The sequence below is a fragment of the Vanessa cardui genome, chromosome 10 (genome assembly GCF_905220365.1).
Source record: "Vanessa cardui chromosome 10, ilVanCard2.1, whole genome shotgun sequence".
NCBI lineage: Eukaryota > Metazoa > Arthropoda > Insecta > Lepidoptera > Nymphalidae > Vanessa > Vanessa cardui.
This window is the reverse complement of record NC_061132.1, coordinates 9,267,327-9,401,367: the sequence shown is the minus strand read 5'-3', so window position 1 is coordinate 9,401,367 and position 134,041 is coordinate 9,267,327. Positions and strand designations below refer to the sequence as shown.

General features: G+C 32.2%; 5 protein-coding genes across 5 annotated transcripts in view; 3 read left to right on the top strand and 2 right to left on the bottom strand.

Annotated features, from left to right (window-relative positions):
* Positions 1 to 29,246: 29,246 nt before the first annotated feature.
* LOC124533206 (pupal cuticle protein-like) lies at positions 29,247 to 34,177 on the top strand. Its single transcript, XM_047108394.1, has 3 exons — positions 29,247 to 29,403; positions 33,123 to 33,369; positions 33,600 to 34,177. Exons 1-3 carry the CDS (start codon positions 29,392 to 29,394, stop codon positions 34,010 to 34,012), a joined length of 672 nt encoding a protein of 223 aa, XP_046964350.1. The 5' UTR covers positions 29,247 to 29,391; the 3' UTR covers positions 34,013 to 34,177.
* Positions 34,178 to 55,050: 20,873 nt separating this feature from the next.
* LOC124532902 (glucose dehydrogenase [FAD, quinone]-like) lies at positions 55,051 to 80,317 on the top strand. The gene is made up of 13 exons (XM_047108018.1): positions 55,051 to 55,197; positions 56,399 to 56,439; positions 61,709 to 61,948; positions 64,672 to 64,843; positions 68,547 to 68,746; positions 70,268 to 70,392; positions 70,723 to 70,903; positions 71,211 to 71,471; positions 71,928 to 72,079; positions 76,932 to 77,097; positions 77,845 to 78,055; positions 78,982 to 79,171; positions 79,639 to 80,317. Exons 2-13 carry the CDS (start codon positions 56,422 to 56,424, stop codon positions 79,799 to 79,801), a joined length of 2,079 nt encoding a protein of 692 aa, XP_046963974.1. The 5' UTR covers positions 55,051 to 55,197; positions 56,399 to 56,421; the 3' UTR covers positions 79,802 to 80,317.
* On the bottom strand, positions 79,845 to 98,088 carry LOC124532903 (condensin complex subunit 3). The gene is made up of 28 exons (XM_047108019.1): positions 97,870 to 98,088; positions 97,628 to 97,798; positions 97,281 to 97,406; positions 96,627 to 96,775; positions 96,277 to 96,436; positions 95,868 to 96,049; positions 94,975 to 95,169; positions 94,256 to 94,416; positions 93,398 to 93,585; positions 92,740 to 92,838; positions 92,561 to 92,632; positions 92,352 to 92,480; positions 91,453 to 91,566; positions 90,625 to 90,799; positions 89,522 to 89,604; positions 88,288 to 88,405; positions 87,843 to 87,928; positions 87,638 to 87,757; positions 87,169 to 87,336; positions 86,745 to 86,838; positions 86,257 to 86,325; positions 85,593 to 85,700; positions 84,888 to 85,022; positions 84,134 to 84,295; positions 83,321 to 83,497; positions 82,037 to 82,146; positions 81,145 to 81,242; positions 79,845 to 80,371 (listed from the first exon to the last, which is right to left on the bottom strand). The coding sequence occupies exons 1-28, from the start codon at positions 98,017 to 98,019 to the stop codon at positions 80,311 to 80,313; spliced, it is 3,660 nt and encodes a 1,219-aa protein (XP_046963975.1). The 5' UTR covers positions 98,020 to 98,088; the 3' UTR covers positions 79,845 to 80,310.
* Positions 98,089 to 100,465: 2,377 nt separating this feature from the next.
* Positions 100,466 to 121,770, bottom strand: LOC124533152 (glutamic acid-rich protein). Its single transcript, XM_047108317.1, has 13 exons — positions 121,595 to 121,770; positions 120,332 to 120,533; positions 105,339 to 105,895; positions 105,064 to 105,229; positions 103,881 to 104,091; positions 103,514 to 103,781; positions 103,326 to 103,429; positions 102,937 to 103,249; positions 102,529 to 102,717; positions 102,180 to 102,290; positions 101,921 to 102,072; positions 101,302 to 101,509; positions 100,466 to 100,718 (listed from the first exon to the last, which is right to left on the bottom strand). The coding sequence occupies exons 2-13, from the start codon at positions 120,522 to 120,524 to the stop codon at positions 100,521 to 100,523; spliced, it is 2,670 nt and encodes an 889-aa protein (XP_046964273.1). The 5' UTR covers positions 120,525 to 120,533; positions 121,595 to 121,770; the 3' UTR covers positions 100,466 to 100,520.
* A 10,369-nt stretch (positions 121,771 to 132,139) lies between these two features.
* Positions 132,140 to 134,041, top strand: part of LOC124533259 (peptidoglycan-recognition protein LB-like) — a 5,243-nt gene continuing 3,341 nt past the window's right edge. The window contains exons 1-2 of the mRNA XM_047108467.1: positions 132,140 to 132,277; positions 132,706 to 132,795. Of these exons, the coding sequence (XP_046964423.1) occupies positions 132,711 to 132,795 (85 nt within the window). The 5' untranslated portion in view covers positions 132,140 to 132,277; positions 132,706 to 132,710. The remainder of the gene's footprint in view (positions 132,278 to 132,705; positions 132,796 to 134,041) is intronic.

Sequence of the window (134,041 nt, the reverse complement as noted above, 5' to 3'; positions counted from 1 at the left end):
ATTTATCCAATCACCAAAAGTTTCATCTTACAGAAAGAGTCCGCGGAGAATACCTACCTGCTCCAATAAATAAGGCCGGGTAAAAGGCTTTGGCGCTATATGCAGAATTTATTAATGAATAGTCGTATCACAACTTAATCATACTAATATATTATATGAGTGACAAAAACTAGTATGGATTTGCTATCATGGATGTTTGTCCTTATCTTTGTATAAAAAGGAAACTGATTGTAATGCAACATTTGATGATAGTTTAATCCAATTAATGCAACTCCGGGGCGCATTGGAGCGTGGACCACGCGACCTAGGAATGTCGACTAATTACTACATGTACAATTATCTATAAAGAAAATTAAAGTTTTTTAAGTGATTTCATAGTTAAAAATAAAATCGAAATTGTCGTGACTACATTTCTTATATTATCCAATATATGCTTCTTACCGTTTGAAAGTAATCATTTCAACTACACAACTGACTTTGCTGAGTAAATATTTTATTTAAAGTTAAGGCGCATAAATATTTTTTATGTGTCTCAGTTATTTGACATTTTTTAAAACGTGCTTGTGATTGTAAATATAGTATTAAAAGTAATAAGATATCAAGTACTATTTTTTCTCGTTTTGTCGAGTTTTTTTGTTCTTGCATAGCTTTATTTATTATTGTCTTTTTTGCATAATTACTTAATCATAGATTTTTATCTTATGTGACTATTAGTTTATCTACGTAGTTATTACAATTTAAAATAGGTTCTACTTGTAACTAAATATGATATTAACTAATTTAAAGAAGTAAAGACTTTGGGTTTAATCAAATTAAAAAAAATGGGTAAATTTTCAATTTATCTTAAGTAGCGTAAAGTGAGTTCTGTCAAATGTAAAAAAAAAATTAATATGTAGAGTACACTTAGATAATGTTCGAACTTCAGCTTTTATTTAAAAATCCTTAACTTATATACATAATTTAAAACGACTGAAGGCGCCAAGAGAATAATTATTATTTGTTTTCGAATAGTTATAACATAATTGAAATGTTTAGAAAACGTTTCAATCATTTCAACGCAAGATATATTTATTTGAACTTAAAACTTATTTAGGTGTAAATAATAAGTTTATATGAATTGTTAAAAAACGATTTCTTTTATCAATTCAATAGAATTTATATCAACAACAATAACAATAACAATAGGCTGCAAATTTCCCACTGCTGGGCTAAGGCCTCCTTTCCTAATTTCAAATCCTCACGGTGTTTTCCTTTACCGCACATGAACATTCGGTGGATTGCCTGGGTTTGAACCCGCAATCGTCGGTTAAGGTGTACGCGTTCTAACTACTGGGCCATCTCGGCTTTTTAACATTTATATAATCATAATTTATTTATTCGAGGAACTTAACATGATGACTATATCTTGTTGATTAATAATAAATGCATGTTTTAAATTATTTTTTGATTAAGTATGATTAAATAAATCAATTATTCAGACAAGCGTATGAAAAATTTGTTAAAAAATGCGTGAAATATTTCAATAATTTGCTCTACAAATATTGTAATAAATATCTTGTTAATTGTGATACGTAGCAATTTTTCATAAACCGGAATATTTTATACAGTCAAAATGCCATTAATCATTATAATGAATGGTTTTTCTGTTAATACGTAGTCGTTTAATCTATATAGGTTACTATATTTCTTTATATTATCACTTTTATGGCCAGGTAGTTTAATCAATCAAAAGATCAAGGACTTCTCGAACTAAGCAATCATACAATATAATTATTTTTAATAGATTGACTAAAGAGATATAGAGGGCTATTCGAAGGAGTATTACTGCATTTTTTATTCGAAATTTTTATCAAGACACAGAACGCTTGTGAGGAAATTGTATTCAACAATATTAGGAAAGCTAAATATATATCTATAATTTTGTAAAAAAATGTTTGTAGATAATGAAAAAACGACTAATACGGCAGATATCTAATGGCCGTAGCATTATTTTCATTTTTTTCGACCATATACGGTGGTGCAATTATGAGTTAAGTAATTAGAAGTTTGTGATACAACACAAATACGGTTCTGCTATGATGTTGTTCGACCGAGGGCGAGCTAACGTGCTAATATGGATACAAACGTACTTCGGCTTAAATGAACGCTGTCCAAATTTTACACTTAATACTAGCTCTTCATATATGAAGGGAAATAGTTTCCTAGGGAGGGGTCCCTAGGAAACTATTTCAGTATATGATTAGCTAGAGTTTCATACGAATATCTATATGATTGCATTCGGTGCAGAAAAAATAGGTTAAATACTGTATGTAGTTGTTTTTTTTTTGTGTTGTAACATTAAAAATATGGAAATAAAACATACACAGATAAAATTTTTACTCTATCGATACTTGGAGTTGAGGATTAAATCATTACAAAAGAAATTTCATGTGTCAGTCATCTTAGGCCTTGAGATTATATAATAATTATCCACTTTATTTAACCGATTCACATAGTTTTTAATCATAAAAAATGTTTTATTATAGACGGCCAGATGTCTGTCTGGAAAAAATAATAATTTGTAATGTATATGAAAGTATTAAAAAATTCTTATATACCTTAATAATCTACATGTACAAGTTTGGGTGGTAAAATAATGTATTATTATTATTGTGATGTTATATTAATACTATTGAACCTTAACAAGATTTATCTAAAGACCTACTAGCGAAATTTTGAAGAATATTACTTGATTGAAGTAACATTCTTCAAAGTTTCGCTAGCGAGTGATTGCGAATTTCAATAAAATTTACAAGTTTATTATAATTTATTGCAAATCACATGTATGTTATTATGTATATACTTAAGATATTTATGCTAAAAAGTTTATAGTGTTGTCCAGTTTTTATTAAAATTTACTAATGGGTGGCTATTCAGTTTGATTTATTTAATTTACTTCAAAAAATAATTTTGGTTTGTCTCGATAGAGCTGCGCGCTAACACCCTATAAAATAATACACTTATTGTAAGTCATTATTAGGGACTTCTCGGCATATATTCGATTTTTTTACAGATTCATTGTATTGCTATACTTTAAATAGAATATTATTATTTTAAATACTAAAAACCTGTACTGTGACAATCTTAGGCTAAATTTTTTTTTTCTGCTCCTGTCGGATCTATAAATGTGTACTTGTATCATTTGAAACATATTTTACACAACAATTACGATAACATTTAATCATTTGATTTGACTATAGACTATAGATATAAAAACGTGTCGAAATTCACGCAATAACCTGCACTTGATTTTTAATCAAATTTAATTGTCCATGCCGCTGGCCAAATATTATGTCTTTACAGCGAGTCAAACTCTAATTATGTGTAAATTGATTAGCTGGAAACGTTCTGTCTTATCTTTGATTGTGTGTTATATCCATTGCTGCAAAACACACACTATTATTTCGTGTTTTATTGCAATTCGCGCAATGAATACAAAACACTTTTGATTGTAGTTTCTGAATTCTCATAGTACAGGATAGTTACGAGTATGTGGTGTTAATATATTGTGATTAGAGGAAGGCGAATGAGATCTTAAATCACTTTAGAGGTAGGAAACGCAACACTTAGAGTTATAATTACTAGCTATTTGACCTGGTTTTATTATGCCAATTACTTAAAGTTTGGTATCACAGTAAGAAGGTCTAATAATGTTTAAAAGTATCAGTCTAATTACTTACATATGTTATGTTCTTTATTGTATAAGAGTTTCCTAACACCGTGATTTTAATTTGGGTATCATTGTGTAGATATAGGAATGTTAATATTTTAGGAATACATTTTGTTCATCTACGTCCATGTAATCATAAATTAACTTAAGACAATAAATAACATAAAAAAGACGATGTTAGCGTGGTTTATAATCATTAGGATTATAAGGTAATAACTTGTAATATATTTGGCTTTTACTTAATATCTAGGAACTGAATTGACATTATATTCTGTTAATCTATATAACGTTGAATATAATTTAAATCGAACCACAAATAAATACCTTGCCGTAAGACATTTATTTATTACATTATAATCGGCTGATCTCACCCAGAAACCTGTGAAAGGTCACACTTGTTATAATACTATAAGTAATATAACATATAAAGCGATCCAATTTGTAAGTTGTATAAATAAACTTCGGACACATAAGCGGACTTTGGTTTTACTTTAAAGTATTAGTATCGTTTAAATAACCAGTATTGAAAACTAATTATGATTTAAATTTGAGTTAAATGTTTCATAAATTTTCAAATAAGTCAATACTTCCCTCAATCTCGAGTATTCGTTATTTATAACATTTATTAAAAAGTCGTAACTTATATAAAAATCTTAATATTTGTTAAAGATCTTATCAACTAAATATATTAATTGTTTGTTATAATTATTAGCTCTTTTTAATATTACTTTTTGAATCTAATTACATAAATATGTTAACGTGTATAAAAATAAAATAAAAGTTTACTCCTAACACAATTTTTATGTCGTATATTAACGCCATATGAGTATGTTTATACATATGCCTGAACTGCCTGCATAAAATTAAGGATTTGATCTTTTAATGAAGCTTTTTTTTTGCTTTAGATTTAGATTGTTGTCGTTATTTAAATTGATGTAACGATCAAAACAATTGATCATTTACAATAAAAATATTATATGTATCAAATGGACAGCGTGTCAAAACGTAGATACTATATAAAGATAAAAGTTGGTCTGCAAATTTACGCTACTGGTTCACAAATATTTACTAATTAATTACTTTGATTGATATTGCTCCCTAATAACTTTGATAACAATCTGAGTATTTAAACTTTGTCAAGCGCGACAGTTCTTTATGTGAGTAATTAAGATATGAACTCAGCCCTGGGTAGTAACATGATTACTATGTATCATGAATAAAGTAAAATGTAATTAATCGAGACATTTTTTTTTTAATTTCAATTTACCAACGTTACTATTTCTATAGTGATTTCGAGAACGGTAATAAATCCTTTAATATAATCTTAAGTCAGTAAAGATTAAACGATACAATTTAATATATAGACATATAATGTTTTTTACAAATATTGCTGTTTTAATGATAAGTAGCATATTACTCGTCTCTACATTATTATATGCGATAAGTTTTTCATACATTAGAATTCAACGCGCTTCGCTTGGAAGTATTCTTTGATCGATAGAAAAAAATAAAATCATATCTTAGCCATTTGAATAAATAACTTTATTAATATAAATTGATTTAAGATAATTTATGAAAACTGCATAGTAATGTAAGTTATGAATTGCTGTCGTTACTAAATATTTTTTGTATTTATGTCAAAATAAAAGCTTTGTGATTTTGACAAGGGCGCAATGTCATTACCCCACATGGGTATCGAATGATCCAGAAGCGTACGTGAAAGGGCTCGCCTATCTACAAGGTTAAGAACACAATGCTACATATAACATTGGCTGAACGCACTAGTTTGCGCTTGCGCATGCTCGTTACATGTACAAACTTTATATATGTAGATCGTTAAATTAATTTTTGCTGTTTGCTTAACTTTGCGCAAATAATATTATGGTTAGAAAAACTAGAAGAATGATGAAAGAATCAGCACAGTTTTTTTCGTTAGTAATATTACTTCGTATAATATAGTTTAAATAAATATTTTATTCATGATTTCATATGGAACCATGGTACTTTAACCATTGTATTCATTCATATAAATAATGTCTTTTTTTTAAATGTTTATATAAGATTGAACGGCCTAGAAAAACTACTGAACAGTTTTTTTTCTAAAAGAAACAAAGTGTTCTCTTTCTCTTTAACATAGATACTTTTTGCTGACAGTTTGTCTGTTGTAATTATAAAAGCAATTATTTCTTAGCTAGAATCGATTTCGTCGGTAACCTTAAAGTGTTAATGTTTTACATAAGAATTTATATACATATATACGATACAATATAATGAAATAAGTTAGTTTTGTGTATTTTTAGGAGTCAAAATATCACTCAAAATATTATGCGAGTTTTTTTAGTATTTCTACGCATCGGAAGCTCCGTTCCTAAAACCTAATAGAGTTACAATAGTGACTATTCTAAAATGCTTAATTGTAAAGTTTACTTGAAATATATTTATTTGATTAGGAATTGAAAGCCAATTGAATGCAGTTTTAAATATGTTTATTACAGATCCGGATTTACCAGCTTTCTGCATAAAATTTGCGGGTCTAATCTCTTATGTAAGCTTAGTATGATTCCAAAGGCTTGGCAAATGGGCTCATATCTTGATAAAATGTCTCCAGTAAAAGTCAATCGTCTCATCATGAGAAATCAGAAGTGTGTTTTATTAATGAGAATTATTATATATATCATTTAACTTCGGCATTTCGGCCTCCCATAGAACCAAGCCGCTGCATTTCCCTAAACGTCAAATAGAGTCAGATACTTTATACATAATAATCAGAAGCTTATAACTGCACTATATCTTATACATTTCTTGAAAAACGTCGACTAAACATTAATTTAAAAACTCAATAAAACTATGCATCGAAGTACATTTCATAGGTTCAATAACTTTTGTTAGTACGAAACATTCCCTCAGGATTAGATTGTCGTTATTGCATGAACAACATTTTAAGTATAATTTATTGTCTTGAAATATTTCAAATCAAACGAGCGCTATGACATCTGTAGCAAATGAGTAATTGATAATATCTGAATTACTTTATGTTTTCGTAATATTCGCTTTTATATATTGATGAAAATTTTGCTGTTCTTATTAATGAGTTTGAGGATTTTAAAGGCATTAAATAGTTCACTATAGATTTGTACAGGTCTGTAGGGTACTTACCGACCACTCATTCTACCACCAAATCTAACCCTGCGTTATTGCGTTACCGTATATACAGGGTGACAGGAGACAGATTGAGGGTTCTGTGTAATTACAAACACTTATCAACCTCAGACCCTATGGTTAGTTTATACATTATAAATATTCTTAAATATTTTCTTGCGTATATATTATCGACAAACATAAAAATCGGAATAGATATAATTTATTAAATTTAAAACATTGTAACGCGGAAATATCTTTTAATATGGGCAAGGACAGTTTAATTGATTTAGTTATACTTAAGAAATGAATATAATGTGTCAGTTTCGACAGTTCAGACTAGAAATAAGTACCTGCAACTATCAAAATGGTTTAGTGTAGGTGGTACAAATTACATTTTGTTGAGTTCGACAAAAGGACTACGTGCAAGTTTCGTCAGATTTAATTATTTATCTTTAATTATTGCTAGGACGTTTGAATATTAATTCTAAATTGTGTACATTTATAGCTCAAGTTTTTACCGGAGTTGAGGCAAATGCAAGCCAAACGTACCAGGTACCGCTTGCTCATTAGATATTACAGAAATAAAAGAGTAATACGTATTTATAGTGTAGGAAGTGTCAATATTTTTTTACTTATTTATTTACTTTAAACAACGAACAAAAGTAACAACCGTTATAACATGTTTGCACGTTCAATAATAAAAAAAATAAAATTTCACTCTTGATTATGACGATAAAATCGAAGTCAAAATAATTAGCTTAAGTTACGTTAAAATAAACTAAGTTTAACACAATTAGTGTTAGATAGGTAGTAAGTTAATTAGGATAATTAATAATATTAATTACCAACACGGAAAATGTCTTGGATTAATAAACGAACACCATTTATTCGATAAAATAAACGATGTCTAAATTCATATATCTAAATCTTACAGCGCTCACGTCTAGATAATAAAAGGTAATTATAAGGCGCTCTAACTACTGTTGGGTGGTCTATTTTCCCATAATATTGTTTTTGTATAAAACTATTGAAAATTTTTTTACTGCCATCATTACTTTAATTTCCAATAATCTTTGTACCAACATCATACATTCCTGTCAATGTTCATTTTATCATAAAATAAAAAACTATGGATGACTATAGCAAAGCAAAATTCTCTTATAGTATTAAAGTTAGTTAGGAAAAGCTTATATTATTTACTATGAGCATGACTTTGCAAGGGTATGATGAGGGGTCATTGGTGTGAATACTTTTAAAACATAACTTTGTATACAGAATAACATAAATTATCACCCAGAGGCAATCCTGCGCTATTTTTCTTACGTGCTCTATATGTACCTTCTTATTTTCAATACATCATCATTAAATATATTATAAGTACTGTGTGTATAACTTATCTACAAGAAATTATTAAAATACAAATTAAATAGAAAAACCAGACCATAGATAATAATAAGTTCACATTTTTGAGTACAACAAATATTACAGCTATGATTTCACGTGTGTTTACGTAAATTTCTACTTTGATTTAAATATTATTTTACATAATTATTTATGCTCCAATGTTAACTGCGTTTGTAGAGTAAAAGTTACTACTTTTAATTGGGTCTTATTGCCCATTATTTTAATATTCATTTAGTATGGCAGATTTGATTAAGATCGTCCCATAACACTATTAGTAATTTTTGCTAATGTGCAACTAACAATATGGAATAAATCAATTGAATATTCACAGATTGTTGCGTTTTATGTTTTTTAAACATAGATATTATGAACATATCCATAGATTTTTAAGATCTACATCTATCATAGAAGTCGTTAGTACAATATGTTACAGTTGCTAGCGTTAGGCTTGAGTAACCAGAGCATTTATTTTTTCCATCAGAACGGGCTTGCAAACGTGATAGTTTTAAAGTAAATTGTTCGATTATAATGTTATTTTTTCAACAAAGCGTTTCAAAATATGTTTTATTTTAAAAGCTTTTTAATGTGGGTAGTCTATTAGGTCATAGTGAAACATTTTGGTTTTTGTTTTAAATATAGTTAGACAAGTAGCTTAAAAGCGACACAGTCCCACCCAATATGTTAACACTTTCACGTTAAATAAGGTGTCATAGCATTTGAGCATACTTACAATAATGATTCTACTAAATATATAGATTCCAAATAATTCTTCCTCTAGAATTTAAGGATTGATTTCATCGATGTAACCTTATCATAAGAAAAATGTCGTAAAATATTCCTAACTCCTAATTCCTAACTTGAAGTGAGAGAAATGACAAAAATGCATCCCGCTGACAAGATTAATCAAAGCGGATTTAGAATTGAAGGAAATTAAGATCATTTAGACTAGAAGGTTAACTGCGTATGACTAATGTGATTTCACGCGACTGCACTGACGTAAAAAATCGTTAATTGCGCACTTGCTTCGATATCTCTTTCATTCCTTAAATATAAAGACAATGAAGCGGACATAAAGTAAACAATCGAATGAAATATACAACAATAAAATTTTACAACTGTAACTATTGCTAATGAAATCTGCTAGCGTGAATTATTAAACTAACCTTTTAATAGAGGTAGCCGCAATCAAAAGCCGAAAATTACTTAATTCAAAATGCTAAATCATATTTCGGTATTTCGAAGTATTATAACCTACGATCGTAAATTGTATGCGGAATATTACTCATAGTAGGTACATTCATTTAATTAATCGTAGATCGAGATTTTTTTTTTACTTGAAACAGCGTATGTCCATTAATTACTCGACTACTCTTGTTCCTTGAAGCAAGGACACAATATTTACAAATATTTCATATAGAATTCTGCTAAGCAACTTGTCACTTTTGTAATACAAATAAAGGTTTCTTGATAGTCCATGGCATGCCGTTGTACAACCAGTTTAGGCAATACAATTTCAGTGCGATTAACATCGCTAAAGTGCGTTAACACAATGTTAGACAAACGAAACTTGTACATTGATTACGCTCATACGACACTTTAACGAAACGGTCCGAGGCTTAAATGGACTACATTTAAAACAACTTAAGCATTTAATTAGCAATATGACAAATACGAACAATGCATTTAATATTGTCCTGCGTTGGTGATCTTATATTTAAAATTATCAACGTAGGTACATATTTGTGAATTTTTATTCATCAATAATATATTTTATCAGCTGAATTTAAATGAATGGTTCACGTCTATTAACAATTTTATAATGCATCTTTTCTTTTACTAGCGATCCGCTCTGATTCCACAGAGACCATAAAATTTCGTTGCCTCTCTTAATGAGAATTATGAATTATGAAAATAATGTGAATTAATCATGTTGATACAGGTAAGTTGTTTACTCGTCATTTGGATTCGTAATAAAAAACTAAACGCGTTTTATTTTTTTCTGATACGTTTCGTATGTAACGAAGGACATCTAGTAATCAATTAGATATATTCATATCATTAATAAAATGTCGTATACGGACATTATGGTGATATTAATTAATCATTCAATAAAGAGGCTGTTTTATTGAAATAATGTTTAATTCAAAATGTTATGAATTTGTGAAATCTAACCTAATTGAGGCATGTATTATTAGATTGCACAACATTTCAGATGCCAAACTATTTTATAGCCTACAACGCCCAGTCGTGCAGATTCTATTCCCGTGACAGGTAAGCTCTAGATATCACAGATTAGAAGATGATGGAAGGGTTATATGATCGCATCGCTGTGCGCCAAATTCCCTTGTTACGTATATTCAATATATTTTATTAATGCTTAGATATTTTAGTTGTTCAGTATTTAAAAAACTATGAACAGTATTGGGTCCACTCATTAATTGCAATAAGTGATGTACCAGTCAATAAACAATAATAATTATTAATTGCAATTGTGTTTATTAAAACAAATAAAAAATTTCATATAAAATGGATGTTTATATATCTGCTTGGGGCTGTTAGACTTTATTGGCGTTGTTACATTATGTAATTTTTCGTGGATTTATTTGTACTATTTACTTGGTCATGTATCGCTACAAGATCGTTCAATCAAACGCCGTGACAATTGGTACATGGCAACAGACAACGTGACAACGTTAGCCGGATGTTATACACAACTTATATAATATATCAGTTTCAATTTATTTCAACCAAAAAATCTTTGCTCAATACGCCTTAAAAGTCGTTGTTCTGTGCAAGGTACCGTCGGTATTCGAAATTACTAGTGAATGGTATGAGATATGTTTGATGGCTGTTTGTCTATTGAGTCATACTGATAGACAGCGAGATGTAGTTCAGGGAAACAATTTTACTTTGGTACGGAAGAATTTTGACATTTGTAAAAGATTTATTTGATTTAAATTACATTAACATATCACTATGTTCGAATTAATTTAAACAATCGCACTTATTATTGTTAAATATACACCTCATAAGAATTCAAGATAGATTACGAGGAAAAACCACTATCACTAATCATTGGTACCACAATTGGCTTGTGTCGGTCGACGAGTGACGAGTGATGAGTAGCAGCCTGTAAAGTTCCCACTGCTGGGCTAAGGCCTCCTCTCCCATTCAGGAGAGGGGTTTTGGAACATATTCCACCACGCTGTTCCAATGCGGGTTTGGAGGAGTGGACATGTCGCACAATTTCGATTTTTATTTTTCGAAAATTAGACAATTGTGCAGGTTTCCTCACGATGTTTTCCTTCACCGCCGAGCACGACATGAATTAAGACAAATTAAGCATATATACATAGTGGTGCTTGCCTGGGTTTGAACCCGAAGTCATCGGTTAAGATGCACGCGTTCTAACCACTGGGCCATCTCAGCTCATGATACAAGATAAAAATAAGGGAAGGTATAGAAGAATCTAAAAATCTATTTATTACTTCATAAGTAAGTATACTTGTATAAATGCTGGCCGATTTTTAGTGAAACATAGCCCTCAGAGGACGTTTCAAGCGCAGCCGTTACTAAAGTTGTTATTCTTAGCTCAATTTTCGGCCTCGAATAAAAAAATTTAAAAATCTTACGAAATTTTCTTACATTACATTCATGAACCGGTTTGATTAAAAATAATGGAAACAATGTTCTCGTACTTCCGCCTGCTACATTATCTGGACTTTTACAAATTACTGCACAGATAAAGTGATTTATTACAATGATTCGTTTAAAAGTATATGGTATGTGTATAGAGGATAATAATGTCAATATAATGAGAAAAAGTAACCTCGACGATATCACCTGAACGATTGACGGCAATCATTTATAATAATATGTTATTGTTATAAATTATTTTATAATAATATATTTTACATAGAAAATAAATTAAGTTCAATTAATGTTATATTATAATACAGTATTATTTAATTTAATAACATTATAGAAATTAATAAAATTAGTACTTTTGACGTATTAACAAAAATATGATTTAAGTAATGTTAATTAGGAAAAAATACTAACAAATTAAGAGGCAAAAAAGTTTTAAAGAAACATATACGAGAAAAGTTTCCAAAGAAGGCTTGGGTATCTCTAAGAGGCCAGAGGTGACATGTTACTATAAATTTTGATGATAAATACTCGTACGAGAAAATCGATTTAATGTTACGACTTTTTATCATGTCTCTCAAGCTCAGTTACATTGTCCAACTTTCATTTGACTCCAAGAGTGATCGCTAAGATACAAATAGAAGATTTTTTAAGTTACCATTAAATATATATATATATCCTCCGGATTTTAGAGTCGACTTTAATTCTCCATCAATGGATGACATAATTACGGCAACTATTGCTGACATTGCTGGAGTAGGAACTAAGGTAAACAAATTTTTCATCGTTCATTTCTTTCCCTCGTTCCTTTTCTTACCTCGATGTAATTTAGAGTATTACGTATTATTAGCTAACATGGCTAGAGGATTATCTTTACTGTAGTTGATGTAAAATAAACCCTGGGATCAGGTAAATTGAAAATTGCAGTAAAAATGAAGAATTAGTTAAAAGTATTAAAGTATTTTCCAAAGGAGTTTGCTGCTGTACAACATCTGTCAAAATCGTAGGCGCTTTACCGCACATGAAAAATGAAGGTACTAATATGCAATGAAATAATTTTACACCTAAATCAGATTTCATAACAGGCGCTTAGGACGTATGATTAGGTCTCATGTTTTGTTCATTGACGGAAGGAATAGAGAACATTTAAATAAACGTCAGTGAATATGACTATCATATTTATTTTCTATGAGCCTCAGATTGTAAATGTTGCAAAAATTATGAAAATGATATTTGTAATTCTCATCTTAACCCTGAAACAAGTGCAATACTTAAATGAAATATTGTTGTTTGAATCAGGTTCAAACAGGACTGTTCTCTAAATTATTATGAGAGAGGGATTAGCGAAATACTGTCCAGTGTAAAATGATCTCCCACGTAGTAAGCTAGTCTCCGTTGAAAATGGCTGCTTCGGCCGTCAGTTCTAGGACATTACTATGTATCATAATCTTATCAGTTGTTAATTATAAGAATTAACACTTGAATACAAGATTTGTACGAGATAAGTACTCAGGAAAAATAATAACTCACACAAAAACGTTAACAAACTTGCGCCTATTATTGTAATCTTGGTGTAATTTAATAAAGTTGCTCAATATGATGAATATAAATAAAGATAATTTGATTACATGAAATAATAATATATATACTCTTTCACACATTCAAATAATATATAATTTACAATGCAGCTGAAATGTTTTTTAACACGTAAAGCTGATTAATTACTACGAAGTAAATAGACCGAAAAATCAAAAAGACTATGCACGCATACGCTTTAAATCGAAGCAAGAACAATGACTAGTACTTTCTGTTCCTCTTTAAACGAATTATGAACCTTATGGCTCAATATTAAAGTTCAAAATCGCTTTACTATTCGATTTGAATGATTGTAGATGTTATTGTGAGGGTCGAAAATTGTAATGCCATAGTTGCCAAAGTGCATAGCAATAATGCATGAAAATTTGCAATAGTAAGAGGCAGGTCGAGCATTTATTTAGAGGAAACATGGACTTCTTTCATTAGGAACTTATGTGCATGTAGGCAGTAAACTTGATATTTGAAGCGTATCGTGTATTTCCTATTGCATTGACGTTAATTGTTAAATTTTATCTACGTTGATGGTTTAAATACGCGTGAAGGCGCTTCGGCTTGTAAGTCTATTAACACAATCGAATTTAGTTTCAGTAAAATTTTAACGTTTATGATTTGGAACCAAGAAGTTATAGAATCTTTGAAATATAATATAAATCTTTATCCTTTATCAAAATGTAAACTTCATCAATATATGAAACATTTTATGATTTTCACTGGTTAAGAGGTGATGGTGAAGGATAACATTTGCATATGTCTAATTTCAATAATATTCTGCCACATGTGTGGCAAGTGGTATCAATGAACTCGTACCATAACAGAACAGCGTAGTGGAATAAGCGTTCAAACCTCACCAAAAAAAAATTTTTTTTATTAATGAATACTTTTACTATTAGTAGTTCTATATTAAGAATATAGCAGGTTTAGAAATACTGGAAATAGGCAGCCAATTGCCATTTTTAGATTCTCTTGCCGTAATTTAGTGTAACAGGTCTCATTTATTCATACTACACCATAAGAGATGATAAAAAATAATAATAATAGTTATGTTTCATTCGTTTTAATATTTCGGTCTTAATATCCACGAGACATGTGAAAAGTCATGGTGAATTCGTGTTATGCATGTTAAAATTTTGTAGCGGACAATTGAATTTAAAGCCCGAATATTGAAACAGCTTAAGAACTGGCTACCAACATAGTTGAGCTGATGAGTTGAGCTGTTTAGTAGTCTTACCCTTACTTTCTAGTTCCGAATCTTAACAAGTTGGATGAGAAAAAACAGGCTGGTGGATTTTTTTTAATCTGTGCGATAAACTATTCTACGAAGCTTAAAGTAACAACTTGTAATTCGTGCATTGCTTCACAAAGGCCTTTACTTCTCTTGAAGGTATAGAGCTTAGAATAAATGCACGCATCGCGCTTGCCCGGCTTCGATCCCACAAACTTTATTCTTTATTGTTTTTATGCAGTGGGCTATGTCGGTTATTAAAGCTTAGAAATAAATAAAGAAGCTAATAGTCTAATCTTGACATTTTCAAATACATCTTAGATATTTTATTAATGCTTTTATTAATAAGTATAATAAAGTAATGGTAGGTAAGTTTACCGTTTAAATATAACGCTTAGAACAGAAAGGGAATTGTTTTATTTATGTTAATTAGTTTACAAGAAGCCGTGAAAGGTTTTTAGAATTTTATTGTTCGTACTTAATAAAAATTAATTGCGCTATGTATAATATAAATAATAAACATTAAACAGTAATAAGACTGTTTGTTTACTTTTTATTATAATAAAATTCAGAATTCACAATTACTATAAGTATTAAAAATAGTAAGTATAGTAACATTTAGAAAGGATAAATGCAGTATGATAAAACTTATTTAACAAATGTTAAAAAAGCAATATTTACTGCTTATCCAAATTACAGTTTAATTATAAATTTTGTTTAAAAAATCGTATCATTATGAAAATAATCATCCTTAAAAAATTATATGATTTTGCGTCTAGCGCTTTTCCAGGCAAAACTGTTAGGCACATAATAAACCGCGGTATATGCATTTATGTGAGCAAAAAATATATAAAACGTTGTGTGAATGGAGCTATAAAGGTGATTTACAACACGCAACGCGCAGCCGTTCTCAATGAATTTTATATATGAGCATAAAAACGAAAGTAATATTATATGAATGTAAATTGTTTTATTTCCGGAACCAATTCATTTAGAGGCTGACGTTTTTTAACAATTATACTATAAATATTAATAACATTTCCAATAAATTAATACTTGTTCATCAGCACGTCAATACTGTCATATCGTATTGTAACGTATTTTTGAAACAACCCAGTAGAGCAGCGTTCTTACTCAGCAAGCCAGCCCATAGACGTTTGTGAATCTGCATTCTAGGACTCAACGGCTTATGCCCGATGTATTTATCGCTGAACATCATAATCTTGATAAGATATAAAAAATACTTCAGCAAGACAAAAAATGTCTTAAGTAATTTGATAACCGGTGCTTTAAATTATTTCTGTTTCGTGCAAAGTCTGATAAAAATACTATCGAGCCATTAAATATTAAAAGTCATTAAAACGTTAATACATATTTTTATAGAGGTGCCTAGATGACAACTCAGTAAAAGCGAATCTAATTATGATTTTAGTTAATGTTCAATTCAATTCAATTCTTAGTTTAATGGCTTTTAGTTGTGCCGGCAGGGCACAGATTATTTCGCCAATGTCACGTAGGATGGAGAAGACACGAATGAGATTGATCGGTACGGTTGAGACACTAAACTCAATTGAATTTTAAAGTCAAGAATAGTAGTATTAATTTCCTTGTTAATCCTTAACCTAGAACAACACAAACATTAAGAGTTAATAATAGGATAATTAAAAAAAATAGTTGTTAGTATTCTAAACTATATATGTAATAAAATATGAAAAATTGGACTATTCACAACTTAATTTTATTAAATTTGATATATTTACATAAGATTGAACAAAATGGACTAAACACAAACGTCAACAAACATTCAACATTTATAGGGCGAGGGACTTTAGGAGGGAGGATGTCATAAATGGGACGAAGAAGTTTAGGGCAAAGGAACAGGATATGGGTTGCAGAGCCTTCGTCTAGGCCACATTCACACAGCGAGTGATCACGAACTCTGATTTTTGCTAGATGAGTTTAGTTAATGTTTTCTTACAACCAAGTCATGTCGTATGCTATTTTAATTGAATAACAACAACAAAATTGACATCTAAAACTAAATCATATTGTGTGTATTATTTATTGGGTAATAATAAAATGCAAGATGTTGAAAAGAAATGGAGAGCTGGTAGTTGCAATATTTTGGTCGAAATTACTGATGACTATATCAAATTTTCACCAGAAATCTTTGTCAATCTTTATTATATGCCCCTCAAAAATATAAATACAGAACCTATATTTAACAACTTTCCAAAGTCCGTATAGTTAATAACGAATAGTGTAAAATTCATGTTAAATGAGGCTAATCTCTGTATAAAGTAATGTATTTAATTTCAAATTACGTTAGGGCATTAATGCTGATGCATATCCGGCGGATTCACACTAAATAGTTACTTTCGTAAGCCGTCTTATAGGCAAACTCCTTACACGGACTGAATATTTAGATTGATCTTCTCTAGGACATGACATATATATGTAATAAAACTAGCGCCCACTCCGACTTCGCACGGGTGCAATACTGATACTAAATGTATTATGTACTGCAGAATGTCAATATATATACTGTATATAAAATTATATAGCTCTGTGCCAATAGACAATACAAACCGCTTTGATATATCTTGTAGGCTATATTAAATTAATTATGTGTTTCTTTACTATATTGTCCATGTATTATGCACAAAAACTTTCCTCTAGAATCATTCTGGTAAGCGACTTTGTTTTATACTATGTAATAATGATGATGATGATGATGAATAATTATGTTTACAATTTTTATTTATAACTATTTTGAATTTCCTAAAAAACTAATTGCTCATTTACAGATTTTACTATATCTTATTAATTCTGTATTAGGCAACTATTGTCATATTAAGTGACGGCGGGCTGAGTAATAGCATTCGGGGCAGTATGTATGTATTTGGACGTTGGATCGTGACTTTATTTTTATTTATATATTTTCTATTTCTAAAATAAAAATTGTCTGAAGCTACTCTTTATTACATCAATTATCTGCCAGTCAAAGTCCCTTCAAAAGTCCAGCCGTTACAGAGATTAGCCGGACCAAATAGACAGCTAAAATTCTAAAAAATGTTATTATGGTACATATGTATCGTGTATAATCAGACACTTCAATTCTATTATATGTAGTATAGATTCATCTCGTGCTCTGCGGTGAAGGTAATAAAATGGCAAACTCTACCATATTTATTATAATATTAAACAGGCGTGGTGGCGTGGCGTATAATGATAAAATCTCCTCAAAATGACAGATGGCCTCATAAGTGTGACAGTTATTTTTTACTTTATAATAACACGAACTTTGCGTAGTGTGAGAATAATTATGCATACATTAGCCGATTTATTTTCTGATAATATTCGGGAATAAATTATTGAATTAGACTTTTGTTAATTAAAACAATATGTAAAATTAATTTTGAATTATTTATAAGTATTTAATATTAACATATTCGTTTACTTGAACGTACCGTTTATTAACCTGCAAATCCTCGTTCTACATTCTCAGTTATATCCGATATCAATATCAGTATTATTGATAATGACATCTGAAATAACGCTAATAATTTTTAGTCATATAGATTTATTGTAATGGAATTTATAGAATTCGTTGCCTTCTGACCACCCACTGTTCGGATTGTTGAACTAATACTGAATATGCATAATTATATTCCTTTTGTATTAAGGGCTAGTTATTAGCCGTTTGTTATGCAACTGTATGGATAAATTGATTCATTAGACGAAATACATTAATTTGTATTTGAATGTTTATTGAACGTTATATTCAGCTTCATTTGCATTGAAAACTTTAAATTTATGATTTATAGAGAAGAACGCGTCGTGAAACTGTAAGAATTCACGTATCACTCACCGACGACCGATTTACGGTGTTACACTATTTTGGTTTGATGTGTATCTCGTAAATTTTATAATAATTACGATTGTGAATTCCCATATTACACATTCTGACAATTTGCACTCGTATTGTACGGTGAGTTTTGAGATTCTCCTTACATATTCTGTAAAGTCTGCTTTGTATGTAGACTGAAAAAGATAAATTTATCTATCCATTAAATACCATCAGACACTAATAGCCTATTGATTTGTTAGATTAAGATTTATATTTGTTAACTAATTTGTGTATTAATGAATAAATATATTTAATACAATTTTACGATCATTGTTATAACTCGAAGTCGGAATATTCTAATCTACGAATAATGTACCGATTTTAATCTAGCGATAAAAAATCATTTGACACAAAATTAAACAAAAATTGATAGAAAATTCATTTAATATTAAGTTGAAAGCACGTTAGTATTTAATATTGAAGCTAAATAACACTGATAATTATAAAACACATGTTCATAATAACTTAATCTGTGACGTTAAACAAGAGCTACAACAGTTGTGGAAGAAGTTTGAAACTTTGAAGTCTTTATTTTCCAGCCGAATAATAAAAGTACATTCGCAATATATCCTAATATTGCGATTTTGAGACTTGTATTAAAGATCATGCAATTAAAAAAATATATCTTGAAAATTTATTACAAAAGTTTCTACATTATATTTCTACAGAATGTGGCGAATATTGAATAGATAATTAATATATAAGATTTTAAATTAACGTGGTTATTTTTAGTATTACAGTTATAATAATTTAGAACAGTTAGTTATAATAAATATCAACAAATTGAAAAAAAATGCATTTGTAACTACTATTTATAATAAAAAACACCAAGTATTGCTTGATGGAAGTATTCTTCCATCAAGCAATACCACAATATTTTGTATTCAGACGACCTCCGTGGTCGAGTAGTGTGTACACCAGTTTTCATGGGTACGTCACACCGAGGCGATTCCCGGCCGAGTCAATGTAGATTATCATTAGTTGTCTATGTTGGGTCTGGGTGTTTGTGGTACCGTCGTTACTTCTGATTTTCCATAACACAAGTGCTTTAGCTACTTACATTGGGATCAGAGTAATGTATGTGATGTTGTCTCATATTTATATTTATGTGTTTTAATCGTTAAGGAATAAATTGACAAAATTGTATTAATTGAAAACTTAATTCTATTTTATTTAGCATTTCCGAACCAAAATAATTCTTTAGAAAATAATAAAATCATACGTTTAGCACTATCATATATTTATATGTCAAATTTTCTTTTTGAAAATACAAATGTTTTAAATTTTGTTTTATTTGGAGTTCTTTTTTTTAATTATTTAAAATTTTATTTAAGTTCCAAGAGTTTAAACAATATATTTTGTACCAGTTTGTTTTATCAATATAGCATACGAGTATACCTATTAATAGTGTAGAATAAGATAATGTTGTAGTAACATCCAAAGACAAAGGTTTCAGAGTCGCAGTTTCGAATGTCGAATATATCTGAAAAATACCTTTTCTTATAAAAAGGTACGTCTAGTTCTAATTTAGTTTATAGTTTCAAATGTTAAATTTCTTGCGACCCACCTCTTAAGCTTTATTATCCAGCTCTATGTGAACATTATAGTGTTCAGTGGGCTAGGTTCGACCTTTAGCATAAATTCGTTTGAAGTTAATTCGCAATAAGTCAAATGGTGTGATAAAATATCTAGAGTATGTATTGTATGTACAATGCTTTATATAAAAATGTTAATCGTTTGCGAGAAAAAAATATGATCTTATAATTATAGGATATGTATTTATAATATAATATACATAAATTTTTATTTGTGTTTCATATAATCTGTGATTGATTCTTTGCAGGAAATATTTTATTTAATTGGTTGTAAGATCACTGATGTAATTATAATGAGCCACGCCCCACAGAAACTGTTCTAAGTAGCAGAAACAAATAAACAAGGTTCTATCAAGATTACTTTATGTTTTTAATTACAAATTGCGTAAGCGTCTGCTGTAGACGTTCGTAATACAGACCATAGATTAAATGTTCTATAAGATAATTATTTCAAACGAATTTGTAAGCGATCTATGGGAATGAAACATAATTGCTATTTATTACTTTTAACTTAAACATTCAATATATCTAAGTATGTTTATAAAGATTTTCAGTGTTACAATTTATTTGTATTAAAAGTATTTATATATTTTATATGTGTATGTCGGAGGAACGGAATGCCAAAAAGTTGACATCGGGGATTGATCCGACATTTGGAAGACTATGTGGGTGTGCAATGGAGATATTCACAATATGAAATGACTTAATACCGACTGTATTAATTGATTCAATAATCGTACACCACAAAAATATCAAAGGATTAAAATAATTCGCCTCAATTAAGAGCAAATGGGTTTGCAAGCCACCATCGCATTTGAGTCGCTTGTCAAAACATAACGGTTCTCGTTGTCATGACATTTACAACTCAATTTTGGTTGACCAGTTCTTAAAAGTAAATCAGCCATCAAACAATATTTCCATCTATTCAATTCATTAATTATCCAAATCAACAACCAAAGTAATCGCGCCCCGTTATGTATATAACGCTTAAAACCTAAAGACACATATCTTGCCTGTTGTTCATCGTCCAACTTTTGTCGGTACTACTAGAAGTATATGGACGAAAGTACCCATTTATAGTTTTTTATAAATCATTGAAAAATGTATAATTCCTGGTATGATTTTCAAAAATATACCTACCATGTTTTAATTTTTTGGTTATTTATTTAGGTTTCCTCTTATCTCCTTATATTGCCTTCACGTTTGAATTCAAAAATGTATGTCGATTAATTTGGGTGAAGTCTGACTAATTTTTACAATAAAAAAGACCTATTTCCTTTCGCCCGTTTTTCTCAGGTCAGGATATTTTTTCCGAGCCGGTAGTGTTAAATTTATAACTAAATGTTATGTTTCTATATTCAATGAAGCAATTTGAGTTTGCGTTTTGAGTTAAATCGAGAGCAATGTCATCAAGCATTCATCATCATCAGAGTCGGATTTAAAGGTCTGGAGGCCCCCGGGCCACAAAGCAGTGGGGGCCCTAGACAAACAGAAGCGTGAATACCCCAATAATCATATTATTATGAATTAATTGTTTTTTTTTTTTATTTCAATCAGTCAGCTATGATTTATTTACTTGTATCGGTAGCTTTTAAAACATTAAGTAGCAACATTATTATAATTTGACTAAGTATATCTCGGTATTTGTTAACTCGCTGAAAACTGACGTGGCCCCCTCATGTTGAGGCCCCACGGCAGTTGCCCCGGTGGCCCTCCCCTAAATACGGCCCTGATCATCATCATCATCAGCCCTTACCCGTCCACTGCTGGACATAGGCCTCAAGCATTACAATAAAATAATAAAATAGTATGTACAATAAAATAATAAAGTAGTAGTATGGATAAATATATTTTCTCAAAAGATAAATGCATGGCTTGTAAATTTTTCGAGAGAAGCGCCGATGGGGATGTAAATACGCATATCGTAGAATTTCGTCCAACAAAAGCAGATATCCTCACGATATTTTCCTTTACCACCTTACCTTGAAATCTATACTAATATTATATAAATATAAAAGTAACTCTGTCAGTCTGTGGCTCATTAACTACCAAACCAACGAACCGAATTTCATGAAATTTGGTATGAAGCAAATTTGAACCACGGGAAGATCATAGGCTACTTTTTTGCCTAACACATTATAATCAAACCCCTAAAACGCAAGCGAATCCGCGGGTAATAACTATTAAAACATAAATACAAATTGTTTTAAACATGTAGTGGAAATGACTATTTAGAGGACTTTGATTTCGAACGCAGCGGATTCGAACGCGCTATCTTCGATTATGATTCTGCCACTGGGTCATAGCGTTAAGATAATTACTTAATTAAACATATAAGTATTAACTACAACAGAGTTCAGTAATGACAGTCGGGTAAATAGAATCAGGTGAGGTAGTCGGAGTTGTTTACGCGTTTATCTGGTAGATAATCGTCTAGTCACTGGAGGCGTCACGATTTAGCTCAACTAAACTGACATTTGACGCTGTTTCTAAATTATATCAACGTTTAATACAAACTGTTAATTTTAATTACGAAACAAAAAACCTGTACTATAAATTTATGTTTCATGACTTTGTGAATTTAAAAACTGTTGTGCATTTTTTATAAGGTTCATAAATATTAGATTAAAAAAAACAGGAAAGTCAACAATGTAGCAAGCAAATAAAGATTTAAAGATTTTACAATACAAAATAGCGATATATTATAACTCAGTTGGTCGGTTCATTGAAGTATTCATCCGACCGGAACCCAACTCGTACGACGACTTTTGGGGTGAGAAAGGAATCGACTGGCCAAGGCCAAGTGAATCCAGTGTCTAGACTTGGTGTTTTTTACTGATGTTATTTGACATTTAACTTAAAAGAAGTCCTTATTTTTTAATTTGTTGCCCTTTATTTATCTTATGTTGTTTAATTAATCTAATTTCTTCCATCATACCATATTAAGACATCATTCGAGTTAAAGTTTGGATGGCTTAGTTTTTATCAAAATCAAAATAAACTTTATTCAAGTAGGCTTTTATAAGCACTTTTGAATCGTCATTTTACAATTAAGTGAAGCTACCACCGGTTCGGAAAGTAGATTCTACCGAGAAGAACCGGCAAGAAACTCAGTAGTTACTCTTTTTTAATATTAAAAAATACAACGTACTTTTAATTAAATACAATTATTTCAATTAATGTATCCTGCTTGGAAGTCAACAGGTATTGGTATGAAGTTCGATATTCAGTTTTTATGGAAAACTATCAGTATATACTGTTAGGATTCAATCCCTAGTATGTTAATATTATTAGCAATCTCTCCGTGATTGTTCCACTGCTCGACAAAAGCCTCCTCTACTGTGAAGAAGCGCTCAGTTTATCTAACCCCAACTGTGCAGTTTCAGTTCATATATACGTAGTTTACAAGAGGTTTTATTACAATAATTTATTTTATTTAATTCGAGATGAATAAACATAAATGTACGTAATAAAGTATTGTTCTGATATGACTCCGCCATTGTTAGTCAACGTGCTCTATCCACTAATCCATCATTTTTGGCTTAGTTCTAGAAATGTCATATGAAAATTAGTTACATTCCCATTTTGTGACATTTAAACAATTCAAAAATAGAACAAAGAGTTGCCATTCTAAAAGTACTTTGATATACATCATATTGAATAGGAAATAATTATTCGTATTTTACCTAAGATGTTTTTTATCGTCTTTAAGAATATTGACGTACATATTTTGTTTTATAATGTGTTATTTTCTTAAATGATAAGTAATGTTTACGTTATTTTTATACATTCACCCGACATAAAAGTTTAGCTAGTATAGGGTATAAGCCTTGATCTATAAGAACAGCATTTGACCCATAGACCCACCTCGATCTGTCGATAAAGAAAAAGGAACTATTGGTCAGACATACTTCATAATAACTAGATTATTCACGTACGTTAAAATAATGGAGTTAAGAATTTAAAAGGGCTCTAGTAGGTTTTAAAAAGACCCCTATGTTTTTTTTTATAAATGATTTGATATATTTACTTACAATAACGAAAGTGCTTTTGATTGGAATGATATTGTTATGAATTTGACATTGGTGGTCATAGAGTCGAATTCCATTCAATGCCAACACATTAATCCAATACAAGATGTACTTAGTAGCAAAATATGTAAAAACAATATTTATTCATTGAATGACAATGAAAAATGAATGAGTTATCACAATTATTTATCTTACATATATATTTATGATACGAAATACCACTGAGTCCAATAAATTCGGAATTTAACATAATTACTTCTTCCGTGACGTAAACGCTCGCTAAGAGAGATTTTTTTGGAAATTACAACATTCATGATAGTTTTTACCCGTACAAAGTATCATAAATTAAATTTCGTCCGTCATCGACATTAAAACAAATCGTACATAATAAAAATATTTGAAATCTTTGTACACGAGACAAACCAATTACTTACATACAACAGATATTTTACAAATATTCGAAGTATTCATCAATATGAGATCAATAGCACTCTCGAGATGTAGAACAGGTTCGTTTGGCGCCTGTACCCACTGTAATTGGTGTTGTTTGATAAACTACGCACGTACGATCGTATTTGTACGAGTACGCACTACATATGTACGTGGGTACAATTTTATTAATCTTTTCTTTATATCCTCTCGAGTATTTATGGCATATTTTATATAAAAGTGAATCAAGGAAATATTGTTTTTCTACGAATACTCACACTTGCGAAATATATTATCGTATATTATTTATAATATACGGTAAAAAATTGTCTTTTTGTGTTAAATTTGCGCGGTGTTTCATATATTATTATAAGTTTTCCTTAATATGTAGGTAAGGAAAACGCTGTACCTTAATTGTTCGATTGAATTTAAACAATTTTATTCGGCCTTCAAACTTATGATACATATTTCGATATGAAAGTTATTTAAACGCCGGAATTTCTAGAAGCTTCAATTTATATTTAATTGCATACTTTGAGAGTAAAATGTACATGTTTTTATTTTTTTTCTTTATTTCACGAGAAAATAAGCCACCTGATTGTAACGGGTCATCTACGCTCATTGTATATGGGATTGCAAGTACACATCCAGTGTAAATTGTCAATACATAGTATATTATTTATTTCTTTTTAACAACATCCACGGGCACACAGTTTCCCGTGTCTTTTATTATAATTAATTTTATTTGATGTTTTATAATTTTTTTGTTATATATTATTATATATTTTCTTTATTATATTTTACAATCGCACGTACCCTCACTCTCATAATCCGAAGTAAAGTAAAGTAAAGTAACAACCTGTAAATTTCCCACTGCTGAGATAAGGCCTCCTCTTCCATTAAGGAGAGGGTTTGGAACATATTCCACCACGCTGTTCCAATGCGGGTTGGTGGAATGCACATGTGGCAGAATTTCGATGAAATTTGATACATGCTGGTTTCCTCACGATGTTTTCCTTCACCGTCGAGCATGAGATGAATTATATACACAAATTAAGAACATATATATAGTGGTGCTTGCCTGGGTTTGAACTCGCAATCATCGGTTAAGATGCACGCATTCTAACCACTGGGCTATCTCAGCTCCAGCATAATCCGATAGGACAGCAAATCTGAGACGACCGGAAAGAGTACAAGTCCAACGGCATATAGTGCTTTCCGAGGTACTGGGAACTTATTTATAGAAAAACCCAACAACTTTTTATCGGGCTGGCCCGAAATTTGATCCCAGGACTTCGGGATATGTGACCTTATTGCTAGTAACTAAATCAACGAGCCAGTTTCACTGATTTAATCATCATTTGTACCGTAACATAAAGCGCCTGATGTTTTACGCTTAAATAACTGTTTAATAGTTAAGACCTTGCGTAGAGTCATATTATATTATATTGCGTATATACACCACGAGGGATGATATAAATAAATAATAAATAAATAAATATGAGACAACATCACATACATTACTCTGATCCCAATGTAAGTAGCTAAAGCACTTGTGTTATGGAAAATCAGAAGTAACGAAGGTACCACAGACACTCAGACCCAAGGCAAACTAGAAAACTTATGATAATCTACATTGACTCGGCCGGGAATCGAACCAAGGACCTCGGAGTGGCGTATCCATTAAAACCGATGTATCTACATACCACTCGACCACGGAGGTCGTCAGTCGTCAAATAACCAAAAATATATCATAAAAATGTATACCATATTATTTTCTGCACCATTGTTGTAAGATGATTGGTTGCGTAGCTAAGCGAAAGCGTAACAAACAAACATACAAACAATCTTACGCATTTGTAATATCAGTAGATAAGGATTATTGTGTAAGATCTTATATAATTAGATAACTATGCTAAATTCAGTTCTATAATTCTGTCAACCCGATGTACGAATATATTATTGGTAAATAATAAATAGTAGATATAAATCTAGAACATTCGCTGACACTTTAATGTATTTTTTCGATCGATTTATAAATCATTATAAATCGTATACACCATAAATTACGAAATAATACGTGTAAACGTCCTTAAAATCAAAACCAAAGTATAAATCAGACGCCATTAAAAAAAACAAGTTCGTACTTGTTTTTTGAATTGTTGAAAGATTCAAGAACCATTTTTCAATAAAGTGCTTATTGTGCCGACATCGAATGTAACCTACGACCATACGGATTTATGTACCGTGTCCATGTTTTCAAAAAAATCGTCACGGAAAACTATAAACGTGCCTTTATTTTTTTTGCTTCAGAACCGATAATAACAAGTCTAATATAAAATTTAAATCAAACTCCATTCAAATCAACGATTCAAAAGTTTGAATCGTCATTTAACAAAATATAAGTACGGAATGCAGATTCTACCGAGAAGAATGGCAAGAAACTCATTATTGTAAGAAATAAAATTCGCCGGCTTAACTTATTTTTATTATGGAGACAGTTTATTAAATGGTCACCACTAAACAGCTAGTTACGTTACTATTTCACCTCTAAGTAATTAATTAAAGTTATTATACTCACCTCTCAATCTGAAACTCAATAATACTAAGTAGTGTATGACTGTTGAAGTGATAAGTGAGTATCCAGAGTTGCTAGCACCAGGCCCTACCAACCGAGAATTTTGATTGTGTAAAAATAATATTTGATTTCTCATAATATTTCAAAAATATTAAGAAATCTCTGCAATCGTACGTTACCATTTCACGGAACACTTGCCACCTTTTAAAAACTGTTTCTATACGAAATGTAATTTCAAGTCGATATATTTGTTGGTTTTGATTTAGGTCATCGCTAATCCTTCCCAAATACATACAATAACAGTAACAATTCTTCAATTCCAAAAGGCATTAATGATTTTCGGCAAGTACCGAGTTGTGACTAGTGTAGATTGATTTACCAGCGGCATACTTTTCCGTTTGCTAAACTACGCATTATTCATTTTATATTAAGTCTATAATAACATGCAATAAAGTTGAGTAATATAATTTTTCAATCTGTCAATACATGTTTGGAATTGTATCGTTTAGCAAGTGTGCTGTTAGGATATGACAAATGATTCGTATCTTGAAACATTGAAATGTTAATTCGTAGTTCAAAACAACGAAACGTAATATGTAGTTTTAAAATTGTTTCCGAAATATTTCCATTTCCTCTTTGCATATTTAGAAAGTGATATAATATATTTCTTAAACAGTTAAAGAACAGTTAAGAATTATTTGAATACTCATTTCGTATGTGAAATATTTAAGTAACTATTAATGAGAGACCATGAACCATATTTTTATTATTTCTCTAAAAATATAATTTCTCAGTTTAATTATTAAATTTCCAGTAAGATTTTTTAGTATTATTTTGAAGCTTTATCATAATGGATAGATAAGAAATAAGGATTTAATAAAATGATTACTTTAAAACCAGGTTATATATAAATCAGAAGTTAAAGTATAGGTGACAAGATCGATTACAATTTTGGACAGAATAAAAAATAAAAAATGTAAAACATTAAATAAAAAAATGCTTGTTGAATTCCTCAAAAACCGGCGAAGAGTTGTTGGTTAAGAAAAAGTTATTTTTATACCCTGTCAAATTGTATTTAATTAAAAAGGCATATTTTTCAAAAATATGCAAATAGAGCATTAATTTAATAAATTAAAGTCTACGCTTATTTTCAGTTCAAAATATAAAATAAATATTATTCGAATTCGTATAGCATGGAGATTGAACAATTGATTGAAAAAGAAAAAGTTCAAATAATCAACTGATCCCGATGTTATCATCACACGGTAGATAGTCAAATTTTAAAAGAGAAAATATTTAAATTTGAATAATAAAATAAATACTTATAATAGTTATCCAGAAGTAACATTCCATATACAAATCCTTATAACTAGTCCGGAGGTAAAAGGTTCTACATCGAAGTTACACATCGAAGCGGTTTCCATACAAAAGACATCAACGTCCTGTTCTTTGTACCGCACCCGCTTCGCAGCCTCTCAGCCTTTTACCAAAGGAATCCTTTTAGAGATTACTTTGCTGAAAAATAATATATATACTTCTTAATAATGCAATTATTATCTATTGCTACTACTTTGCTACTACTTAATTGAAAATGTTGAATCTTTTATAGTAATCGAATACAACTACAGTATCACAGTATAATGCCAAGTCAGTGTATTTCTATGAAAATATAGAAAAAAATATTTTTCTACGTATATGTTTAAGAATCATTACACAATTTAAATTGAGTAAGAGCAACTAGCAAATAACTTATGTACGCGTTACTATTAATCTAATAACAATATCACATTTACGCAATACAAAAGAACTATATTACTAAGGTACTGAAAATCATTATCTTTAAAAAAAAATTCAAAAAATTTCACCCCTTAAACACCCCTACACGTTAAAACTGTCGGCATTCGCTCATCACAATTAAAATTACGGCATTGCAGTTAATTGTTTCCAATTACGTACCGACTAGCGGGGTTGCACATATATAAGGCAGCGGGCTGAGAGCAATAGCATTCCGACTTTGAAGGTAGTGGTGAACACACGCTTAGGCGAAAATTTCTAGGCGAGTACTGATACCAGCAGCGCTTAGTCAGTTCGTTTGAGATCTCCAAACTCTAGTTTTATAACAGTAATCATGCAGTCTATGGTGAGTTTGTGATTTATTTTATTTTTCAATATACATTATAATTCCTGTAACAATATATAAATATATGTTACAAAAGGTATATCGATATATATATTTGCTAAATATAAAATATTTACGACAGTAAGACCGGAGTAGTCGAAATATAAATCTTTTCATGATCAGCACTAAGATAACTCTTTATTGAGTAAATTGATATATCGAACTGATAAATTAGTATCAAACGCTGGATTTATGCAAATTTGTAATTGTATAATTTGTTTCTTGCCCATTCATTATATAGCCATATTCTATATATACTACGATCAAAAGTATCGAATGCTTTAAACAAGAAAATCAAACTAGCATCAAGAGAAATTTAATTTGACATATAAAACTTATTAGTCTCTATATGTATATCAAATTCGTAGGTATTCGAACTATGATAGCTTCAGCAGTTTAAAATTAGGCGGGAAATATATTCAGGAAAAATTCAAACGCGAATATATTATGCTTACTATGCCAAGGGCGATTTAAAGATGTACAAGGTATTGGAAGATTAATCAATCAATTCGTATATCCTGCCATTGTCGCCTACGTCCCTAAGGCGGCAGAATTCATTAAGCCCTTAGTCATTGTTTAGTAAATGAATACATTTGCATTATAATTAAACTTCATTTATTTAATTTAAATGTAAAATAATGTTTACCAAAAATAAAGTATGCAAATAGATATAATTGTAGCTAAAGAAAATACTGTCCTGAAGCATGTATTGCATAACTATGGGCGGGCGCGTCACATTCATCTGTACACCTCGGTGGTCAAATTAGCTGTGGTGGGCAGTTTCGATATTAGAATTACTGTTTTGTTAGCATTAAACACATTATAATCCATGTACATATAAAGATAAATATCTTTGTAAAAGGTGACGGAAAATATACGTTACTATATTTAATATTAAAAATTATATTAAAAATATAATATTTAAAAGTAACTCTGTCTGTCTGTCAGTATTTCGCGACCAAACCATTAAACCAAATTTGATGAAATTTGGTATGAAGGATATTTATTGCCTAACACATGACAACCAAGGATACTTTTTTGCCTAACACATGACAACCAACTCCCTAAAACGCGAGCGACTACTAGTAATTCATATTTAAAAAGACACTTCGTGCATAGACTCGGTGAGTGGGTGCTGTAAGTGTTCAAAGCACCCAGATTTGTCGGCTTTCTCTAGTCAATCATAACAATCATGCAACGTTGACCGCAAATCGGTCGAACACACAAGCACCGACTGAGCGTGACGCGGGGCAATAACGATTTCCATCAGAAATTTTACTTATGACCTTCGCAACCATAGCACTTCCTCACGCCCACCGCTTCCTTTCTTGAGCAATGCGGTGCAACAGGCTTGTTGTGCACCAGTTCGCTGAATGATAATTCCGAACTGTTGCAAAATAACGCTTTTGCAACAGAATGCAAAAGCGAGTCGATATGAGGTCCACGCCTCAAATTATACACTTGCATTGTCTCGCCCATGGGGCGATGTAATCGCTTTCCAAGCGCGCACCACTTTTAACGCAAGAACAATATACCAACCATAATATATCCAATAGACCTATAGTGTCTAATTCAAGAAATACAATGCACTCGTTTCTTTAGTTTATTTTATTATTCATTGCTCTAATGTTAACTTGAATCTTTATTCCCATGGCATTAATATGCAGATTTCGGACCTTCATAGCATTTCCAAATGTCAAAGGATCTTTTCTCGATTATGTACCGGTCATACTCAGTGGGAATTAGATTAGACATTAAGAGTCTAAGGTCAGGACATTTCAAGCCGGTACCGATTGTCTTATAGTTGCGGAAATGAAGTTCATACTTATGACGTTCTCATATAAGTGAGATCTCAAATAAAGACGGTCATATGGATTAATTAAAGATGCATAATTTTGTAATAAATGTCAGTGTCATTATGACTTGATCGTCTGAAGTCGACCGCGACTACCTGTTCAAGGTACGCATTAAACGAAGCCGAATAAAAAGTAAACTGCTAAGAATCGAGAAAATTGTAGAAATTAAAAAAAATAATTATTCATATGAAAATATAGTTGGCCATATGCTAGAATATAAGAACGCTCACTTTAATAAGGTTTTTATGTAAAAATCTTTCATAGATTTGATATAAATCATAATTACTGAACTTTCATTGTTTCGTGTATATAAATAGGTGTTAAATAGATATTTTTTATAAAATTTCGCAATCGCAATATAACTACGAATAGTTTCAAAACCAGACGATGCATCTGATTCGAGTTGTTTCTTCGTTATTATCCATTCGTCGTACATTTGCAACCGTGAGTCAGTTTCTATCATTTCTTTTATTATTATGACAAGAGAATAATTTTATATAAAATAAGACTCATAATATTTCACCAATTTATTTTGATATTTAGTTAATATTGTGTTACATTTATTTAGAGAGCTGGCCCTGGCAGGGCCTGCGGTTTTGCTATAATACCAAGGTTTCAATAAGTGCGTGCGGTAAATTTTGTAATAAGATATAGTTTCCAATAATAATAAGTCGCAGTGTAATACAAGTTAATATAAACTTTGCTGATAATAATGTTGTTAATGATCTAGTACTTGTTATCGCTGGCTGTATCTGAGCAATAAATAATCGGATAAATACTTTGCTTAATAATAAATCATCAGCTCGAAATACAAGTATATCTATCTATTTTATATTTAGTTAATTCAATATTTCATCCATTTTTGATATTTAATGTTAATTATAATCTTTGTATAAATCGTTTACTGTCCTGATTTACTTAACTAAACTTCCTTATTATATTTATCTGGGCGATGTTGCGCGTTACAGCGCCACGCCTTCAACGAATGCATTTTCTATGTAATATTTAGGTAATAGTTATTTAAATCGCCTAGTAATTACATTATATCAAGACTTAGATACAATTTACATAAGGGTAACATAAAACGTTTCAGATAAATGTTCTAATTTCAAAATTCGTTTCAAGTTTTTGCTAAAATGTTTTTTCGAAATGTTTTCACATTGTTTCGATTTTGTATTGAAATAACGTTTTATGATACTTGTTTATTCACACACATAGTTCTAGTTTAATTTCGAAACGAGATTATCACAAAGTACACAATTTTAACCATTTACATCAGAAGCATTGTTATAATTGTGTGAATGAACTGAACGGATAACGTAACAATCTTTTGATTAATTTACCGATGTCCTACTTATCCGAAGTGAAAACTTTTTGCACTTGTTACAAAAATCGCATTTCCCTTTTTATACGTCAGGTGGCTATTATTATCTTCACAAATACTTTTTCCACGCTGAGAATTTATTCATTTCGCTTTTGTGAACCGTGTTGTACATAATCATATCCTTATGAAAAAGATTCAAGTCTTTTGAGTCGAGTTACAAGTTTAACGACACTGAAAAAATATAATAACTTGATTTAAGAGAATTAAAGTTATAGTATTTCTGTCATGTCCGTTCAAGTTTGCCATCAATAAATATAGATAGCACGTTATTGGCGTGTGTCCATATTAAGCCAGCCCGTTTGTCGATAAAAGATTTATTAGACCGATTTATTATAAATTAATACATATAATATGTTGCACGTTGTTTTCACACGCCGTAATGTGTGAGTTTGTTATATATGTTTTTTTATTTTAAAAATGTTCTTTTTAATTGTTCTCAGATTATTCTTGCCGCTTCCTTCTGCCTCGCGCAAGCATCCTTCTACCCAGGCCCACCAGCACACATTCAACTCAGCCCTGATGGCAAATACGTGCTCGACACACCCGAAGTAGCACACGCGAAGGCTTCTCATCTGGCTGCGCATGCGCAAGCCTCCTCCGCTCACGGTGCCTGGGCTCCCGCTGGTCCCGCTTACATTGCTGGCCCCGCTTACGGCGACGGTGGTCACTACGGTGCCCCTGGTGCTGGTAAGTTAATCAACTTCTCGGAGTTAAAAGTAAATACATAAATATAGCTATTATATTACTGCTGGAAAACGTCTTTGTCCTGTTTGAAACACGAATGTTAAGCTTATATCACCATACAGCTCCAACTCTGGTGGTGGATACATATAATTGTCCAAGTTTAGATGATCTATAAATTACTTCTTCCTTTTAAGCAAAACAAAAATATATATTTTTTTGTCATTTATCAACAGGACTTCACAAATACGGCCCCGCTCCCCTCGCTCATGACGGTCGCGTTGTCGACACCCCCGAGGTCGCCAACCTGAAGGCTGCTCACATCGCCGCTCACTCCGCGGAGGCCGCTAAGGCTGCTCACGGTGGTTACGCTGGTGCTGGAGCCGGATTAGGCGCCGGTTACGGAGCAGGATACGGTGCCGCTGCTGCCTACGGTGCTGGCTACGCTGGCGGATACGGAAAATGGAACGGCCCTCAGGCTCACATCCAGCTGACCCACGACGGTCAATACGTAGTTGACACCCCCGAGGTGCAACACGCACGCGCTGCCCACTTCCACCAGTTCGCTGCTGCCGCGCAAGCCGCCGCCGCCGCTCCCGAAGATCACTGGGACGGCCACGGTGCCCACGGTGCCCACGGCTGGCACTAAATTCTACCTCCGACCCGGCCCACGCACTGCCTTATGCTATTTTTATACAAAACCTTGATAAAAAGCCAAAAAAAATATGTTAAAGTACTGTATAAAGTTGAATGACCTGTGTATAGCGATGCTAGAGCGATTTTATACTTAAAATATAAAAATCTTTAAATGTTACAATAAGTTTTTTATTTATTTTTTTTCCCTCGTATAATAATGCGGACGATAAAAAGTTATATGAAATAAATACTAAGAGACAAATGGGCAATCTCGATTGAATTATATTGAACTAGCAAAGTCACGATACTGATTTGTTTTTTCACATGACCATATTCAGTAATTTTTTAAATACAAAATTTGAAACCCATTAAACTTCAAGTAAAAAAACATACTTGAAACTTATACAGCTCTCAAAATAATATTTTGTAATAATCTTATAAAGGATATTTGGTAGTGTTGAAAAATTTTGAAATTATAAAATATTGCAATATTAGTATTACATAGAAGTAATTAATAATATATTGGACAACATGACATGCATTACTCTGATCCAGCTAAAGCACTTTTGTTATAGATAATCAGATGTAACGACGGTACCACAAATGAGTTAGCCTGTTTTTCTCCGTATTAATGCAAAAATAAATCCAATAACAATGTGTTTAATTTTTGAACACTTTTGACTTGCATGCTTCCCAAACTAATTTATACTTTTAGTTCCATTTATTCATTGTTAAATATCATCAAAATAAATAAATTAATTTATTCATACGAACGTGATAACGTTCGGTAAGATTAGGTATGAAGAGTTCGTTTGGCTCAATACTTATTGTATCAGAGTCATTTTTATAGATAATTATTTTAAAAAAAATCTTAGTTTTTCTCGTGCAAAGTCGGCAAGACTAATAATAAATAAAGTGTCAGAATATCGCGTATTGTGAATCGCTTTACACTCTCTAGTATTTACAATACAGAATCATAAAAAATATGTTATTGTATTATCTTTTTTGTTGTATAAACATGGCTAAGATCATATAGAACTTACATAGATATAAAGTAGGTTTAAAACTTAGATTACAAATGTGCATGATTTTTGACGTGGATAATAAAATTTTAAATGGCAGTAAATTTCGTTTTTTGAATCAACCATTATAGAGGCGTAAATTAAACCTTTCATGTTTAATTTCATTTGTTTAATTTCATGTTTAAGTTCATCAAAACGGTTTAACTATTTGACTCTTTCGTTATTCTGTCCTCCCTATGTTATTAGCAACCTGTGCAAAGCTTTTCACCAAGGTTCCTTTAACAACAAAGATTGCATCTCTGACTTGTGTATTGGGCGAAAGTAAATTATACGCACAAGATACACAATAGATTTTAACAAGTGTAAAAGTAGTCTTATCGCTTTAGATATTTCTACGAGAAGCTAAAGAAAAAAATTAGACTTACCATTATTAGAAAATGGTACAGGAAATTTAGACAACAAGCATCATTTATTGATGATGTATACACCAAAATATATCTCCAGTCCAAAAGTTTTCGATGCGATTTATATTGATTTCAGTAAATCATTTGACGAGGTGATTAACTCATAATAGGAGGGAATAGCATCTTAGCTATTGTTAGTGATAGTTAATTGTTAATAAATAAAAATAAAAACGTCTTATTCAGTACTTATTTTACATTTGAAACTTTTATTTAATGTTTTAAATTATTATTTTTCAATTTATTATTTATTAACAATAAAAGATTATTGACTGCCGTAAATTATACTTTGTGGATGGCACCAAAAATATGTGCGGGATAAGGTGATTTTCTTCATTTGGTTTTGAGCGTTGATGGAAAAAGAAATGTATTGAAAAGAAGAAAGAAAAATGTGAAGTCGAGAAATAAAGAAAATGATCGTGATAATAAAGGAATTTTATTTGAGTTTACACATTTAATTTTCATAAATGCTTTGCTTGCTTTAATGATTGTAACTTTTAAAATAGTAATATAAAAGTTTTACATCCTTGTTGTCTTTTTTTTTTCGCCCTAATCGATCGATAATGTCCACTTTCTAAATCAATATTTTCACTCTCACAATTTTGTAACATATCAAACTATGTTAATTTAAAGAATTATTGAAAGAGTTATGAGATAAGTTTCATTCATTTTAAGTAACCACTCTTTATTTATATTTTAAAAAAACATTTCCCGAAATATTTCACGATTACAACAATTCTATGAAAATAATTATTTAGTCGTTATTTGATGTCTTGAACTTCAAAATTTGATTTAAACGATCGAATAAACTAATTAAAGAACTAATGGTATACTTGTAACAATAGTTGATGAAAAAGTGAAAATATTTATTGTAGCATCGAATAATATAATGTGACAAAATTTATTACCTTGCGGTTCGCTTCTGTTTAGGGAATAACTAAAAGTTTCCTTTAAACAGCTAAATATCTGCTTTTAATAGTTGTTTCTGTAATATTAATTTACCTAAAACACCTAGCGAAAATATTGCTCTTAAATTTATGTAGGCGTATAATATAAAAAAGTCTTGTGATTGAACAAACTCCTTTATTGAACAAGTTGAAGTTATTAATTTATTAATTCAATAGTAAGAATACAAAAAATCGCATGGCAGACCGTTGATTTGGTCAGAAAGTACACATAACTATAGCGTCAATTAATAGAAATTTAATACCAACTGTTATTCTTAAGAGTTAGATTATTTAGGGTTGTTAAAATAGTTTTTGTCATGGCATGAGACGGATTTGTGTTTCATTGGGAGTTGACGCGTTTACAGACTAGAATCTTCTTTTCTTGTCCATTTTTTTCTTTCATTCCTTCTTAACACCTATTATCTTCTGACCGCCTTACCATCACCATCAGGCTCGATCTTTATTGTGACATACGAATCAAGAACATCTTCAGTAACAGGAGAACCCTCCTTTTTTGTCATGCCACCCATCACAAACAGATAACTTGATCGCTTTATTTTTTTAAAATTTTTTTTTAAATATTAACTATTCCATATATCCCTTGTGCCTGTAGTTACACTGGCTCACTCACCCTTCAGACCGGAACACAACAATACTGAGTACTATTATTTGGCGGTAGAATAACTGGTGAGTGGGGGTACCTACCCAGACGGGCTACCTACCACCAAGCCCTACCACCAAGTAAAGCAATAAATGAAAGGAAGGCAAAAAGCTCAAGTGGCTCCCAATTCGCTATCGCAGGAATACTCATATACTCCATCTGCTTTACTCAATACTCTTTCATCCTTCAACTCCGCTCTATTTAAAAGAGAATTTCAAATTTTTAGGTTCAAGTCACAATCGATCTCTTCGTTCGGAAGATAATTTACTTTTAAAGATCCCTCCACATTCGACCTCATTCTATACAAACTCGTTTACTGTTCAGGCTATTCGTCTGTGGAACTCTCTTCCTGTTGAAGTAAGACGTGCACAATCACTTGCTTCATTTAAAAATTCCCTGAGACAATACAATCTTGCACTTTAATTGCTGTTCTTAATAGAATTATTTACTTATTTTATTGTTTTTTTTTCTCGCGAGACATTAATTTAATTTAATTTTTGTATATTATAATTTGAATTTAATTAGATAGATACATATATGTATGCATTTTAGATATCAGGTACTGTACATTATTTTATTTATGTATTTTTTTAATATATTAATATTACACTGTATTTATTTATTATGTTTATATCTGCTCTGTACACCCCTACCTTTTTCTATATCTGTTTTCCTCTATCTTAAGGTTGCCTGGAAGAGATCGCTGTGTTAGCGATAAGGCCGCCTCTTGTACATCTTTCATCAAACCGTGTATATGTAATTTATTTACTGGTGTACAATTAAGAGTATTTTGATTTGATTTGACTTGAAGGCCAAGAGTTGTGCATTGCACATTTGCACACGCCTAAAGAGTTCTTACACGAAAGTAATCGTTCCCTAATCATTATTTATATAAATTAGAGTCCTATTAAATTAATTTATATTCTTTATATTTACATATAATAAAATTGGAGTGTCTGTTTGTAATATTAATAAAATAAAATAAAATAAAACCCTTTTTACTAAATGCATACGTCAGTACACAGTACGTATACCAAAATAACATTTTATACAATTTTGGCTGTCTGTATGTTCCGGCTAATCTCTGGTACAGCTGGAACGATTTGACGGGACTTTCAAAGGAAAAGTCATATACTAGTAAAACTATACTATACTAGTGAGTAACTTAGGTAACAAATATTATTTAGTTAAATTCCAACACGCATGCAGTCGCGGGTACCGTTAATTTTTTTTTTAATAAAATACGTCAATCTATATAATATGACAGTATGATTCACGCAAAATGACGAATGCTCTATAAGAATATAGGCTTAGTGTTAATAAGCAGTAATAAAACGAAACATGAATAATAATAAAAAAATACACCAAAGAGGATGATTAGACAAAGTTTATGAATGAGGTGTGTATTTGTGTTGTTCACGCGCGTCACTTGTGAGGAATTTCATAAACATATACATACATAAAAAAATAATAATTTGATGAATTAATTGATGGTTGTTTGTTTTTTTTGATAAATGTACTCCTTGTACAGTCGGGGTAAGAAAAGGTTCGTCACCTTAAGATCTATTTTCGTGTGCTCAGTATGAGCGATAATCTGCTTTACCGATCGAGAATGATTCAAAAGGTACTAAGAGTTTAAGGTTTTCTTACTTTGACTGTACATAGTAAGGGTACGTACGCCACCTGACGGTAAGTCACCACTGCCCATATATGAGGCGCTGCAAAACTCTTATCCACTCCTTTCATCAGCTATGCGTTCTTTGTGCTTATTAAACTGGCACACTCACCCTTCAAACCGGAACACAACAATACTGTGTAATATTTGGCTGTAGAGTATCTAATGAGTGGCTAGATGGGTACGTACCAGTAAGTAGGAATACTTACACAGAGCCCTAACATCTTATCAATAAATTAAGTAAACAAAACAACTAACGCGCCAACTATTCTTCTTTGATAAATATTCTAAATGTAACTCATACACTTGATTTTGTTTTCAACGAGTGTTGACAACTCCCTTTAAAAAAGCGAACGAAACCAAGTGGTTCTATTTGGATGTAGAATTGAGATTTTACTCTGAAATACTATAAAAATCATATAAATTATTCATATTAAGTTCCGGGTAATAAGAACCGAATGTTATTCTTGAAAAGTTACATTTTGGTTAATCGTATGGATAGAACAAATAAACGTGCCCAGAACGTTAAATATAACTGCAAAGCCTTTAAAAATATCGTGTCAATTTCACTACACATAAAGTCTATACGTTCGTTCGTTCGTTTTCTGACCCTGGAAACTACTTCGACTCTCTCGAAAAAAATCCCCAAATAAAATAAATGTTGCTCGATTCATATTTATTTTTTAGGGTTCTTTAATCTACTAGGAACCCTTACGTCATGTCTTTTCGTCTGTCTGTCCTGGCTCGTTCTCCGCCGTTTCTACACCGATTGCCACGAACATTGGTGGAGAGATGTATAGTAATAATCCAAAAGTTAGTTTTTAAAATTATCGAAAAATAATCAGTGGCGTAGGTAGTTGAGGAAGGGCCCCGGTGCATAGAAAACGGAAACGAACAGCATCCCTGTTTAACTATTAATTAGCCTTTAAAATTATAGATACCGAATAAGAAATGTAGTGCGCAGGATCGTGTTTTTCTAGCTTCAGCGGCTTAAGGTTTAGTTTAGAGGGCCCCCTGAATTCCGGAGCCCTGGTGCACTGCACCACCTGGCCCTAGGAAAGCTACGCCACAGAAAATAATAATTTTTTACCCCCCTACCATACAGCGATAAGTTAATTCGAAAAAAATATCGACTTACCCCATCGTGTGGGGTATCGTTAAAAAGGTATCTTTAAAAACAACAAAAATTGGCTTGAAACCATGTGGATCAAACCCCCCAGTCTCTGAAAAAAATGTGCTATATACCTCCAAGTAAGTACTTTCAACGAAAACTATAGCGTACTCGGTATCATACATAGAAATAACTACCTACAAACTATGAAAACTAGTAGGAATGTTACATAGCTATACATACAGAAGTGGGCCAGGGTAGAAATAGAGATTGCTAAATTTCCATCCTATGGCTACGGAACTCTTTCATGTGCGTGATCGACACGCTCTTAGCCGGGTTTTTTTACCCGACTGCCAAAGAAGGAGGGTAATGTTTTTCGAGTGTATGTAAGTATGTATGTATGTCTTTTCCTTTGTGACCTCCTGTAGCCTAAACGGCTTGATGGATTTTGATGTATGAGGTATCGTTAGATTTGTCTTGATTACGGGAGTGTCATAGGATACATTTTATCCTAAAAGTCCCACGGGATAAAGACATAATAATATTTTTTCTAAATTTCCCTTTAAAAAAATATGTATGCGGTATCATTAGATTCATTTCAATCTCGGGAGTAATTAATATAGGATACGTTTTTTCTCAAAATTCCCACGGGAACATGTTAATTCTGCGTCAACGCAAAGTTTTACTCTTTTTTTAGTGTGCAGTCGGGTATTTTGTTTTTTTAATAATTAAATATGTCATTATCTCAAAGATAATCTCAACTAGTATAGATAAAACATTATAATAACATTATCCCTTAAATAGACCAATGGAGTCTGTTATTACTCAATTTGTTACTATTTTTACGAAGTCTTATAGATTGACGTTTCATTCCAGCTTAATATTTTCATGTTTAATTTAGCATGCTTTATATTTATTTACTTCACCAAGAATATCTTTTTTTGATAGATTTTATTGCTAGCTTCTTTTTTCGTTAATTATAAATATTGCACTTATCTTAAAAGGCAAATCGGATTGTATATTAATATAAAATGTGTTTGATATTAAGTACTAAGCGATTAGGCGATGACATAATATCTTACATAAAAATAAATAAATAATCGAACATTAATAAAAACATATTGTGACGTACTGCATATACATCTTTTATTAATGATAAAAAAACCCATGTAATCACTTACATGGAATAAATGTTAATGGAAATATTTTTCAAAGAAAGAACATAATAGGGTACCTACTCATTACGAAAACGTTATAAAATATTGAAATTGCATAGATAATTTTACATTTCCTCTGACTTAATGTTTTACTATGAAACTATTAACATATTAAAAGAATATTATAATGATATTCAGCAGGGTGGTTTTAGCCAAGACTAGGCATCTGCAGAGGCAATGGCGTATTAAAATTATAGGGCTTGTTAATTTGTTAACCTTTGTTGTTAAATCTTGCAAGAAACAATTAAATTCAGCTTAAATAAACATACACATAATAAAACGTAGTTGAGAAAATAAAAAAGCTAATTTTTTTTTAAATACTAATTGCTAAATAATACCTAAATTGGAACAGTAAATACATACCTATATTTGAAAGGCAACATATATTTCCGGCAACGCACCTGCAAGCCCCCTGGCGTTGCAGATGTCCATGGGCGGTGGTAGTCACTTTCCATCAGGTAGCCTCCTGTTCGTTTGCCACCTGTGCCATAAAAAAAAATGTAGACGCATTTTATTTAAAAGAAAGTAAATCACCGGTTGAGGGTGTATTTATTTTATGTATCTGGGATCATATTTGTTAAAACCTTCGAGCTTCAAACCACTTCCTAGATTGATACAAAACTAATTTAAAAAGGCCTCATTTAGGATTCTATTGAAGAAACGCGGAAATATCTGGATATAACCGATATAACCTATAACCAGAGGCTCTCCGGTAGGTGCAAAATATAGCTAATAATCAAATTAAAAAATATTTAATGAGCATTCGACTAAAACTTGAAATTTAATGGTCAAACGATTTAACCACTATTAGGCGCCTAGATATTTTAATAGCATAAATCCTTATCAGTGTTATTGTGAGTAGCAAATATTTGTTTCATTATATATACAAGTCTTAAATTACATCGTGTATATGGTTCGAAACTTGGACAGTAATGTTACAGTATTAGATAGTGATAATGTATAGGATTTAGGATTTTAGTGCCAAGGCTGGAGGTGGTTTGGGTTTGGGTTCACCCAAACATCGATTTTATCGATAATTCGGAATCTGAGCCGCAAAATGAAATTATGAAGAAGACATTCATAGAAATAGACAAGTATTAGTGTGGAGACTGCGGATCGGTAAACGTAGTGTAAGGCATCCACCAGCAGGTTTTTTTTATGGTATAGGTTGGCGGACGAGCATGATAGTAAGTGGTCACCATCGCCCATAGACAATGATGCTGTAAGAAATATTAAATATTCCTTAAATCGTCAATGTGCCACCAACCTTGGGAACTAAGATGTTATGTCCCTTGTGCCTGTGCCTAGTTACACTGGCTCACTCACCCTTCAGACCGGAACACAACAATAGTGAGTACTATTATTTGGCGGTAGAATAACTGATGAGTGGGTGGTACCTACCCAGACGGGTTTGCACAAAGCCCTACCACCAAGTGAAGTGAAGCAGGTAGCGGCAATAACCAATATCAAGATTATGTAGGTGGAGAATTTGAAGAGCCCATTAGAAGATCCTAAGTCCATAAATGGATTGAACTGAGATCCAAGAGTTTTTATCTATCTTATAGGAGGCTTATGTGGATTATAACTAGGCGATGATAAAGATTTGTAGTAGGTATTGTTAATTTTATGTATTTAGATCAGGTTAGCATCTTCTGATAAATGGAATGGGAAAACCTTGGTATAAATAATGTAGTATTTTAATCATTGGGGCAATATTATCAGTAATGTTCAAAGTATTAGATACTGATAAGTGGGTTATATCGCCCGTATGTTCTATTCCAATATACCTATGTGGTAAATGGTGTTAAGTAGGTATATTCTGGCTGAACATTTGTTACCATAAGGGAAATAATAGAATGTGTTATAAAATATTAGTGGAATCAATTTTACAGTTTTAAATAAGTAAATTAATTTTTGATTAATTCGAACCATTCCTTGGAACGGACCCGTGAAAGATGTAGAGTGACCGATCATCTCCACCCAAAGCCAAAGGCTCGAATGGGTTTGATTGTCGATAAATCGATCCGCTCCGCATTGAATATTGAATTGGATGGAAAGCCCATAGGTAAGAGGAATACTCCACGTGAGGCCAAATTTGCGCCTTGTATAGTTTTGGGTGCCAAAATATAGTACCGTCTTTCTTTTTGAGCAATCCGGTTTTATATTCCATTTGACCGCGGAACTGAACGAGGTTCGAAATATCAACGCCAAGTATTTCGAAACTAACTGGCAGCAATAGCAATGTTCTCAAATCGTGGAGATAAGACAAATAGATATAACGGTCTTTTGGGATTAAATTCGACTAGGTTTAGCTGACTCCGAGTCGAGATGGTCCAGTGGTTAGATCGCGTGCATCTTAACCGACGATTGCGGGTTCAAACGCAGGCAAGCACCGCTGATTAATGTGCTTAATTTGTCTTTATAATTCATCTCGTGCTCATCGGTAAAGGAAAACATCTTGAGGAAACTGGCATGTGACAAATTTCATAGAAATTCTGCCACATGTGTATTCCACCAACCCGCATTCCTCCGCAAACCTTCTCCTCAAAGGGAGAGGATACCTTTAGCCCAGCAGTGGGAATTTACAGGCTGTAGTTGTTGTAGCTGACTCCAGTCCGACGATTCTCCCCCTCCATCGCTAATGGTACCCTCCTTGGGCAATGTAACTAAATTCTGCACAATTACCATGTTTTAGGAGGGAGGAGACCTAGCCTACAGGACTCTTGCATGCCGGACAAAACCCGGCAGTTTAGCTACCACTTTGCGCTGATTGTAGGTTTCGCACTACCACTAGGAATATTCCTTTACGAATTATTTTATTCTTATGTTAGAATAATTTACTCTGATCAAAACGTCAAAATCTTTATTCAATATAGCTACAATAATTACACTTGTTTTTCAATTGTCATTTTATTACAACTACCTCAATAGCAACCAAAGAAAGACCTTAGACTTAAAAAAAAATCTGATGAATGAATGAAACAATTTACACTTAGGATTTGTGCTATACTTGATCTACCTTATACCTCAGAACTGTATACAAGTCTCATCAATTTATTATTATAAGTTGTTTTATCAATAGTAGAATCTTCAATCATATGCATGTATGTTTAATAAGAAATCAAGTCATATTTCCAATAAAAGTACATATTTTCCTCCTTACGATATTTAAATAATAAGCATAGTCACGTTGCTTTGAAAAATCTTATATCATACTTTGAAACTGACTATTCGCAACGTTTTTACGATCATGACTCATGGTTAACATGGGTTTTTAAAAGCGATCTATGTCGGGTCATAATAATAATGCTTTGAATAATCACTTAGTCACTAAACTTTTCAAGTTACTTTTATTTTCTAACTAGCTTCAGTTCAAGCTTTGCTTGTTCACCGGGAAATTATTACAATGAAAATTTTAAACTTTGTTTATTTTTAAATAAGCACTTAATTGTAAGTATCTCAAGATACTTCTCAAGATTTATTAAAATTATGTAAATTCCGTTAAATTTAGTCATGAACACACAAAAAACGAAAGTCATGACAAATGGGAAACAAACACCAATTAATATCAATAACAATACAATAGAATATGTTGAAGAGTATATATACCTAGGACAAATAATCTCCCCCTCAGATTTGACCAAAAAAGAAATCGACAGACGTATTGGAAATGCATGGAAGAGATATTGGAGTTTAAAAGAAATAATGAAAAACAGTGAAATTAAGCTAAACATTAAACGAAAACTCTTTGACAAATGTATACTTCCTATACTTACTTATGGTTGCCAAACATGGGCACACAGAAAAAAGGATGAAAAGAAGCTACAAACATGCCAGAATTCCATTGAAGGAAGCATGATGGGAAAGAGACTCTCTGACAAAATCCAAATTGCAACCATAAAGAAAGAAACGAGAACAACAGATGTGGTAAAAACAATAAGAAAATTAAAATGGAAGTGGTCAGGTCACACAATTAGAGGGAGGAAAAAATGGTCAAAATTAGTTATGGATTGGTATACCGGACACAAGAAAAGAAAACGGGGTAGACCGTTCGGACGATGGGTCGATGAAATCAAGACCAGAGCTAGTGGAACATGGCCATTGGCAAAGGACAGGGAGAAATGGCGACAGTTGGAGGAGGCCTTTGTCAATAAGTGACATACAGACATTATAGACTATATGTAGACAGTTGATGCAGTGTGAACTAATTGTAAACTAAAAAATTTTCTTTTTTTTTCTGAATAAAGGCTATTATTATTATTATATTATGTAAATTCCGAGGAATGTTCGGCGGCATTGTTGATTTTCGAAGAAAATTTGTATTGATTATATTATTATTTACAAATGCGATTACTATTTACAAAGGCGATACGAAAAAAACTCAAGTAAGGCGCGTAGTATTTGCATAATAAAAAGTATTGATATGTATGTGAAAATATGAATACCTTTTTTTAATCGGACATCCTATTCAAAAAATAAATAAATACAAATACAATCAAAGTTTATTAAGATAAATGTCGTGTTGCTTTTTTTAACAAGTAATGTTAATAATCCTTAAAATAACATACCTTAATCTTCGACTCTCTCAGTTCATAAAAACATTAGCCCAATTTAAAGCTTTTAAAGAAATTTCAATTTAATGTCCTCGTAATAAACGAACGGCTTTTGATATGAATCTGACTGAGATTGATGTTTGAGTTATGTAAAAGTTTTAATGTAAATTTCACGAAGGGAATCTTTATACGTTTTATTTGTAATAAGCATATTTTATTTCTGTAACGATTAGCAACTTATATTATGAAGTATTCACATAAAAATTAAGTTAAGGTATTTTGTTTTATAATAAAAATGCTATATAAAGTAAAGTAAAGTAACAGCCATTAAATTGCCCACCGCTGGGCTAAGGCCTCCTCTCCCATTCAGAAGAGTGTTTGGAAAATATTCTACCACGCTGTTCCAATGCGGGTTGGTGGGAAAATGCTATATATAATACGTGCAGTATTACGTATACAGTATTTTTATTTTTTATTAGTAATAATTGTTAATCGATATATGCCAACGGGACGTTTATTTTAGAGTTATATGGTCGTTTTTAAGAGTGAAGTCGTATATTACATTAACTATGTGTGAGTTAGATGAACTTCACCCACTTTCAGTGGAATTGACAATTAAAAACAAATATTTATTCAAATTGGAATTGCGATTAAACACCGATATGCCGCTTGAATTCTTGCCACCATTCCACGCGATCATGGCTTGTATAGTTACAATATTTATTTTAAAAAAAATCTTTGTTAGATATGCCAATAAATATTGCATGCTTATTGGTTTTTGTTTTAGTTCTTTGTGTTAATACTACACATAGTTCATGCGATAGTTTTTTTTTATTGTAAACAAAATACAATCTTATTTATTAATGGCATAAGCCGGTATTTGTCCTAGTGATTATGGGAAGACCTTACTTATTACCATCTTAGGTAATAAGTAAGGTTATGGTCTTATTTTGAAGACCACCAGCCGTTGATAAGTAGAAAAATGTAGGGGGATTCTTGATCGCAATTTATTAAATTTTTGCAGTTTAACAAAGATTTATATTGAGATATTAGGGCAGAAAAAGTTACTGGCCGCTTAAAAAGCGGTACTAGGCTGTAAAAGAAAAATAAATAGAAAAATGTAAAAGAAAATTTATATCGATAACACTCTAACTGTAACTGACTACTGTATACGTACTATTTAAAATTAAATTTCGGATAATTACCAAACTGATACTTCTTTTTGTCTATTTTTCATCCTAATATGTTAAATGACGATTCAAAAGTGCTTGAATAAAGTATTTTAATTTTGGTACATGACATTCACGAAATAATCTGTGTCCGAATGACGACTAAAAGAGATTAAACTAAAAATGGAATTGGAGGGATACATAAAATATACTGGATAATTAATTTACAATAAATTAACTGGACGAGTATTCCTCGTGACTGTCGAAGTAAATCGAGACCAAAATGTAGAGCACAGAAACGAGTCAGAATGAGCGTCCGTGAGACTTCGTGTGGCATGCGTGTCTTTAGTATAAAATTGCAACTCAATTCGGATTGCACTCCAATGCCTCATATATTTCAGCAGAATGTTAGAGATCACTACTACAGACTTTTAAAGAAGAGCACAGAGTTGTACAACGTACAGCCGTATAACCTTCCCCAATAATATATCTAAGATAAAAACTATATTCAAATCGGACTGGCAACTCTCGAGAGAAATATGTTCTCACTAACATACTGGCCATTTTTAACATAAAATTCATCAACATGAATTCACAGATTATAAAACAAAAAACAAATGTTTTGTAGTAAGAAACAAAAGCGAATACAAATTTAAAAGCGTAGTGATGTGATAATTAATAATTTGTTAATTTGTGTACGAGTTATTGAAGTTATGTTACTTTAGATGTAACTAAAATTATAATCTAAGTACATTTTAAGCGTTGTTTCATACCATAGAGAAATTGTATTCTTTTTTTTTTATTGTATAGGTTGGCGGACGAGCATATGGGTCACCTGATGGTAGGTGGTCACCATCGCCCATAGACAATGACGCTGTAAGAAATATTAACTATTCCTTAATCGTCAATGTGCCACCAACCTTGGGAACTAAGATGTTATGTCCCTTGTGCCTGTAGTTACACTGGCTCACTCACCCTTCAGACCGGAACACAACAATAGTGAGTACTGTTATTTGGCGGTAGAATAACTGATGAGTGGGTGACACCTACCCAGGCGGACTTGCACAAAGCCCTACCACCAAGTAAAATTCGCTTTTAATATGATTTTGTATTTGCACTTGTTGCTTTTCTACAATGTTCCGTGCGCTCCATCTGGCTTTTTTTTTTATAATCTGAGCGTTAATTGTTCAATGGTAAGCAAGGCAATTAGAGTATTCATATATTCAAATAAAATTCAACAATATAATTTTTTTGTATAAACATACTGAATCTATGGGTAAAAATTTTTATTTCCTTTTGAATATAAATAGTAAAAACATAAAGTAATTTACGACGTTTACGCATTATTAATAGTACCTGGCAAGATACGTGTACTTTGTCGTATCATGCCAAATCTGTATTAGATGCTTTGATTTGCAATTATTATTATTACTTGTTATTCTGTCACACCAGGAAATATCAATCTCATCTAATAAAAAAATTAACGTGGTGTAAATTGAAATGTATACAATGTACATATTTGTAATTGTACGCGAGTATGACACATACGTATGTAATTCTGAAAGTCATTGTCATATAATAAATAATGTCAAATCGTAGAACATTTCAAAAATAATAGTGTCCAACAGTTGGGTACTAAGTACACACTTAAATGACCTCACGATATAATACATTGATATATAATATAATAAATACTTGACTTAGCTCATGAGGTTTTCGACATGTGGGATGTGGATACAGCAGTTATTGTGCAGATAGTCATTTCAGCGAATGGCCTAATGACCAAGAGCCTCAACCAACACCTTAAGAGGCTCTCGTTAGGCAGCTGGGGCAGTTAGCAGCAGCATCAAGGGCCTGATGCAGAAGGCAGTACTCCTCGGCACGGCACGTATTGTGAGAAAGTTCTTCTCGCTGGAGCCCTGACCACCGGAGGCTTGTATCCTGTTCCCGCCACTGTTTAGCCTTTGTATTTTATATTATTAAATACATTTTATATTTTGTATTTTATATTTAAAAATGTATTATATATGAGTAAAAAATTTTTATATATATACCGAGGTTATATATATAAGTCATCTACTCTTTTTTTATATCCTTTTTAACCTCTAAAATCCTATAAATATTTAGATGATCAAATTTACAATGGCCACATATAGAAACTCTTTTAACTTTGAGCTTATTAAATAATCCCCGTCGAAATGCTTTTGATATCATCATCGTATCCGGGAATAAATTCACATTGCGTGTTGGTATTTTGCATCGTCTAGTACAATACTTACATATAATTAAATAGGTTCATTATGATGAATAGGATATTATCATTTAGACTGACATGCTAATCTTGGCCTAAACTGTAGAGACAAAAAACTATGGAGGTAATTCTAAATTACTATATTTGTATTCCGCGCACAGTGTCATATGTATTTGGATTTTCCGTTTTGATAAAAAATACAATTAAAGAAGTAACGATTTTTTAATGAATTCTAATCATTCTTAGATCGCTTTGCATATTGATCCCGCTGAGTTTCTTTCGCCGGTTCTTCTCAGGTCTGAGGTGTTAAATTCAGAACCGGTGGTAGATTTTTTGACTGTCAATAAGAAAGCGTAATCATTTCTATTTTGAATAAAGATTTTTGACTTTGACTTTTACCGCCCTATAAAGAATCTGGTTTAGGAGATTTGATAAAATTTATTACATAATCTCTTTTTCCTTTCTTTCTTCAATTACTTTAGTTTCTACTTAAAATAAAATAAAATGTAAATGTCGAAATAATGGGCAGTTTAAAAATATTGTAAAAAGTAAAGATCTTCTGACTATCACTTGGACCGCTGCAATCTTAATTTTAATCGGTAATTGAATGATTAAAATTTATTTTTGTAGTTATTTTACATTTTAATGCATTAGTATATATATAAAAACCAGTAGACAAAATCGCAATTAACTTCCAAACGATGTACTAGATGTTTCATAGAGCTTCGAGATGCATCGCTAAGGTCTCGGCTGTAGCTGCACTTTTTGATAGAGCATATCTTAAGTAAAACTTTTTTGAATGTTTTGGAAAACTACTACCAAAATGTATGAACAGTTAAGAATTTTCCTATTATGTCAATAAAACATGGAAACTACACACTCTTTTTATTTATATAAAAGTATTCGATTAGTGCAAATACAACTACATCATATCGTAACTTAACCCATTAATCTCACAATTCCTTAAAAATAAATTTTAACGTACGGGCTTGTAATTTCACATCACGTCACTTTGTCGAAGAAATAGTCACGTCGGTGTTTAAAGATTAAACATCATAATACATAATACACATTTTTTTTGTAAGTGAGATCGAACTGACAAACTGACTATGCTGAAAAGACTAGCTATCTTTATATGACATAATGTGACTTATGCATGCATTATGCGAGTGTATATGCATAATAAACAATATGCTTCATTCACATACAATTATCGATAAATCAAATTTGACTCGAGCGAAGTGATTTTAGGTAGGCAGGCTGACAGTGACAATTACTACCAAAGACCATTCTTTCTATCGCACAGTACATCAAGTTACGATTGAAACTAGTAATATTGACCTTTCAAATGTATGCACCAGTTTACACATATTCATCAAATTTCGTATTATACAATCAACAATTGTAGAATCGAATTTACAAACGGACATACAGTATTTAACTGGAAATAACAATTACTTACGGTATACATTGTATTTTATGGTGTATACTGATGGTATTCACAGTAGGGTGAGTGAGAATGATCATTTGATATCGATTTATAAGTCCCGAAAATGATATAAAAAAGAACTTTACTTTATTCTTCCTTCACACAAATAAAACTATCTGATACAAAAAAACAAATTCAAATTAAATTAATAAATTTCATTGGTGGTAGGGCTTTGTGCAAGCCCGTCTGGATAGGTACCACCCACTCATCAGTTATTCTACCGCCAAACAACAGTACTCAGTATTGTTGTGTTACGGTTTGAAGGGTGAGTGAGCCAGTGTAACCACAGGCAAAAGGGCCAAAATATCTTAGTTCGAAAGGTTACTGGCGCATTAACGATTTAAGGAATAGATAATATATCTACAGTGTCATTGTCTATGGGTAATGGTGACCACGTACCATCAGGTGGCATATGCTATCCGCCAACCCATACCAAAAAAAAAAATTACATAAAGTGTTTGTCTATTTTAATAATATTTTTATTTATGTAAGCCAAAAAAGAGTACTAGAAAAAGAAACCGATGCTTCGCAAGTTAAACATCAGCGGCGAGGCGTCCCCAACACGTAGTGCCGGGGTTTTTACACATCCTGGTTTTAGACGTGCCTGCCATTAGGTACAAACAGAACATGTCAAATAAAAAAGGAATCACGTTTAAATAAAACAATGAAACAAATATCATCAACGGTAAAAGTTATTGTTCAGTTCGAAGATTTTACTATAAAGTATTAATTCTGTATTAATGTAAATTATCATTCAACTTTTGTGATATTATCGTTGGCCGGACAGCACAGCGCAGTGGTGCCACGAGGGCTACTCGCATTACTGGACAGTATTTGGAATGTCCGTTTATTATTATTCCATATATACATTGATAATTTTAAAATAAAAGTAGCCTAAGTTATTTCTTTTTACATCAGCTATTTGCCAGGCCCGTCATAATCGGTCCAGCTCTTCCAAAGATCAGCCGGAACAAATAGATTGACAGACAAAATTGTAAAAAAAATATTGTACCGTGTACACATTATATATGCATGTTGTAAAAAGCGGTTATTTTAATATTACAAACAGACACTCAAATTTTAATATATGTATAGTTGAATTAATAAGAATATACTCTTTATATAATTAATATACTTTACGTACATAACAGAATGTTGTGGTCGAAAGAAGAGAAATAAAAAAATGTAATGACGTTCAGAAACGGGTTATACATGTTTTTATAAAACAATAACTATGGATATGATATAATCGGGCGGTTAAATATTTTTTATCTACAAATATTGTGGTCAATCCAATTAAACTTATAGGTTTTTTCTATGTTTTCAAAGTCGACGTATATTTTTTAACTGTTCAATAATAATTATAGACTTTGGTAATAGTTGAAATTAAATGGTAAGGTTAGCGACCTTATTTCTAAACCAATATCTTTTAATTAAAATTATTTATCGATAGGTCTGTATTAGGTCTGTTGAGTATTCAAAAAATAATTAATTAAAAAAATGTGAATGATAGCAGTATTCGTTACATCGTTCATTTGCAATTGGTATTTAAAAACCTTTTTTTTGCATACAGTGTCATGACTTTCTCCGAATATAAGGCTAAAGAAAGGAATTATCACAATTTTATCACCGTCATAAAATCGAAAATTGATCTTGCTACTGTGCGTACATAAATATTTTATATTTCAATATTTTTTTTCATGTTTTTTGATTAAGTCAATGACTGCAATTGAATTCAGATGTATCGATATTAATAAAAAAGTAATTGATGGAAGCCACTCGATATAAAAAAAAAATCTTGTTTCTTCTAGGGCTTGGAAATTCTCTTTTCGGTAATGTAAGTAGTTTTTACTTTGACTAAATTGGAAATGCCTTCAATTACAAAGATATTTAAATTTAAATTTCGAAATATATCTCTATATATTTATTTATATTTTTAAGCGGTTTACGTCTGTTTTTATGTAGAGTCAGAGTAAGAAAACCTTCGCCAGTTTTCAAATTCATTCCTTTATCAAGTCTTAAGCTCTTAATACCTTTTGCATCTAAACATCAAATCATTGCGATGCAATATGTCGTTCTCGATCGGTGAAGCAGATTATCGCTCATACTGAGCACACGAAAATAGATCTTAAGGTGATAAAACTTTTCTTACCCCGACTGTTTGTAAGAAAGTTATTATTATTTATAGCATCAATGACTATACAATAATTTTATTTTAAATAAATAATTATACAATACAATACATTATACAGTTCATGCTTAAAACTTAAAAGTGAAAAAACGCAGTCCTGTGTTCCTAAAACCTAAAATAACAGGCTATGAGAAAGCCGCTTGGCCTGTTATTGAGAGAAAATATTGCCATATTATTGAAATAAGATAAGAAAAAAAAAGATTTATTTTTGGCATAATCACTCAGGGTTTCGATTCGTAACGGGTTTTACGATATTATACAAGAAGAGATATGTAAAGTTTATGAAGAATTAATTTTGATGGACGAGTAGTCGGTCTTCTTTTAATTCGAGCAACCACAAGCTAGAATTGTATCATTAATTAAACAAAAACAGAACCAAAACTTATACAATTAGATTATTGCGAGGTCTGTGAAGCATATTGTCAACTTTTTAATGGAAAATTTAGTATTATGCCTCAGAAATTTATAAGAAGTATATATATATGACATATAGAATAGATGTTACAGTATATTTTATTTATTGAAATAGTTACACCATCAAGTTATCACTAAGCACATAAAATTAACAATTGATACAAGTAGCATTCAAAGTGGCACGTCTTTGAAGGTGCAAACAACATCGACCTTCTAAAATATGAACCGAACCAACCTACATATATAACATATAAATCATATGTCAATAAATAAATTACATAATAGTTGAAATTGTTAATCTTGTTTTATTCTGTTTGCATCTGGGATATCAAGGCAAGCTTATACTTTGTCTCATCCTGACATTGGTATATGGGATAGACAAACTTCTGTATGTAGGTACACGTGGTAGGTACCTACCGCGTGTACCAGTCGACCGTCTACCGCGTCTATGAAGTATTTATCAAGTAGAGAGGTCGTTTTAAATACTGAGTGGTTTTTTTGGAGTTACCTTATAATGAAAATAGCACTAACAATTTGCTGTGCCATAATCCACATTAGGTGAGGTTTTCAGTTAAAATACTTTTCAATATATATATTTGCATAAATTAAAAATCATGTGTTGAAATGAAAGATTCCCATTGGAAATATATATAAATATTTGTAAATATAGCTATATCTATAGATATACAAATCAAATCATCCATACAATAATTAGTATGTATTGCTTCACAATTAAAGATTCATCAGCAAACTGTTTCTTAAAATGTTTCTAGCACGTGGGTCTTATCACCAGTTTGCCTTATGTTATTTGCACTGCACACAGCTCCTTCCAAGCGTCTTTTTAGCGTTTCGAGTGTCAGCTTACCTTGGCAGTGACAGTGGCGTAAGAACGCGGTCAGCGATCAAAATGAATGTCACTTTCTTTATTATTCCGATCATATATTAAAATGTATGTAGATATAAGAAACTGTTCTCCCCGCAACGCTTAGCATTTGGCAACATGTACAGCCTTAAAATATCAATTCACGGGACGATTTTAAATGGAAATCGCTAACTTTATCTCATATGCGTAGATAATATTAAGTGACCCTGATAGCTTCTCGGAAGATGATCATGGTGGTGATTTTTGTAAATGTGTATTAGATACACATTTCTGAGGAATAGTATAATTAAGAAGTAGTAAAATTGTCCGTGCCTAAATCTCATAAAAACTTTGATTATATATATATATATTTTTATGGTATAGGTTGGCAGACGAGCATATGGGCCACCTGATGGTAAGTGGTCACCATCGCCCATAGACATTGACGGTGTAAGAATTATTAACTATTCCTTACATCGTCAATGTGCCACCAACCTTCGGAACTAAGATGTTATGTCCCTTGTGCCTGTAGTTACACACAATACTGAGTGCTGTTGTTTGGCGGTAGAATAACTGATGAGTGGGTGGTACCTACCCAGACGGGCTTGCACAAAGCCCTAGCACCAAGTGAATTTTTAGAAAGTTATAGAAATAATAATTAATATATAGTGTAAATAGTAACCAAACAAGACTAAAAAGTCATTAGTGTTAACTGTACAGACAACAACGTATATATACAGCATATGCATTGAAGTATTTGTTTATATATACGAATATGCCATTACAATTTCATTTTTTCTTAGAGGTTCTTATGATATAAGTCCATTATTTTCGTAATTCTGTCTTAATACTAAATCAATTATTAAAAACCCAAAGAAGAGAAAATGATCTATCTCCTATGTCAGGATATAAAAAAAATCCTCAGCGAAAGCCGAAAAAGCTTTATGTACTTACAACGCCCACGTGACTTAATTCGCAAATCATATTGCATACATAACTTTGTAGACTTCCTCGTGGTAAACGGATGATCAATATAAACAAAAGGCAGACGCGCGCAGGCCGGTGTCGACGACGACACGTCTCTCAACTCACGCGCATCCTATCCGCGCACTCGTGCGCGCTAGTGTGAATTACACATTTTAGTGTTTGGAAAAATATATTTAACATCGATTTAGGTAGGTGGTTTTTTTGTTTTTCTGACATATATATTTATATAAATTATAAAATAATCAATAATAGGTTTAATTCATATTTTTTTAAACGCTAAAGTAAAATATTGAAAAAATATATAAATTAAATTTAATTAAAAAAAAAAGACTTCCAAACTTAATGTTTATAAAGTTAACGTTCTTCGTATCTTATTATTTTAAGTATACTCGTGTTTAATAATAATTTTAATGACTTTTTTGTCTTAGTAATAATGAGATGTTTTTAATCATATGTATATTATATAAATGAATATTACAAAAAATCGTATAATAACCTTATAATTGTGAGTAAAGGTTTTTTTTTCTCTTTTAACCTTTGTTGAATCTCGAATATAGGTTGTGCATATTATTTATTTAATAAGCTTATATATGATTATCACAATGTTATATTAGAGAGCTGTTATGAAAATCCATATAAATGCCTATAATTTTAAAGTGTATACAAGAAAAGTAAGTGACGCTTTCTCACAAGAAACTGTATTTTATATTCAATGCACAGTTTCTTGCTGTCCCCAGTGTTTACTGTTGTTTCAAACTAGTATAGAAATTTGTGTTATTACTTAGGATCAATACGTTGAAGTACATATATTTAGTTTAACATACGTTTAAGTACATAACATACGTTTTAGTACATATATTTAGTTAAATACTATATTTTTGTAAAATAATTAAATCAAAATATACTTGGAATATCATATACTAAAAGATTACTATTTACTTCGAATGACGGACATATTCATGTATTGAATGTTTTATTAGTATTTAAATACATTAGTGCCAATTTTCGAGAACATCAAACATAGTACACTATGAATCATATCTCCAAATATACTTGTATTTTATCTCGTCAAAGCAAATTGTCAATATACTCTATATTGACAGCACTAACTAAAGACTCTATCGCGTTTACATTTCATTTAAATATTTTGTTATTTGAAATTACATATTTTTTTTACCAATTTCTTGTACAACCTTTTTATATTACGAATATAGCAGCTTCCAAATTAAAAAAAAATATTTTTATTTAAATTATTTTTTCGGTTTCCTTGTTGCTAGTAATCGTAAACTATTAGCATCCACATTATCTCATATATAATTTTAAAAAATTTAAAAGTTTAGTGGTCGTGTTTAAGATGTTGTTACATAAAATTATTCAATCTTGTTTTAGGACGCTGAGTGCAAATTGTGAAGATGATAAGAGCAGCGGAGGTAAGGTCGATTACTTTATAAAAACCATAATGTTTATGGAGACATTTTATACCTAGTTGGTTTAGTACCTTTTAACAAAGCCACAGAATCTGACGTTTTGAGTTATTACTTTTTTTTTGTAACTGACAGGAATAATAGACGATAAAAAAATACGTATAATATAAATCTACTAGAAAAAAATACTATATATACGAGTATGTCAACTCGAAAAAGTTTAACCAAAGTCCCGTTTTTATATATGAGAGGCATTTTTTATCACTTTGTAAGCTGAATGCCGCAGATTTTTAATTTTACGCGAACACATTTGATTAATTGTATTCTTGGTGAGGAAATCCCAAGTAAAACCCATTATTAGCAAAGTGTCGGTAATTTGAAAGGTTAATTACGAAACCGATGTTACCATAGAGCGAGCACCTTTATTTGCATCCTACAACTATTTCTGCGTTATGTGATTAAAAAACAATGAAATTATAAGGTTTACGAAAATCGTCATGAAAATGGAATCATGTAATTTTTATAAAGAATGGGTGTATTTTGAAAATACGCGATAGTAATAAGTAATAAGTAATAGTAGTAACGAAGAAAATAAGAAATTACTACCAGAGTAATTTCTTTCTTACCTTATTTACAGTACCTTATTTACAATTTTGGAAAAGTGTACCGATATATTGTGTTTTCTTTATGAGGGGGCAAATTTACCTAATAATGGTATGGTAAACACCTTATATACTCTATACCTACCTCTTGTATTATTCTAGTATTATTAACACGTTACATAACGTAGGAATAAAATACGTAAGAAAGCGATATATTCGTATACATATATTTCCCCAAAAAGACTTATATCAGCGAATTAAAATATTCAAGGTCAAAGTTCACAAAAAACGGGTTATTTGTATAAATATCCTGTTTTCTATGTATAAGCCACTTGAAGTTATTGGAAAAGTCATAAAGTACAAAATTATCTACAAGCTGAAGTGAGATTGACCGCAAAGATTTCTTAATATTATTTATTATTTATTTTAGCATTTATGAATATTAATCAACTTTTAATAAGTTAGTAAGAACAGTGTTGCATTTTTGGATGACCTAGTCTAGTCTCTAGGTTAAATCTTTCGCGTGTTGAACTTACCAAATGTCTTTATGTTATATTAAAATAACCCTTTTTTACTCAATACATATGTATGTAGACACGGTACATATACCAGAATTATTATTTTTTAAATTTTTGCTGTCTGTCTGTTTGTTCCAGCTAATCTCTCAAACGGCTGGAACGATTTTGACGGGACTTTCACTGGCAGATAACTGATATAATAAGGAGTAACTTAGGCTACAATAATATAATTTTTGTTAAATTCAAATGCATACGAGGTCGCGGGCACAGCTAGTAAATAATAAAATTTGACAGAGATTCTATGAGTCTTGACATGACAATTTTAATAGTCTGTGCCTTTTTGATACAAATAAATGACATAACATTTTTAATATCAAAACAAGGATTTATAAAAGTTTGTAACTATTCTTTCATTCTGAGGTTGAATCTACTTTTGACAGAACTCCATAATAATGTCAGCTGTAAAGCCCAGTAATTGATATGTTATTATGGCTATTGAAATTAAACAAAACTTTATAGTCTGACATACACATGGAGCCTTTATTATAAAACAATAAAAACATACAAACAAACAAGGTTTATATTAGCATATATCTTATGTTTAAATTTGTTATTACACTTAACGTTTATTAAAACCTTGAAATATTACAATAATGGATCAAAAAATGAATGCGTTGAGTTCATTAAGAATCTACTTAATTAGATAACAGTTTTTATATTAGTCATTAGTTATATTTTTTAATATTATAATCTTTGTTATTTTGAACAAATGATTATCTTGGTTGTACCAAGTCATTATAGATTTCAAAGTGAATATTAAAACTTCAACGATCATTATGTGTTATTTTAATGTTGACTAATAACAGTTTTAATTATATTGTATATTATAAATTAACTATTTCCTATAATATAAATAAATACTATTTGATTCCTGACACAGTATATACGTACGTTAATATAATATTGAGATTTTTCTTATAATTATTATTTAACAATGATATCTGTATTGAAGGTATTGGTTAGTTAATTACTTTATAAGGTTACAGATATAGGACGTGGGTTCTAGCTTCGGGTAGAGTCAGTAAAGTCTTTAGGTATTTCTGTAGTGTTATTGCTAACACAGCTTTAAGTCGGTGAGCATCTTAAGTCACCTACGTAATATAGTATGGTGCCGGAGGGCTCTCATCGAATTTAGAGTGCGGGGGAGTTTGTAGACACTACTTCTATTATACTACTTGCTTAGGCTATTCTCCTTTTAGAATGGCCGCCATGACGTAAATCGCTTAGAAGTATAACATTTGTTATCCTCGGAAGTTATGCCTACAATTAGTTTGCGTAAAAAAAAAACAACCTACCTAATTAAAGTCGACCTTATCAGTAATTATATGATGTTAGGGATGTGATTTTTATTTTTGTGTTATTTGTTATGGTATTTGCGTCGAGATAGCACTGTTAAATCAAATGTATGTTATATCAAATATTACAAACACAATGCCAAAAAATTTATATTACCTTATAAATGAAATGTATGCAAGAATTGTGACAGTGTCTTCATACTACTATTAGAACTTCGTATGAACGAAAATATTTCCTATTTACATAAAAGCTCAAATATGTCATGAAAATTAAATTGCCAGTCGAGAAGATAACATATTTTTTTTCCCCCAAATAGCAATAATTAGTAATGTGGTGGTTCTGATTTGAATGGTGAGTAAGGTGAACTGATGGTACTAGGAATATGACATCCTTGTTCCCAAGGTTGGTAGGATGTTGTTGTTAATGTTTCTTATAGCGCCTGTCTTCGAGTTCTAACCACTTACTATCAGGTAGCCCATCGGCTAGACCGTCTACTTATATAATAAAAAAGGATATAATATAAAATATTAAAGTTAATTACGGTTAAAAGCGAATCGCCCGTTCATGCAGTAGTTTTAGGCTATTTCAATATGTGGACATATATATATATATATATGAGTGAAGACTGAACGGACAAGCAGGAGATTAATTATATTGGATCGAAATATATATACTGCCTATTGTGTGGACTTTTGAATTTTATAATAAAACGTGTTTGGATATACACGGCTTTAAGATACATCTTATTTATAGAATACATACATATATACATTTTTACCTAAAGATATCGATCAAAGTACACTAATAACGGTTTTTATGTCGCGGAAAATCCGAGTTTTTATTAGATATGTGGCTATTTCGTAATTTAATTCGTGATCATTCAAATATATCTTTACAAACACAATTAATATATACGGGTGTCGTTTCTTAGACTTAAGTTACGTTAGTTATAAGAGCATTACGCATTAATATTTATAATTATTTGTAACAATAGAAAAATATTTCTTTCCGCGATATTAACGTGCATTCCTTTTAGATTATATACATTGTTAGCGATTTAGTATAGACACTGAAGATTATTTTATGTGTCGCAATCGGGAGTGTCGACATCCGAGTTTTTCTACAGAAAGCCAGTTGTTGTTTTCACTACAAGTAATTAAATATCCCTATTATTGATAACAGGTAAAGTCATGTGAAAAGTATTTTAACACTACTTATGGGAATTTATTTATTAATCGAGGTTTTCCGGGTTAAAGGGTGTGAGCTTGGTAATAACAGGCAAAAGAGACATAACATCTTCGCTCCCAAGGTTGGTGGCACATTGGCGATGTTAGGTGTGGTTAATATTTCTAAAGGGCGTTGGTAATAATTACTATAAGGTTTTAATTATAATTAATCGTAAATATTATTTAAACCTTTTCTGAAAAAACACTTCTCTTATAATATATTGACGCAAGTATAGGTGCTTATAAGGATGTTTTCAATTAGGCTTAACAAAACAATAAAGGTCTCAGCATTTATTACTTTAAATATATCTTTTATATCTTGTAAAACTAACGATTAGCTTATATCACATATATGTAGAGCAGAGTTCAGAAAGATATCGGTCAGGTAGATACCGGTAAAGAGTCAATAAAAGTATTTGGTTATATCTAATTAGAAAAATCTCAGCCATAGGCAACAAGTTGTTAGTGTAATGTTTTTGTGTCTTGGAAAGCACGTAAAATCCCCGTCTGATTTCTCCTTAGTCGTTGATTTCCATTACATTATAAACGGGAAAAGAGAGTGTATATATTGTACACATTTGTAAATGATAGTATATTCTGTGCAGTAGAGGACAAAAGCCAAATAAAAAAAATATTTGACATCTAATTGAGGACATAAAAATTAAGTTTTTAACGTCGACAAATTATCAGAACTCTCGCGTCAGTAGTAGAATGACGTTGTATTATGAATAACAATATATTTGTTAAGAACTGTTAGTAGTGCACAATAAAAACTATTATTATTACAATACACGAAGCTTATACAAATGCTAAGTAGAATATGATATATTTATCATATGTATAATACTTCTAATACTAGTAAACTGCATCTTAGTAGTTATTCTCTATTCTATTTATATTTATAGAGCAAATATTGGTATTTAGATATAGGTATTTTTGAAAAATATAGTAAGAAATATAATATTGTCATAGAATGATATATTTTTTACTATATTTGGATTTATGTTAAAAATCCTGACAAGCGTGAGTCTATCAAATGCAAATGAAGTTCCTAAATTTTAAGTATCTTCATAATTTCCATGATTAAGGCCTTTATATATTCCTTGCTTTTTTCACTGACCTATGGTTGGCATAACTTACGTTATATTATATTAATAAATATGAATAAACAAATAATATATATATTTATAAATATTTTATTAATGTTTCTTTGTTCTATAAAAACGTAGGCATATTTTGTTTTGCTTTTATACAGGATTTTATTCGATACAACACTTATTATTTTTATTTCTTCTATAGTAAATATACTAAATCAGAATTCGTTTATTGATAATAATCATTATTATAATTCTTCTTTAAGATTGCGCAAAGAATAAAAAGTTCTAAGGAGGAAATATCTCAATTGATAAACAATTTAAGAATTTCACTTACCGACATTCCTTAGTTGAAACACATTTCATATATTATTCGAAATTATAAAAACAAAATTGTTCTTTCTGATTGTTTGTTATACTATTAAATAATTTCTAAAATGTGTTATATCTACCAGACTAATTAAACAATTCTCTTGCAGTCATGTCCGTGCCCGATTCGGGAAGTGGGTCCACCCATGGCCCTCGGTTGTTCCAGTCAATTCCTGCTATTTATGAGCATTTTGGAATCGTTCATCAACGGGAGATGTGACCTCGCGGATCCCTGCAACCGGATAGCCAGTAGGGATGAACCAGACGACAGTTACGATTTCGTTGTCGTTGGAGGCGGGACCGCTGGATCAGTTGTCGCGGCAAGATTATCAGAAAACCCTCAATGGAAAGTACGTATTTTAATATTTCATTATTATACATAACATTATGAAGATTAAAATATATTTACAAGCTTTATATGTATCTTGAGCTGAGATGGCCCAGTGATTAGAACGCGCGCATTTTAACCGATGATTGTGGGTTCAAACCTAGGCAAACACCGCCATATATGTATATGTGCTTAATTTGTGTTTATAATTCATCTCGTGCTCGGCGGTGAAGAACATCGTGAGGAAACCTATATGTGTCTAATTTCATCGAAATTCTGCCACATGTACATTCCAACCCGCATTGGAACAGCGTGGTGGAATATGTTCCAAACCTTCTCCTCAAGGGGAGTGGAGGCCTTAGTCCAACAGTGGGCAATGTATAGGCTGTTGTTGTACAATATGATATCTACTGCACAGTTCACTTCTGCTTTAAGAATAACCGTCGCGGCCGAAACCGGTGAAAAATACGTAAAATAGAGGAAAAAATTCCTTCACAATGGTATACTTCTTATATCATTCATGTCGGCTAAACGCGTATTTCCGCGCTCAGCGTTAATGATATAAGTAATCCAAACGCAATTTATTGTTTCTTGAAGTAATTAGGCAAGATACTGTGGGGACAGATTTCTTATTATTGTGCAATTGCGAGGAATCATTGTTGACTTGATATTGTTATTGTTAGGATAATATAAAATCATTAAAATGAGTAAAATTTTCTATATCGACTTTTTATTGCCTGTGATTAAATTTTGATCCCGTTATATAATTTATTTGATATCGGCCCGTTCCGGCTGCGCACGAGTGGATATTAGACTTTTTACATTTTTATTTAACTATATATTTTTTTATTTAAAGTGATTTTTTTACTATAACTTATTAAATTCGTAATATCTATTGAATAAATAGCTGTTTTGAACACTTCAAAATGTACTCTATATGAATTGAATTAGTCTTAAAAATATGATTTAATTCTATAAATAAATATTTTCTTGTATAATATTTTAGTTATTAATTATATGTATTTGTTGTTTTATTTATTTTATCCAAACAACGTTAGGTTTCCATCTAGTATTATAATAGTATAGTGAATAGTAAAGTAATAGTGAATATTTACTTAAATAAGACTAATACTGATTTTTATTTTAATACAAATTATTAAATATAATTTGAGTAAACTGTTGAAAATAATTATACATGTACATAAATATGATAATAAAACACATTTTTTTATTCACTTTACGTAGATTGTTTAGATTAACGTTAAGTTTATAAGTTTAAAGTAATAAAAAAACATAAAATTATTTTAATTAACAAATATAATCTGTAAATAATTAATCAAAATTTTCTTTATTATAATATTAAAGTAAAGATAAGGTATTACTTTACCCGTTTTGACGCAAATACTACTCATTATATTTATATAAATAACTTTATTCGTATATCATTCTAGGTATAGGTATAAAAAATATATATACATACATTATACAGTAATTACAGTTATATAAATATTTATATTTCACAATAACGAATACGACGAATTAGACCTGCGGTACTATTTTTTTTATAATGGTCGATGTCGCACAAATTTTACCGATTGCGCCTGTGATGAATTTCGAAATTGTTTTAACATAACAGCTTTTTTCTTTAAATACAAATGTAACTTATAATGTAACGCGAAGATAAATGATATATAATGTTGTTGGTGACAGCGATGTCTGAAATTAATATAAAGTGACTTGTCAACGTAAGTCAAACCGGTGATTTCGTTTTCTCCGGACCTTTCTTTTTTTTTCTCGCTGGAAACGCATTACGCGCTTCCCCCACGTGATGAAAGTGGGGGGGGGGTGTGGGACTCCCCGGAGCCCTGAACGCCGAGTGCGCCCAACACCGGGTTTACCAACTAAAAAACCACCGGTACCCTCTCCGTCTTTCGACGGACGCCACGGGATCGCTTACGCATGCTACCGTGACGATTTTCTCCGGACCTCTCTACCGTACCATCATAACTGTGATACGTAATGCTGAGAAATCTAAGAGTACTCAGTCTTAGAAACAATCCTAAACTTGGTCGGTGATGTTGTTTTGGCCGAGTAAACATTTTACATTTCTTACAGTGCCTATGTTTGTAAACGAAGGTGACCATTATTATAATTAGATAATTAATTTAACGATATTAAGATGATCCCACAGATAATTATTTGATATTTTTTATACTTTTATTATCTACTAAACAGATTTGAGTGGTCACAGTGGAATGCTATAGTAGATTTTTTGACATAAATCCAAATTGTTAACTTAATTCAATATAACCGTTCGTTAATAAATGCACATCAAATTTTAAAAACTGTATTCAACTTTGTATGCAAATTATTATTTTTTTCTTTTATTTATAATTTTATAAGGTTACTGTGGCAATTGTCATAAGACCTTGTTAGAAGACTATAAATCTAGTATTTTAATATTTTCATTGATAGTGGTCACAGAATACCAAATTATACGATTGCACAAATAGATCTAACGTCACAAGTCACAGCTTAGCATATAATAATTATATCCTTACTAAAACACAGCAACGTGTTTTTACTTCAAACTTCAAAAAAGCTCAACAAAGTTTAGTTTCAATTAAAGAGTATGGGTCTCAATGGGATATACAAGCAATCTCAAATATTCCCTACGAGACGGGGAGGATGATAGGAGGATTTTACTCCCAACAATTTCCTGTCTAATTAACAGATATGTTTTAGGTGCTTTTATTAGAAGCTGGAGGAGACGAACCCACCGCATCAGCAGTACCAGCGTGGGTCACAGCGTATTGGGGCCGAAAAGAAACAGACTGGTCTTACAATACGGAACCCCAAGATAAAGCTTGTAAGGATAGTAATGGCGTTTGTTGGTGGCCCAGGGGGAAAATGCTCGGTGAGTATATTTTATTTGATACTAGCTGACCCGGCAAACTTCGTACTGCCACAATCGAAATACTTAAATAGTCCAAATGTGATGAGCATAGAAATCATTGCACGTAGCGACACTGGTGATCTAACAGTAACAATAAATAACTGATAATTACATTAAAAGCGACACTATCTATATTTTTTTCTATATTTTCAATGACACAGGAATCATGAGGTTGTGTGATAAATTACCATGTCGCTATAATTAAGTCCTTACAACATAAAGTTTGCAAAACCATTGATTGTAAACTGGCCATGCCATAAGTTTTAATTTGAAACTCATTTGCAATACAAATCAATATAATATCACTAAATACAACACAGATAAATAATATAGGTGGTCAAGTTTTATTATGGTGATGTTGCTTATAATATTTTGAAAATATTGTCTGATTTATATTGCTCATAAATAGTCACGTTACAACGATTAGATACTTACATAAATTAAAATTTTAACAAAAAGAATACCGACTTCAAACGAAACAATATTTTAAAACAAACTAATATGCACTAAAAAGTAATAAAAATAATTGCGTATTCAAAATATTTATCAGTCCTCCTAAGAAAAATAAAATGAAAAGCATTAGAGTACTCAAAAGTCGATTTACGATTATATTAACGTAGTTACAATTATTGTTATTGTTATTGCTGTTATCGAGTCAGTATATTATCGTATAAAACCAAGCCAGCCAAGAGCTGACACCGACTCCAAATATGACGACCTCCGTGGTCGGGTGGTGTCTACACCGGTTTTCATGGGTACGCCATTCCGCTTTCCCGGGTTCGATTCCCGGCCGAGTCGATGTAGATTATCATTCGTTTTCTACGTTGTCTTGGATCTGGGTGTTTGTGGTACCGTATTTACTTCTGACTTTCCATAACACAGTGCTTTAGCTACTTACATTGGGATTAGAGTAATGCATGTGATGTTGTCTCATATTTATTTATTTAATTGACCTTAGTAAAAAAACTTTGCAAAAGAGCTAATGTATGTCGTACATCATAAGGTCACACATCATGTTGAAATGCAGCAACGAACGTTAGCACATTAAAATTTTACTAAGGACAATAACCCACCTACCGCACCCTGAAGCTGTTTAGGAGTTGCATTGATTATCATATTCGACTATGACTTGTTGTTGTTGACTTGTATTACTTGAACACGTTACGAAAGGTAACTCAAATGTCCAAATAACCCATATAAGATTCCGCCGAGTATCGCTAACGTGTTCCTCAGAATTGAAGAGTTTCGATACTTTGGATCCCATGCTCAGAATCTAACCAAACTTTCACCCCTTAACAGATAACAGTACCCTTGAAGTATATCTTTTCTACTAAAAAAAGAATCATCAAAATTGCTTGCGTGATTTTGAGTTATTTACCTATTTATCGCGCACATTTTAATGGAAATTTAAGACTTATGTGGTTTTCATATCGATACCATCATCAGAATTGGATAAAATTAAAATGGGACCACATGGGACCACAGTTTCACTGCGTGTAATGGTTTAACATCTGCGTTTTTTTGCGACTGGAAGAAATTAGTAAATTCGAGAAATAGATGTAATGAACTCATATGTAGCTCACCGCATGAACCATGTATCATATTTTTAACGACAACGTGAAATAACTCTGGATCAAGAGTTTGATCTTGAGTTTCAGCTGATATAACGTTATCAATTTGATCCGGAGTTATTTTAAGGAACTGGCAAATTAATACATTTGCATTAGGGAATCCCCTCTTTTGCTATTCAATGGAGTACATGTGGCACCTCTCCAAATATACATAATTTTACAATTAAATCTATAAGTGCTTTCAATTTTTGCCGAAAAACACGTTCTGTTATTTCATGACGATCAGTTGTCGACTGTTCTTCAAATAAATTGTTTTTAATATCATCCCACTGCGGATTATACGATTATACGATTATGTCGACCACATAAGAAATTGCGTCTTGTGCATATTCGTTCATATGCCGTGGGCAACTAATGAACGAAGATGGCAATATAGTCAATCGCCCGTTGTTATTTACATTAGCATCATTCGCTATCGCATCTTGCAAATGAATATATTCTTCGGATCTTAATTTTGCTTTGTTAACGATTAAAATTAAAACGGTCAGTTTCTATTTTGGCGTACATATCAACGATGTACTGATGATATACTTTACCACATCTCGAGATATAATTTTGTGCTAGTGGACGAACCATCAATCGATACGAATAAAAATTCATGGCACTAACCTTTTTTCTGTATATTTAGACATGAAAATAAATGCACACGCTGTACGTTTAAATGTTTCTTTTTTTTTTGAAAATAATAAATTGAAATTATTCGTGGATGAATGTATGAATTTTTAACTAATAATTACTTTTAATTTAAAAGCACAATTCCTCGTCTGAAAAATCTCCATTAACAAAATGACCCGCCATTTATTGAATTCATTTGTTACAAAAAATGTGATAAATGTAGAACCACTTGACCGATTTTGAGTAAACTTCACATAAACCATCTACTAAATAGTCCAAACAAACCCTGAAAATTTAGTTTGGATAGTTGAGCCCGTTCTTGATTTGTAAAGTGACATCGAAAAATGCCACTTATTTTTGTAGAAATATATTCGAAAAATAGACTTAGCGATGTTTTAAATAATGCAAATTCATTTTTAAATCATCAATGTTTTATTGTCTAACATCGCCAATCATAGAAAATCAATGGTAATTCTCTAATAAATTTATTTCTAAGGAAAAACAAAGATTTTTTTTTTTATTATATTCCTAGCATTTTTATCATACTTTCTCACCTTCTAAACTTTCCCTGGACTTCCACCAATAATTCAAGACCAAAATTAGCCAAATCGGTAAAGCCGTTCTGGAGTTTTAGCGAGACTAACGAACAGCAACTCATTTTTATATATATAGATTAAGGACATATTTCAATTTGGTGTTGTAGTATCGTGAAGTCATGTAATGTAGTTTAGTTAGGAACGAATCGCTGACCTTGTCAGCAGACTTTTATGCAGTACCATGTCAAAAACGCGTGAACATAGTGCAAGGTCAATATAAATCTTCAAAGGCAGACGTAAACAATAATTTGGACTCAAAAGTGTATTATGATGAATAATTTATTAAACTGCATTATTTAACAACGAATTATTATGCGAGCGCTGACAATATTTGCATAAGCATATGGTTATTAATATAAATAGTTTTTATTTGTATTTTGCCTCGTCAGTTTTTGGTTAAGGAAATGGGCTCAGAACAATTAGAGCAATAACGTAAAACTGTGCCTCAATTTTTGGTGTTTTTTTTAAAATTATACAGATAGGTGGACCGGCAAATTCGCTACCTGGTGGTAAGTGGTCACCACCGCCCATGGTCAATTGCGCTCTAAGGAATATTTACTACTTGGGAGCTAAAATTTTATATCCCTTGTGCCTGTAGCTACACTGGCACACTCATTGATAGAGGGGGCACAATTCAAAAACTTGGTGTTGATTATATGCCAACACGATAGATAATATTACACTATTTCTATATTTCTAGTTCTTAAATTTTAATATAAAGCGACCTTGATCTGTTTCTAATCAATGTTCTGATTTAAAAAAATAAATTTAAATATTTTAAATATATCTTTTTTAAATATGTATTTCTGTATCGATATACAGGAGGCTGTTCGACAATAAATGGTATGATGTACATGCGCGGGAATGCTGCTGACTATGATGGATGGGCGGTTAACGGAGCGACAGGTTGGTCATGGTTCGAGGTGCTCCCCTACTTCCTCAAGAGTGAAGACAACAGGGAAATTGACAAAGGAGTCTCGGGACAGTATCACAATACTGGAGGTCCCTTACCAGTGCAGAGAGTAAGATATTATAATATGATACTCAATATAAACGGTTAACTGTTAACGATATACGGTAGAAAACAAAGACAAAATCTCCCTAAAATTCAATTACTTGTTTATTAAATATGCATAATAATATAAAAGAGAAAACTCGAAAGTCATATTTGTATAATTTGTACTCCGCTAAACCAGTTAAAACTGGTTGGAGTTAGAGTACAAATTATACAAAATAAGTACATTATCGTTATTTCGTATAATACAATACGAAATATATAATGTAAATGGCTCCCTGATAAATTGTGTTCCTTTATTGTTAACAAGACTAAAGAGTATTTCACTGAGCGACTCTTAGTTTTGCATATAAATCAAACTCACGATGTTTTCCTTCACCGCCGAGCACGAAATATTGTTTATTAATATTATAATTAAGACATCTAATAATACTACAGACATAATATATCATCTTTATAGGTCGTGATATTTAGCAAGTAGGCCATTTATTAGTTGACTTTGATTATTTCAGTTACAATCATATGAAATCGACATGATTTTTAAATATTGTTTTCTTACATTATGAAGTAAATGAAAAATGACGTATGTATCCTAAATCCTAAACAATATTTTAAGTGCAAAACTAGGTTGTAATTGATTTGCTTGCTAGCATTTCAAATTTTCGCCACTCAACCGATGCGTATTTGTAAACTGATTGAAATCGTTTCAGATTTTTCGTACACAGTTTATTTTGTGATTGTGTGTTTTCACAATTACTTCATAATTATAAAGTCCTACCACTTCAGCGTTTAAAAAACTAAAAATCTAGCAAACGGATTTTAATACGGTTACCACTAATGGATCGAGTGATTAATGAGTAAGGTTTACGCTTATTATTCATTCATTTGTGTTAATTGATTGAAATATGCTGATAATAGTTGAATTTATTGAAATGTGTAAATGTCAACCAATAGATATGTATAAGCTATATTAATATTATAAATGTTATAGTAACTGCCTGTTGCTCTTTCAATTAAGTTCATTGGTTTAGACAAACCCATGTACTTAATCTAGTTTAATTTGGTGTGAAAAAAACTTAAACCTCGAGAAAGGAAATAGGCTACGTTTTTTTACATAGCACATGACAACCAATGCCCTAAAACGCGAGTAAATACGTTCCACCTAGATCTTTTTTTTTAGTTAGTTTTATTATATTTTAAAACTATTAGTGAATAAGTTTTGTAAATTTGTATTGAGTAATGTTCACATATATGATTGTAAGATCATTTTATAAGTTACATATAAATATATATTATATTTATATATCCACTCGCCGTGCACACACACCGTCTTCACCCGCGCCCGAATCATATATTTTATATTCCCGCGCTTTCCGCGATGTGTGTCACTCGAGGGGACAGATACATAAATACACAGATAATATATATATCCGTATTTGTATACGGATACAAATACGGTCCAATAATATTTATTATATTATTACAGATCTGTGTACACTATATATTGAGTTTCTGTTTTTTTTTATAGTTCCGATACGCACCTCGGTTTGCACACGACATCGTATCCGCTGGTATAGAGATGGGCTATCCACCAACAAGCGACCTTAATGGAGAGACCTCTACTGGTTTTACTATCACACAGACATTTAATGAGTAAGCTTCGTCAATATTTTTTTGCATCTCTTTCTTTCTAATTTAATTTAAAGAAGACGGATAAAAATATTCCTGCTGATTAGTGATACGAGTAAATTCGCTCATTGTCACCGTCTCTGTCAGAAAACAAATCATAAAAAAAAGAAATAATGATTCCTTGCATAGTTCGTCACCCTGCCTCGTTCCCACGTCTAAAAATACAGCAATACAGTATCTAGTTGATTATTAATGGAATAGAAATGTTCAGTGGGTAGTTATATATTATATTGTTATCTCCGAAGTAGCAATGAAACTTTTAACTTAATAATACTTGACATTTACTTTTTTTAGTAACGGTTCAAGATACAGTACAGCTCGTGCGTATCTTCGGCCAGCATCAAAGAGAGAGAATCTACACGTAATACTCAATGCCCTGGGTTCGCGCGTTATCATAGATCCTACTACTAAGAAAGTCACCGGCGTGGAGTACATTAAGGATGGGCAGAAGAAGACCGTTGGTGTCACAAAGGAGGTGCTTCTTTTTCTAATACAAACTTCTTTTATAAAGTAACCGAATATAGTTTAATCAAAGATATCGACGTTGAATTAACGCTTATTGTTAGTTATTATGAACATAGAACGTGACTTAATCAGAATATACTATTAATACTTAAATATTTTTGTTACAATTAAAACCATTTTATTAAAAGCCATTTATAGTCAGGTGATGTTGCCCTATGAAAGTGAAGCAGTTGGTTTAAATATATGAGTATGGTTTTTTTTTAATAATTTAATTAATGGTAACCTTAATTTATTTTATTTATATTTTGTTTTTGCAGGCAATTCTATCTGGAGGTACCATAAATTCTCCCCAAATTCTACTTTTGTCTGGCGTCGGACCCAAAGAAACATTAGACAAATTTAATATACCAGTAATTAAAGAGTTGCCTGGAGTTGGACAGAACCTCCACAATCACGTAGGAGTGACACTTGAGTTCACACTCACCAAGGAACCTGATGTACCTGAGTTGTCGTGGCAGAGTGCAATGGAGTACATGTTGAAGAGAGATGGGCCTTTATCTGCTACTGGAATGTCACAGGTAATAGAGTCATAACATACATAGCCATCATAACCTATACGAATGGGCAGACAAAAGCGGCTTCACTTTTCCTCTAGTCTCCTTTGAGAAATTTTCCCTGAAGTCATTCTCATTGGAGATCTCCTCGGCCTCTTTTTTTGAGGAAAATCAAGGCCTGCATTCCAATGGGAATAAACACATCGTAAACTTTCATCGGACATATACAGGTGTTGTCACTATGTTTTCATTCACCGTCGATCAAGTGATAATACGACGATACGATAAATCGACGCATATTGAACTTAACTGAAGAACCTCACGTTAAAAGTAGTAAAATTGTCTATTACTAAATTTTTCAATGTTATCGTCTTTGATACAATTTTAGAATGGATTCTAGACTCAATAATTAAACACCCATTCCAGATTGTAACGACTACTCTTTTTTGTGAAAAGTGAGTAATGAACTTTTTCCAATAGCTAACAGGCAAAGTAAACTCTCGATTCGCATCAGCCGGAGGACGCCACCCGGACGTGCAATTCTTCTTCGGCGGTTATTACGCGTCGTGCAGCGACGGTTCAGTCGGAGATGCTGACAAGTTAAAAGATGAAAAAAACAAGAGGACTGTTACGTAAGTATATTTGATGCCATAAACTTGATTGTGTATTGTATCGTTCTAAGTGTAAAATGAACAAACTCAAAAGTATACGAGCACATGATAGGGTATTAATGTGAATTTTATGATCCTGTAACAACAACAACAACAGCCTGTAAATTCCCACTGCTGGGCTAAAGGTCTCCTCTTCCTTTAAGGAGAATGAGAGGTGGAACATATTCCACCACGCTGTTCCAATGCGGGTTGGTGGAATACATATGTGGCAGAATTTCTATGAAATTTGTCACATGCAGGTTTAGGTTTAGAGATCTTTATTTTTCCAAAAAAGACACAAAGTCACTTACATGGAAACAACGAATTCAAGTAATATTAAATGTCGTTCTTAAGATATTATTACAATAACGAGTTGTTTTACTCATTTAATGTATTCAATTTTGAAGTGGGTAGTTTTGTATAATATATTCCGATAGTTTAGTTTTGAATACATTAAATGAGTTTACAGATTTTAAAGTAGACGGCAATTTGTTATAATACTGTGCGCCCTCATATGTAAACATTTTTTTGCCCAGTTTTGTTCTAGTCTTGGGTAAAACTAAGAAACTAGCGCGGCGCGAGCGCAGCGTACGTTTAGTCGTGTTCTTTAGCATCGTAAATGATAAGCTAGTATGGAGTGAGCTATTTAAAATTTTTCTGATAAGAATGCATATATTAAATATATATAATTGTTTTATGGTCATTAATTTACTTTCTTTATATATTGATGTGGTTGGCGTTAAAAAATTGTAATGGAATAATATTTTGATAATTTTGTTTTGTAGTATTTGGAGATTAGCTAGTTTTGTTTTGGCGGCGCTGCCCCATATTTCACTTAAATAAAGTAAGTGCGGTTTGACCAAGGAATTGTAAATCGTAAAGCGTATCTGTCGTGGAATACACCGGACAATTCGTCGAAGCGCGCCTGTAAGGGATGACAGTTTTGCTCGTATGTGCTCAACCTGTGCATTCCACGTCAAACAATTATCCATTCTTAGACCTAAGTATGTTTCGCAAGTTTTTTCCTGGATAATAATGTTATTAATTTTTAATGGATCATGAGTAGGAATAATTTTATTTTTTGATTTAAAAATTACGTAACATGTCTTTTGTGTATTTATCGTTAGCAGATTATATTGGAACCAGGTAGATAATTTATTTAAGTCGTCTTGAGCATTTGACATTATTTGTTGTATAGATGAGCCAAAATAACACAGACATGTGTCGTCTGCGTATAAAAATATATGGCCATGTAGGCCTATATCTTCAATATTATTTATATACGTCAAAAAAAGCAAGGGTCCTAGTATTGAGCCCTGTGGCACTCCACATGTGATTGGGCGTTTCGAGCTATAAGTATTGTTAATATTAACAACTTGAAATCTATTTGTGAGGTAAGATTTGAACATTTCGAGAGCAGTTCCATCGACACCAATACATTTTAACTTTTTTATAAGCAGGTTGTGGCTAACGGTATCAAAAGCTTTTTTCAAATCTACGAATATGCCCAGAGCTATATTTTTTTTATCAATATTGGTTTTAATTTTAGTTACAAAGTCAATTGTTGCCGACAAGGTGTTGCTTTTAGGTCTGAAACCATACTGACGTTCAGAAATAAAACCAACACTTTTTAGATATTGTTCTAAGTGATTAAACAGAATTTTTTCAAATATTTTGGAGATAACCGGTAAAACAGATATTGGTCTATAATTACCAGGCTCCGTCTTAGCCCCCGACTTATAAATAGGTGTAATTCTAGCAATTTTTAGCGAGTCTGGAAAATGTCCTTGTTTTAACAATTTATTGAAACAGTGCGCAAGTCTAACGCCTATGATATCTTTTATGCATTTAATTGCTTTAGTTGTTATTCCGTCTAAGCCTGCACTAGAATTTGAGTCAAGATGATTAATAATTTTTAGTATTTCAGTGGCACTACATGGCTGTAAAGTTATTAATTTTGAGTCGGTAATGACCTGAGGTAACGCATGTTCATTGTTATCGTGGTAACATTTTGATATTTCGTTTGCCAAGAGGGGTCCTATCGTTGCAAAATATTTATTAAATTCTTCACAAATTTATTTGGTATCAGTTATATGTTTAGATTGTATTATGAGTTTTAAAGGCACACAGTTTTCTTTCATTTTATTACAAGCCAAATTATTAACTAATTCCCACATCTTTTTAGGTTTTTTGGTTAATTGTGTAAATTTCTTATAGTAATATGCATCTTTAGTGTTTCTAATTAAATTTGTTAAGTCTGTTCGCTTTTTTTCAAAAAGTTTTTCTAAGGTTTCGTCATGCGGGTTGTTCTTGAGTTCGCTCCATATTAGATTTCTATGATTTATGCCATCAATTATATTTTTGCAGATCCAATCCTTTTGTGGCGGATTTAATATTTTGGTCTTCATAATTTTGCTTTTACTGATGTACTGTTTAATAGTGTTTTCAAGTAGTAGGTAGTCATAATCATTGTTCTTTTTTGAAATTTCCTTACTCATGGTATACAGTATGTCATAGTCTATAGGTTCATATCGGTGTTTTTGTATTGATGGTCGTCTGACTTTTTTTAATTCAACACAAATTTGCTTGTGATCCGACATTGCTGATTCCATAATTGCTATGTGAAAATTGTCATTCCTTAAATTAGTGCTGATATGATCTAGTATCGATTTTCTTGTTGAAGAGTCTCTTGTACAGTATTTTTTAGTAATTTTATTTAGAATTGTATAACCAGCTTCATTTAATAGTGATTTATATTGTTTGGTCTTTCTGTTGCTCGTTAATAAATCTATATTAAAATCTCCAAAAACTATAGCCCTGTTTCTTTTTTGAAGTTGACTGTTTAAGGTTTCTAGAAAATTTTGATAATTTGTGTGACCTGGGTTATATATAATGCCTATTTCCACTGCATAATTCTCGAGTCTTATCCATAAGTAATTATTTCCATTCTTGTATTCTGATTCGGATATGGAGTGTGACAAGTTGTTGTGTACATACGCAGAGACTCCTCCTCCTTTTATATCTGTTCTAAAATTGTAGTAGTGGGTGTAGTTGGATAGTTGGTACTCAGCTGCTTGTGAGTCGCTACCGATCCATGTTTCGGTAAGTAGGATTACATGAATTTGTGTAGGCAAGGATTTGAGCATGCATTGCAGTTCGTCAAACTTACCTTTTTTGCAAATACTTCGGACGTTCAAATAGAGAAACATTAAGCGACATTTAGAGCATTGTAAGTCTCCATAATTGTTAATTAGCTGGTATGTGTTTTTATCGCTTGCGATTTTGTTCATGGGTGTATTTATTGTTGAGAGTTTTTTGAGTCCATTTTAATGATGTTGGGTATTCCGTTTATATATTTTATTGTCAGGTCTGCTTCTCCATCATTTACACGTCGAACCAATTCTTGTTTTAAATCGTATAAGTACTTTTGTTGGGCTGGCGTTTGATCCAAGAACATTTTGATGGATTCTGGTAGTTTGCCTTTATTACGTAGGAGCTGTTTTGGAGGAAATTTGCTTTCAAAACAAACTTTCACTTTTCTCGTTTTTGTGTTACTATATTTGCCGATACGGAATACCTTTACTGGTGACGGGATGTCGGAAGCTATTGAGCGAGTTATCTGAATAACATTGGCCATATCTTTTGAAGCTCGTTCTGCAGCGTTACCTGAGGTTTGTTCAGGAAGCCCAACAATGATTATATTACGTTCCCTGTAATAACGTTCTTGTATTTCACGTATCAGCTCTTCGTTTAAATGCGCTTCTGGCGCCCCCCTAGAGAATGACATTGGTGAATACTTGTTAATTTTTGATTCTATGGTTTCAATTTTGCTTTCACTCGCAATCATCTTTGTCTCAAGTGCAGCTATTTGTGTTTTAACGTTATCCTGTTCTTTAGTGATATTTAACGATGTAGAATTAATTCCACATATTTGTTCCTTAATTTCTGTAATATTATCTCGAATTAACTTCGTTGATTGTTCAGAAGTTGTTTTAATTTCGGCCATTTGGGATTTAACTTCAATAATATCCTCTTGCATTTTCGTCATAATTTTTTGATTGGCTTCAGTATATTTTTCCAGCAATAAAGTCATACGGCTTAACTCGGAACGCAATTCTTTTAGTTCATTACTACACTTACAGTCGTGTTCATAAGGGTTTTTTCTTTTTCGGTAAGTTATTGTGGAATCCATCTCCATGTTACTTAGCTTTGACAGGTCTGGTTGTGATCCACCACTTTTTGCTGCGCTTGCTGGTGATAGTAAGCTCATTATAGGTTAGGTTGTAATTATATTACACACGACGCGCCGGAGTGATCGAGTCGATGTGCGAGAGGGTCAAAAAATAACAGTCTGTTCGTGTCCCCCGAGGTGGTGAAGAGGGCCCCTCCGTGGCCGTAGCGAAATACGTCACTCCCGATGTATAGTTTTTAAAGTTTGTTCGTGTAGCTAAAACGAACTAATTACGATCACTGGTGTTTTTGCTAATTGAACTTTATTCATAAGATTACACTTTTTAAAATTGAACTGCTCTTGATTTAATATTTTATGAGTAAAATGAATGGCACGTCTACTCCAGTCAAGGCACGAACGACGAGTGTCCGAGGTTTCCTTCACCGCTGAGCACAAGATGAATTATAAAGACAAATTAAGCACATGGATCAGCGGTGCTTGCCTGGGTTTGAACCCGCAATCATCGGTTAAGATGCACGCGTTCTAACCACTGGGCCATCTCGACTCTGATCCTGTAATTATCCTCCTGTAATCCTCCTCCTGAAATGATACTGTAAGCTATATTTAAATATTAACTTCTAATAAATTGTTTACACTTACCAGGATATCGGCCATAGCTCTACAGCCCCGCAGCAGAGGTTACCTTACACTCAAGTCCATAGACCCCGAAGAGCCACCGCTGATGCAACCGAACTACTTCCTGCACGAACACGAGCTGAATGTTGCAGCGGACGCAGCGAGGATAGCGTATCGTCTTGCTAATACTACGGTAAATATATAACCAATATAAAAGCACAATGAATCGAAAAAAAAAAACAATTCTACTTGTTGGCAAATCTCAAAGTAAAACGAATAAATTTAAATGTTGATATATACATATGTAATACAACACAATACAAGTATTTTAGATTTTTTTAATTATAATTAAATAGTATTGAGTATCCGTTTGTTTATGGGGCAGTGTAGAAATATAGAAAAAAAATATTTATATAAATAAATGAATTAGTGATTTCTTTTTAAACATTCACGTCAATTTCGATATTTTTTTACGTTTATACAGAATTACTATCCATAAAACTATCTTCAATCTTTGCAAACCTTTTTTGATTATCTGAACTAACAAGAGTATTACAACAAATAGTTGCTGAAATGAGGCGAAAACATTTTATCGATCGTATAGTACATGTAAAGATCGTAAAAACCGTTTATATTTTACTTGGTGGTAGGGCTTTGTGCAAGCCCGTCTGGGTAGGTACCACCCACTCATCAGTTATTCTACCGCCAAATAACAGTACTCAGTATTGTTGTGTTCCGGTTTGAAGGGTGAGTGAGCCAGTGTAACTACAGGCACAAGGGACATAACATCTTAGTTCCCAAGGTTGGTGGCACATTGACGATGTAGGATAATACATCTTACAGCGTCATTGTCTATGGGGGATGGTGACCACTTTCCATCAGGTGACCTATAACATAAAAAAAATTATATTATAATATTTAACGTGTCATGCATTATTAGATTCTCCGAGAGAAATACGGTATGGAGCCAACGGAAGGCTACGGCGCCGAATGTCCAGGAGGCGGAAGTAACCCCACTGATGAGTTCTTCAAATGCTTAGCGCAGTTACACACGGCACCGGAAAACCACCAAGTCGGTACTTGCAAGATGGGAGCCAAAGATGATCCGATGGCGGTGGTCGACCCACAGTTAAAAGTTTACGGAATAGACGGTGAGTCAAAAAGTTTATGCTAATATAGTTCTTTTACGACACTGTACATAAATAATGTATTAACCTACATGAGCATTACAAGCAAATGTGCTTTTTCTCAATCTCAGGAAAAATCACTACATGAGCATTATAAGCAACTGTGCTTTTTCTCAGGGAAAAATCAACTTATACCTGTAGGATTATTAACCAAATGTACACATGGTTTCTCAGTCAATTAGAATTTTTAATATTATATAGTACGACATAACTTAGATGTCGCATCGGCAAAATTCGTAAAACCGATCACATCCGAATTGAGTACACTATCCCAAATTATCAATATTTTTTTCTCATGTGAATATGATCTTTGCACTAAAGTAATAACTTGTGATATCGTGTGACCTAATATGTTCGTCAATTTGACACGTCGATTTACATGCACTTGATTTCTCTGACGCGAGAATCTGTAGCGACGACTAGCGTCGAATGGCGCGATAGTGAGCTATTTCTATTGGTTACGTAAATCGGCAATAATCGGTTTTATTTTTATTTCATTGCATTTTCCGATGCTACATCTAATTTGTGTCGTACTATAATTTGTTAGATAATATTTGTAAGTATTTTAAATTCCAAGATCAAAATTTAATTGCAATCGTATCTGGTAGTACTCATCTAAATACAAACCAAAAGGACACACACACAAACAGCTAAGATTATTTTCATCGTTTTATTTTATATAGTACGACGACTATACTTTCATTGTAAAACGGTACACTTACACAATGCAACATAAAAATAATTATAGGTCATTTTATTTAGAGAGCAACTAATTATATTTTTAAACATCGAAGGTAAGTTATATTGGTAAAATGTTTATTGTTGCATTTAATTGTAATATTTTCATTAATTTTGGACAGTTGAAGTAATTAAGAATTTGGTATTTCCAGGACTCCGGGTAGTGGACGCTTCGATAATGCCCACCGTGCCGTCTGGCAACACCGCCGCGCCCGCCATCATGGTCGCGGAACGAGGCGCCGAATTCATTCTAACCAGACACCAACTCTTTAAGAATCGCTTTGGACAAAATGTTCCCGATGCTGGAAATTATGACACGAACGCTGACAGTAATGCAAACCGGTAAGTACTGAGAATAGCTTTAAAAAAAATTCAATAAAGTCATAGAGTAAATTCACTTTTTAGTCATATACTAGCTCAGCATCTTGAGTATAACCCACGTCGGCTCATTATTTTTTTTATTTAATTTACAACATCCACAGGCTCGCAGACGCCTGTGCCTTTTTTTTACATTTTATATTAAACATTTGGTGTTTTATATTTTATATTTTTTACTTTATTCATAGTGATTAAATTTGCGTAATTTGCGCTATGAAATTCTCTGTCTCAGCAAGTTACCAGTGTGACGTTCTCTCATTTAGGATTATATAAGACGATCAACACTTTGCGGTTGTTGACAAAAAACCTTCTTTTGAACAATTTGTACAGGAATTAACTAGTCACAAAGATTTGATAAAATTTGCTATAATAATGTTATCAACTGCCACCGAAATAATTGTAAGCGTGTACTTATGAAAAATATATTTCAGCTGGACTGATAATGATTCTGATAATGAGCATAAATGGGACCAGCGCTGGAAGCCCTGGGACAAGAACTGGCATCACTTGCAGTGGGAGCAGAGGCCGAGCTACCACGACGTCGACTGGCAGACCAAGAATAAAGAAAAAACCGACCACCAGTACGTTCGATAATAACCATCCAAATCGCATTGGTAGAGATAATAATAATATTCTTATAATAATAATATTCTTTATTCATAACAAATAATTTACAGATTAAAATGAGTTCCCTGGTTCTTGTGATAAGCAAAAGCCTGTGCCACAACGAACCAGTGTGCTCTTCCATTATTAACTTCTTAAAGGTAAATTATACATGTGAGAACGTAACCAGATTATACATAAAGAAATAAAAACAATAAAAGATAAGGAGAATGAATGCGTGTCTGCTTGTGTGTGCGCGCGCGCGCGTGAATGTGCGTGTGCGTGTGTGTGTGTGTGTGTGTGTGTGTGTGTTTGTGAGATGAGCTGGATCTCTTAAGAAATGATAATGAATCTTTACTACATTCGACACTTAAATTATTTTATAATTGAATGCAGTATGGATTCTTATATACAAACTATTTTAAGAAAAATAGGTTTAAGAAAATACATTTTATTATTTAAAAAAATATTATATTTATATTGTAATTAATATATACTTTTTACTTTATTCCTTTGCGTTTTCCTTTCCCTTTCGTTGGAGGTTCTGGTTCAGGCTCGGATCTAAAACAATGATTACAGCAATTTCATTATATATACCTTAACTTTCTTCTAAGATTGTCTGTGATTCAATTTTCAAATGCATTGAATTCAATCGAAATCGAATCGAAGGTGTTAATATAAGTTATTCATAAAAGACTGTAAGAAATGTTTAGTTATATACATTATATATTTTATGATAGAGGATACGAGACGGGCCACCTGATGTTAAGTGACCACTTAAACTGGAACACAACAAAAAAGAAACTTAATCAAATAACTATAATAAACTGTAATTGCTTGCACGTTATGCATATGTCACACCAATATTAATTAATCCAGTGGTTAGAACGCGTGCATCTTAACCGATATGTGCTTAACTTGTGTTTATAATTCATCTCGTGCTCGGCGGTGAAGGAAAACATCGTGAGGAAACCTGCATTTCATCGAAATTCTGCCACAAATGCATTCCACCAACCCGCATTGGTACAGTGTGCTGGAGAGTATGTTCCAAACCCTCTCCTTAATGGAAGAGGGGGCCTTATCCCAGCAGTAGGAAATTTACAGGTTGTTACTATACTTTTTACTTTTTTCATCTATAATATATGCCAAAATAGCTACCACAGGTTGCTTTCATAGAATATAGTCATACTCTTTCTCTTTCAAACCAGTGAAGCTGTCATGTAATTTGATATGAAGCAAGTTTCTCCAAGGATGGACATTTATGCTATTTTATGCTCTACAACCGACAGCTAAAATGCGAACGGAGCGATACACTGGTAGATATTATTACTTACTCCTCGCTACCGTCTGGCGTTTCGGGAATGGTGACGTTTGCTTTTGACGATCGCCGACTGTTCATCAGCTCGCTAGAATCGTCTAGGAGTTCTTGTTCCTGTAATACACGTTATATTAATGTATAACATATAAACAATATGTTGAAGGAATTATTAAAAAATATTTACGAAGTCTGAGTCGAGATAGCCCAGTGGTTAGAATTCGTGCATCTTAACCGATGATTGCGGGTTCAAACCCAGGGAAGCACCGCTGATTCATGTGCTTAATTTGTCTTTATAATTCATCTCGTGCTCAGCGGTGAAGGAAAACATCGTGAGGAAACCTGCATGTGACAAATTTCATAGAAGTTCTGCCACATGTGTATTCCACCAACCCGCATTGGAACAGCGTGGTGGAATACGTTCCAAACCTTCTCCTCAAAGGGAAAGGAGGCTTTTAACCCAGCAGTGGGAATTTACAGGCTGTTGTTGTTATTTACGAAGTCTTTCGATGTAGATTTAATCTAGAGATAGATGAAAAAAAATAAGCGTGAACCTGTAGTGACACGAATAATTTGAGCGCTGTATGTCGCGGTACGACGGCTTTACTTTGTTAACATTTTAATCACCCGACCACTTAGAACTTTGTCTATTAAATTGGTTTATTTATTTACATAATTTCGGCGTAGTATTTATATCGATTTACGGGCAACAGCGCCACCTAGAGGGTACTTACTACCTATGTCGAGATTTGTGAATTGACTTATTTTTTAAAATATTAAATTGGCAACTTTCGCTTAACGAATAATAATGTCATGTAAGCGTGAAACAATCGCATGTACCAAAATTATTATATGTAATACCGATGAAATACTAGTGAAATATCGGAATAGAAGTGTATTCGTATACATACATTATCGTTATCGTAGACGATGGTATGCAGTTCGGTTTCGTCTGCGGAGTTGTTAGTGAAGCTCACGCTGCAGCGGTCTGACGAGCGCGTCACTCGGCGTTGCTCCTCCGCTATAAGAAGAAATATAATAAATATTCCATTTAATACATTAAGTTTTGTTACTAGTAGATATATAACTATATATATGTGCGTAGATAAAAATAATTGTCAAATAAGGGGGGAGGAAATAGTAGACATATAACTATATATATGTGCGTGCTGCGTCACCGCAGATGAGCGCCAATAAAGTCAGTGCGTAATAAGCTACAGCGCGTTTCACTTGTGTCCTATATTTACCAGTTACTCCAGTTACTTAGACACCATTTGGTGGCCTTGGTGGTTGTAGTTCAATCAATCTAGCATTCCCTTCATTCTAAACTGTCCAATGGAAATAGGAAAAATGATAAACAAACCTATTTCATGCGATTTGCTAATAACCCCGCCACTTATTACACTGCTAATAGTTTATGATTAATATATCTTTATATAAGTATACTCCAACTATTTTACGCTTAACTACTCATATCTACTTTAATGTTACTTCCAAAACTCTATAAAAGTTTCGTCGTCGCAGAAAACGCTATTTTTTCGCTAATTTATAGTGAATATTATTATTATTAACAATAATAAGCCTTTTATTTCATTCCCTTAGTTAATAATACATTTCATTTAACAATGTAATATAATTCGATTGATTATAGCATTATTATTGTATCAATTAGTGTAACATAATGTTTAAATATTTAACACAGTTTTAAATTATAAAACGATTAATTTAAAAATACATTTGATTATTTACTATCCTATATTACTATTCTATTAAATGATATATGTGAATATTATTAATTAATATAAATCAATTATATTAATTTATTGCTTAATCAAGCTCTGAACCAATGCCGGGTGAAAGAAAGAGAAGAAGAGACTACCATTTGGTGGCCTTGGTGGTTGTAGTTCAATCAATCTAGCATTCCCTTCATTCTTAACTGTCCAATGGAAATAGGAAAAATGATAAACAAACCTATTTCATGCGATTTGCTAATAACCCCGCCACTTATTACACTGCTAATAGTTTATGATTAAAATATCTTTATATAAGTATAAAAGAACCAATGCCGGGTGAAAGAAAGGCGAGTGCCGGGAGTTCCGTGGTTGTTCATGATAAAATAAGTAACGAAAGCCCCGATGAGCTTAATCACATACAAAATGTACTGTACAACTTAAGTTTAATTAACTTGTTATTACCTATTTTCTGTGCTTTTTTGCCATTCTTCTTTTTACCCGACCCGGTGGAGTCCGAACTGGAACCGGACTGCATGCTCCGAGTGGATCTGCGAACGGTAACGTTGGATACGTCGAGGTCGTCTGATGGCGGTGACTGCTGTACTGCTATTTCTTTCTTGGATTTCAGATTTTTTTTAGCTGCAAAATATAAAAGTTAACCACATTAAATAAGAAATAAAAAATATAAAAATTAAATCATTGTAATCACATTTTTATCGATGATAATAAATGGAAGAATTGCTGAGTGTTTAAATTATTCTAAACTAACTGACATCCTACTTATTCGGATGATGATGAATACATTAATAGCCTTCGATTATTCCGTCATTGATATTGGATTATATTATTCTTCGATATATGCCAGCAGCAGGCTTACAAACTTTTTTTTTTCTGCAAAAGTATTATGGGGACTTACAACGACAGCCTGTAAATTCCCACTGCCGGGCCAAAGGCCTCCTCTCCCTTTGAGGAGAAGGTTTGGAACATATTCCACCACGCTGTTCCAATCCGTCTTGGTGGAATACATACGTGGCAGAATTTCTATGAAATTTGTCACATGCAGGTTTCCTCACGATGTTTTCCTTCACCGCCGAGCACGAGATGAATTATAAAGACAAATTAAGCACATGAATCAGCGGTGCTTGCCCGGGTTTGAACCCGCAATCATCGGTTAAGATGCACGCGTTCTAACCACTGGGCCATCTCGACTCATTTTGGGGGCTCATTCTCATTATGGGGACTTATTATATCATAATATTTATTGGTCAAACTAACCTCTGTCTACATCCACAAGAGATCGCTGCGATCGGCTCCGCTTCACGCCCTTTTCATTTTGTTCCTGTTCTTTGACTTGTTTGGAACCTTTTTTATTTTTTTTATCTTTGCCGTCCGTTGACTCGGAACTCGATCTTGTTAAAGACATTTTCTTTTTCTTGTCTATAAAAAAGATATTAATTTTGACTGAATCATAATCTGATCTGAATTGATCAATAACGATATCACTTTGAAGGTTCATTGACCCAGTATAGCCAGAAGAATGGGAAAGCCAAAAGGTGATGGCGCATTGCTGATGTAAGTATGGTTAATATTTCTTAGTACAGCGCCTTTGTCTATGAGCGATGACCACCTTCCATGAGGCAATTAAGTAATCAATAAATAATATGTACTGAGATAATTTATGATAATTTATTTAAGGGATAAATATAACAAGTTTTTTTTTTATGGTATAGGTTGGCGGACGAGCATATGGGCAACCTGATGGTAAGTGGTCACCATCGCCCATAGACATTAACGCTGTAAGAATTATTAACTATTCCTTACATCGTCAATGTGCCACCAACCTAGGGAACTAAGATGTTATGTCCCTTGTGCCTGTAGTTACACTGACTCACTCACCCTTCAGACCGGAACACAACAATACTGAGTACTGTTGTTTGGCGGTAGAATAACTGATGAGTGGGTGGTACCTACCCAGACGGGATTGCACAAAGCCCTACCACCAAGTAAGTGAAACAAATTATGTACTTACTTTTAGTGACCTTAACTTTTTTGACGGGTGAAACACCGCTACTTTCCTCTGACGCTGTATCCGATGCCTCGACATTTGCTGTAGTTTTTGGATCATTTTTTGGAAGAGATTTCCTTTCGTCCGATGCTTGACTTTCTAAAATGATTATTATTTACTGTAATATACAATAACAAAAAAAAAAAACATTTTTTTTATTACTTATTGTGTATATAAGCTATACAACTTTGTTCATGTAAACTTTTCATGAAGTAGATATATAAATAAGATAAATGAATATAGAAAATGTCACACTTTGACAATGTTTAATATGCGATTACAATTGAAGGACTTAAGTTTAATATTTTTTAATACAGATTTGGCATATTTTCTATCCCATTAGTAATAATACTGTAGTACTAGAAAAGGTCCTAAAAGCGCTCCTGCCTTGTGCACTGCAAACCACCAGAAAGGCCAAGCTTAAAAAGCTTTCAAGACTTTTTTAACGGTTCTAATTTACACATGGATGGTAAGTGGTCACCATCATGTGCCTGTAGTTACACTGGCTCACTCACCCTTCAAACCGGAACACAACAAAACTGAGTACTGTACTTTTGCGGTAGAATATCCGATTACATTGATATATTGATGATGATGGGTGGTACCTACCCAAGCGGGCTTGCACTAAGCCCTACCACCGTTATGTCATTAGTAAATGTGTAGACGTACTTTCTGATATCCTCGACACGACTTCGGGGGGCGAAGTCTCGTCGATCTCTACCTCTTCTTCCACAGTTTCATTAACTACGACGTGGGTGCTTCTTGCTAATGGTTGAGCTATAAAATAAAACATCGTTATCAAAAAAAAATCAAAAATCAAAGTATACTTTATTCAAGTGGGCTTTTACAAGCACTTTTGAATCGTCATTTAACAATTAAGTAAAGCTACCACCGGTTCGGAAAGTATATTCTACCGAGAAGAACCGGCAAGAAACTCAGTAGTTACTCTTTTTCGACATTTAAAAAAATACAGTAATGTTAGTTAATACAATTATTAAATTAATACTTTATCTTTATTATTATCATATACATACATATCTCATTGTCATTAGTCGTTTCGTGAATATAAAATACAGACTATAACACTAGGGAACAATAAAAACATATTAATACAAATTTGAACTCTGTAACACGCAACTCACGGTTGCTTCGTTAGTAATCAAAAGAAAACAAAATGGCATTCACGCAAAATTTTATAAACTTAAAACTACTAATAAACAATGTGAAAAACAATAATATGCAATGTTCAGTTTCATTGCATATCTGTTTCTGTAGAAAACTTTTTGTGAAACGAAATAACTTATCTATTTGAAGCACATTAAGGTATACGTACGCAAAGATGTGGTTATTCTTCCGAAGGTGTTCATGGTCGTATCATCTGGTTGAATCATCCCTTCGGTACCTATAACAAAGTAAATATTAATTTATAACTTATTTGTATACTGAGTGTGTATATCAATAACTTTTCAAAGTAATAAGTGGAAAGATGGATTTTTTTTATGCTATAGGTTGGCAGACGAGCACATGGGCTACCTGATGGTAAGTGTTCACCATCACCCATAGACAATGTCGCTGTAACAAATATTCTATTGCTTACATTGGCAATATACCACCAACCTTGGGAACTAAGATGTTAGACATAACAGTGACAGTGAGCCAGTGTAACTACAGGCACAAGGGACACCTTGTACCTATAGTTACACTGGCTTCCTAGTCCACTCATTTTAAACCGGAACATAACAGTACTGCGAATTAAATGATTGACCAATCAACAAGAAAATTTAATGGTTAAAGGATTTAAAAAATCAATTTATATTGTACCCGTAGACATTTTAGTAAGGCTAGCTCGTTCCATCGCTTCCAAGGATCCGAGATAGCGAGTAAGGTTCCGGCACGACTGCTTATCTGGTAATTTCTGAAATAGGGTGGACTTAATTAATTATGACTTAATTACTTTCGGATACTTATTTTAGAAAATAAAGCAGAATTTTATTAATTTTTTCCAATAAATAATTAGTTGGTAAGAAGTCGTTAAGATTTGTTTATATTGTACAATTTTCTGAACAAACACTAGGAACTACTGATATATTTCCAACATCAAAGTGTAAAAAAAAATCTAAGTAACAATTTCATATATTCGGAAGTATGATGGGCCATTTTAAATGAACTAGAGTAGATTAGAGAGTAGTTAGTAGTAGAGACAACACTATGTGAACTAGAGTAGAGTGAGCGAGAGGGCACGCACGGCGATGAGCGGCGGCAGCGCGCGCGCCAGGTCGGCGGCGGCGGCGGGCGCGGTGGGCGGCGCCAGCAGCGCCAGCGCGCGGCACGCCAGCGCCGCCTCCGCGCACGCCGGCCGCCGCGCCAGCCGCCCGCACAGCTCCAGCGCCAGCGCGCCCTGCGCGTCGCACAGCTGCGGGCACACGCACATTCTCTTACTCACTGTTACTATACACAGGGTTCAAATGATTATTATTAAAAAATAATTACGCATTTGGACTATTTTTTTATAGTTTTAGAATAATAATAATAATTCATTGAAAAATATATGAGGTCGATATTTATTACATCAAGTGTTCTACGTATCAGTTTAACATGTAGGTTTTCTCACTATGTTTTCCTTCAGCACTAAACTCGATGTTAAATGTATTTAACATGGATACTAAAATATATATCTCATATCAGTAAATTATTCTTTTATATAAATTATGTACCTCCTGATTAACTCGAGTCAAAGAGACGATAAACCTGACGACCGCCTCCTGGTCTATTTCTGCTAATGGAGAGCTTGACGGTGCATTGGCCAGTGCTCGCAAAGTTGGCAATGTAGCTTTCTAGAAAAAAAAAAAATGGTTGATATTAGTTCTTAGTTCCAAGTCTGCAAAGACAAAAAGTTCTTGGTTATGAATGTGCACTTACTTGTATCTGTTCCTGGGCTCCATCGACGCAAACAGGGAAAGTTTGAAAAAATACCCCTATAGTCTGCCGTAGATTATCTTCATCAACTAAATAAAAAAGTACTTTATAAAATATGCATAGCGTAGAATGTTACTTAATAATATTTAACCACAACTCAGCATCAGTCGTGTACTCATGAGTAAGTAAACAATGAAAGAAATACTATATAACAGGTACCTATGTAGTATGTGGCAGAGATTGTTTACACTTATCTTTTGTTTTGCTCAATCTCATAACAAATCGTACATTCGCACAAAGGAATCTGGTTTAGAACCAATTTGTTGTTTTGCAAGGTACATTTAACTACTGACAATCTATTGCCAAAAATCAAATAACTTTTTTAAGGAAAACGGAAATGAAGTTGTTAAAATAAATGCTTCTAATAACATAATATCTTTTGAATTACCTGTAGCAGGGTTAAACCAGAGCAGTATAAGTCTGCTGAGTATAGTCGGCGATTCCAGGTGACCAAGATATATGAGACGACAGAGACCTTCCACTATTATCAGCCTATATGCTGGACACTGCAAAACATAGTATTCATATATTAGTTGTAACATAAAAATCTAGCGACCCGACCGGGTTTCGCACGGGTCAATGCTAATACAGAATATACTACAGAATTTCTTTATACACGATGTAAACTTTTTGTCATTAGGCAAAACAAACCTGCATTTTGAATCTGTAATTTCTTCGAAAAGATTCACTTACTTTGATAACAAATTATGCTAATCTTTACTATAGTCTGTTCGTGTTAAGAATGCAGTGAGTTGTCATTATTTACCGGCCCCTTTGACCAATCAAATCTTTTCAAATTACAAAGTCAAGTTCACATTGAACAGGTAAAGACATAAGTACGAACGTGACGGTTGTGGATTTAATTAATTATTAACTGATATTTTTATAATTTAAATTATTTTTTTATTATTATTAACTGATATTTAAAAAAAATGAATACCACACCAATTTGTAAAAATTAAAGTGCGAGAAATGCTGCGACCACATCCTACAAGAAGGAATCGCCATGTGGGATTTAGATAATATTATGGAACTCGCTGCAGAAAATTATTTTATTATAAACACTAACGACGACACTAGTAATAGTGATTAAAATATTAATGACTTACTTTCGATTTTTTACGTTAATGTGTATTTTTTAAATTCATTACACTTAGCCTTTAAAACACATAATTTGTTGGAATTTTGACACAACTATACAAACACCTTTACCCTTCTGTTAAAAAGATTTGATTGGTCAGGGGGCGGAGTAAGGACGGTAAACAATGACAACTCACTGCATTCTTAACGCGAACAGACTATAGTAATATAGCAGTTGTTTTTTTTTTTTTTGTTGTTATTTTGTTAGGAGTAATCTCTGGAACTAATGATCCAATTCTAAACATACTTTTACTGGTAGATAACAACATTATTCCACAGTGCTATAGGTTACAGATAATATTTATATCATATCATATTCTCTAATAATATATAAATGCACATGAGCGAAGTCGGACGGCTAATTGATAACTATATGTTACCAATTTTATTATCTTTTAACAGTGTAAAGTTATATGTAACAGGTTATGATAATTGGTTCGTTACTTTTGTTGTATTTAAATTTATAATAAGCATTTACTTACTGCGCTGTCCATTATCTTCAACAGAAGTTCTATGACTGTACTGTGTGTGGGTGTAATTGATAATGCAGATTCAGACAATGTACCTGCAACAAAAATCGTTTTACACTAATGATAAATATCAAGAAGAATTTTGATTACTAAACTTACTGATTTTTCTGATAATTTAGATCATTATTTATAAATTTAAATGAATATAAACATATACCTAATTTTTATACTAAGCAACATGTCAAAATAATGTATACATTATATATTATTATAATAATAAATCAACTTTTTGGATGGCCGCGATATAAAAACTGTACGAAAAATGTGAAAAGAAAATTGGTAGGCTTTCACGGTCGGCAGATTGCCAAAACGGTTCCAAATTCTTAGTAGTTTTCACTGGTGGTTGAGGTATTTCAGTGTTTGATTGTGCGACCAATAAAAAAAAATATATCTATACATCCGACCGACTTTTGGACTTTTTGGAACTTGGACTGACTGATTTTTGACTGGTTTTTAAAATCCATTTTATATTATTTAGTAGAGGTTAAGGAATCCAGTAAAAGTAATTTTTTTTATTTCTAGTACATATTTGCCGAAAAATATCATATTAAAAATTCCATATTTAAATAACGCGTGAAAACGCTACTTGGACGATATGGCGCTGCAATGGGGTCGATGACGTCACTTTGCTGTAATTTAATCTGTGGTACAAATAGAAGAAAAGCAAGGTTTACAAGAAAGTGACTTCATCATAAGCCCGGCCAATGAGAAGCGTTTTGTGTCACGTGACAATCGTTTGAAAAAATGCATTTTTATTTATTGATTTATGAATAAATTAAGTATTATTTTCAAGTTTCGTTAGTAAATAATCATTTCTAAACTCATAATATACACTGATTACAATTATACACAATTTATTTTTCGCATTGTCAAATAGCCTATTAGTAAATAAATACAACACGAAAAAAAAATTACACCGACATTTCCAAGAAAATATATTATATAGACTGTAATAAATGTGTATATTAAAAATAATCCGTTCGCTTTTAATAGCTAGTGGATTGATTTTAAACAAAATATAATAATTAAAGTTCAGTATGAAGGCCATAGTTTACCATCTTCGTCGTCAGCGTCCATGGAGTATCTCGTGTTCCGTTTCTTGGGCGCGTCCGCTTTGGAGTCGTCGTGAGTGACGTCATCCTCGAACACACGCGCGCCGTGCACGCACAGCAGGTCCACGATGCACTTCAGCACCGTCGTTACAGTCGGCTCGTTTGTCGTGTCGATGAGCTGGAAACATTACCAGAGGGTTTTTGTTCGTTAATACATATATTTAAATAAAAAGGCTTTATTATTATTAATTTATACTCCCATGAGCAGAGATGGCCCAGTGGTTAGAACGCGTGCATCTTAACCGATGATTGCGGGTTCAAACCCAGGCAAGCACCGCTAATTCATGTGCTTAATTTGTCTTTATAATTCTTCTCGTGCTCAGCGGTGAAGGAAAACATCGTGAGGAAACCTGCATGTGACAAATTTCATAGAAATACTGCCACATGTGCATTCCACCAACGCGCATTGGAACAGCGTGGTGGAATATGTTCCAAACCTCCTCCTCACAGGGAGAGGAGGCCTTTAGCCCAGCAGTGGGAATTTACAGGCTGTTGTTGTTGTTGTTGTATACTTCCATAATTGGAAATCTTGATTTGAATTGATCATTGAGATAAATTGTGAATTTTGAATAGTATCAAACGAAATTGTTTTGATGCATATTTTATAATTTCATGATCTATATTATTAAGGGACAAGAGTAGGTTTTAGTACATAATTAATATTTTATTTGATAGTAGCAGACAGTCGATATATTTTTATAATCGAGTTGTTTCTTCTTAATTTGAATATAGTTACGTATTCATTTATTGTAATTATAATATTAAACTTACATTAGCAAAGAAGAATGCTTTGTGGTCTCTCGCAAACTCCTTATCGAGCATACCAAATAAGGCAACCGTTTCGAGTGCATTCTCTAATATATCTGGATTTTGAAATATTTCCGCCTAGAAAGAAATATCAATTATTAAAATATACATATATAAAACGAGATGGATATGGTAATTTTTGTATTAAACAAATAGTACTTTAGTTATAAGTATATAAGTCCGTATGGGAGTCAAATCTAGACTATATAAAACGAGTCAGACAGTTTAAGTCCAACCAAAAATCAAAATCAAAATATACTTTATTCAAGTGGTATATATTGGTATATATATTCAAGTGATGGAGGAAGACGGTGTGTAGATAGAAAACTAATTTTAGTATTTAAATTTCGTAGTCCAATTTGAATTTGAGTCCGTTGGAAAACGAGTAAGCAACAATGCTGTTTTTTGTACTACTTGTAATAAGATTGAGATAAGAGTCGAGATGGCCCAGTGGTTAGAACGCGTGCATCTTAACCGATGATTGCGGGTTCAAACCCAGGTAAGCACCGCTGATTCATGTGCTTAATTTGTCTTCATAATTCATCTCGTACTTGGCGGTGAAGGAAAACATCGTGAGGAAACCTGCATGTGACAAATTTCATAGAAATTCTGCCACATGTGTATTCCACAAACCCGCATTGGAACAGCGTGGTGGAATATGTTCCGAACCTTCTCCTCTAAGGGAGAGGAGGCCTTTAGCCCAGCAGTGGGAATTTACAGGCTGTTGTTGTTGTTTTGTTGTTGTACTACTTGTGTTTATACGACTTTTTTAATTAATTTAATTTTGTTTGTGTAATGTGATGTATATGAAAGAGTATAAATAAATAAAATAATTATTCAGTAATACATCAAATGATTATCACCTCTAGTTCACTAAACATCAACTTCAGAATGGGCGTGATTGTCGTCAGCTGGGGCGTGTCCAGTGCGCAATTCAATATTGTTAAACACTTGTTCAAAGTCTCCGCATCACATTGTTTTTCTTTTATGGTCTGAAAGAGTTTTATTATTTACATTAAATACTTCATGGTACATTTTTAATCTGTGAAAGTGAAAGGTTTTTATCACTTACTGCTAATGGTTGGGGCGGTGGTGACTTTGTTTGAATATTCAAATCCTCCAATTTCTTTTGAATATCAGCTACCTGTAAAATAAATAAAAAATGTATTTGACGATTTAAAATATCATGTAAATTTAATATGAGCTTCCATAACTGGCATTAAATAAAATCGTTACTAAAATACGACTTACTTTAGCTTTGCATTCAGCGGCAAGAGCATAGTTTTCATCTCTGACGGCCTCTTCTTGTGCTTCGATTGCGACGTTTAAAGAGACACGGAGTCTGGCTCTCTGAAGATAAAAAATACGTGCTGTATACTATCATGCTACGACCAAAATAAGTGAGTATCATTGAAAATTTTTGTTAAAATTGGGATAAATTATGAAGGAGTTTATGTTGCGTGTGCTGAGTAAATGATTAAGTTTCGCATAAGTCAAGTACTTTACTTGGTGGTAGGGCTTTGTGCAAGCCCGTCTGGGTAGGTACCACCCACTCATCAGTTATTCTACCGCCAAACAACAGTAATCAGTATTGTTGTGTTCCGATCTGAAGGGTGAGCGAGCCAGTGTAACTACAGGCACAAGGGACATAACATCTTAGTTCCCAAGGTTGGTGGCACATTGACGATGTAAGGAATAGTTAATAATTCTTACAGCGTTGTCTATGGGCGATGGTGACCACTTACCATCAGGTGGCCCATATGCTCGTCCGCCAACCTATACCATAAAAAAAAAAAGTACGAAGTAATCAGTAATCTAGCCAAGCGACCTGATCATCGACTAGTATAAGAAACGATTCGAACAAGGTCAATTAATCGTGTTCAAGCCCTATGGCCTCAGCGGGACGGACCTGCAGCTTGACCTCTGTGCAGTCGACGGGCGGCGCGGGCGCGGGCGAGTCGTCGGGCTCGGGCGCGTCGCGCAGCGCCGACACCACGCCGCACACCAGCGCCACGCGCGCCGCCACATCCGGCACCACCAGCTCCAGCGCCGACACGAACGCGCGGATCACGTCCGAGTTCAGTGACCCGTAATCGCCTACGATAATAAACATATTGAGTAAACAAATGTTAACTACTTAGCTCAAATGGTACTTTATCAAATCAAAATAAACTTTATTCAAGCTAGCTTTTAACGAGCGCTTTTGAATCGTCAATTAACAATGAAGTGAAGCCACCACTGTGAACCGGCAAGAAACTCAGTAGTTACTCTTTTTCAACATTTAATAAATACAGTCATAAAAAAAAAGTAAAGTAACAGCCTGTACATTTCCCACTGCTGAGATTAGGCCTCCTATTTCATTAAGGAGAGGGTTTGGAACATATTCCACCACGCTGTTCCAATGCGGGTTGGTGGAATGCACATGTGGCAGAATTTCGATGAAATTAGACACATGCAGGTTTCCTCACGATGTTTTCCTTCACCGCCGAGCAAGAGATGAATTATAAACACAAATTAAGCACATATATATAGTGGTGCTTGCCTGGGTTTGAACCCGCATTCATCGGTTAAGATGTACGCGTTCTGACCACTGGGCCATCTCAGCTCTTAAAAAATACAGTCATGTTAGTTAGTTAAACCCGGCAAGTTTCAAATAGACAATATATACAAATCACAATATATTTTTAACTTTAAATTGGAATGGCTGTAGCATTTTAAGATGTAATTTCAGTTATATAAGCGTTAAATAGCTTTTGCGACTGGCTACCCGTGAGAGTGTCGGTGACGAGCGTCTGCAGCGCCAGGCGGCCGGCGGGGTCTCCGGCGTCGTACACGCGCAGCAGACAGCCCAGCTCCTGCAGCACGTACTGGCGAGTGCTGAAGCCCACCGGGTCTTCTTTCTCTGACGGACATGGCGATTCCACAATCCTATATGTAGTCGGAGTCGGGAAACATTCAAAGCGATTTTTATAAATACAACAACAACAACAACAGCCTGTAAATTCCCACTGCTGGGCTAAAGGCCTCCTCTCCCTTTGAAGAGAAGGTTTGGAACATATTCCACCACGCTGTTCCAATGCAGGTTGGTGGAATACACATGTGGCAGAATTTCTATGAAATTTGTCACATGCACGTTTCCTCACGATGTTTTCATTCACCGCAGATCACGAGATGAATTATAAATGTCTTTATAATTTAACATTCAATTAAGCACATGAAACAGAGGTGCTTGCCTGGGTTTGAACCCGCAATCATCGGTTAAGATGCACGCTAGAACGCGTGACCACCGGGCCATCTCGACTCATAAATATTATAATAAAATTTTAGTTTTTATTCATTAATATACGATAATATGATTAATAAATTCAACATAATAAATGTAAATTTAAAAGTTTACAAGATATTATATTTTTTTACAACAGGCAATAGTTTTCTTTTACGCTTTCTACAATTAATAATAATACATTAGTAAATGGTATTCCTTACGCTCTTATATATCCAGTTAAAACGACAAGATCGGGTAGAACCGTCTCTAATGTTTCATCATCATCAATCTTCTGTAAATGTTCTGCAAGATGACGCCAGTACCAGGCACTTTCTTTATTTAACTTCTCCGCGGGAATGAGACGAAGGGTTTTGTCAGTCGGTAACCATTCCAATAGCTCAGATATCGGTAGACGCCTATAAAATAATTGTTATCTTTGTTAATGTTATAAAGTTGAGTTTAACCTCTGTCATGCAAAAGACTGATCAAAATCATATTAAATAATTAAACTCTACTCCGATTGGCCGATGGCAGCCTATGACGCAATAAGCGACGAATGAGTGTTCAGTATTTAGTCATATGAGGAACTTTTTCATAACTGTAGAAATGGATTAGTATGTTACTCATGCTTTAACTTATAGACCGGGAGATGATAATGACAAAATATTTGGTCATTTGTACCCGTATGGCGGTTCTTCAGGGGTCTAATCACGTAAAGGCAAAAATGTCGTAGCGCTCGCACTGGCGGCCCACTCGGGTAGGCATTAATCGTTCGACACTCGTTATTTTTCCGACGCGTTCGATTAATGCCCACGCGATTTGGTCGCCGATGCGAGCGCTACGACCATCATTTTCCTTTTTGCCTTTACGTGAAGAACCGCCATACGGGTACAAATGACCAAATATTTTGTCATTATAATCTCCCGGTCTATTACTAGTGCTCCAATGCCAAAAGAAACATTTCTGAGACATATCAGTACCCTTTTAGTGCCTTTCACTTAGAGTATATGTATGTATACAGACTGTTACTTTACTTACTTTTTTAAACTATTATTATAATACAAAGACAAAATTTTTTTTAAGTAAAATAAAGTAATAATATTATGGCCCTTACTTAAACAGAGATTCTAAAAGTTTTCCAGCAACATATTGAGAATCCTTAGCGTCATGTGTATTGTCCAATCGTATTGCTTTAAGTAGATCAATGATATTGCCTTGGAATGTACTTAGCCAGCCCGGTATCAATATCTCTTCAACCACCCGACGCACGCGCTGACTGCGTTCGTTCAAACCCACCTGGAATTATTAAAAATAATTAATTAACAAGCAATGATACTTACAACTATTTTTAATAATCAATGTCTGAGTTTGTTGCGAGTCCTTCTCGGTAGAATCTTCAATATGACAATTCAATTAATTCAAGAGTACTTTTATGAGTCTATTTGAATAAAGAATACTTCGATTTTGGTGTATTGTTATAAAAGCATTCACATTATAAATAAAAATAGTAAAAGCTTACTCACCTTTAAAGTGAGTACTCTTTGTTTGACTCTCAACTGTGTCACATTAATTGCAGATATGTACAAGAAAGCAGCACGGCGTACTGCTTCATCTACGTCACAAAGCCGTTCCAAAACAAATGGAACATTACGAGTGCATTTTGCTATTGACATCACTATAGCTCTGCAATATAAAATTTGTTACATTTTAAAAAAAATGGTACTTTCAATTTACATAGCTCATTTTTTAACAATACTACTATTCTACTTGTAAATACATGGAAATCCATGCTAAAAAAACTTTTGTGAGTAAAAAGTTAGTGAAAATTAAAAATATATTTTAACAGAATTAAAATATTGATGTCTATGGTTACCTTCTCACAGATGAACTAGGATCACAGCTCATATGAAAACGATATGCTCTGGTGACTTCATCATCTGGTTCCATTGGATTCTGTAGACGCTGAAGAGCTAGAGCCGCCCTACATCTAACTGCTCCACGTGTGTCTTGCAGGCGTTGCATCTTGAAACAATATAAATACTTTAAAATGTATGAAATATTGACCATTCCTTACATCACCAATGCACCATCTACATAGAGAACCAAGATGTTATGACCCTGGTTTCTGTAGTTACACTGGCTCACTTATCTTTCAATCTAGAGCACAACAATGTGAGAACTGTTATTGGAAGAATATATGATGAGTGTGTGATACCTACCCAGACGGATAGAGCCCTACAACTATATAAGATATAGTTTTAGGGCTCTATCCTATATAAGATAAAAATTAGTAAATGTAGGGAATGGAATTTTACTATATGCCAATAATTTATACTATAATACTATTTAGTTACAAATAAACATTCACAGTCTAATTTTGACTGAATAATTTTATGTTTTTTTATTTGTTAAGCTTCTAGTAAAACATCTTACTTTATATTTTTAAGCCTTAACTTGAGATTTCTGCCATACAAGAGTTATGAGTTATTACCATATGAAAACAATGAATTTTACGATAATTTGTTACCTGTGATGCTAAGAGTTTATCACACAGATCATCATCCAGGGATGCATCATCTCCGAGCGCTGAGAGCACAGCTGCCAGCAGTTGACTGGCTCTGTATCTTACAGACTGGCCTGATACACATTGACACTGAAATTTCAACACGATAAAATTAGCAAATAATTTTGTATAAATAGCACACAATAAATTTTTAAACAGTTTCTGTTTGATACAATTTCCAGCAGAGTTAATTAACAAGAATGCATTTAAAGTTAATTTTCCAAGGTTAAATTTATTATATAATATTATATAAATATAAATTCAATTGTATTATATAAGGTATAAGTAATACTAGGTGATTTTAAACTTACATCAAAAATAATTTCAAATATAAACATAAGAAACTCTTCTTCATCATCTAGAGAAGTGCAAAAGGTCGCCACAAACTGAACTACACGGTCAACATTAGCACTTGTATCTCCAAAAGTGAATAAATAATGAAGTGCGTTCTTAAAACTTTCCCTAAAGAAATCCTGCTCTATCTGAAAGACAAATATAAACATTATGGACATGAAAGAAAGTGAAATAAAATTTGTATTAAGAAAAGAATTACCTTTTTGTATAGTTTTATCATTTCTTTCACATACTTCTTATGTTGAACAACATTATACTGAACGTTTTGAAATATTTTAAACATAATAGGATTATTACGCGGATTCGGCTTTCCAACCGCTTGCGGTATATCGGCATCAGTAGGTGCCATTTTAACTCACAAAATTGTACAGAGTAATGTATTAAACTTAACACACCATTAATTAATTACAAAATATAACTTTAATCTTATTATTTTCAAAAAATTGTAATTTCAAAATAATGACAGTCGTTTGCTGGAGTTATTGAAAACATACAAATATGTCGGTTACAAAATTGATTCAAACTTGACAAGCTATGACTGACAAATGACAATTGACAACTCAGATAAAGTGTTGTCACAATTCTGTTTTCTTTATTTTGTTATAAGTCGGTTTAAATATCGGCTAAAACGTAGTGATTTATAAATATATTTTTAGCGGATACATATTTTAGAGCGATATTAATTTAAAATATATAAAGATAAAATAAGTTTGATTTTTATTGTTTTATTATCTTTATTTTTATTTATTTTTACTAGCAAAAATGTCGGAAAATCTCTTTTTAACTTAGCATAATATGATTTTATACAACTCTAGGCTGGGTTTGTCAGACCATTGACTTCTTTGGAGGACGGTACTGGGTGCACGCTCACGCGATTACGCGCCTCACTTTGCGGGCTGCCATTGAGTGTGGCTGTACAGGCCAGGGGATTGGATGGGATTCGGTTCTTCTAAGTGCTATGGGTATCGATTTGGGTCTTGTTTCTGTATTCTGCAGATCCGAGTGGTAGCATTGGTTTTGTCGCTTTTGCAAAATCGGCATCATGACAAAAACGGAAACGTTACTGAGCCTGGACTAGCAGTGGCATCTCGAGACGGAAATTCCAGCGCATTCAGCAAGGTATTCTGCTTCTATATTCTTCAAAGACGTAATTGCTAAGGTGAAGTTCGAGCCCATTGGTAGAATTCGCGAGAGGTTGATGCATCATCCTTCATATACTACTCCGTTCCGGTCTCTCAGTACGACAGTCTGATGGAGTTTTTGCCAGCTTATTTTCGTTACTCCATGCCACTTAGGAGAAAGCTGATCTCTCTCCTTACGCGTTGCTCGACATATTTATTTCATTAACATTTAATGAAATAGAATTTATTTTATGTTCTACTGTATTACGAACGATGTAATCAAACCTATTAGATTAATTTATACAACCGAGGAACCGGCAAGGACAGTTTCTAAAGCACTTATTTTCTTGGATATTCATGTGTTGTGGTCTCGACGGCGACATTCGATCGAGCTACGGAAGGTCTGGTTAAATAATTAAAGGCCTAATACCATTACCTCCTTGTTCTCCAAGATAATAATGGACCCTATTAGGTCCATTATTAACTGCAAGCTACAAGAGCATTACGGTAAGAGTACGGTCTTAGGCGGGTCCGTTTAGTCTGAGATGTTCTAGTTTATATACCTATAATATGCAGGGGAGCCGCCAGACAGGCCTCAAAGGCCTTCGATTTCGTATGGCACCAAGCAAATTTGCCCAAGTTTGGTGACACTTTGAGAACATTCCTCTAGCTTCACAGTTAATATCGGAATACATGGCGTCAATAAAATTTTTCGTGTCTGTCTCGATTTGTACGTATAATTTGAAGGTGACAAATTTTGTTTTGAGTTTATTTTGTTTTAAACCAAATAATTTTTTAAAAAAGGTATACAAATACCTTTAAATTGTACATTGTTATGTACAATGTACATATTTAAAGTCTATAAAAAGGGATATCAATGATATGAGACATAAGTGTGCGTTAAATTTTATTGTGTTTAAAATATGTCTGTGGTTTAAATTATCGTTATACAAAGAGTTTTAGTTTAGTAATAATAGGAATTATGAGAAGCATACCATATTATAGTTGTACATATACATACATATATATAAAATGTCAAGTGATTATATCTATATACAAGTCTTGTAAAATAATAAACAACTGTCTTACAAACATGCCCAATTGTTTTTAATTTAAAAAATGAAAATATTTCCCATTTGCACCTCGTTTTTTATGTTTTCTTGTTTTGTTCAATTCATTTAATTTTGTTAAAATCTTAGTAATATAATGATCATTATTATTTTAATTACATATTATATCTATCTACCTAAAATAACGTATTAAGTTTTTAAATACAGAATCATAAGTCGAAGATAAATATTATAGATCCAAGCTACCTAAAATCAGGTTTCTTCAGTCTATTTACATAGGTATACAAAAAAAAAGCTAGCGACAAAAACTTTTCTCACACATATAGCATAATATATCTAAATTGGGACTTAGATAAGCACTTATGAATTATGGTATAACAAAATATTAACATTTAGCTACATAATATTAAACCTTCGTAACCTTTGCTTGAGTATTACCTTTCCAGAAACGGATATTTAGCCTTAGTTAATTATAGAATGGCTTCAAAGGTTTGATTGATTACTTAAAATAAGAAATCGATAGTAGCTTGTGTGCAAAAATGTAAATCCATTTTAAGAAATTAATTTTATAAATTTTAAGCAATCACGTTCATTTTATTCACGATATTAGATATTATTTAAAAGCTGAAATTGCGTAATATAATTATTTATTTCCTTTTTTATTCTAGATCTTCAATGAGAGAGTCAAGCTCTTTCTGGAGTGAGAGAGACTTCTCCTTTTGTATGAGGACGTCGTCTTTTAGTCGATCGACATTCGCACTAAGTAGTGTGTTGCCTTTTTTCAAGGCGTTCACTCTTGTTTCATGTCTTTTCAAACGCTTCGTGAGATTGTCTTTCTTTTTAGGCAGCGGCGCGTCCTGAAAATAAATAATGTGTTTTTTTATACGGTTCATATTAAGATTATATGATCTGTGTTCACACACAAACTTGTGCCGTCATATTTCCTGTGCAGTGAAATAGGTATTAATACTGACTAAAATTCTTTTTAGGGGAGCTCTTTTAACTATTTTTATTTAAACAATACTATTTCGTTTAAATTAGCAATACACTGATATTGATAGACGACGATTTATAAATTTAAATTATAACTATGTTTAAAGTTCTAAGATCCTTTAACATTTATATGTATATTATGAACTCAGAAATTAGAATGACAATAATATACGCATACGTTGAAACTAATATTAACGGTCGTAATGTAGTATTTTTTAATTTAGGTATATGCCTATTTTGAGGATTGCAATAGAGAGTAACACGTAATATAACAATTGAAACATCATTTTATACATAAGTAACATAAATATTAGTTCAAAGATGCTACGCTCTACGTGTTAAGTAGGATGGTAAGCATGCGCTGCTTTTACGTCAGTTACTTACATGCAATTTAATAAGTTGGGAAAACTGACTTTACTAAAAACTATGAAATTGTAAAAAAATCACCTCAGGTTCACTTTCACTCTCCGTTTCACTCTCAGTGTCCTGTTCTGTTTCGGTTTCAGTTTCTTCCTCTTCAGTCTCACTCTTCTTTTCTTCTTCAGACTCCTCCTCTTCGTCTTCTTCATCTTCCTCGTCCGTACCAACTTCCTTCATCATAGCAGCCATCTTGTCAACTTCACGTTTCAGTTCCTTAAACTTACGTTTCTCGTCCCTGAAAAATATTTTATTTTTCTTAGTAAACACAAATTAATAAGGTATATTATCTGTAAAATTATTTATCAAAAATTTGATGGCAACAAAAAATAATTCCCATCTCAAAAAAAAAAGATTAATGTCAACTATAATTCTATACATTTGTAAGTAGTGACCCGACCCAGCTAAGCACGGGTGCGTTGCTAATACTAAATATAATAGAGAATGTCAAAATTATCAATGTTTCTAAACTATATTGTCATATATAAAAACCTGCTTTTTGAATCACTCTATCTGTTAAAAAAAGACATCAAAAGAAATGACGTAGTTTTAAAGATTTAAGCATACATAAGGACAAACAGCGGTAACGATTTTTTTTTAAACTATGTACAGATATGATATATTCTATATAATAATATTTTTTTCTAACTTGAGACAAGCTTGCTGGTTCTTTAACGCCATTTTGTATCCCATTCTTTCTCTCTTCATGTTATCTTGCTTCTCCTTCAAATGGCGGATTTTATTTTTCATATTGCGAATTTCTTTCTCCAATCTCTTCTGCTTCTTTTCTTCACTCTCCTCCTGAAACATACAACCACAATTTTTAAGAAATAAAAATATGTTATTTTACTATGAATGCTATCAAAGCAGAATGTAGATCAGAAAAAAATGAGGACTTTAAAATTTACCTCTTCTTCTTCAGATTCTTCTTCTTCGTCAAAGCTTTCATCCTTGGTCACGGACAGTTGCTTGATGGCATGACTGGATCGTCTTGATCCAACATTTGTAGGAATGATTCCCTGTAAACAGGATCAAGTATTTAAGTGGAACAAGTAAAAAACAATCAAAAGTAATTGATAAATATGTCATCAATGTAATATAATAACAAATTGCATAAGTAAATAATATCATGTTGTATGTTAAATATTAATATAAGGATATAATAACATTAGTTAGAATTTATTTAGTTTATACATAATTATAAATTATTTTTATAGTCGCGTAAAGAATAAAATGTAAGCATATTCTATTCGTTACCTCGTCCTCTTGGTTATTAGTAAAAGCATTATTAGTAGTATTAGCGTCAGCGAGGTTTGACTTTAATTGCTGAGCTTCGGGGCAGTTAACGTCTATATTCAATAACCTACACTGCTTTAAAAAGTCAAGCTGACTTTTTTGATAGAAAGATAACGGCTCCTCCGATTTCATTAGCTCGTCAATTTTACCCTGTAAATTAGTAAAAGATGCGGAAAAAATATGGTAAAAAGCGTAAATTTACACAACTTTTTGTGTTAATAGGTATTTTTTATTTGTTATAAATATATTATAATATTATCAAATTAACTCAATAATATATAAATATATTTAAATAGAAAATTATTTATATGTTAAATGGGATTTGTAAAGCATAAAGAAAATATTCGATATATATATTCTTTAACTTACTGAAAGAGCTTGCTCTAATTTCCTTTCTAATTCTGCATTTCGTCTCTTCACTTCTTCTAATTCTGTCTGTGCATCATCTCTTTCTTCTGCTGCTATTAAGTATTGTTTTTCCAAATTATCCGCCGTTTCTTTCGCCTTTTCGACTTCCATTTTTAGATTATTAACTAATCGTTCATCATAGGCATCTGTCACAGATATTACAGTTTTGTGTTGTTCTTGTTTGATAATGGCGCGTTCTCTGGCCAGTTCTGCTTCAAGATTTTGTATCCTAGTCAACAAGCGTTTGTTTTCTCTTTCTTGGGCTTCTTTATTTCTGTAGGAAATATATATTATGAAAACCATTTTTTTAATGAATTAAAGATTTTATAAAATACATGTTATTAGCGTACCTAAGTTCAATAGCTAATAGCTGCTTAGTAGATTGAAGATCGTCTCTAACTTTGTCAATGTCGTCCATTTCGTCAATTTCATCTTCTTCCACAGCCTGAGATGCCTGAAAATATTAAGGTTTTAATTTAATTATTAGCTGCGTAATTTTATATTTATATTAAAGATTAAAGGAAATGATATAAAATACCTCTGCTATAGATACACCCGATGGGGAGGCAGCAAGATTGGCCTGCGACATTGACTTTTGGACTTGTTCTTCTATGGTCATTTGCCTTCTGAACTTTCTTAAGCCTTCTAAATTAGGTTTGCTTCTATCATTTGTTCTTACTTTCTTCAGTTTTACACCTTTTGTTATTTCTCTCAGCAGTTCATTGTGTGAATTAGGTTGTTCAGATTCAAATATAAATTGATCCTTATTTTTGATCACCACTGATTGTGTAATGATTGGTTTTGACCTGAATTTGTAAACGAATTATTTTATAATACAAAAAGGTGAATTTAATATTTTGTATATACTTTGAGCTTTTAAACAAATACATTAAAATGCTTTTTACCTGTCATTACATACAACATGTTTCAGTTTTTTTCCTTGCTCCACTTCTTTCATCATATCACTCCAGTCAGGTCGCTTTCTAGGTCGGCTACGAAGTTGTTCTATCTTTTTCAATTTTGTAGGATCAATAGGTGCCTTTTTAAAGTCTGGTGGTGGTGGGAGCTTCGGTGGCAATGGAGGCGGCATTGGTGGCGGTGCAGGTTTTAGCAGGCCTATAGAGTAATTATAATATTTAAACGTATTATTAGCTTGATTAATTGAATTAAACTCAGAATAAAATATAATAATTTGGATTCGCCTGTTTAAAAACATTTTTTTTATTCAATGGCAATTCTCTAGTTATACTAGTTCCGAATTTACTTTTTTACATCTTATTTCACAGATCTCCCACTTTGATTTACATGCCTACAGAGTAAGAAAGAAAAATATCATTCATCATAGAACTAATCAATTATGAGATATTTTATATATAAATTCTAGGCAGGATGAAGAGGTGCACCCACTCATAATTAAAAATTAAAAATGTATACTGTACTGTACCTATGTACATGTTTCCATCCGCCATTGAAGCAGTCCTGTGTAACTTTATTTTTAACTCAAACACCTTTTATTTTGCACTTCACTGTTTTTTTATTTACTTCGGAAAGTTGAGTTACTTTAAACTAATATTTTTGCAACAGTAATGTGATCTTCTTGCGAGTTCACATTTACACCTGATAGTCGCACGCTTCGCATGCGGAACTACTCGTATCCGCGACTATTTTGGATCTGATTTAGACCACAAACCGTCTAGCACACAGGAGATCAAAAGGAATGGATTGAGAAGAATGTTAACGAGTTGTACTGAGGAAAGTGTCTTTACCATAATATAAGGTTATAGCTACGAATGTATGGCTAGGTATTACAGTTTTGCTAGTGTATTTTTACATTTAGGAATCTAATCACGTTCTGTGCACTTGAAATTACACTTAAAATCTTGTTTATGTAACAAAGCAAAATTAAATGTCACCATATAACCTATGTTTACAATTGAATTATTTTTGTTTCGAACCTCAATTGATAGATTGCCAAAGTTAAATTCATTTCCTATGGCGTGTTCCGTAATTTATATATAGATCTTTTGCCAATAATTAATAGTCGGGGCATTGCCTAGTTCTCTTTAACAATTGTATAGGTATACTTACTTCTTAAGCTTTCGTTCTTGGTTAAAGTGTGTCCTTTTGGAATTTCATTTGCCAGAGTTTTATCAATGTTTTCTTTAACGCGTTCATGCAAAGGATCCCTCCATTTTTTTAGCATAACGTCATCCTTTGATGGTGCTTTTTGCAAGGATGGCTTGCGGGGTGGAAGCTATAAACAAGTTTATAATATATACATAAAAATATAAAATATAATATACATACAAAAGGATTTTCTTTGGATTGAACATTATCATTCTAAAGAACTTTATTTACTTTACCTTGGAAGGAGTTTTGTCAAGGGGCGTAGGTGGTTTTGTTGCCATTTTAGACTTATCCTCAGTCTTCTCTTCTTCTTTTGATTTTTCAGTATTTTTCTCAAGCTTTTTGTTGTCCTTAATGGAGTTACTATTTAAGTTTGAATTTAATTTATCATTAGTTTTTTCATCCGCCTTCGTTTTATCTTTTTTAAGATTGTTTAAGTTGTTAGATGTTTTAGAATCTTTGTCATTTATTGTATTGTTTTGTTTTATCGTATCATTTCTCTCTATTGGTTTTTTATCATTTATACTAACTGTTTTCTCTTTAACTTTGTCATCAATAGTCCTTACGCTTTTAAGAATAGGCCTTTCTGGTAGTTTGTCGTTATTTACTTTATCGTCTGATTTTGTTTTTTCGTTGAACTTTATAGAAGGTTTTACAAATTTTGGTTTATCTTCAGACTTTGAACCTTTGTCGGCTAGCTTAGCTGCTGATGGCTTAACGAGTTTTTCCTCTGATGGTTCAGACACACCGTTTTCAGTTTTTTCTCTTATCGTTGACTGCTTTTTAAGAACTGCTATAATAGGAAAATGGGATATCAATTATTATAACGGTATTTAAATATATACGTATATCCCTAATACGTATACAAGTATCAATGATTATCTGAGTGAAAAATTAAATAAAAAAAAATTAAAAGAGCGAATCTGATTGTTATATTATATGATGGCCATTAAAAGGAAACAACTAAGTTAGGAATCATTTCACAGTGGTTTTATGAATAACGTAACTGTACTACTGACTATAGGAATACCAACTCAGTTGTTTCATTTTGCATCTAAAACTTTAATTTTCTTGCGTAATGATACAGAACAAAACACACTTAAAAATTGAAAGTGATGGAAGCACGTGTTTTGTCCTCGTTTCGATGCATTTGATAGCATTTGCGTACGTAAATAAACATGCCCACTGCCAAAATGGTGGTTGGCCGACCTTCGCTATTTTAACACGATTACATGTTAGAACCCTTCTGACTAATAGGATTATTAATTATGAAATAGAAATAATATACTTATTAAGTATGTAAATAATTCCCTTGTGTTATATAATGATATTATTATTAGAATCTGATCACTTGAATTATTTATACATATTTTTTTATATAATTTTCAGACACAAAGGTCAATGACAACTATATTTTATGAATATTTTATAAGAACATAATATATGTTATAGCAATTAGGTACTTTTGAGTCTAAGACAAACGTTCATAAAGCTCAAATAGCCACTAACGCGAAGTGTTCTTATAAATCATACAGTATCTTCAACATATTCGTTTATTTTGTAAAATGTCTGTCCTCTCTAAAAATATCGCTTCGTTGGCGGCGACCGGCTCGGAATATCTCACAACGCGAACGTTTATTGTACAGTGTCATGCTACTGAAACTTTTTCGATTTTATTTACTTTTACGACTCATTACAATTGAATTAATGCATATGTTTTGCGCAGTATCGCGCCAAATACATTACAAGTTAGTAAATCAATGTCGCAGTATTCGATGGGTTTGTTTAGACAGTATGCTGTTCCATCTGAATCAAGTAAAGTAATTTTATGTTCTAATAAATACTATAATATTATAATGTAACATCAAACATAATTATAATAAACCAAAATATGTTAGATATCGATTCAGAAATAACTATGGGTAAACAACTGATGATGGAAAGCAACAGAGTTCTTTAGTAATAGTGAACTAACAAGGGTAAAATAATAATAGTAACTACTTTTATTATTTTACCCTTGTTAGTTCACGGATTCAAAATAGTTTATATACCTCTGTAAAGACAATTCAATGGAGTTCAATTCAATATACAATAGAAATGTTAAACGTCACAAAAACTTTTTCGTTTAAAGTGTGAAAAAACAAAAAAAAATCATGAGCGAATTTGTTTCTAATAAAACCGTATCAGTTAAAAAATATTTCCTATTGCATATATATAATACATCTAGATTATATATAAATGTATTTAGTAATATCAATTTTGGTCTAAATTCATATATTCTGTACGAATAACAAATAATATACACAATTACTAGCCTTATAATAATTTATGGTAAATAATTAAAAATGCAATACATATATAATTGTTTTTTTTGTTTACGCAATAATATATACATAGATTTATGGAAAGTTTTGTTTGTAAATGCGTTTATATTGATCCATATTTTATTGATTTTAATTGAACTAATGAATAATTATTTTATTTATATATATGTTCTTTGTTCCTACGAATTAAAATTTAGATTGATACTGGCCTTTTTAGGTCTTTGTTTTATCTCAATGGATTATCTTTTTCAATACTTATTTCAACATGGTAAATTTATTTAATACTACCCGTGATGACTTAAGTATAAAATGTTTAAGTTAAAAAATAAATTCAGATTGCTCCGACTTTTGAAACGATATCTAAAAATACTTCTTTACCTTCGTTCTACGACCATGAAATAACGCGTGCAAAACAATGCACCGACCACTGCAGATTGTCTATGAAACAATCGACGAAATTATCACGTATATAAATAAGATATTTCCACCAAAAACGAACACTCAACACGTCACCTCGCAAACTCCAGACTAACAAACTCGTGCTCTCTTGTGGAGAGTCATACTAAGATCCCGAATCCCTGCCAAAGTTTCAGTCAGGTGTTGACGTCACTTGGTAGGCAAATACATATATCAACACAATATTAATATATTTATAATGGTAAATCTTCACTGAAAAAATTGACATAGAAAATGGTTGAACACGTTTTACAGTATCCGAAACACGTTCTTTTAACTTTGTATAGCTTTCAGCTATTTACATTATGTTCTATACTGTTTTTTGTTTTGTTAATTTTGTTGTTATAACCAATTATATATTATGTAGCTGGAGAGAAAATTGTAGCTTTTTTTAGACAACGCTGGCAAAAAAGCATGAGAAAATTATCTAAAGAGAGTTTCTATTATATGATACAGTATATAAGATTTGCAATATTTATACAAAATAAAGAATGTTTCACATCTATACGTATTTAGTTTTTGTGCATAAATTGCAAGAATGTAAATCTAAAGTTTTTCTTTGTATGTTACTCGTTCAATATAAAAGTGTACGCAGCTTTATTATATCGTGACAAAATTGGTATTGGTAGCTGGCACTTACATATATAAATGAATCACATATCCAAATTTTGTTAGCCTAATTAATTGATGACATTATTTAATTTAATAATTATAATATCTATAAAAAATGTTGTTGACAAATGTTCCAACACAAAATGCAGTCTTCGAAATCTTAATATTGTAACATGTTTTATTATTATAATTACAATCATGTTTTTTACACATATATAACAAACGTGTAGATAATATTTATACTAGTAAAATATATACGTACTATGTTATGTACACGTGTATGTTGCTGCGTAGGCACTTATTTCGTCATTTTAGGTAACTATTATTAAAACTTTATCATGTTGTAAACGTAAGTACGAAAGGATAATTTTTTTAAACATCTTATAATGTAATACGTTTGAAGTGAATTTCTTTTGGCATGAAACGATTCATTTTGAAATGTTACATACAAAACCAATCGTCCGTACTCGATATGTACGTATTCAGCATCGTTGAGAAACTCGCAAAAGAAACTGCCATAAATAGCGGAGTCATTTCATATCTACTGTCTTAAGCCTTATTTTATTAGACTCTAGTTTCTACCAGCGATAAGGCGTTGACAATACAACAACAATAACAACAGTCTCTAAATTTCTCATTGCTGAGCTAAGACTTCCTCTCACTTTGAGGAAAAGTTTTGGATATATGCCCTGACAATGTGTATGTAAAATGTAATCTTCAATTGAATAAGTCGTTATAAACAAATTCACTTCCGCGCTGAGTTTGAGGTAATTGACAGATATCATAATTTAATAAAACGTAAAACTGATTGTGAAAACACTGAAATTATCTCATAGATGTGTTATTAAAATACTGTAAGATATGCAATGATAAAAGGTATTGATAACCATAAGTATTCTCTACAACACAAAGAACGCGCCATTAAAAACTCTGTAACTAGTCGATGACATAGCTGGGTTGCTTTTCAGATCAGAATTACGACTTAACAGGAATTATTGAATGGTTTTTTTAATGATAAAGGTAGGCAGACGAGCAAATACCAGGCCACCTAACGGTCACCACCGCCTGTAGACAATGGCGCTTTAAGAAATATAAATCATTCCTAACATTGCCAAAGTGCCACCATGGGAACTAGAATGTTATGTCCCTTGTGTCTGTAGTTACAATGGCTCACTCACCCTTCAAACCAGAAAACAACAACAGTGGGTACTACTGTGTGGCGGGAGAACATTTGAAGATTGGTAGTACCTACCCAGATGGCCTACCATCAAGTAGATATTTCTAGCATTCCAAGCAGTCGTGATTTGTACCCTAGTGTTTTTATTTGCGAACGTACAATTTCATTGTAATTACTGTTACATAATAGTCTATTTTGCGAGATTGTAAGCTTTCGATAGATTACGGATCACAACATACTTCTTTAAATTTATTGCATTATTTTTGTAGATATATCGAAGAGAATTTAAGTTATTTAAAAAAAAACTGATCAAAAGATTACAAACTGTAGAAATATAATACTTATAGATATAAGTTGAATCACCGTTCACAATCAATATATAGTTTACAATCTCGCGAAATACATCTTAACTTCAGAAACTATTTTACGGTGATACGTAGATATTAAATTAAGTACCCAATGTAACAGCTGTTTATTATGGAAGTTTCAAGTTTTTAATGAAATATGAAATACGAAATTATTCTTTTTCTTTAAACAAATTATTTTTCATTTGACAAGCCTGTGTTTAATTCAGATCATTGTTTAAAGTCGATACAATTTTGCTTTAAATCTATATTTATCGAGCATATGTACCTAAAGAACGTCTCTGCAATGCAAAAATTGGCAATGTCACACACGCGCTTAATAAATTTATAGTGCACTCACACACACGAAGGAGGATATCTTTATTTGAAGTGTCCTAGTCTTTGTAAGTGATCTCGATTATAGATCGCAGAGTTTTATGAATGTTATTGATTACATCTTAAAATAGTTTACCGAGATTAATTAATTAATATTAAGATTAATTCTCAGTAAGAATAAACTGTAGCTGGTATAGTATACATACAATGTGTATGATATAGCCAAGTGGATAAAAAAAATAAAGTGAATTTATTTACATAAGAATTAATACCATAAAGTGCTTAAATATATACAAATATGAATTAAAAATAGTTATTGCATAAATCTTGATTCCGTCGAATGGTGGCTATCAGTATATAAAAATACACTATTATGCCCGCCTGGGTAGTTACCACCCACTCATTTTTATTTTTTTTATGGTATAGGTTGGTGGACGAGCAGACGGGCCACCTGATGGTAAGTGGTCACCATCACCCATAAACAATGACGCTGTAAGAAATATTAACTATTCCTTACATCGTCAATGTGCCATCAACCTTGGGAACTAAGTTGTTATGTCCCTTGTGCCTGCAGTTACACTGGCTCACTCACCCTTCAAACCGGAACACAACAATACTGAGTACTGTTATTTGGCGGTAGACGATACGAGCGAACAAAAGATGCGTTTGCGATAAGCATAGCATTTTCAATATATAAGATGGCACGGTTATCACATTATCAAGTACAAAAGATGAACAAAAACACAACTTTTACTGTTTGGTCCAAATCACATGGGACATACGGAACACATTTTCTATACGCTCCGTATTTATAGATTTGTATTTATTTGCGTTACGGGTGCATCCAGAACTTCTTACACTATGAAAGATATAGTGGCGTCCTTTGGGTTCAATGCCTAAGATAGGGAATTTTAAAAAAAGTATTATTATTGAAAGTTATCGTAGATCTTTTGGAAAGCAAAGCGTATGGGTTCTATTTGCTTCCAACAGAACCGAATAATTACATGATAGCACCATTTTGGGTCGGATTCTTCTTTTGATTCAGGTTTTCACTCAAAAAATGTTATCAACGAGGTACTACATCGATATTAATAACTTATTTTTTACGAGCTAATGAGCTGTAACCTTACAAGCTGTTGTTGTTGTGTTGTTGTTGTTGAGCTGTAACCTTAATATGATGCAATTAGCATAAGAGAATTAGCGGTGAATGAAATAATCAATCTCTCTCAAAATAGTAGCTAAGATGCTAACTATGACTCATGTACGTTAATATCACTAAAATCACCGTCACCAATTATTGCTAATTATGGTACTATTCGATACCTCCAACGCATTAGGTCGTATGACAAAATTTGTGATTTTTCAGGAGAGCGATTTTTAACTTTCATATTTGCATTGCTCAGATACCAAACACAGTTTGTGATTAATGTTGGTATACAGCACAGATTGTATGTTAGAGAGTATATAATAAGGCCTATTTATTGAATTAAAAATTCGTATTTTAGTAAAAATCGGGAAAAATTAAAATCTTACTTTGACTTTATTCGAGTGGTCCCTAGGTCTTTACTTCATTACGAAACGATGCATATAATCGTAAGTTATAGTTATAACGTATAATCCACAAACGTTGACCACGCATAAAGTCGCGACTTCTATGTTGCAACGTTTTGCGTCGGACATTTGTAGCAATATTTTGTTCTTTTTACATTATACGACGTCGGAACTGAAGCATGGTTCACATGTGCGCGCTCTAATAGATCAAGGCATATCTTCGCAAGCGAGGATACGACTATATTCGCGGTAGTTAAAATATGTTAAGACTATTAGCCAGTTAAAATATCGGTATTTAAAGAAAATATGAAAATATGGTTTTCACGGATGTGTAGCATTTATATTTAAATACATTACAGTACCAAAATCTCATTTTTGCAAAAAAATCTTGTTACGACCTAATGCGTAGGAGGTGTCGTATTGAAGATGGACCTGTAAAAAAACCTTCTGTCAAATGATGTAGAAAAAATCGGTACAAGATACTTAAATATTCCATTATGGCTGTTTAGACATCCCTTATTGAAAACAGAAATATGTTTTGAATCGGTAATTGTACATAAAGTACTTATGGTCCTCTTTATTTAAAAAATATATTAATATATTTTAAGCGATTTCTGTTTCCGTAAAAATATATGAGACGTAACCTTTATGCAACTCTTCATTAAAAGGATCCGTGTCTAAATATAGCTTTGCTAATTATTTCATATTGCTATAATTTTACAAAATTCTTGGCGACATGTACCTAAAGACTCATATTAGTCACTTCATCGTCAGTAGGTGAGAAGGCATTTTGTCATCAAATTCACATAGTGTAGATGCCAACATAATATTATACAATTATTTATAAATAATTTCTATTCTAACAGCATTTATTTTGAGTCTTAATTATACATATATAAGCGAAATAGGCACCATTCACTGATGAATTACGAATTCATACAAAGTATAGCACCTTAAAACTTAAAATTTAGCAGGTAGGTTCCTTAGGTGACTGTGAAATATATGAAGTATCAATTATAAATAATTTAACTAATAATAACTTCTGACCATTGTGGTCAGAAGTTTTCATTAAAACACAAAGAAATGGGTAATTCCGTAGTTTCGTGCAAAAAGCATTTCCAGGCGAATATGTTTACGAAAAAGAGAACTAATTTTGAATATCAGTAGCTCATCGATTGGGAACATAATCATTTTAAAAGTAGTATTTGGTATTTTACCCTTTTATTAATTAGATTATTATAAAAATACGAAATATTTGCTTCAAAAATCATTCCTCTCTGTTTCCAATCAGGAACCCTGAATGGTTTTTGGATAAAAAAATGATAATCTTCCATATAACAACTATAATGGCTATTAAATAATATTACTAAACTCATGACATATTAATAAATTGTTTTCAATAAATTATTAACGTAGTACAATTAAAGAAATAAACATTTTTTGATTTGTCACAAAAATAATTTCATTACCATCTTTACCCTAAAACTTAGTGCTTGTACGTGATGTTAGACGTTTTTGAAAGCGGTGCAAGTGACAACGTGTTTATACCGATCAGTCAGCCGAGGCCACCGAACAAGGTAGACGTACGCCTATAACTGTCAAAATTATTCACGATATTTATATTATTATAAAAGCTTCGTCCATAAATCACTTCATCGCATTCCTTCGATTTTACAAAGTAAAATAACATAAATAAATATTAATTTCTCGATAAAAACATGCCTTTCTATTTAATTTAAATCTTGTTTTACAATCGATTGTCTAATATATAAACTTACGACGTATCATCGGAAAAAGTTGTTACTTTTCATTCATCTCCATGTCATTCATATCCGTACCGTCCAATTTTTTAATGGAAGGTAATGAATCTATTTGGAAGGAAATGAAAATGTTTATGTGATGGGAAGCTACGAGTTGTATTTCAGTTTTTGAACGTATATAGGTATCAACAATTATCTAGATGTTCGTATTTTTATCATGTTATCCATTTCAGTAACAAAATGGCAAAACCTCTTAAAGAATTAACAAGAGAAGAAAAATTGGCAAATGACAGGCTACGTAAAAGAGAGAAATATATGAAAATAAAAACCTACCCAGAGCTGTATTCTATACAGAAAGAGAAAGAGAGAATAGATAGATATCTAGAAAGAAAAGAAAAGAAAAAAGTTTGTAGTATTAAAGAAATGACTCCTAGAGCACAAAGAGTACAAAGAAGACGAAAACATGATGGAGGAGCCGTATGGGCTCACTTATGCCCAATTTTAAAGATGGTTCATGGTCTAGTGTCATTTAATGTTGTCCATTTTTTATCTGATTCACCGTCTAGCCAATATAGAAATAAAAATATTTTTTATATTAAGATAACAAAACTAAAGGATACTATCCCAAGTATTAACAGAGTCACATGGAATTTTCAAGGGTCTGGGCAAAGGTGCCCCAGATGGCATAGGTGCAGTTGTCAAACGGACTGCAGACAATTTTGTAAAATACGGTGGAGATGTTGGTTCTTTCGAAGACTTCGCTACTGTGATAATCAAAAATATAGAAAACGTACATTTTGACATAGTAACTGAGAATGACATCATACAAAAGAAGTTCCCACCAAAAGTTCCTAGATTTAAAGGAACACTGCAAGTTCATCAAGTCATGTGGACTGCTGCTCAAAAAAAATGTTAGTTTTACGACGTCTTAGTTGTTTTGAATGTCAAGATTGTAGAATGCCTTGTGTGCATAATAAACATTTAGGCATTCTTAATTTTGATAATTACAGTGAAGCACTAGCAGATCAAGTTAATTCTAACGAAGCTGATAACGATCAGTCACAGAGCATAGATATGTCCATAATTTTAAATAATCTGTATAAATCTGATATTTTTGAAAAATTTAAACCTCTCTCAGGGAGCTGAGATGGCCCAGTGGTTAGAACGCGTGCATCTTAACCGATGATTGCGGGTTCAAGCCCAGGCAAGCACCACTATATATATGTGCTTAATTGTGTTTATAATTCATCTCGTGCTCGGCGGTGAAGGAAAACATCGTGAGGAAACCTGCATGTGTCTAATTTCATCGAAATTCTGCCACATGTGCATTCCACCAACCCGCATTGGAACAGCGTGGTGGAATATGTTCCAAACCCTCTCCTTAATGGAAGAGGAGGCCATATCTCAGCTGTGGGAAATTTACAGGCTGTTACTTTACTTTACTTTACAGGGCCAATATATTTACAGCTTTCGCCCTTGTCAAATACAGCTTCAACGTCAAGGGAAGCGAGGTCCCCAAAAGTCAAAATTTTATCCGACGTCCGTTTAATTCGGGAAAATCGTAAATTCTATGTAACCCCAGGTCAAAAAACAATAATTCCAAATAAACTAGATTTATTTAATTCTCAGCACCAGTTACAATGCGAAGCCTATATTAAGTCAAATAAAATAGAAAAAAAAAACAATAAATTATTTGAATCAGATGACAGTGACGATTTAGATATTTTTTAAATTGTATTATGTTTAAACAATGTTATTTAATTTCCAAATATTAAGGTCACATTGTATGATAACTAATTGTATAAAATGGTAAATTTTCTATGACAAATATGTTTATTAATTTTTTTTTTGTATTTTTTTATTAGCTCAGCTTTGTTTTTATTTCGTCGTAGTTTTTCCAGACAGATTTTTTTTCCTAATTGAGTGTTTCATTAATGTTTTACCGACTACAAAATTGTGATTATGCATAAAAATCGAAGGAGAGTTTTATTATATAGGTTTGTTACTGTGATTGGTATTGTATTGATTGTTGAAGTAATTTGATAAATTATCATGGCTATTTCGTGCCTCAAAAATATTTTATACTTACTTTTTTTTAGATATTTTATAATTTTGGTAAAAATTTAAATTAACTTTCTAACATGTCTAATTTTATTAGGCTGATTAAATTAAAGTGTACTTAAATATTATTAAACATTGATTGTTGATTAATAAATCTACAATGTGTATTTTTATATTTCTTCAATCTTACACTTACTATTATGACTTGTTTTATAATTTTAATGTCGTATTTCCTTACCATGTCATCATAACATACCCTGAATTCATTACAATCCTTTACCATTTCATTACCATCCATACCTTAAATTTCAGGAATTATTTTCTCATAAACAATACGAGATATAAAAGTGCCTCCCAAATTTTTTTAATCTAGTAGCAATTTTAGCTTGATTGATTCCAAAAAAACCAAGAAAATATGATTTTTTTTTTTTAATCCGCGGAACGTCCGAATTTGCTCGAAACGGCAGAATGAACCAAATAAATCATTTAAAAAAAATAACATACAGGCCAATAACGGCTAACAAAATACATTGTTTTAAAGATATTGTGGCGTATAAATTGTCTAATCTAGATCTTACGACACAGGATCCAAATGAGCTTTATAATTCATTTTTTGAAGTAATACTAAAAGAATTTAACAATATATTTAAAATGAAATCATGTAATAGTAACACAAAATTAAAGTTTAGTGACTGGGCTACTGTTGGTATTTATAAAAGTAGAAATAAATTATACGACTTATATGATATGAGGCGGTGGAATCGAAGCGTAGCCTTTTTAGAATACGTCATTAAATATTCCAAACTTTTAAAACAGTATGCATTTCTGCTAAGTCCTTATATTTAAAGAAAAAAATTCTGAATTCTGATAATAGAATTAAAGCCACATGGGATGTTATTAGTAGTGTGAGTGGAAAACCCAAAAAGGAAATGATACCAATAGAATTGAACACAGGTAGTAGATACACGAGTTCTGAATTAGAGGTTGCTAATTTATTTGAAACATTTTTTGATAAAGTACCCCATAAAATAACCATTTAAAATCATCTACATCAAATGCAGCTAGGTTATTAAATAATAGTGTTTCTAAATGCGTTATTGATTTTTCATTTGAAAAGGTTTCTGCAATAGATGTCATAAAAGTATTTAAAACTGTAAATATTAAAAAAACTAACGACATATGGGGCATTTCGGTAAAATTTTTTAATAACATCATATACGATATTGCTCCGTATATAGCAGTAATTTTTAACAAGAGTTTGGACACGGGTTCATTTCCTAACTTATTAAAATGTAGTAAAGTTTTACCACTTTTTAAAACTGGAAACAGAAGCGATCCCGGTAATTACAGGCCTATTTCAATACTCCCATCCTTAAGTAAAATTTTCGAAAAAATTATTTTAAATCAACTTCTCGTCCATTTCGGTACAAATGCTATTTTTCATGGTGAGCAATTCGGTTTTAGAAGAGGTCGCTCGACAACTGATGCGGGAATTGCGCTTCTTAAACATATTTACGATGCTTGGGAGAAATCACAGAACGCTATTGGAGTATTCTGTGATTTATCTAAAGCATTCGATTGTGTAGAACACGAAACGCTTCTTTATAAGCTCAAATATTACGGTGTTAAAGGTAAAGCTCTTGATCTCATCGCTTCATATTTAAGTCAAAGAATCCAGCAAGTTTTCATTAATGGAATAAAGTCTTCTGGATCTACGTTAAAAATGGGAGTTCCACAAGGTTCAATTTTGGGTCCCTTTCTATTCCTAGTATATGTAAATGATCTTCCTTTCTATGTTAAGGGTATTTGTGATATAGTGTTGTTTGCTGACGATACTTCGCTGATTTTTAAGGTTGACAGGAAAAAAAATGACTATGACGATGTGAACGGTGCATTATCACAGATACACAATTGGTTTACAGTAAATAATTTAGTTTTGAATGCTCAAAAAACAAAATGTGTAGTTTTTACCCTACCTAATGTTAGCAAGCAAAATTATGACATATCTTTAAATGGTGACCGTCTTGAAGTAGCTGATACTACGGTGTTTTTAGGCGACTTCTCATTTATCATCTCTAACAGGAAGACTCAGCTCCGCAACAAACGCGGTTAGAAAAGTTAGACAACTAACTTATATTGATACCGCTCGTTTGGTTTATTTTGGTTATTTTCACAGTATTATGTCATATGGCATATTACTTTGGGGTAACGCTGCAGATATTGATTCTGTCTTTGTTTTGCAAAAGAGAGCCATCCGGTTTATTTATAATCTTGGAGCTAGAGACTCTCTTCGGGATGTTTTTAACAAAGTGGGAATACTCACTGTTGCGTCGCAATATATTTACAACAATATTATGTATATTCACAGTAACATTGATCACTTTGATAAAATCAGTGATAATCATTGTATGTGCACTAGGAGTAAGGATAAGCTTATAACGCCAAGTTTCCGACTCCGCAAAGTCAATAAATCCTTCTTGGGGCAAGGTATCCGTTTCTATAATAAAATTCCGCAGAAATTTTTTACTTTGCCGTTTAGGAAATTCAAATCGTTTGTAAAAAATACATTGGTAGAAAAAGTATATTATTCGATACAAGATTTTGTAGATGATAAAAAAGCGTGGAGTTAATACCTGTTGACTTCCAAGCAGGATACATTAATTGAAATAATTGTATTCAATTAACATGACGTTGTATTTTTTAAATGTTAAAAAAGAGTAACTACTGAGTTTCTTGCCGGTTCTTCTCGGTAGAATCTACTTTCCGAACCGGTGGTAGCTTCACTTAATTGTAAAATGACGATTCAAAAGTGCTACCTGAATTGTGCCTACTTGAATAAAGTTTATTTTGATTTTGATTTTGATTTTAGAGTGTGTAGACATCCGGATTTCATGAAAGTCCACCCCTAATTTATAAATCTTACAAATTTCACGCGGGTAAATCCGCAAGTTCAACTAGTCTTATGCATGTTATATGGACGTTGGAGTTCAAGATTTCCCTGCTCTATCAGTATGGAACCCCTACCGAATGAATCTGCGGGGGAAGGCTGTCCAATTGGGGGACCTACTTTCCAGCCTGTTATTATTCAACAGGATTGGCGGTGATAGGTAACAGGTGAGTATTGAATTATATGGTAGAAGAAGAGGTGAAAATTCTATTGGAACGTACCAGTGTACTTCCGATTTTGGACATCCATCTTTAGCTGCTCTTCAAAAAACCAGAGGGTTTACTCAAGATGTTGACGTCAAGTTGTAGGCCTAGAGGGAGCGGATGTGTACCAATTTCGGGTGAAAGCCAGAGCGAGTGGCAATCGTCTAAAGCCCGTTAAGGTGGAATAAATCCTGATTAGCAGATTGTAGGAGGACCTAGGGTCGCCAGCAGCAAACCTAGTGACAATAGGAGCGATTCTCCTTCACTTTACTCACGAATGGATTTACGCCAATCACATTCAGGCTGAAGCAGGAGCTTACTGGACATAGTTACTTTTATAATTAGGTCGGAGATGACACCCCCGTCCTCATAAGGCTCAATTGTGAACACAGCGCGACACTCCCCGATGGAATTTGCCGCTTGAAGGCCCCTCAGAAGCATTATGGCCTAGAATGGCGTATATCATGTTCGATAGTGAGTAAACTAATGCTTGATGGTGATAGTTTCTTTCTGTGAAAGTTTCATGTCGCATAAAGAAACCGTAGAGTACGCAGGAACTTGAGGAAAGTGTCTTTGTTGACTCAATCCGCCGAAGAAGACCGGGGGCAAAAGCGTCGACGCTATAGCTTCTCCCTCCGATTTAAAAGTCCATTCCTGCTTCTGGGTTGGAGACGCGCCAATTGTTGGTTCGTCACGATAGCATGCGCGAGCAATTCCATGATGCCTTCCCAAAAGACGAAGCGGATACCTCTGGTTTTAGTAGGCATATCGTGTGTTCTGGGCATCAGGCAAGAAATTAAGTTTTAGTAATATCAAAGTAAATTAACAGCCTATAAATGTTCAATACCGGACTAAGCCTCTAATTGCGTCTAATTAGGTTACGTTAAATATAAGCTTTCAAGAAACGTAAACTTTGCTAACTAATATTAAATTATTATGTGTTAAATAACAGTCTAATATAAATAAAAAAATGAAATATAAATTATTTGAATTGAAGATAAGGAATAGATAAGATTGTCAATTTAATTTAAAATTAAAGTGAAATAAAATGTTATGTCATTTTTAATATCCTGTTTTAACTGTCTTACGTTGCGTAGCGAATTATTAGGTAAACACTGACTTGGTGATACAGAGAAGAAGAAACATTATTATAACTAATCATATTGATGTGTGAAACTGTTGTTTGCATCATTATCATTCATAATGCATATAATAATAATAATAATAGCCTTTTATTCAGATGCATATATATTATAATGCATATACTTTTTTTTAAAATATCATTGAAACATTTTTTTTTTATAATTGGCCATTTTCCGATATACTGAACATATTCATATTTATTTTAATTTAATGTATCATAAAGGTTTTGTTTTTTTTTTCTTTTCTTTTGAAAATAACAGTCAAAATTTCTGCTGAAATAAAGAAAATGATGTAATGGAAACTTTGTGAACTTACGTTTAAGTGGTTTTGCAATTGCAGAGGGTGCAGGTGTAGTGTCACTTTCCGTGTTCTTCGCAGTACTTTCCACGGGTTTCAATTTCTTTTGCAGCCATGCTGGTGGCGCCTCTGTGTCCTTCTCCTTAACCCATGGAGGCCTGAAAGTTTCCCTCTTTGGGACCGTCTCTCTATTCACGTTACCAATGGGCATTTTTGTGTTCTGTGGAGAATGAGTCCGTTATGTGTGTGTGCTTACTATACTATAAAAATAACTCCAAATTAAGTATTATTTTTAGGTAAAAATAGGTGTTCTTAAGTTTCTTTATCTATTATTGATATCATTAAGAAAAAACGAACTTTTTATTTTATTTTCCCTACACTATTATTTTACGGAACAAGTAAATTATGATAACAATTAATAAATTTATGTTTTTTTTTTGTGGTTAGAAACCTATGGTCTTTGCTGGTAATCTGGCAAATTTAAAAGTAAAAAACTGCAATCTCGCAAAAGCGCAACAAATACCAACGTTAACAAACCAGCTATTCTATCAATAATGAAATATCTAATATATTTGCGGCTTATTATTCTAACTTTGAATGTTAATTCGTTCATTCATTCCATCAATATAAATCACGTTCTCATTCAGATAACAAGACCCCGTCATCGACGCATGGAACGATATTTTCAGCACCTACATAAAAAACATCTACGTTGTTATTTAATTTCGTCCTTGCTATTATTTTTATCTAATGAATGGATAGGAACGTTTCAAATTTAAATATGTGTTCTTTTTTCAAATTATTACAATAGTTAACCTTAGAATAATATCGTCATGTAACGTTTATTAAATCAACTGAAATCGTTAATATAAATATAAATTATTGATTAAAATATGACAATATAGTGTATAATAAGACAATTATTGCACAGTTTAAAAAGAGAATATAACAATACAAATAATGAAGAAATCCGGCCTATTTAGTACAATTATTTTTAAATAAGAGGTCGTGTATCATAGCCTTCCTCTTCACAAATTTTAAACAATTTATTCCCAAGCTTATCTAAATTAATTCTACGTAAATTTTCGTCTATATACTACAGATATACCGTTTATAAAAGCTATTATAAAAGCTTAGACAATTTTGGAAATGTAGGTACAAAATAATCGTTTTAATTATTTATTCGTAGTTTTAGTTTCATTTATTACATATATTACTTAATAAAATATAATAACACAATGTTCGAAATTTGAATTAAATGTTAGCATATATAAATCTGACCTACGTGTGTGTGTGGCGTTTAAAGCACAATAGTGGAATACACTTCAAAAGCAATCATTAAGCACGGCACTTTGGTATCAACTTATCATTATTTGAAGTACTTTTTTTTTTACAAAAATTACTTAAAAAAATCAGGACGCGGCGTCGGTCGCGCGTTGTTACGGACTAGCTGCGGAATTTCAGCTCCGAATACACTGGAACTTATAAATAGGTGCGGCAAGATGTGATGTAGATGTAGAACGTATAATTCGGGAATATTAGATCTAAGTATAATTATACAACGCGGACTGCTATTCCGTTTAATTTTGCCGCCGATTTTCAGAATAAGTCACTGGGACTGGTCATAGATAAATATACTTACTTATTTCGTACTATAATTATTGAATGAAGTGTGAACCTATTTCACGAAAGAGGTTAGTTTATTTTTCGCCTCAACAATCGAAATTTCAAAGGATTTGAAAAAAGAACTGCTAGCATTCTTAATAGTCATAATGGTCTGGGAAGTAACTGTTCATATAGTTATATATAAAATATATAACTAGACCTTTGTCAAGTATTGTAATTACTGATATTAAAAAATATCATAAACAATTGCGGAAACGCCATTATGTTATATGTATGTAATTTATCGAGACGGCCAGGCGCGTTTTTAAATAAAACGTTTCAACGTCACAACGTCTATTTTTGATGCCTTCCTGTCTTCTGTTTACGAATGTCGGACATCATTCAGTAGATATTAGAGGATCTATTTAATCACCGGTTAATTTAGCTTCATAATAAGCATACTAGGTTAATTATTGCACTAAAAATACAAAAGAAATGAATATTTATTTTCATACTATTATAATATATATAAATTAAAAGCGGTACGCACTCTCTGGGAATATAAAGTATGATGAAGCTTATATACTAGAGATTGTCATGCTTTTATGCAATACGTCCTTTGTACGAGTTGTCGCATATCCAAAGCGCGCTAAAAGAATCTTTCATATAAAAATCGAATATGATTGATTCGATTATTGAATATTTGTTTATTTTAATTAATATCGTATTGAATAATGACACAAAATACACAATATAGACGAATCAGAATCGTTACATACGCGTTTTGCGATTACAATATTGGCTCATGAACTCTCAATAATATTAGTCGAATTAAACTTAAATGATCGAAGAACTGCTATGATAATCTTCATAGTTGGACCGCCAATTTTTGAATTCAAAATTGCGCGTTTTTGGCCAAGTATAACACGTGGTAGGCGATGAAAAAAATCGTCGTGAGGTAAATTGAACGTATCAGATTATTCAGATGAAATGTTGCCATTTACATGTCTTCCCATTCACGTTGGAGCATCGTGATGGAATAAACTCCAAATATTATCCTCAAAAGGAGTATATTAGTTTTCTTTTTTTAACAGACATGAACTTTGATTCATACCAATCTAATTATTTTAGAAACTAATTCACCTTCACAGAAACGTAAATTAATAAATACAGAATTGAAAGAAAAACGTAATTAAAAACTATTTGGCATAATGTTTACATAATTAGGACTAATGCCAATACCAAGATATTTGGTTTTTATTAGCGGTTTTGTTCAAATTGGGTTTAAAACTGTGACGAGTGTGTCGGAGTATTTTTTTAGTTCCAACGTGAAACCAAATCTTCACTGTCTGTTCAGCAAATATTTTATTGATTGATTGATGATTGATTAGTGAAGATATTTTTTTTCATATAGGTTCATATAATTTTTACTTGGTGGTAGGGCTTTGTGCAAGCCCGTCTGGATAGGTACCACCCACTCATCAGTTATTCTACCGCCAAATAACAGTACTCAGTATTGTTGTGTTCCGGTCTGAAGGGAGTGTGAGCCAGTGTAACTACAGGCACAAGGGACATAACATCTTAGTTCCCAAGGTTGGTGGCACATTGACGATGTAAGGAATAGTTAATAATTCTTACAGCGTCAATGGTGACCACTTATCATCAGGTGGCCCATATGCTCGTCCGCCAACCTATAGCATAAAAAAATAGATTTATAACTTAATGAACTGTTATTTCCAATCAATACAAACGAACTCCAATATCGTGTGGCAGTCATAGCCCGGCGCCACATTTCCTGTTCCGCCTGCGCTTACGCAACTCTCTTTGAACCACTCCTTTATAATTTTGACCACTGAACTGTGACTAAGAATTTGTTTGAAATAGGACACTATGTATTACAGTTGTTTCAATAAACATCTTCAGGTCGTAGGGAATACTAGTAGACTAGCAGTAGTTTAGAATATACCCTTAGGTTGAATGAAAAATCGTCGTCTTGTGTTCTGATGTGTTGAATTGTTGGACTATTTACCTCCTTGGTTAAGTATTTAAACATAATAAGCGTAAATAGTGTTATGGTATCCGCCCAGAATATATTATATTGCTAGGCGTATTGTGATTGGCCGTACTCTTAGATGCAATGCGGTCAATGGGACATTATTATATATTTTGACATTAAATATCTTTACACGTTCGTTACTGCACTGCATTAGATAAATATGTTTTTAATACTATTATATTTGAAACATATTTATGAAAGATTTGAGATGGCCCAGTGGTTAGAATGCGTGCATCTTAACCGATGATTGCGAGTTCAAACCCAGGCAATCACCACTATATATATGTGCTTAATTTGTGTTAATAATTCATTTCGTAATCGGCGGTGAAGGAAAACATCGTCAGGAAGGATGCATGTGTCTAATTTCATCGAAATTCTGCCGCATGTGCATTCCATCAACCCGCATTGGAACAGCGTGGTGGAATATGTTCCAAACCCTCTCCTTAATGGAAGAGGAGGCCTCATCCCAACAGTGGGAAATTTACAGGCTGTTACTTTACTTTTTATTATATTTAATTTCTTAGGAGTACAATTTATTAAAATAAGTAAAGTTAATGCTATAGTTACATTAGTAATGCGACAAGCGACTATTTTTCATTCGTATACTATCAAACTATTCATTCTTATTTAAACAACACCAAGGTTGACGTAAAAGTCTGTATGTGGTAGTCACTTACCATCGGGTGCCCATGGCCCATTTACAATAATTTGGATTTTTTCCTTAATTCAATACAAAGGAAAAACAATGTTCATTATCATATAGAATTGCAAGAAATATCGAAATTACAATAAATAAAAGGTTTTCTATAGGTTTTTTAATATACCTACTTATAAATAAGCCCTGATACCCTTACCTTAGTCTTCAAAGTTTTAGATAGAATCACATACTAAAAAACACCAACAATATAAGAAAATACCACAAATTAATACAGAAATTTTCCGGAGTTTGAACACAAGTTAACCTTCCTTTTTATGTCGGTACATTGATGTAGACTTATTATAAAATGAGTTCTTCTTATAAATATATATTTTTTGGAATATGTGTCAAAAATAAAGTAACTTTAATTTCTATTAAATTGCAACTAGATAATTATTGTTGAATATTGAATAAGAACAATAAAGGAAAATGTTAGCAAAGTATTTTTCTTCGCCTTTGATATATTGCAAATATCCTTAAAAGTAATGGTCTCTTGCTTGTCAATTATAAAAACAGCATATGTCCCTCCTTGCGGCTTTAGTTTGCTTTCTACCAAATTTCATCAAATTCGGTTTTGAGTTATGGTCGTGAAAAAGTTACAAACTGATAGACTGAGTTACTTTCTTTTTATAATATTCGTAAATATTATTTTAACTACACTTTTCGTGGAACAAGAATTTAACACACAAGCCTACTTCACTTTATGCAAGTATTTAATAAATAAAAATTTTAACAAAAAGAAATCTGACTTCAAACAAATCACTATTTTAAAATAAATAAATACGCACTAAAAAGTAATAAAAATAACTGCGTATTCAACATATTTTTTAGAGTCCTCCTAAGTAAAATGAAATGAAAAATATTAGACTACTTAAAAGTCGATTTATTATTATATTTGGAGCCGGTGATAAAAAAAAAATACAGACGAATTGATAACCTCCTCCTTTTTGAAGTCGGTTGAAAAATAAACTTAATTTAAAATTTATTTATAGAACATAATTTGCAACGTTGATTTACGTTTAATTAAATTCGCGTTGAGTTAAGTAAGTACTCTATGATTTGAATAAAAATAACCGCAAAAATTTATTAATGAGGATGTAACTAAAAATAGCTTGAAGTATTTCGTAGTTTAATGACGCATAATATGTTAGAGGTAAATGTCGTGACGTTGTATATATTTAATTAGAAATAGTTTCCTCCTGCCATTTATGAATAATTTAATATAGGTATATAAAGTGAATACTTACACCTTTTATCATTAATAGTAGCATATTATGGTAATATTATACAAATAAGAAGATTTTCGCGCCCAGCAACTCCAACAATAGATTTGGGAGGATACACAATTGGAGATTCTAATGCAAAAACATCCGAATACTGATAAATAAACACAATGTAGTTGGTATATATGTATGTCTACATTAAATTACAATTATATAATTCTTGCCTTTAACTGTATCTCTATGCTTGTTAAAATTTATTTGTTTGAATAACAATACATCATAAAAAATATTATACGTATTAATAGACAAAATGTTTAAATGGAATATAATGTGTTATTGCTGTTATTGCCCCAGTCTCTGAAAAAATATAAAGACCTTCGTTGTAACGTCTGATACTATGTTGATTGTATGATTTAAATGAATGTATGTATGAGTAAAAATAAATCCAATGTTTGATTTCAAATGCTTAAATTATGTTAATCAGGAAAAATGTACGTGAAAAGCAACTATATCCGACTCACATGTACTTGTTAAAAATCTATTGAGCAATAAACTTAAAATGAGGAAAAATTATAATTTACAATTACCCTTATATTCATAATACACATACAATATTGTTATTCTGTCGAGCTAATGGAATTTATAAGAAATAAACAATTTTATAGATAAATTTGTAAACTTTTATCTTATATAGAAAAACGTATATAGATTTACAATTAATTATAAATAAAGATACATAAGTAACGCGTGAAAAAACAAGAGAAGCAAAGATATCAACTTTGTCTAGAAACAAAATAACCCTTTATAGCTTTTAGCATAAGAGAAAGTATCTTAAGTACTGAAAGTATCACACATATTTGTTCTGAGGCAGTTTGTTTTAACAATATCTTACATTTTATAAATGAATAACTAGCAAAAAACTATATGAATGGATTGCTAGAATAACTAATATTTTGGTTGTTTCTATCTAGTGAATGCTTGCTTATGCTTGAAAATAAATGAAACAATTAAAGTTTAACGTGAACTTAGTAACAATTTTTAAATAAATAATTCAATTTATGATTTATATTAAATTGAATTTGAAAATTAAAAATTGAATGCCTTAAAAATACGATATTCCTTTTTCGAATATCGGTATTGGTAATCATTATCAAGAGAATAAATAGGCAAATAACAGACCTTATTGTATTCCATACGTATGTACGCACACAGACCTGTATAACGCCGTCTACATCCTAACATTTAAAATCAGACACGACCAAAAACAATTAAGACGCAAGACGAACGACTTCACATTATTGCAGACACACAAGAGTGTACGCATTTTCAAAATATTGGATCAGAATTTTCGATTAAAAAATCCAATAACATTTTATTGGCTGAAATCGCGGTTTGATCCAAATAGTTTAAAATCTGGGGCATTATATGTTGGCCATTACACCATCTAGATCCTTGCTATGGTATTATAGTAAATGTAAAATATTATTTTAAATTAAAGCGTTAATGACACGATACGCAATAATAAGATATAATGTTTAATATTCTTCGATTTAGATCAATTTTTTTATTGACATTAACCTTATCGTGGCACTGATTGTTTTCTGACCATGTACGTCACAATAAGTTCTTAGGTACTGTCCCTTTTCTTGTGCATACTTGTACAAATAGACCTTTGACCAGTTCGGGTTACTCGTTTGTGTTTACTTGCTTACGACAATTTGTACAGGAAATAATAGGCTATTATTTCACATCCTACTTTCAAAGTATTGTTATAAAGTGTGTATCAAAATAATGGTTACACTTAACGGATCAAATGACTTTCATCGAACAATATAAATAAAATTTCAAAGATTACAATGATGTAATTGATGTTTTTTTGCGTTCACCGGGTTCCATATCTTTTTGTTTTTGGACAAGAACAATAATTTGCGTCATTGGGCGTTTATTTTAGTTTTTTATGTTTATTTTCTTCATTAGCTTCACCTATTGTTAACTGATTTTAATGATTAAAATAAGTCTTAATTTGATGCGTTACATATCATGTAATACTGAGCGTGGAATGATTGTATTTACATTACCTTTTAAATTTACAGCCTGCTAACGTCTTACTGCTGAGTATATGTCTGCTCCTCTCTTTAAGGAGAAGGTTTGAAGCGTACTCCGTCTTACTGATTCATTGGTGGATACACGTGTAAGTTTTGTATTTGTAAATACGATGCGTTGCAAGGATATTCACGTTGTTTTCGAAAAACTTTGAAGATTTTCATTTGTTGTGTTCTAAATACATCTTTAGCGTTACTAAAACTGCAATACCATCACTACTAGTAAGAAAATTTAGTAAATGCGTCGATGGTCAAATTTGAACAGATAATTACAATTTACTCGATATTGTGAACACAAATACTATTTATAAGATTTTTTTACTTAAATAAAACTTATTAAATCTATAATAAGTGTTTTGGTTGTATTTGTCTTTCTCATTTTTTTGTAACGACCTCAAAACGAAGCTGAATATCTTGGACACACAAAGGCAACATTCGAAGACATTTTACAATGAAATAAGTAATTAATATGTTAAATTTAAAAGAACGAATCGCTACGTCTGACTTTCACGATCTGATTGGCCGGCATCGAAACACATCATCGAAAAAGGATCTGATAAAAAATTGATTATATGCGCAATACAAAATAAATAATAATCACCATTACCAGACAAATTGTATGTTTATGATTCTAATAAATTAAATTAGAAATTAAAAAAAAATCAAACAAGACAAATTCAATGAGCCCAAACTCGATGGGTTTACTAAAAGGTAGAGCAGGGTTACGTCTCCTACCTTCGACCTATAATCAGACCAGCTCAAAGGTTCCATATTTTCAGCATCAGGTCCTCGTCAATTAGAGACATAAAGAGAACTAGTTAAGACAAATCCAACGAGCCCAAACTGGATGTGTTTACTAAAAGGCAGGGTTACATCTCCTATCTTCGAGCTCTAACAGCAGAACAGCTTAGTGGTTCCAGATGACATTAGTGATTCAAATGTCAGATCCCACTTATGCTTGCAAGCCAACTGAGCGTGTAACATTCCTATCACACCTAACAAACGACCCGATGATCTTGAAGACCTGAATCGATTTTCACCAAACATAGCTAAGAACACTCTCGACTGATATACCTTTCAAACAAAAAAAATCTCATCAAAATCGGAACATTCGTTTGGGAGGAACGATGCCACAGATAGACATGTCAAACTTATAACACCCCGTCGTCTTTGCGTCGGGTCGGGGGTTAAAAAATAAGAGCAATCTCTAAAGCTTACACACATCATACGATCCTGAAATGCTTGTGAGTTATTTGCTACAGCTATAATACTTATTGGATATATGGAACACGCCACGTGTAGTACGACACAACTTAGATGTAGAATCGGCAAATTCAATAAAAACCGATTACTGTCGATTTATACAATACAACCAATAGAAATAGCTCCCTATCGCGCCATTCGACGCTATTCGTCGCTATAGATTCTCGCGTCAGTTCAAGCCGAGAAAGCAAGTGCATGTAAATCGACGTGTCAAATTGACGAATAAATTAGACCATATGATAAAGTAATTCCAAATTTAAAGCCATTTCTTTTCATAAAATCAAAAACGTGATAACATCTAAATTGATAATATTGTATCATTTCTTTAAGATTGTAATCTTTCAAATGAATTATGTGATACAATTGAATATTCGTATTTATGCCCTAAGTCAATAGTAGTCCGATTAAAAGAAATAAAAAAAAAACTATATCAACATTTTCTCCACGCTTTTTTAGTCTCGAACAGATCCCGTGAGTCATAGCGAGATGCTGTAATACTTATAACCTTTACATAACCTTTCTTAAATTATCAAGAACTATGCAATTTTATTAAAAGACGAAATTTTTAGATCATGAGATTAGCGCAAACAAATACACTATTCAATCTTGATCTTGAACACATATAACTGGCTATAAATATACTTTTTCTATTACTTTGACTGTCTACAAGTATTAACAAAATACTTTGAATTGAATTAAAAAAAAAAAACAATTCGAATGTTAAAATAAATTTTAAAAAGGCGGAAGAATTTTAACATGACTTATAACAACTCCATGTCAGTAGATAGATAATTGGAATAAACGTTGTTTAATACGTTATTTATACAGAAAAGATAAGAAATGAAAAGACGTAGCTACTAGCTTCCCAGTACAGGTAGCGTATGAATCGTGGTGTCAAGCCTGCCACTTCAAGATATAAGTACTTCAATCAATAACTTATGTAAGATATTAAAGTATGGTTTATTGATAATTACAAATAGCTATTTATCTTAAACTCTAATTTCAGCATTTTAAAAAAATAATTTCATTGCTTTTGTTCCAATTTAGTGTTTTTTTTTTTTAATGATTGGCTTTATAATTTTATTCAATATTCGTATGGTATTGTTCAATATCAATAATGTTATTAAAATATAAATAAGATAATTTTTAATTCCAACATAATAACTATTTTTGAGTGTACTGATGAAATGGAAGGCAAGTTAAAATTCCTGATGAATTTTAAAAATAATCTAACTCAGTTGATATGAAATATCGAAATTGATGGTTATTGAAACGAATAATAAATAATGAAAAACGCCCCTAAAAAACGTGGACTAAAATAAATCAAACACAAAACTTCGTTAATTAAAATAATATATTAAACACACTCAAGATATTACTATCCGGTGAGCGGCAGTGGTGAGGAGGTACAGCGATGCAAGAAAGTGACTACCTCATTTGACTCGACACTCCCTTGCAGAGTCGGATTTAAAGGTCTGGATGTCCCCGCGCCACAAAGCAGTGGGGGCCCTAGACAAACAGAAGCGTGAACACCCTAATAATTATATTATTATGAATTAATTAGTTTTATTTTATTTCAATCAGTGAGCTATTATCTATTTACTTGTATCGGTAACTTTTAAAATAATAAATAATAACATTATTATAATTTGACTATATTTCGGTATTTGTTAACTTGCTGAAAACTGTGGCCCCCACTAATGTGGAGGCCCCAGGGCAGTTGCCCCGGTTACGGCCCTGCTCTCTTGAACCTATAGTAACCAAAGATAAGATACAAAATTCATGAACGATATATTTGCATGGATACAAATACAGCTAACGATAAAATAAGGGCGCCATCACTACTTAAAAATACTTGTTCATGTATCCTTTAATCCTTACACTGGCTGACGTACCTACTCTTCAAATCGGAACACATCTATACAATCAAAGTATTGAACAAGCATCAGGATTAAAATCGCGGCTTTCAAACAACCATTGTATAATTTAGCTTACAATTTTATATAAACTTAGCATAAAACATATTCATTGTTTCTTTTTTTTATATATGTAGGGAACGAACAAATTTGCCACCCGTGGTGAGTGGTCAGCGCTGTTCGAAGATATTACCGCTGTAAGATATACTAACCATTCCTAACATCACCAATGAACCACCTAAAGAGATAAGATGTTATGTCCTTGTGCCTGTAATGTCACAGGGTCACTCCTTTAAATCAGAATGCAAGAATACTTTAAAAACATCTTGTTGTACTGCTGCTTCATGGTAGAATAGATGAAAGGTTGGTACCTACATAGACGGGCTTGCCCATAACTCTAGCAAGTATCACAAACAATAAATTAATTATTTAAATGTTAAGTTATTCGGTACGATCTCATTCAAGCCATTTGAGATACTTATCTCAATTTGTCGTTTGAAAGGTTTCAGTTTTCAGACTCAATGAAGTTTTGATTAAACTGAAATTATTCTATTTATAGTTGTGAGATAATTTAATTTTAGTTTCAAAGTCTTGATAACATCTTCTTCGACATAAAAAAATTCCCTTTTTCGCGAAACCAAAAATATAAACTAACAACGTTAATGGGAAAAATTATAGAATATAAATATGTATATATTTAGGTATGATAGCACACGTGCTAGAATATCCGGAAACCTTTCCGAAATTCTCTAATTACATGAAAAATAGCACACAAACATTTCCACAAGAGTGTTGCATTTCCGTTTTTATCAATCAAATAAAATCAAATAAAATAATGAGGTCATCACCGTTATACAACAAAATTCGAGTGCATGGGAAATGTGATTACCCGTTACGATATACTTAAAGAGGCTTCTTATAATTGTATTATTAATCGCACTATCACAAATCGTAGTAAAATATCTCGGCCGAATCTTCGTGAAGAACCGATTACTTATCTAGCATATCATTAGCATATACATATAAAAACAGACCATCCAAGACGCATTATTATTTGTATATTTGCGGACGATTGCACATAACTCTTACTTACACTTTTCGGGTAAGTTTATTTTTAATTTCACAAACTTACATCTTAAAGTGTATCATGTTTATGTAATTTTATAATATGTATAAATTTAGATTAAGACGAAAAGAAACTTATACGTAATAAAAATATTTGAGTTAGTGTAAAAATCGAAAAAAGTGTATAATTTGTAATTTAACAAGCCCTTATTGAATTCACAACTGGTATATTTTTAATATTTTATTTCTATATTTGAGAGATTATCTAAAACTTCAGTGAGATTTATAAGATTTTTTTCTGATCGTATTTATCTATTTGTATATTTTATTTCTTCCTCTTAGATTATTTGCATCGAAGTTATCTTTAACGGAGTATTATTCCAAATTCGAACTTGACCAAAACGTTCTTTTAAAATAATTTTAAAATTAGAACACATAAACATTAAATAATTCATATGTTTTCAGGCAAGATGAGTCTACCAGCAATTTTAATATTCCTAAGTGCGTCTGTCACGGTGTACAGTCTACCTCATCCACGTGTTACGGGCCAATACTGTAAGTTTAAACACATAATATAATCTTAACAGGACGTCTGTTATTATTTAGACAGTTGACGATGACAACGTTACATGTATTCAATTAGTAACAGTAAAAAAACATGTTCATATTACCAAAATGACAGTTGAAAACGAATTCGAAAAACGTTCCATAAAAATTTAGTAGCAAATGACATAGTCCAGTACAAAGTCCAAGTCGCATAAGACCAAATCGTCATAAAACATTGATTTTAGATTAGCAAAATAGTCCAAAGATCAAAGATTACCTACCGGAAACTTTTAAAAATGTATTTATTATCTAATTTGAGTTATATTCATATTATTATTTATTATTTATCTATTGTGTAATGACATGAAAATATATATTTTATTTAGTTGTATGTACAAATATGAACTAAAACTAGTTACTGTATAAATCTTGACCGCGTGGAATGGTGGCACGAATGCTAGCTGCATTTCCCCGTTGAATCGCAATTCCGATCATCTGGGCAAAAAACGAACCAGCCCTCCTGTCACCAGTCGAGGCAATGAGGCGAGGTGTTATTATTATTAATATTTTTTTATTTAGTACTCAAATTCATACTGAATAATTAGAGGTAGCCATACTATGAACGTGGAACCTTCCAATTTTGTATACCGACAAGTATTCATTGGTCTTACAAGAGCTACAACTAAATTTATCCAAAAATCGGACCTATTCACATCATGCAAAGGTTGTTAAGATCTGCCTTCACGAAATCCATAAATCAAAGCCGGATAACCCGCTAATTGTACACAACTAGAAGTAGGTATATTGCTACAATCCAGTTGTAGAAAAAAGACGGGAAAATATTTTTAAAGCGAACACGAAAAACCAAATTTCATATTCACGAAACAGTGACCAGTTATTTAAAAAAGTAAATTGTTTTAAGTCTTTCCCTTACCTTACTAATCGGCGCAATGTTTTCGCATATTTTATTGGGATCAATAAAACACTTACTATGCCTTTGTTAATAATTGAATGGAGTCGTTAGATTCTAGTAATTAATAAATTCTAGTAGTAAAATAAGTGTAAAATTATGGAATACGTCACACATTTTTTGATTCTTAAGCGATTTTCGATTATCTCCTACATTCAACTATAATGCTTAGAATCAAAGCTAAGACAATTGAAAATCGCCCATCATTATATTTAACGTTGTGTTTATATCGAACACTAGTAAACGATTTTTAAAACAACATGTTGTCAACATCGTATAGGAAAA

Coding starts and splice junctions, on each gene's coding strand:
- LOC124532902 (XM_047108018.1), top strand. Junction 68,747..70,267: donor GTCCCTTACCAGTGCAGAGA/GTAAGATATTAT, acceptor TTTTTTTTATAG/TTCCGATACGCACCTCGGTT. Junction 71,472..71,927: donor CTGCTACTGGAATGTCACAG/GTAATAGAGTCA, acceptor TTTTTCCAATAG/CTAACAGGCAAAGTAAACTC.
- LOC124533152 (XM_047108317.1), bottom strand. CDS start 120,524: ATGCCCATTGGTAACGTGAATAGAGAGACGGTCCCAAAGAGGGAAACT. Junction 102,718..102,936: donor AATTAGAGCAAGCTCTTTCA/GTAAGTTAAAGA, acceptor ACTAATTTACAG/GGTAAAATTGACGAGCTAAT. Junction 102,073..102,179: donor AAGAATCTGAAGAAGAAGAG/GTAAATTTTAAA, acceptor TGTATGTTTCAG/GAGGAGAGTGAAGAAAAGAA.
- LOC124532903 (XM_047108019.1), bottom strand. CDS start 98,019: ATGGCACCTACTGATGCCGATATACCGCAAGCGGTTGGAAAGCCGAAT. Junction 96,776..97,280: donor ATAAACTCTTAGCATCACAG/GTAACAAATTAT, acceptor TATTGTTTCAAG/ATGCAACGCCTGCAAGACAC. Junction 82,147..83,320: donor CAAAAAAGCACAGAAAATAG/GTAATAACAAGT, acceptor TTCTTCTTATAG/CGGAGGAGCAACGCCGAGTG.
- LOC124533206 (XM_047108394.1), top strand. Junction 33,370..33,599: donor CTACGGTGCCCCTGGTGCTG/GTAAGTTAATCA, acceptor ATTTATCAACAG/GACTTCACAAATACGGCCCC.